The sequence below is a fragment of the Gigantopelta aegis genome, chromosome 14, assembly GCF_016097555.1.
Source record: "Gigantopelta aegis isolate Gae_Host chromosome 14, Gae_host_genome, whole genome shotgun sequence".
Lineage (NCBI taxonomy): Eukaryota > Metazoa > Mollusca > Gastropoda > Neomphalida > Peltospiridae > Gigantopelta > Gigantopelta aegis.
This window is the reverse complement of record NC_054712.1, coordinates 24,165,876-24,268,379: the sequence shown is the minus strand read 5'-3', so window position 1 is coordinate 24,268,379 and position 102,504 is coordinate 24,165,876. Positions and strand designations below refer to the sequence as shown.

General features: G+C 35.5%; 4 protein-coding genes across 7 annotated transcripts; 2 read left to right on the top strand and 2 right to left on the bottom strand.

Annotated features, from left to right (window-relative positions):
• The first annotated feature begins 5,086 nt into the window (after nt 1–5,086).
• Nucleotides 5,087–7,943, top strand: LOC121388239 (casein kinase I-like). Its single transcript, XM_041519508.1, has one exon. The coding sequence runs from the start codon at nt 5,182–5,184 to the stop codon at nt 6,166–6,168; it is 987 nt and encodes a 328-aa protein (XP_041375442.1). The 5' UTR covers nt 5,087–5,181; the 3' UTR covers nt 6,169–7,943.
• A 10,130-nt stretch (nt 7,944–18,073) lies between these two features.
• LOC121388238 (tRNA-dihydrouridine(20) synthase [NAD(P)+]-like) lies at nt 18,074–37,869 on the bottom strand. 2 transcript variants are annotated; one of them, XM_041519506.1, is made up of 15 exons: nt 37,808–37,869; nt 35,319–35,464; nt 34,908–34,953; nt 34,458–34,549; nt 33,671–33,714; nt 32,825–32,885; nt 32,405–32,452; nt 31,084–31,149; nt 30,159–30,316; nt 28,921–29,086; nt 25,432–25,553; nt 24,612–24,773; nt 23,606–23,690; nt 19,690–19,763; nt 18,074–18,511 (listed from the first exon to the last, which is right to left on the bottom strand). In XM_041519506.1, the coding sequence occupies exons 2-15, from the start codon at nt 35,439–35,441 to the stop codon at nt 18,112–18,114; spliced, it is 1,647 nt and encodes a 548-aa protein (XP_041375440.1). In that variant the 5' UTR covers nt 35,442–35,464; nt 37,808–37,869; the 3' UTR covers nt 18,074–18,111. The 2 variants fall into 2 exon arrangements, with proteins under 2 accessions (XP_041375440.1, XP_041375441.1); XM_041519507.1 differs by having other exon boundaries at nt 37,793–37,849.
• Nucleotides 37,870–37,892: 23 nt separating this feature from the next.
• Nucleotides 37,893–76,313, top strand: LOC121388181 (nuclear pore complex protein Nup93-like). Of its 2 annotated transcripts, none has more exons than XM_041519445.1 (24): nt 37,893–37,971; nt 42,051–42,312; nt 43,576–43,693; nt 44,036–44,098; nt 44,585–44,710; nt 44,932–45,006; nt 46,339–46,431; nt 46,969–47,114; nt 47,994–48,126; nt 49,263–49,360; nt 49,770–49,829; nt 54,301–54,378; nt 55,053–55,228; nt 56,342–56,533; nt 58,641–58,767; nt 59,289–59,361; nt 63,158–63,202; nt 63,613–63,729; nt 65,814–65,932; nt 69,472–69,589; nt 70,394–70,477; nt 71,437–71,507; nt 72,160–72,226; nt 75,637–76,313. In XM_041519445.1, the coding sequence occupies exons 2-24, from the start codon at nt 42,134–42,136 to the stop codon at nt 75,754–75,756; spliced, it is 2,478 nt and encodes an 825-aa protein (XP_041375379.1). In that variant the 5' UTR covers nt 37,893–37,971; nt 42,051–42,133; the 3' UTR covers nt 75,757–76,313. The 2 variants fall into 2 exon arrangements, with proteins under 2 accessions (XP_041375379.1, XP_041375378.1); XM_041519444.1 differs by having other exon boundaries at nt 49,257–49,360.
• Nucleotides 76,314–77,681: 1,368 nt separating this feature from the next.
• LOC121388183 (RNA pseudouridylate synthase domain-containing protein 2-like) lies at nt 77,682–95,167 on the bottom strand. Of its 2 annotated transcripts, none has more exons than XM_041519448.1 (12): nt 95,032–95,167; nt 91,600–91,809; nt 89,762–89,879; nt 88,037–88,158; nt 87,515–87,615; nt 86,788–86,954; nt 85,714–85,855; nt 84,768–84,904; nt 82,867–82,920; nt 82,232–82,323; nt 79,762–80,592; nt 77,682–77,821 (listed from the first exon to the last, which is right to left on the bottom strand). In XM_041519448.1, exons 2-12 carry the CDS (start codon nt 91,789–91,791, stop codon nt 77,756–77,758), a joined length of 2,022 nt encoding a protein of 673 aa, XP_041375382.1. In that variant the 5' UTR covers nt 91,792–91,809; nt 95,032–95,167; the 3' UTR covers nt 77,682–77,755. The 2 variants fall into 2 exon arrangements, with proteins under 2 accessions (XP_041375382.1, XP_041375381.1); XM_041519447.1 differs by having other exon boundaries at nt 94,977–95,124.
• Between the last annotated feature and the right edge of the window lie 7,337 nt (nt 95,168–102,504).

Sequence of the window (102,504 nt, the reverse complement as noted above, 5' to 3'; positions counted from 1 at the left end):
TGTAGCGAGAGTTTAACGCTAGAGGGCAGTCGAGCTAGGGTACCTATAGATGTGTGGTGGGTATTTTATTCTTTTAATATTACTGTTATATTCTTAAATAAATTGGCATTATACCGTTTTCCAACCACTTTTTTGCCAAATTCCTATTCGATTCTGTATTGTGCAGAGATACAGCCCTGAAAACGTGTTACGGTTCTGTCGTTCAAATTCGATAGTGGTCCGTAATATAACAAACATATCAAGCCCGAGCCCATGTTCCATGTGAGAGTCAAAGCGTTACATCTTCCTATTTTAACTCCGTCCTGTTTTCACGAGCCACCAAATAGAAATGTGTGTGTTGTGTGTTGTGTTGTGTGTGTGTGTGTGTGTGTGTGTGTGTGTGTGTGTGTATGCGCGCTCGTACGTATTTGTTGCTGGGGTGAAGATCTTATTTATCGTGTAACTAAAATTATGCGTCATCTAATTCTGGATCGAATATTACAGCAAAAATAATTAAATTTTTGATGTCATGTATGTAATGCACAACATTTGATAACAACTTTTTAAACATTGTGCATATTTATTTTTAAATGTAAGATTACTTTAAAAAGAGTAAAACAATACTAATAAATTTTACACTGAAAATAATATTTAACCACACTCGCAAATTCGTATAATCTATACACACACACACACACACACACACAGTACACACACACGTGCACGCACGCACGCACGCACACACACATACAATATAGTTTAGGAAGGATAAAAAACAATATAAGGCCTATGTAGATGTAAAAGTTGATAAAAAAAAATCTGATGGTGGTGGGATTCTCCTATAAATGCAAAAGTTTTTAATGCTTTTTTTTCACGATGTATATATTTTTTTCTTACATACCCGTTGGTGAGAACACCATGCGTTATTTATACGTGTATTAACAATTTCAAGACATACGACTGGCTGCTCCTAAGTGATAACCAAGGACCTAATTTACAAAGCTCTCTTACAATTGCGAGTGTGGTTAAATATTATTAATAAAAAATATTTAAATTTTTAAGAAAACAATATAAGCATCCTCTTTGCAAGTCTTTTATCATTTTACTGCGAGATCGCAAAGTTGCGAGACTTTAGTAGTGAATTAGTCCCCAGGTCACCAATTCCATAATTATATCCAATCAAAAACAACACAATTGTGGGAGCGTTTTTTTTTTGTTTTTTTTATTGCCAGCCCCTTGTTTACAATTAGAACAACACATGCCAAGGGTAAAACATGGGTTGTGTACATAAAAAAATAAGCCAACATAATATAATACTTTAGGGTACTGGCTTCCACCCCCCCCCCACCCCCTCTCCCCCCAGCCCCGCCCTCTCTCTCTCTCTCTCTCTCTCTCTCTCTCTCTCTCTCTCTCTCTCTCTCTCTCTCTCTCTCTCTCACTATATATCTAATCAATGTAGCTATCCATTTATCTCTCTCACGCAAAAAAAACAAAAAAAAAAACAACAACAAAACCCCCCCCCCAAAAAACCCACTTTCATCCTTTTCCATTCTATGAACGACGTACATAAATATTTAAAATACGCACATGATATATATATATATATATATATATATATATATATATATATATATATATATATATATATATATATATATATATATACACTGACCACTTGGTGAAGAATTTATTAAGATTGTTCTTACTATGATAAATATAACAACAACACAATGGAAATCGTCAATCTGATTAAAATTAGCTCTACTGGTCTACCACAGGTAATAGATATTAACTAGCTGAGCTAATTTTAATCATATTGGGAAATCGATTACCTTGTGACGCATAGTTAACAAAACAATCATGTGTCTGTGACGCATAGGTCAACTACAAGTGCAAAGAGTTGTAAATATTTTTCAGTCAAAAAGACTTAAAACCTGGTGTTTGAGGATATGTAAGAAATAGAATAATACATTCGTGTCCGTTAGATACCATTTATCTCACAATTCGTTGTTTAAAAACGTATCAAACTCGCTTTCGCTCGTTAGATACATTTTACAACAATTCGTTGTGAGATAAATGGTATCTAACGGCCACTCATGTATTATTCTTTATATATTCACTGAATATATATAAAAGAGGGATGTGGGTCCGGGGGGGGGGGGGGGGGGTGTCATTCTAGATGTCCTAAAATGCAATGTCCTGCAATCTACAGTTGCATTGTGTATACATGTATGTTCACTAAATATATAACTACAACAGTTATGTACCAATGAAATAAAAATGAGCAGCCGTATTATCCAGTAAAATAATATTCGTTGCATTTACAACCGCAGATATCCTGAATATTTATATATCATTTTACAATGTATTATTTTCAAGTTACTGTGTATAGGACTTTCAGTTTATATTTAAAATTTTAATTGAACGTGGTGGTATGTCATAACCCAATTACATTACTACAAGGTTACGCGCTATTTTCGGTTCATTTTACGGGTTGGGTCAAATAAACATTATTAACGCAACCCAAAAAGAGTTATTTGAAAAAACCTTCAAAAGCAGAAAAAAAACATGCCAGGATGGCGCTAATGATGCGTCAGTATTCCAAAATGTTCAAGTGGAGGACCCCCATAACCCCCATCACGGCGTCGCCCCTTTGGCACGCGCCTTATTGGGCAACGCCCTAAACACCAGTTCCGTTTGATTCAAAGTCGATCCACCCCACTTGGCACGTTGGTTACAGGCCAGACTATCCGGTTGGCCGAGTATTTTATTGTGTTTTGTTTTGTTTGTTTGTTGCTTTAAAAATATATTTATGCTTACAAAGCTGAACAACAAAGCAGTTATCAGTTATCCCATTCAGGATCATTTTTCTTTTTTCTCCCCCCCCCCCCCCCCCATTTTTATCTTCTTCTTTTTTTCTTTTTTTTCTTCTTTTTTTTTGGCACGGCACAGACCTGCGAACGACATCACTCGATATTCATAGGCCCTATAGGCCTATATATGAAAACGTTGCTAGTACGTGATATTTTTTTTAACGCTTCGACATTCTACGCCCTCGCCGCACCAAAAAAAACATGCACATGAAAATTCTCGAAATCATATCTCTGCACAAGGCAGCGTCAAAAGGATGTTTTGAGAAGGTCGTGACTTCTTCAATTAATCACTGTCGATCAGGATTGTAACTCCCCAGGACGATACATCCTTCCCTTTTTGTGAGAGGACTGCCATTATTACATATATGTTGACACTTGTAGGCCTAATGTTTAGATACAGGTTTAAAAGAATTAATCAACAATATAGTAAAGATGGGAATTTAGCCTACTTGTTTTGAGTTTCGTCTTGTGATCAAATTAATATATAGATTGTGTACGTGCATGGCAACGTTATATTGCAAACAGGATTGAAAGAACTATTGGTTTGACATTTCAGCACATTGGCTATTTGTATGATGTCTAACACACACACACACACACACACACACACACACACACACACACACACATGATAATTTCGACATTTGAGAAAGAGATAGGATCAGGTATATATGCAGGAGGAGGGTTTTAGGGCTCGAAACTCCTACCTGCTGAAACACATTTTCTTTTTTCTCAATATATTTTCCTGGGGTGCATGACTCTATCCCTTTATAAACTTCGATCGCGCACAGGGTCTGAGGATATTGTATGCCACGACCTTTAATGTATCAGATGTGGGGCACCCGTGGCATCACATCTGTGATCTAGCCCACATCTCAAAATGACCAAATAGCTGATGATTAATAAATCAACGCGCTTCAGTGGTGTCGTCTAGGGGGTGGGACGTAGCCCAGTGGTACAGCGCTCGCTCGATGCGCGGTCGGTGTGGGATCGATTCCCGTCGGTGGGCCCACTGGGCTATTTCTTGTTCCAGTCAGTGCACCACGACTATTATATAAAAGGTCGTGGTATGTACTACCTTGTCTGTGGGATGGTGCATATAAAAGATCCCTTGCTGCCCATGAAGTGGCTACAGCGGATTTCCTCTTTCTTTCTTGGTGTCGTCTAGTAGAGAGTATGTTCTGTTATTGAGTTACATCCCGTCCCGAACGTCGCAAACACGTACTGAGCTTGTAGAATCTGTTTAGAAACGACCTTGCCCGTACGTGTAATTGTATGTGTACCTATACGCGTGGCAATACCATATTACTGGATGATCTATCTTTATAATCATAGCCGTACGGGCTCCCATTTTTATAAGGGGGGGGGGGGGGCGGGCCGCAGGCTGGTTATTGCCCGAAATAAACGAAAATTCCCGAATCTGGATAATTACATTTTCTTCATATTAGCATTCTTTCTTTCTTTTACTTATTTTCCTGATTATATTCAATTACGGCTCAAGCACGCTGTCCTGGGCACATAGCTCAGCTATCTGGGCTGTCTGTCTAAGACAGTGGGTTATTTGTTTGTTGGTATATTAGCATTACTACCATATAGGGTTGCTAACGAATCACTACGCATTTTTACATGGAATACTACTAATTTAGAGGGTAGAATGATGGAAATACATGGTAAAAAGGTCTCAGGTTTTTCAATTTTGACCTAATATCTCCAATTTTTTTGCCCGGATTTGAGGTTTTGCTCCAGCACTAGGAGGGGCATTTGCCCCCCGCCCCCTCCCGCTGCCCCCTGTCTCGTACGCTTATGTTTATATTAATCAGTGATAGGCTACAGCAATGTTCAGCAATTTTATTTCCAGCTTTATATAGGCCTACATTTACATTGTGAAAGAAACAAGAGTTTTGTGCATTTCTCATATGTCTTGTACGAAAATTTATTGGCAGATTATATATTTGAACTTTTTTTTATACCTCCGATTGAATATTATAAAGATAAACTATAGTCTTTTGTTACACGTCACGTATATCTTTTGCAAACAGCTACTTTACAAATGCGTTACGTGTACGCTACATTGTGCAAACTAGGCCTACTTGTAAACCTCTCTAACCCAGTTTATCGGCGCATACACCGGTGTACACCGTTCGATCGCAATCTTTGTGTTTTGCGACTGCGCACTTGTTCGTTGTGATGGATTATGGTCAATGGAATTGTGGGTAAAATTTATTACTGTAACACCCAAGATGGCAACCGATTTTAGGAACTAAACATACCAAAAACTTTAACATAAATATCTTATTTTTCGACCAGGGAAATATCCATACCAATCAAAATGTCGAAGGGGGACAATTCTTCTTCGGACAGAAAGGGTAGTGAGTTTATTGTGGCTGAAAAATATCGGTTGGTGAGGAAAATTGGAAGTGGAAGTTTTGGCGACATTTATCTTGGGATCAATATTACAAGTGGTGAGGAGGTGGCTGTCAAGTTAGAATCGACGAAAGCTCGACACCCCCAACTTTTGTATGAAAGTAAATTGTACAAAATTCTTCATGGTGGCGTTGGTATACCTCATATTCGCTATTTTGGCACCGAGAAAGATTATACTGTCCTTGTAATGGATCTTCTGGGGCCCAGTCTGGAAGATCTGTTCAATTTTTGCTCCAGGCGATTTACAATGAAAACAGTATTGATGCTTGCTGACCAAATGATTGGACGTATTGAGTATGTTCACAACAAAAACTTTATTCACAGAGATATTAAGCCTGATAATTTCTTGATGGGCATTGGTCGACACTGCAATAAAGTCTTTGTAATCGATTTTGGTCTAGCCAAGAAATACAGGGATAGTCGTACCCGAACACATATACCATACAGAGAAGACAAAAATTTAACAGGCACTGCCCGTTACGCTAGCATCAATGCTCATCTTGGCATTGAACAAAGTCGCAGAGATGACATGGAGTCCTTGGGCTACGTACTGATGTACTTCAATCGTGGCAGTTTACCATGGCAGGGATTAAAGGCCAACACCAAAAAACAGAAATATGAGAAGATCAGTGAGAAGAAAATGTCTACACCAGTTGAAGTCCTATGTAAAGGTTTTCCAGCAGAGTTTGCCATGTACCTGAACTACTGCAGAGGTCTAAGATTCGAAGAAGCTCCAGATTACATGTACCTTCGCCAGCTGTTTCGAATTTTGTTCCGCACATTGAATTATCAGTATGACTACACATTTGACTGGACAATGCTGAAACAAAAGGCTACTGTGACATGTGCTAGCACCACTGCTGCTGCGACAAGTGGCTTGGCTCGTCCATAAACTGAGATACAAAGGCCAGTTTTGGGTGTCCTTAATTATTGGGGATATCCATTCTCCATTTAAATGACTAAAACAACAGCGAGACATCCAACATGTTCAAATGTATTGGATTGGACAATGGAAGAATTATCAGTGATTGTTGATGGTGTATGTTTGCCTGTGATCAAGTGCGCCTCTATGACAGTAAACACTGATAGTGTTGTTTCCTGAATAAAAGTAACTTGTGTATCGGTTCTCACGTGCCCATGTGACATGTAATTTGGAGACTGTATAGTGTCAAAACAGTTTTACTACTATCAATGCTGAATTAATGTTTGATTTATGACTGACTTTGCATATGATTAATCCTATCTTTTATGGTTAACATCTTAATATTTAGTGATACATGTATATTTATTTTATCTGGCATCGAAAGTACTAAAGTTCAGTGCCACATTGAACAATTGTAGATCTGTATAAATAGTAAATTTTGACGAAACGTTTGTTTATAAATAAAAATGTGTAACTTACATGGAAGTTACATACAGGTAGTCGTAGTTACCTGCTAAATTTGCCACCGGAAGTACTTGGTATAAGAACTTGATTATCTTTTTTTTTTGTGCACGCACACAAAAGCTATGATAAATTATAATGTTTTCCCTAGAAATTTGGCAAGGCATGGTAAACAAAACACTGGGGGCAATTTTGACCATTTTCAGGGCACTTTTTTGCATTAAAGACAAAAACAATAATTGAAATAAACAAATGTAATTAATGTTCTTGCTTTAATAAATGAATTTCAAAATATATAACAGATATTTTTATTAATTAATAATATTTTTTTTTAGTGTTTTATCAAGGCAATTTTAGAATTAATTATTGAAAAAGGCTTTTTTAATCTCGGTGCAGCATGGCACTGGTTGAGGCAAGATGGTGCTAGACTAGTGAGGCATGGTGCTGCGCCATTCTAAAACAAGCTAGGGAAAACACTAAATTATGCAGTAAAAAAAGAATTCCTTTTAAATGCAGACCTGTAGGAATAACAAAAATTCTTTATTTTTCTAAATACAGATGTATTAATACATGTGGGTCTGAAGACTTATTCTGACTGACTGGAAGATTCCTTCAGCAATAACTGATAATTGCAAATCGGTTATCCAAGCCATCAGAGAGAGTGCAATCGGACCAAATTGAAATTTTGCTATTACTGAGTGAATTATGAAGTTCATAAGTAAGATTGTTTAGCAAACGTGAAATATGGTTACATTAATTAATTGGTTAATATTAGCTATAATTCTGTAAAATTAATCATAAAATTGTTCTTTGTATGGTCAGTAAGCTGATTAGTCGCTACCCAATGTTTTATTTGAAGTAATTCAGATAAAGATATTTTGAAACAAATTAATTTTTGGTTTTGTTTTTAAAAAAATGGTTATTTAGTTAAAATATCCCATTGATAAACTGTAACAGGGATTTTGTTCTTTTGCAAAATTTTCCATTATCTTCTCTCTTTTTTTTTAATGGTTCATCATGTTCTAATTTTTACAAATATAAATGTGTACAATTAATGTATACAGATGTTTCACTCAAATAATTACGTAACGTATCATTTGCTCCGTTTTCATCTTCCATGACAAAGTATGTAGAATGATAAAAATCAATGCATGCTGACCGTATAGTAAAGTTTGTTTTTATTTAACGACGCCACTAGAGCACATTGATTTTTAATCTTATCATCGGCTATTGGACGTCAAACATATGGTCATTCTGACACTGTTTTTAGAGGAAACCCGCTGTCGCCACATAGGCTACTCTTCTTTACGACAGGCAGCAAGGGATCTTTTATTTGCGCTTCCCACAGGCAGGATAGCACAAACCATGGCCTTTGTTGAACCAGTTATGGATCACTGGTCGGTGCAAGTGGTTTACACCTACCCATTGAGCCTTGCGGAGCACTCACTCAGGGTTTGGAGTCGGTATCTGGATTAAAAATCCCATGCCTCGACTGGGATCCGAACCCAGTACCTACCAGCCTGTAGACCGATGGCCTGCCACGACGCCACCGAGGCCGGTACTGACCGTATAGTGTATGTCTAATAGTAAAATTATATTTATGTTGCAGAAGTTGTCTCTATTATTTATGTCATGCATACATGTTATGAGTTGTAGTTTGTATAATTCCACCGTTTTATAATTGTACACGAAGAGATGGCATTTGACACATGGAGAGACCACATTTGACAAATTTTCTAAACGGCCACTAGCCATATGTGTGATCTTCACAAACCCACTAAGCTTAACTACTGCCCTGTCTTAAATATATTTTATTTTATCTGAAATTAATATTTTAAAATAATAATAGTTTTTTTTTAACGCATATATATATGTTTATATATATATATTTAAAATAATGTACTTTGTAGGTTAAAGTAATTAAGCCAGAGTTGTGAAACTTTAAAAGTCTGGTCAGGCCTCTGAAAATTGGTTTAAATGTTTATGGGTTATACAATTACAAATTCAGGTAATCCATTTTGTTTTTGCAAACCCATCATGAACTTGTTTTAATGTGTGAACAAAACTATTGTTCTCATAATTTTCAGAGACCAGGTTTCGACAAATCCACTAGCCCTTTGTCCCGGCTAGTGAATTTTTGGTCTGGGCTAGTGGAAATTATCAACTGTAATACATCTAGAGCACTAGCCAAAGCCTCTTTGAGTGCTGGTGACTTTCTCAAACATTTGTCGAACACTGGAAACCTGCTGCTAACTGGTTGCAGTATGCTTGCATTTTATTACTTAGAACGAAGCCTTAGAACAATGAGTTACCAGTTAAGTGGATGTGCATGATTGTTTTGGATGAAAAGATGTTTTTTTACTGTGTGAATTAGCTTTCAGTAAAATTATGTTAGACGGTTCAAGAATATTTTGTGTTTCAGTCTTTTGATTACTAACATTTCTTAATTGATTGAAAATTGATAAGCAGCTACTATTTACCTTTAGGATTGTGTTACGATCGCTGAAAATTGCAACACGATACTAAACAAAACAGATTAATTTTAGAAATGGATCATGAATTACTGGTGGCTAAATATTCATTAGTAAAGCTCTAAAACCTTAGTTTTTGTTTTTATTAAGTAGTAGCCAGTTGGCTTAGGGTATTTGTCAAACGCTGCTAATGAATGATTTGGTCGTGGTACTTACAAGGAAATTAGAAGCCATACAATACATATACTAACTTGTTCTGTATTATATTTATGTTTATCTTCTGAATGTACCAATATTTTATTGGTTATTTTAACTAATGTTTACAAATATTTTGTTTAAATTATTAACATACTGCTCATTGCACTCTGGAAGACTAGAAGAGTGATGTAGATGTTTTTCAAATAATAATAAATATTACATACCCAGTACACAGTTGTGATACGGCATTCTGTCATTGTATGTAGACGTTCTGATCTTTAAAAGACAGTCCTCTAAAATATTGTCTGTTACTTTGAGTTGAAATACAGTTGCACCCAATAGCCAATGTATCTTTCATGCTGGGTGTCATTAAACATTCATTCAAATACAGTTGTAGGGCTCGAAATTAGAATTAAAATATAAAATTGGAGTCAAGTTTATATCAATACTTGTATTTATTTTCTAAGCAGTTGAGTATTGCTTCTTGGTTTATAGCAATTGCTTCCAGATTGAAACATGATACACACATATTGCTCCCCATGTCACAAAATGAATTTGGGACCATGTGTATACATAAGACAATTTGAAATGGGTCTCTTGTGCTGTTTACGTGTAAGTAACTGGGCTCCACCTTAGTGTTAGCCCAAGTTATTTTGACACCCAATTCCTTGCTTGGATTAACAGATTTTAAAAGTTATATTTCAAATAAGTTTTACAGTCAAAGCTACTGGTACTAGGATATGTACATTTGCATACCAGTCATGCAAAAATTAGATACTTATTGAATTTACTTTTTTGTTTTTGGTTCGACTTGATTTAATTAAAAAAATAAATATAAAAATTAAAAGGTGTACTGATAATGTGAAACTGAACTTAATTAAAAATAAACATGGTCTGTTTTACCATTAAATATATACATTTGTCTTAGAATCTTTTGTTCGGGATTGCTTTTGATTCACTATGCAATTTTTAGAGATCACTGCATTCTAAAAAAAAGAAGTAATTGCTAATATTTTCAAACGGATTAGCAACTGATGCTAAGGCCTTTAAAAACAAAGTGGTGTTTTTTTTTCTCAGTTTTTTCTGTTTTTAAACTACACCCTTCCTCATGAGTCCAGATACAGTGTTATACATATATGTCCCCTTTCACATGTACATATTATTAAAAAATTCGGTCAGCCTTTGTTTTTAGGTAGAGTCATGTGCCCGGGAATATCCAAAAACCTTTTTAAACCTATACAGTATTAAAAAAAATTCTATGTTTACTTAAATTCAGTTTTTCGGTGACATATTTTATCAGCCTTTAAATGATACAGCATTATAAGTGTTAGGAATATAGTGATAATGAGAATCTGCAAAATGACATGGTTTAAAATAGTAGTGTGGACTTAACAAACACTTTTCCTTTTATTGTGGACAAATATCTAGTGGTTCCCGTTTAATTTTTTTAGATAACAGATGTCTGAATGTAGTTAATGTGGAATTCTAGTGTTATTTTTGGTCATTGTATTGGAGTTTTCGCAAGATTGTTATTTTTTTGTTCAACATTTTGTTCTAGGCATAGAATTTGAAGATAGACGTGATTCGCATAAAGTTTGTTTGACCATATTTTCACTGCTTCCAATTCAGTTCTCTTTTTGAAGATTGGTTTATGACTGAAAAGAGGTTGACCGTGAAGGTAGTTTGCTTAACGCTATGATTGTAATCTTCATTAACCCACCTTTGAAATCCATTTAAAATCTAAACTATATATATTAGCATAGATGCATGTTTTGCAAATACTTCAAAAACCACAAGATATGGCCATGGTAAGTTGGTAACTTAGCATAGACACTTAGGTTCCTGTTAATTTGGTTTTGTTGCACATCTAAAAACTAATATTTGTTTTCATCTTGTGTTACTACAATATACTCGACATGTAATGCATCATAATGTCCAATTCACATTTACTTCATCATGTGAAATCAAACTTTCCCCATAATGGCATGTTGTAATGCCAGTGCCAATATCTCTTCCATCCTTAATGATTTATTTCTTTTGTTGATGATAATAAATATTAGAAGTTCAATAATTGAGCAAAAAAGCCATGCTTGGCTGAATTTATTTCAATAAAATAAGAGACGTTTTAAAAACTAATAACTCTAATACCTTCTCTGCCCACCATAATGTTTTGTAATTCAACCTTTGACCTCTCCAACATCCCTTTCCCACTAGAGAGTTACGTAATTGTTGAACATCCTTGAAGATCTGTTGCCCAAGGTATGCTGTAAATCAGCAGGGTTCCTTAATTTTGATTGTCACTAATAGGTCACTGGTGTTGTTGATACCAAACTTTATGGTTGGTCATGGTTTATGGTTGTACTGGATACAGAGCATTGTTTTCACCTCTCTTTTTTTTTTTTTAATGAGTAGTGAATGCATTTGGTCTTTGAAAGGCAAGTTGTATGTCTTGATCTGTAAATTAATAATGATAAAGACATTTGTGATGTAAATTTATTAGATTGCTGAATGGAGTACTTCCAAACCTATTCATGTTTGTACAAGAATTATACATACGATGTACAGATTCATAACATGTTAATTCAACAAGTGTTACAGTGAATAAGAAATCTGTATACAAAAATGTACAGTATGAAGAAGAAATTCTTTAAATGTCAATGCTTGAAATGCATGTGATGTGAATGTATTGTTTTTGTACTCTTTATCATGTGACATTAGCCATGTCGTTCTTTTTTCATGTCTCTTACAATCAACCATTGATTGAAAAATGATATGATGGTTGCATATAATATCATATTGTTGAATACAACCGGTATATCTAGTTGTTAAAGCAACATTGTCATTGTTGCATTTAATATACTGGTACTTTAAAAAATGACCTATTCATTTGTGTTAGAAGAGTGTCACTTCAGTTATGTGTTTGAACAGAAAATCATGACTTTCCTTATATAAATAACCAAAATTCAAACATGATTGAATGTTTTACTATGACTCCTGTGTCATCGACCAATAAGTACTGTGCTGTAGGTGTATAGCACTGTGACAGTCATCAAATAAATCCGACTCCAAACCAATTGTGCGTCTCCTTGTTTTAGTAGGGGACGTATGCTATTAAACCATATTAAATAATAAGTCTCGTATTTTTGGAGGAGTTTCCTATTGTTGTATTTTGAGCTGTGGATGTCTTCTTATTTTTTTTCTCTCTCTCTGTCTGCTCTACTGCAGGCTTTGTGATCACTTTAAATTTAATTGTCTTAACAAAATACTGTTCAGTGTCATTAATTTGTAAAATATAAATGTCTGATCTTTATCCTCCAAATTTACCCGAGTGTTTTCATGCTTCTACGTGTGGATACTGCAACATTCATGGTTAATTTAATGTTTGAACTATATATGTGTTGCTGTACTTTTTTGTGATACTTCCGTGTTGGTGTGGTTGTGGTAAATACTATATTTTAAACCCTGAAGTGATTGTATTTTGTAAATAAAAATATTTCAGGATATTTGTGTAAAAAGAAAATCTAAATCTAATTCTGTTTGCTAAGTACTGCTAGATAATGTCGATTAAACATGCTTTTGATATCTTTACAAAATGCAGCCCTTGATGAAAAGTATGAAATTGGTACCAAATAATAGAAGAATGCAGTTTTGGTGTTTTGGATATCAAATAAAATACAGTTATTTGATATGGTAAATTGACAACATCAACAGATTGATTCTCTTGGAATTTGTGTCTGGAGTATCAAGTACTCCCCCGTCTCTAAGATCCCATGTCATTAGTCTTTTCAGTAGTCTCTCAAAACCTCTTAATTAACATGCATTAATAATAGCCACCTATCTTACGTTTCCATGTTTCATGTTTAGGTAGATGTTAACACAAGTCTTGTTAATTTGTAGTTTTTGTTCAACAGAATTATCAGTTATTCATTAGATTTTCCCTCCTCTCCCACCTTTAACATCAGGTTGTGGTCACATTTCTGTCATCAATAATATCTGCAGTTGGGGAGAATATGTCTTACTGTTCCTACATCAAACTAAAGTTTAGATTCTTCAAGTTTATTGCCATATTTTATCGTATAAACTCATACACTGTTTTTAAGTTAAATGTTTCGCTGTTTATTGTTCCCACAACACATTAAATTGATATTTATGTATGTAAATGTTTTCCCCCGTTTAAGAGTTGGGTGTCATAGTCGTGCATGATCTTCAGAACACAGCTACTACATTGTATTATTTATCTTAAATGTTCTTCCCAGCATGGTATGTGTGAAAATATTTCCCACTGGAGGTGGTCACTGCATTGTTCACTAAATTACCTCCTTGCGGTTCATTTCATTCTATTGTTTTCATTTCAAGTGGGTATATGGTTTTGTACTTACTCCCGTAAATTTGACTTTTCTGTGTGTACCAGCATGCTGTATTGAACAAATGACAAGTTCTCTGAATGTATGTAGTCGGAATTTAATTTGTTGGTAACACAAATATCCAAATACTGCATGACAACATATCTTCAGCAAAAAGTCAAGAGCTTATGGCTTTGTGGACTTCAGAAAAAGAAGAATACATGCATACTGCTGGTGTTGAAGTAGTTCTTACTGTAACTTTACCAAATGCAAATAATGACAGAGTTGAACTTTTTCAGACTTCATAAAAGATTCCTAAATTTGACAATACATTTTAAAAACTATTACCAGTAATGGAAAATATTCATTAATAATATCAACAAATTGTTTGGTTCACAAAGTATCTTGTCCATGAAATATGTTTTCTCCTTTAAAATTTATGTATGTTTGGGGGGAAAAAAGTCTCTACAAAAACAAAAAAAAGGTTATGAAATATTGAAAAGGGATATTTGTTGTACAAGAAATTACTTTTTCTAGATGAAAATTAGAATTTTGGAATCTGCTAGTGAATAGAAAATTAATTTGCTACATTTTATCAGAATTACCAGAACTAAATGTTAAACTCAATGAAGTTTACACAGACGTCTTTGCACACAGCATTTCCTGGTTACATCAACTGTTCTGTCATTTCCAGGGTTGTGTCGTCTGCTACTTTTATTTTGTTACTGTATTGGCTGGCTTAGCCTGAAATTCATTTGTATAAATCTTTCTGCTTTCAAAGCCAGAGCTGTATATATTTGTATTTGTATAAAATTGTGTGGTTTTATGATAAAATAAAAGTGTAGATAATGGTATGTGGTTTTATTTGTTGAAATTTCATTGCTTAGCTAGAGGTGAATTTTTTTTAATGACTACCATGTATCTTAATTGATGAAGATTACTATTTACAACAGGGATAGCAACTAATGCTTGCCCCAGGCAAGTATAAATTTGTAAAATCAGTAAATTCTGAGCAAATGTTTCCCAAACATTTATGATGCTGGGGTGGGGGGTGGGAGGGTTTAGCTCAGTCGGATGAGTTTTTGCCAGAGGTGCTTGTGTTACAGGATTGAACCACCTCGATAGATCCATTCAACTGATAGGGCTTTTCTCATTCCAACCAGTGCACCACAACTGGCCAAAGGTTGTCTGTGGGAAAGTGCATATAAAAGATCCCTTGCTGATCTTAGTGTTAGAAATCCCAATAGCCAATAGCCGGCGATTAATTAATCAATGTGCTCTAGTGGTGCTATTAAAAAAAAAAGGACTGTTGGGCTATTTTGCCTCATACCATGATACACAACATGTTGATGTGTGTTCTTTAACAGTTTGCTAGAACTTTCATAGATTTCATCTTGTCAGGATGTCCCAATAGTAGGAGGACTAGTGATTTTTCTTAGGAATTAGTAACTTTTTTGGCTACTAGTCCCCACACCATTGGATACATTTCTTATTAATCTTTTGTAAAGCTTTCTTTGAGCAATATCCACCTGGTAGCTTCAGAATGTAACTTTAATTGATGTTTCTTTATGGCAGTGTGCTCAGCCGAGGAAATACAGGAAATGTTTTATTTAACATGCACTCAACACATTTTATTTACGGTTATATGGCGTTGGTGTGCTCAGCTGAGATGCAAATGGTTGAAAGATCTCTTGCCCTTGGTGGCCCTGTTGTTTTCCCTCATTAATATTCAGGGGTGGGAATTCTTCTCAGATCAACCGTTTTACTCTCATGGAACATTGCATTTCCTCGCATTTTAATCGTCCTTTCCTCCAAAATGTGTCAGATGGTACAGATTTTAACCTAGGATTTCAAGAATTTCCGGGACCCCTTTAGATTTCCTCTTTTTACAGTTCACCAATTCCCAACCCTGAATATTATTGTCCCATGACTGTTATGTGTTGTTCTATCTTGGAAAGTGCACAAAAGGATCCTTTATGCTGTTTGCTAAAAGTTGTCTCTTTACTAAACAGAATGTCACAAAAAGTTGTCATGTGGAGTAACCTTGGCCTTGGAAAATTAAATCAAGATTGTTGGTTATCAAATGGTGTCAGAAGTGGGGTGACTGCTCTATAGTCCGAAGGTTCAATAGTCCGGAGTTAGGTCTATAAACCTTTGGACTACTGAACCTAGGGTTACAGCTGAACCTTTGGACCATTAAACCTTCAGACTAGAACTGTAACCAGGAGTGGTATATAAAATGTTCAGAGGTGTCGTTAAAGGGGAAGACAAATCAAATATGAACCTTATGTATTGGAAAGATGCATACCTGAACCATCAATACCTACTGACACATTAAGAAATGAAAAACTCGTAATTTTAGAATTAATAAGAAACTAATTATTCCTGCTAACTGGGGGTAGCCATTTTGTTTCTATCTTGGGACAAGGCGCATCGCTTTGATCAACCTGATCAAAACAACATAAATGACTTGATAAGATAATAAACTATTAACCTAAATATATATCAATTTGCATTTACAGAACGAAATGGGGTCATAGTATTTTTCTCTAAAAAAATCCAAAGAAAAAATGCATACTATTAGGCCTATTGATACGTTGGAGCAAAAATGACCACCCACCATAACACACTGATTATTGTCTTTTTTTGGTAGTAGGCTACGTTGGAGCAAAAACAACCACTCACGATACCCAAGTGATAGTTTTATTTTATTTGGGACTACATACATGGTCGGTGATTTTAGATTGTAACGTCTACTTAATCGAGTTTTACATAATTATTTACAGTAATAAAGCAGGATGGCTGATAATGTCCTTTCAATTTTTGTGGTGGCAGGTTATTTCACAATACCCTGTGATAATAATACCAGTATGTCTGTGTCTAGACGGCAGTAATTAATTGCCTTGTCTGGTTACCTACCAAATAGACACCTGCCAATCAGGAATTACTGGTGGAGGCAATTAAAAAGAATAGACAAATTAACTAAGAAAACACTCCGTTTATCATTTCAGTACATAGGTTAATGCATGGACAAAACTCGATACAGTTATTTCGTCTTTGACAAACGTGGATTATTTTGTATTGAAAAATAATATATACTTATTGCTTGCTTACTGGGATGGATATTACAGAACTTTGCGATGCATGCCTGTTTCATCATCCTGCAAAAATCAGGTAGGTTTGTTTCTTCAGTTTGACTAATACCACCGGCTTGCCAGAGGGCATATTCACTGGGATCGAACAAAATGGCTGCACCTGTTATATATAATAGCCATCACATTTAACTGTTTTATTAATTAAATATACCAATATACTAGTTGATATTAAGCAATAATGTTCATTATATATCGTTCAATATGCCAAGCATTCCTTTAAACATTTGTTTATTGATGGATTTATTTTTCCAATTTCTTGAGATACATTTTCATCGATATGTTTCTCAGTCTTGTGTTTTATTCCAATTCAAAATTACAATAACAATGAAATCAATCATGACCTTTTCTCTTCCTTTTTTTTATAGTTTTAAGAAATGACAATATACTTTGTGCCATGTAGAGTTTGACCAATGTTTAGAATTGTGTGCAACAATATAAGAACGTCTCTGTGACATTTGGTCAGGACTGCTATTTCACTGGTTTAAATAATACGGTTTTGATCACAGATAATAGTTTTGTCGTTCAAATTTGGATAATAAATTTTAGATACTTTATCTACACCCTGTTTAAAAGTAGTTCCATATTAATCTGTTGGCACTTTTTAAAACACTACGTCCCCCAAAATGATCAAGTCGGGAACAAGTTCGACAAGATAAACTGTTGTTTTTCAAACATTTCGAAGTCTGTCTTCATTTAAGAACTGGCATTTATGCTCCTAATAAAAGTAATCATGAGGAAAGGAAAAGGCATGTGTTTAACAAAACCTCCACCTTTTTCTGTCTGGAAGCCTTTTCTACACTTTGGTCAACAATATGAAAGAAAGAACCTGTTGCTGCTGCTACATAGGCCACTTTACTAAAACTGCTTCTACTTAATAGCAGCAATTGTTCTTTTATATGCACATTTCCACAAACAGGACCTGTGGTATACCACTTATAAGGCAGTGGTTGGACAGGGAAACGCCCTATAGGTCCACCAAGGATAAAATAGCACCAATCAAACTTCAGATAAGTGCAGGGATTGACAACTCATCTAGCCCTTAGTGCTGGATAGTGAATTTATGGTCTGGGCTAGTGGAAATTATCAAATGTATTACAATAATATATAGGTCATTAGCCAAAGATTCTGCGAGGGCTTGTGACTTTCTCAAACATTTGTTGAGCACTGAAGTGCTCTACCTTTCAGATATATCCCTTCACTAACTGAAAGAGAGATGCATTACAATACAGACAATGGAAAGTGAAAATTAAAAAACACACCATCTGTTTTTATTTGTAATAAATATCACTGTGTGGTTTCGGGTTGCTCCGAGTCGCCTTCAACAGACACACATTTCTGTACCGTGTGGTCAGTGATGACGTCAAAAGTCTCGATTGTCTTATCACAACTTTCAATGATTCTGTCACCGTTAATCAGATTTCCTGTGCTAAGATCTGGTGTGGTTTTCACCGGTGATTCTTCACCTTGACCTCTGTGGTGAACACTATCAACAGGTGGGTTTGATAAAACAGGTGAATAATTTTTATCACAGCATGGTTCAGTATTTGTATGATAAAAGGCCCGCCATTTTCTAGGAAGATCTTCTTTTGCATCTTCTGAGTTTTTTATTCTCCCATCGGGAATATCATTCAGGACTAAGAAGGCAATAGCTGCTCCCTGTTCAGCATGTCTTTTTGTTTTTTCCCTATAATAAATAAATAATCAAAATTAATCTTTGAACTAATGGGGATAATGACTGTGGACAAAATATCTACAAGGAATTGCTGAGTTTTGAAATCTAGGACAAGGAGATATTGCGAGGTTTCATGAAAAGACATGGAAACCGTTTTTGGGTAGAATAAAAATATTAAACTTAAGAAAAATTCAGAGGTTTTTTAATAAAAAATATAACTAATCTGCTACTGAAACAGAATCTTCTTTATATATTAAAAACAAATGTTCAGTTGAACTATTAATTTTGGGAATTGTGGCACAGAAGAAACTAACATTGGTGATCGCCGACATTCAACCAATCAAAACGGGTATTTTAGACCATGGTAATTTTGTAATGTCTATCAATAGTATATAGAATATCTCTGCACAGGCTAATAGTACCAAATGTATATTTTCACGGCTGCAATTCTCATTAATTTGAACACATTTATACATTTGTTTGTTACTTTGCAATCTAAAGCCCTGCTTTTATTGTGCATTTTCCTACAAACAGGACAGCACATTCCATGCAGCCTATGATATACTAGTCACTGAAGGATAAAATTCACCAATTTAAATGATTAAAACAAATTCCTATTCATAAAAGAGATTACTGCATGATTATGGCTTCTACACAAATTGTATAAAACAAGCTGCAAACTGTTAATAATTTTGATAAATTTTACACAGCATACAGTGTGTTACAAGGGCACAACAGTAATTCAAAGTACACAAACACGCAATATATATAATATGGGCAATCTTCATCTAGAAAAATCCAGCTGACCAACATATTGCATCTTCCACAGTATGTTAAACACTGGATTTTTTTATGGCACTATAAAAAAATATATAATACTACCAAACCCCCCCCCCCCCCCAACAACAAAAGCCTTAAAACAACAACAAAAAACACAACGGATGTGCACCTGCAGCACCACCCACTTTGATATGCACCTGTTATTAATTTAGTTTTCAGTCTAAGAAAATATTTTGAAAGAACTAAAATCGTTTTCCAATTACAGTAAGAAATATTTTCCCATTACTTTAAGAAATATTGTTATTGTTCTGTTCAATAACTAAAAGAAAAACCTATATATATTTTCAACATCTTTCTCAGACAATGAATACATAAATGCTATCGAGTGCTACATCAGCCAGACTACTTACCAATACGGCGTGGTGTATTTGATATCACCCAGGGTGATCACACTGTTGAAACATCGGTCCTCTGGTCTCTCAACCTGTTAATAAATAGCCAGCAGTCAATTAATTTTCTACACACATCCATATCTCAACACAATGATATTTGCCATCAAGGTGTCTCACCATCGCACAGTATCCATGAAAGAGAGAGAAAGAAAGAAAGAAAGAGAAATGTTTTATTTAACGACGCACTCAACACATTTTATTTACGGTTATATGGCGTCAGACATATGGTTAAGGACCACACAGATTTTGAGAGGAAACCCGCTGTCGCACTACATGGGCTACTCTTCCGATTAGCAGCAAGGGATCTTTTATTTGCACTTCCCACAGGCAGGATAGCACAAACCATGGCCTTTGTTGAACCAGTTATGGATCACTGGTCGGTGCAAGTGGTTTACACCTACCCATTGAGCCTTGCGGAGCACTCACTCAGGGTTTGGAGTCGGTATCTGGATTAAAAATCCCATGCCTCGACTGGGATCCGAACCCAGTACCTACCAGCCTGAAGACCGATGGCCTGCCACTACGCCACCGAGGCCGGTCTGAAAGAGAGAGAGAGGCAGACAGACACACACAGAAAGAGAGAGATAAAAGAAATGTTTTATTTAACGATGCCATCAACCTCAGTGGCGTTGTGGTCAAACCACTGGACATGAAGCTAGTAGGTATTGAGTTCGCAGCCTGGTACAGGCTCCCACCACTAAGGAGTTTTAAAGACTCATTAGGTAGGTATAAGACCACTACACTGATTTCTCTCACTAACCACTAACCCACTGTGAGACTGAATCATTTTGGTGTGTACACTCCCTAAATGATGTTGGAAACAGAAAACTTCTTGATCAAATTAGTTGTCATAAACTGACACTGGCATATTAAAGCACAAATCTCATCTCCCCAAAATTTAACATCTTTTATCATCCCTCTTATCACAAGTACTGCTTTAAAGAAACCTGTTTTCATTATCAATGGACATCATCAACAACCTTGTACAATAACATACAAATGACGTCACCATTTTTTAAAATGAAAAACAAATCTCATCGGCTATTACTTCTTCTGCATTCAAGTTATAGTTCAGCACACTTTAAAATTTGATTCATGTTGTGATGGTAAATACTGCTGTCAGGATCAAGACTTTAAAAATCAATTTCTCTTTTCATCAGTACTTAACCTGACCTCAAACTGATGGTATTTTCACCTGGAATAATGGACTGGTTCGAACCAAACAGCCAATGGGATGGCTTAAAATGGTCCAGTGAGTCCTCTGCTTTCTGTTCCGGTAATGTGACTGAAGCTTTCTTCTTCCACCTGAGGTCAGTTTATATTAAAAAGAAATTTGTCTTCTTTGGTGACTAATAACTTGTCAGCTAGTGTTACTCTGCTTGACCAGTACTTTTACCAGGTCTTGTACAGATAACCACACAGCAGGATTTGTCCTAGAGACTGTCATCCTGCTTGGCATTGACAGCGATCAGTGTCTACCAGTTTCAAGTCTTATACATAGATGATCAGAGATGACTGTTTATTTTTTTAAATATTAAGAAAAAAATGCAGATTATAACATTGTGAGAAGTGTGACCATTCAGAACTGATCACAAACACAAGCAAATAGTTTTAAAATTTCAGGTTGTCAAAGTTAAAGTTTGTTTTGTTTATCGATACCACTAGAGCACATTGATTTGTTAATCATCAGCTGTTGTATGTCAAACATTTGGTAATATTTAGTCTAAGAGAGGAAACCTGCTACATTTTCCCATCTTTTATATGCACCATTCTACACAGGATAGCACAGCACATACCACAACCTTTAATATACCAGTCGTGCACTGGCTGCAATGAGAAGTAGCCCAATGCACCCACTAACGGGGATTGATCCAAGACCCACTGCACATCAAGCATATATTTTACCACTGGGCTACATCCACTTAGTTTAATTCCCATGATTACTTATTATCAAGCACTGATTGCCTGGATTTGAGCAATTTGATGATGGATGATCAAATCCACGATAGTGTGTCATGGAAAAAACCTACAATTACTGTTGAAGTCTAGATGCAGACCCTAATCTTGCTAGCGAAATGAATGTTTTCTTCACCAAAAGTTGGCTCAAGTTGCAGAGTTATTAGCAGTAGTAAGAAGTCGAAATCGCTGTATTATTTTGAACCTAATATGATTTCAAAAACGAAATCACACAAGAGACGTAAAGACACCAACTTGTTTAGTGTCACAGCTCACTTGGCACCTTGTTGGTCCGTGTTTTGACTTTGGCACCAGACTTTGGCAACGCAAGTCGCTCAGCTTGCTATGACCAGTCAAGCATTATTAATCCTTGGCCACATTAATTTCAGTAATGTCAGAAAATACTAATTATTACTTTCATTTTAACAATACGACACATAATCAACTACTTATTAATACAGTGAAACCTCTCAAAACCAGGCCCTCTATAAACCAGAATTATCTCAAAACCAGACATTTTTCACAGTCCCTTTCTAAATATTGGTATGGAGGAGAGTGTCTCTAAACCGGATACCTCTTAAAACTGGACTTTTTGCTTGGTCCAGAGGAGTTTCATCGAATTACGTTTTAATGAAACATACAATTGTACTGTTTAAATTTTATTACTGGAAGTGGTATTTATATTGAAATATTACAATTATAACAGTGTATAAATCTTAATTTTCCCGAATGAACGCGGAAATGGCAAAACATTCCTTTTGCCTATTTTAATATTAAAACTACTCCCCTTTTTTCTGGGAAGGGAGAAGTCACTTCTCCTACTTTTTCAATTCTAGGGCCTGTAGATGATAAAAGTACATGTGAAACCTGTTAAGATTTGATTTGTTTTCATGCATATGAAAATGGAAAAAGGTATTGGATAAGTATTAAAAGGTAAAACTGGCAAAATTGTTTTGGTCGTTCTCGGTGCAGTCATAATAATTGAAATCATTCTTACTTTCTTATAATTCTGGGAGGGACGCAGCTCAGTGGGAAAGCACTCGCTTGATGAACAATCAGTCCAGGATACATCCTTACTGGTTGAATGATTTATTAATGGGCTCTACTGGTGTCCCACACAGGAAAGCACATACCACAGCCTTTTACCAATTGTGATGCACTGGTTGGAACGGGAAAAACCCCCAATCAGTTGAATGGATCCACCAAGGTGGTTCGATCCTGCGATGCAGGCACCACAGGTGAGTGCTCAACCGACTAAGCTAAATCCCACCACTAAAGCTGCATAATAATTAATGTCACTAAATTCAATAATATTTTCTTATTTATTTCTAAATGTATGGTTGCATGGTAGATGATCTACTAAATTACCCAACAAAATACTGTCTGAATACATAGACATAATTTACTTTATTCCACTTTTTTTTTTTTTTTTACAATGTGCCACATAGTCTTCGTAACAAATTTGTTATAATTTTTCGAGTACACAGCTGTTTATGTTAGCAAAATGGTCTATGTTGTGAGGGGGTGGAACATAGTCCAGTGGTATAGTGTTCTTCTAATTTTGATCATCTTCAGTGTGCACATTGGGCTATTTGTCGTTCCAGCCAGTGCACCATGACTGATATATCTTAGGTTGTCGTGGGATGGTGCATATAAAAGATCCCTTGTTACGAATGAAAAAATGCAGTGAGTTTCTTTTCTAAGACTAAATGTCAAAATTATCAAATGTTTGACATCCAATAGTCAATTAATAGTGATTAATAACTCAATATGCTCTAGTGGTGTCATTAAACAAAAACAAACTTTAACTTTATGCTGTGAGGGTTAACAAAAGAGATATTGTATTTCAAATCACATATTTCACACAGTTGCCACGAGACTAGTTTTAATTTGGTAGAAAAATCCAGCACCACTTTACCGTATCATAATGCGCTTTACAGTGGTTCTTCAAACACCAGTTATGAAGCAACTGTTTGGGGCTGACTGCATCTGGGTAGTTCATTCTAAATAAAAAAAATAGGCATATTTTGTTTTTAAAATACATTTATTACCCCAGCAGGCACTTATAACAGGGAAAATAAAAATCATAATTTCTCACTGAGAAATTATCATGCATTAGTTTAATGTACACTACTATTGGACGATTTGACACCAACAAACTAATCATCTTGTCAGTACTAAATATGATGTCATCACGATTTGGCAAAGCACACACAATGACGTCACGTTGTTTAAAGAATTTGCGTCTTTCTGGTTTCAGTGTTAAACTTGTAAATAAAATGGTGGTTTAATACAATTCATTATAGATTTTTTTTTTTACAGAATATATAGAACTTTGGGTTTTGAAAATTATCTGTGAACTGTGAATAAAATACAAAGTTAAAGCAATACCCAGAACAAAAAGTAGTTTATGTCGTTTCTATATACATGAATGTGTAGCCGATGTAGGCTATATCAAAAATACCGGTAAAGACTTTAAAAACCCACCAAATAGCTGGGGTAATAAACAGAATCACAAACTTGGTACCAGTTATTATCAAATTTATGTCCCTCGTGAAATAATGTTCACTTGTCTATTGCTAAAGCTTGTGACAAGTGGAAATTATTTCACTCAGGACATAAATTTGATAATAACTGGTAACTCGTTTATTATCCTCTATGTATCCATCAAGTCAACATTAAAAATATCTGCAGCAACACCTTTTAAAAAAAACATCAAACAATAAAAGCAATAAAGTATATTACAACTAACCTACTGGTAAAATGGTATGAAAGTGTTTGTGCTTTAAATGGTTGGAATTTAGAACTCATGTGGACACACCATAATTTTGCATGTCACCTCATAATGTTTACGAATGACAAATAATTTCTTGAATCTTTTTCCATTAGTTTATGTAAACAGTAATTAAAAAAATCATGTTTACCTAATAAATCTAACAGGCAACTCAAAAAGTGTTTTTCCATCTTCCAGTTTTCTTCTCTTTATCCCAGCATCATCTGCACCATTTTGTTTGACTAGTTTGGCCTTTTTCTTCTTTCTCTCTTCAAGTACTTTATTATACTGGTCAGACATGTTCCAGATTTTACTACAAAGGTCAAAATATCTAATAATAGTCATAATTCAGACTTGATTAGTCTATGAAATATTGCATTAATTAACTACAGTGAAACCTCTCAAAACCGGACACTCTGTGAACCTGAATTCCCTCAAAACTGGACATTTTATATAGTCCTTTTTTAAAATCATTGAAGAACTTAACTTCCCTAAACAGGATACCTCTTTAAACTGGACATTTTACTTGGTCTTGAGGGTGTCCAGTTTAGAGGGGTTTCACTGTACTTTTAACCAAATCAGGACATAAGCTGAGTTCCCGCCACATTATTCCCAGCCTCGGTGACAAAGGTCATTACAGTCACTACTGAACACTCCCCGAAGTGGTCAGACTAGGCCCACAGCTAAAAGCTGATGGGGAATGGCAGGTGTGTGGCACAGATAGCCACAAGAGACAAGCACATGTCGCAGTTGGAGAGACAAGGACTGGGATGTGGAGGTGGACAGCGAAAGAAGTTGAAAGATAGGAGTTGCCAGATCGGGAAGAAATGAGATGGAATTGAAAAGGAGAGAAAGCAAAGGGGGCAGTGGGATAAAGAAAAAAGAAAAACAAATTACAGTCATCAGCTTTAAGACTGGCAGGCAAATCCTGCACCTACTAGTCTTAGAGCCGTCTGCTTAACTTAACGTACCATATCTCACTCATCTCGGTAACGCCCAGCATTGGCTCTCCCTCAGAATCCTTCATGTTATCATGCATCATGTTAAGAATACAATACTTCGTGTTGATGACATTGTTGTCATAGTCAATAGCCTGCAATCAAACAAATTACAAATGGCTGAAGCTCTGTACCAGCCTCGATGGCGCAGTGGTTAAGCCATCGGACTACAGGCTGTAAGGTACAGTGTTCGCAGCCCGGTACCGGCTCCCACCCAGAGCGAGTTTTAATGACTCAGTGGGTAGGTGTAAGGCCACTACACCCTCTTCTCTCTCACTAACCACTAACCAACTAACAACTCCTGTCCTGTGTCCTGGACAGACAGCCCAGATAGCTGAGGTGTGTGCCCAGGACAGCATGCTTGAACCTCAATTGGATATAAGGACGAAAATAAGTTGAAATGAAATAAAGCTCTGCTCACATCCAGTGAAAGCATATCTGCTTATTGCATTATGACACTTGCAGCTATATAAACTATACAAAGTTTATTTCATCACAAATTAAACCTTTTGCAATACATTCAAGTGACATTATTTCACGAAACTTTCATGGCCCTTAACACAGGAAAACTTATTTTGGTCTACACTTTTATCACTCTGACAAGAAAAACTGAAACTACACTTGGTGTTTGTTAAAGGAGACCGGACACTAAAAGACATGTAGTGTGTAATGGATTAAGTTAGCGTCAAAGACCACGTTACTCTAACGCCCGGCTCGCTGCGAGGCACCGGTCAGCTGTGCGTCTTAGGTTTGGGGTAAAAACAGAAGTGGGCGGGATTATGTATAGATCTGAACGAAAGCGAGGCAATACGTCATCGGTGAGAGTTACCAAGCAATACCGGTACATGTGTTGATTCTTTGGTTGTGCCTTTTAGTCGTTTTTTTTTTTTTGTCTCCAGGTTTATCGGAAATTTAATTTACAAGATAATTAGTGTTATTATATACTGTCGACATAATTATATGATGGTTAACTGTGCAGTGTTTAACTGCAACAGTAACAGCAATGCATCCCAAGAAACGGCCAACATCATGGTTTCGATTTCCAAAAAAATAAAAGTTGTTTTAAAACATGGACGCATTATTGTCGTCAAACGGGTTTTACACCAACTAAATACAGCAGGTTATGGTACATTTACAATGTGAAAATTAAAACAAGTATGTACTTAAGATATACATTAAATAAAGTTATTGCAATTTGTTCACATATGAATATTTAAACTTCACATTTATTTACCTATAATTACCAAATTAATTTTCACCGACAGCCCATAACGATTCCATACTAACGTCTCTTGATCTAGTTGGTTTCTTAACCTTATAACAAAACACCTTCAAAACGTGAATTATTACGTTAGTTAACAATGTTTATAGTCAGTTCAGTATATCGTCATTAAAATTAAAATGCTAACACTTTGGCAGGAACAACATATGTACTGTGGCCAGAAGGAATGATGGTTAATTAGTTTTAAAGCTAATGTCGATTATTAAAGCATAATAAAATTTACTTTTCAATGCTTTCTGTATGTCATATTAAAAATACTCTACATCAAATAATTATTTTAATACCTACCCTGGGTTTCTGCCAGAGGGTGCGGAGGGTAAACTTACATGTATGTACTAACAAATCTCAGAAATTAATGTATACCGGGGTATATATATAATGTTTTATTTTTTCGATAGATTATAGTAACATAATTGCTGTTTAAAATTTATATTTAGTATATATTTAGTTTTTATAGGCCCGTAGGAACGACTTGGAGGGGGTGGCGGGGGGGGGGGGGGGGGGGGCACACTGATGGACCGGGTATAAATTCTAAATCAGATTTTGGTTACAATGGCAAAAATTAATGTGATAAAGAAAAGCTCACAAGTGGGGGGCACCCCTCCCCCCCCCCCTTATCGCTATCGTTATTTATGCAAAGTAGTGAAAATTTAAAACATACATTTTCATCCTAGAGTGTGTAATGGAGAACAAGCCCCTAGGCCTGCCCCTCCCCAGTTCCTACGGGCCTGTTGTATTTTATATTAATAAATGCAAAGACTACATAATAATATTGTCGATAAGACATATTAGTTGTAAAGTGATTGTCAGTATGTGGCAACAGTATAATATTTTCCAACATTTCTGTGTTTCTGTACCCGGCTCTGAACAGTTTCGGCAGACTGGTAACACATTTTCTTAATCATTAAAAATACACGGTTTAACCAAACACATTAAAACTTGGAGGGTAACTAGTTATGAGAACAAAGTTTTTTGTTTAATTATTATATCTTGTTGAGGAGGGGACGCTTTTTGCAAATTTGCGAAATCGGCCTATGGAATATCCACTGACGTGTCATATTTACATCTATGCTGAACAAGATTTATGATGAAATATTATAAAATTTTGTGTGCTTTTCTTCTAATTAAGTATTTGCTTCAGTTTACATTAAAAATGTCATAATTTTTTTTTTTAAATGCTTGTATGCTAGTCTATGACCATGTGGCTTGCTCGTCTTCGTCGGCAGTTGATTCATCAGAATTTTCGTCTAAGACAACATTTCCAGGATTAGGGACAAAGTCTCTGATAAGTGGTTCAAACTGATACGGTTTGATGCCATTAGCACAAGCTGTACACAATTCTTCATCACTCGAATCGCTAAGTTCATCCATGCTGCTTGGTAGTTTCTTCAGTTTTCCTCTCATCGATGACGTCACGGGTCTAGCTCATCAACTGTCGACAGTTTCCAGCAAACATTGGAGATCGGCGAAAAAAAAAACCCAACCAAGACTGGCATGCTTATCTTAGTCAATAAGGGGAGCGTGGTAGTTGCGTGTTGTGGTTTATGATGGCAAACAATTCATTACGCTGTATATATGGTTTGGTGTCCGGTCTCCTTTAAAATACAAATCTCACCATCTATTAAATGTAATGTTGGGCTAGTAAATAACTACTATTATCATGCCAGATGACTAGTGAAATTTTTGGGTAAATATGAATATCCTGACCCCCACCCCCAATGTTAGTGTTGTTAAGCTATATCCAATCTTTATTTATTTAGTAAAATTGTATTAACTTAAAGTAAAGTAGGGCTAGTGAATTTTTAATTGTGGCAAGTAATTGTTTTTAATCACTGATACCATGGCTAGTGGATTTTAGTAACACAAATTAAAATATTGATATAAAATAAAGCAAATTAAATAGTGAATCGTGCTCTACTTAGCAAAATCAATATTCTCCATAAATTATTAAACCAGATTGTCTTCATACTTCAGACAGACTGTCAAAATGGGCCTAAAAGGTTTCCAAGACATTGATCATTTTAACACATATAAAACTAATGGGATTCAAACAATAATTTTTTTTGTTTTGGGGTGGGGGGGGGGGGGGGGGTTATATTGTTCAGTATATATGAGTAAAGATTACAAACTGAAGAACAGACCAAAGTTTGAGTTTGATCATTCCTGTTACATTTACTTACATATCTGAGATACTGTTTAATAACATCATGCAAAAGTAATCTTCCCTGGCTACGAAATACAGAAGTATTCCATTCGGCCGATCTTGCCAGCATGACTGACGACGCTCCAGTATCTAGCCGAAACTTTTCAATGTCTTCAAATGTCGTGATCTCCTTTGAAGCACCACTGAAATGAAACAAATAATAGTTCATGTAGAAGGAACCATTTAAAAACATAGATGAGATGAATGACTTTGGACAAACAAGTTTGAAATGTTTGCTGTGTCTTGTAAGCAGACGGTTATTGTCACATTTTCATCAAAAAACAAGAATAAGAACAGTTTTTGGACTGTATTAAAATCCAGAATTCTAAAAACATCCAGAGTTGTTTCATCTCATTACAAAACCAATAAACTACAGAAAATCTGATGGAATGTCTTCTTTAACAACGCACTCAACACATTTTATTTATGGTTATATGGTGTCGGACATATGGTTAAGGACCACACAAATATTGAGGGAGGAAACCCACTGTCACCACTTCATGGGCTACTCTTTTCGATTAGCAGCAAGGGATCTTTTATATGCACCATCCCATAGACAGGATAGCACGTAACATGGCCTTTGATGTACCAGTCGTAGTGCACTGGCTGAAGCAAGAAATAGCTCAATGGGCCCATTGACGGGGATTGATAACAAACCAACTGCGTATCAAGCAAAAGCTTTACCACTGGGCTACGTCTCACGCCAGAAAATCTGAATGGCGATAATGGAATACTGTTGTTAATGATATGACTTTAGGAATATTAGCATATTACCCAGAAAATGTGGAACCAATAAATACCAGCATAAAATTATTAATGTCACGACCCAGTTCAAATCCATAATTATTCTACATTCCATTTATGTTGTTGTTGATATCAGAATTGCAGCTCAATTAAAATGAGGTACAGCATTAGAGATATGTCCACAACTAAATGAGCAGAGGGTGATTGTGTTACAGCCAAAACGAAAACAACAAAAAATGCCATTTTTAAGTGCCTTTTTTGTCTAGCTAGAAAATAAAACATTCTTTTATTGCCCTCTAATTATTCTTTTTACCACACCTCATCCCCCAAGAAAATCCCACATGTCAGTTATTTTAGGCTAAGTGTGGCCCTGTTGCTGCTTTATACTGAAGAACAGATACCTTAGCACATCATCTAATGGACTTTAAACAAATCAATTTCTTAACAGTAACTACCAGTTGTTTTACGTACTTGGCAATAACTGGAATGGTCAGTGTCTGTGCAACTGCCTTGATGACATCATTGTGGTTTCTGTGTTGTGGACGTTCAGCTTTTGTTCGTCCATGAATAGCAAGGGCAGCAACTCCTGTACTTTCAATAATCTTAGCCAGGGATATGGTATCTTCCAACTGTTATATAAATATGATATGGTTTTAAAATATGTTATACACAGTCACCGATGGTTAAATTGGGTCCTGAAGCTAGGAGACTACTTTAATTGATAATCTTTTAGAATAATCATAAAACAAGATGCCTAACATATAATATATTAAGAGACTCTTTTATTTATTTTATTCTATAGATGCATGATGAGTACAAAACAAATAATAGCATCTTCCCACTGCCATGTAATCTAAGCTTACATTATTAATTAATATGTTTAAGTTTGATACAGATGGTAAACAGCAAACATAACATTATATTTCTCTTAATTTATATCTGGGGCACGATCAAGTTCAGTTGGCAGACTGCTTGCCGAAAATGCTTTGAGTGTGGACCCATTCTTTGTGTTTTCCCCCATCCCAACCAGTGCCCCAAAACAGGTATATCAAGTACTGTGACATGTGCTGTCCTGTCTGTAGTCGAGTGCATATAAAAGATCCCTCACTGCTAATGGAAAACAAAATGTTGCAGGTTACCTCTAAGACTATGTCAGTTATCAAATGTTTGACATCCAGTAGCTGATGATTAATAAATCAATGTGCTCCAGTGGTGTCGTTAAACAAAATAACTTTAAATTTTAATTTATATCTAGTTGCTTACAACTACAAAAATAAAACATCTTGTCTTCAGTATATACCTTTGTCTTTGTATGGATCAGACAGTGGTTTCTGAGAATGAATTTAATTCTATAGTTCATACAGAAGCTATGAAAGTTGTTGACAGAGTAACAAACCTGAGGCAGAATTCTAATTTTGCATGTTACTGGTATAGTCAAACCATTGACTAGTGTTGTTAATATCTGAAAAAAAAATGAGAAAAAAGTTACATATGAAAATATACGTAAGAAAATATTTCATAATTATTGTACATAAAAATAACTGACGTAAAATTAGATATACAAAATTTATAAATTTTCATATATGCTGTATATACAACAAATAGTTTAATATGCAATAACCATGCATTAGAAAGTATTTCATATACAGTGGACTCTGTCAAAACCAGATGCAATGTGAGATTGGTGAAAAGTGCCAGCATAAACAGTGTTGGATTAGACCAATTTAATGTAAGGTATTGAATGAGATTCTGTGATCATGCAGATTTACACAGAAATCCAGATTACATACATGCTGGTTTGGTCTGAAAATACCACAAATAACTGATGTAGAACTAAATATTAAATATTTTATATATACTGTAAACCAAGCAAATAATTTAATACAAACTATGCACTAGAAAATATTTCACAGGTCAGTAAATTGTAAATAAAACAAGTGTGATTTAAAAAGTACATTAAAGATATATTTCATATAAATTTTGTAAATACAACTTTCTTTTTTATCACTTTTCCACTCTCCTAAACCTTTTTAGATGAATGTGGATGGGAGTGGGAGTGATCACTTGCATTGTAATCGTAATCGTAAACTCTATTAAGGTGCCTCTATCCAATTAAGGTTCAGGCACGTCTCTGGCATGGCCAGTGGTCGAGTGTGGACAGAAAAATTACTTATTAGTGGGACAATTTTGAATTATTTATAAAAGACATAGGGGGAAATTTTTATGCGTCATTGAAATAACCTATGGTATTTAAATAAAAATTAATTTTAAGTACTTTAGTGAGATGCTTGTTTTTGACTGGGCATTTCCAAACAGGTAAATAAAACAACGAAAATTACACAATTTATATGCCCTTAAAAAGATTAAATTTAAAAAAGATTAAAGAGGGTTACTTGCATTTGCGAGCGAAGACTAAAAACACATGCTGAACAAACACTTTTTATTTTATTTTATTTTTAAAAAACAAATTATTGGCCCAGACAAGTCGATGATGTCAGGGATGGGGCCCTGAATCATTATCTTACAAATAATGTTTAACATAAATAATATTAAATACATTTAATACATAAAGAGTATTAAAAGTAAATATGTTAAGACTGATTGTATATTTTTTGCATAGAAAGAGGGAGGGAGGGATGGAGGGAGAGAGGGAGGGCGAGAGAGAGAAAGGGACAGAGAGACAGAGACAAATATATTGTTTTTATTTATTAAATTACCTGTTTGACTTTTTCAGGCTGAGTTAGAAGTGCAGCTCCCATTCCACCCTGAAAAGAAAATGGGCTGATTTAGTTAAGTAGCCAGGATGTACTGAGTTGTTTCCCCTGTCTTTATGGAAAGGAAAGTTTGATTAATAATACCTCAACACTACATTTTCAGTGAGAAACTCTAAGGTGTCAGCATAAAAAAAAAGGTGATTTTAACATTTAAACTTAATTAAAAAGAAACTTACCATTGTAGATGCAAATATTTAGGCTGACTATTTGGTGATCAAACTCTTTTAAGTTTCACAAACTGATTTTTTAAAAGCCATTTACTTGTACCGTAATCCAAAACCCAGAGACAGAGAGAGAGAGCAGAATTACTGGATAAAACAAACATATAATATAACAATTATTAATAAAGAATATGATAATGACCTTGATAGAAAATTCTTTTGGACATCCCATATTAACATCGATTCCAGAAATATCTTTTTCACTGTAAAATAAAATAAAACATTTTAACTGTACAAGTAAAACAAATAGTTTAAAGGTCGATGTAATTTTTTTTAAATGTTTTGTAATTTAGGTGTACATTATTGGTATAGGTGCAGATGTGTTGAACAGTGAAAAAAAAGAAAGAAAGAATATTTATTACATAATTACAAATGATAATCAAGAAAAATGGCTTTTGTAATATTAATTTTTAAGAAATCTGATGTAATATTTATTGAGTAAGGATGATGATGATGATGATGATGATGGAGCAATATATTTAATATTTAAAAAGAAATATAATTTATTAAACTCATAAGTAAGAGAAGAGTTTGTTTTGTTTAACGACACCACTAGAGCACATTGATTTATCAATCATCGGCTATTGGATTTTAAACACATGGTAATTTTGATGTATAGTCTTAGACAGGAAAACCACTACATTGTCCATTAGTAGCAAGGGATTATTTATATGCACCATCGCAGACAGGATATACCACAGCCTTTGATATACCAGTCGTTATGCACTGGCTGGAAAAGAAATAGCCCAATGGGCCCACCAACAGGGATCGATCCCAAACCGATCGTGTATCGAGCAAATGCTTTATCACTGGGCTACATCTCGTCCCACATAAGCAAGAAATATGCTTTTTACTAATATTTAAGAAATTTAATTTGAGTCAAGTTGTCTATAATGAATTTTAAGGAGAAGAGAAAATATTATGGAAAGCCGCAATAGACAAAATGTTTTCCCTAATAACATAAAAAAAAAAAGGAAAAAAACTTTACACTTTTTTAGCTGCTCTTAGTGCTCTCTGGGCATCACAGGTACCCTGAAATAAAATTAACAAATAACACAATTACAAACATCACGTAAAAAAGCACAACCTGTCTCCCATTTCTCAATATTATAGTTAAACTTATAGTCCGTCCCATCCTCCTACGAAAATGTTTTTTTTTTGGTAAATAATTTAAGTTTTGTGTCCAATGTAGAAAGAAAACAATTGGCTCAGAAATAAAAATAACTTGTAATAAATTACATAGCATGAAAAAAGGCATTCCCTGTGGGAAGGACAATAGCATTGATTTATACAAGTGTTTGGTATTTAAAGTAATAACTAAAAGAGTGAAAATAATCACAGTGATGTGCAGTAATAATTTAAAAATAATAAAATCATGATTTTCTAATTGGCTTGTAAAGCATAATATGGAAGAAAAGAAATGTTTTATTTAACAACGCACTCAACACATTTTATTTACGGTTATATGGCGTCGGACATATGATTAAGGACCACACAGATATTGAGAGAGGAAACCTGCTGCCGCCACATATTGGGCTATTCTTTCCAATTAGCAACAAGGGATCTTTTATATGCACCATCCCATAGACAGGATAGCACATACCACGGCCTTTGATGTACCAGTCGTGGTGCACCGTCTGAAGCGAAAAATAGCCCAATGGGCCCACTGACGGGGATCGATCCCAAACTGACCGTGCATTAAGCGAGCACTTTACCACTGAACTACATCTCTCCCTAAAAAGCATAATAATTTACACTAAGTTGTCTACACTTACTAATTGGAAAATAAGTTTCTCCTTTTCTTGAGGACAAGTCCTGAAGACAACTGTTTCATCTGATAAAACATAATCAACTGTTCCCAGTAATTCTGAAATATTCGAAGAACATTTATTTAAACCCAGGATGTTTTTGTAAAATTTTAGTTCTGTGTAAGAACAGTGATCTAAGTAAGAGTTGGCAAGAAAACAAACCCCTACCATTAACAAAACTGCAAAGATGAAAAATAATTTATTAATAAATCTGATATTCCATTATTACCATGAAATGAAAATATGATTTATATATAGCTGTGTAAAAGAACACATTTTCAAAGCATTGTTAGTAATTAATGCATAATATATACTAGAATAACAGAAACATTTTTACATTCCACATGTTACAACAAAGTAAAGTTTCGTAAGTTGCAAAGCAAATAAATAACATAAAAGTTATTAAAACTCCCATACCATTTTCAATTCTTTTTGCACTTAGTATTTTGTGGTCGATTATTTCCTGAAATAAAAATAATAAAAGCTTCATATAATTCATGAATAAAAAAAACATTTTAAAATAGAACTAAAGAAATTTATTTGGCTAATGTTCTCTTAACAGTAAAATAAAAACAAAACTAACTAACATTTCTGTACTTCAAAGTATTTAAATGTTCCTCTTGTTCACTAATTACATACATATGAGTAACGTTCAGTGTTTACAAAAATTATTTTAATGCTATCATCAGAGGATAATCTGAAATTTGATTTTTTTTCCAAAGGTGAGTGCAGAAACACCACAGTGCATTACGGGATTAATTATCGTCTAGTTTTCTGTCATCTTTCTACCAGTAGACTGAAGTAGAATTATTTATACATGCTCCATACCTCACAGTACACCAAGTCAGCTCCATATTCCAGTGACAACAACCTCATGGGAAGAGAGCTAATTCTAACCATGGGAGCAAGAATCTTCTTATTTGTATAGTCTACCATTGTTGCAGTGGACATTTCTACAAGAACAATCCTTAATTCTGAAAAAAAAAAGAAGAAAAAAAAAGTTTAAGACAAGTTTAATCTAGACTGCATGCATTTCATACAGAGCTTCATAGACAAATCAGGTTTATTAGAAGACCCATTATACTAGCTCTGTGATTTATGTACCGTAAACCTTTTAAAAGACATGTCTTCCTCAACATCTTCAGTTACAAATCTGAATGTTAAATGTATCGATACAGTGCATATATATATATACACAATACCTTTTCCATATATGTGATTCCGTTGACAAGTTGACTTGTGAGCAATTTTTCAGTGCCCAATGTGTTTTAGTGTGGTGACATCACAATATGAAGAAATACAGTTCAACAAAGTAACATTTTTAAGAGGACCTGTAATCCTCTTGTAAACAAGCAGATAAAAAAAGCTAAGGGATGTTTTGACTATTAACAGAAAACTTTTTTTTTTTACATTCTACATGCTAAAACAAAGCAAAGTTAAAACCCATGAATCACTGAAATGGGTAAATCAAATGAGAAAGAAAAGTGTCTGGTTTTAACTTTACTTTGTTATAAAGTTAACCTTCATGTCTGTTATTTTCACCTATGCTGAAGAACACACATGGTCTAGTATTATGACTGTCATTGTCAAAATCTGTGTGGTCCTTACCATATGTCTGACACCATATAACCATAAATAAAATGTGTTGAGTGCGTTGTTAAATAAAACATTTCTTTCTTTCTTTTTTTGATTGCCAATTTCCAACTGATTAGTCAATACCGGTAGGTGTGTGCTGGGAAAATATGCGACATCAGAGTTTATTCTTCATTTGTGTGCCAATATTGTCTGTCACATCTTGCAAAATCTGTATACCAATGAAATATATTATGCAATTCACTTTATAATGCTTTATATCACATGTTGTATTTCTAAGGGCCACAAAAAACCCAACCCCACAATAAAGATCCGCATTTCATGGGGAAATGCAGAGCAGACCAAACAATTCATATTAGCAGCTAAAACTAGATTTTGCCTTCAATAATTTTGTACATGTAAAAAAAAAAATCCTGTTTAAGATACTATTTAAAAATTAGGAATAAACCAGAAACGTGGTGTACAAACATTAATATTCTAAACAAGAAAATGTAATTAATATCCTATTTTATTCATTAAAAACCTTGTTAACTGGGGACATGTTTAAATGTCTGTAAAGTATAACGTGGTCATAAAAATTATACATATGAAATGTATAAAATGCTATTTCCATCCGACACCGAAACTAAAGTGTCTATATATATAAAAGACAAAGGGTTAATCAGAAAAGTTAGTTAATTTAGATTTCAAGTTTTACATGTTTCTAGGTTATGAAAAAAACATTGGTTAATCAAAGTTTACTTCAGATAGAATGTTGTATTGATTCAGTTAAGTTGGCATCTATGATTTCTACCAATGTCCGACACCAAAACTATTTAAACTTTGCACAGTGAAAATGGGTTAATTAATGAATTTGTTATAATGCATCCTGCATCCTACAAAACTGTATTACCCGGTACTTTAGTTCCTAACGTGAATGACTTAAATGGAATACAAGGGCAAAATTTAAAATTCCATCTGACACCAAAACAAGTATTTTGATATATGCCCATTTTAACTCTAGAGACATCAACTATTGAACCCAATCCAGTTCAGGTGCATGTTTATTTTAACTGAACTAGTGCATGTGCAGACATTTTAGTGGGGGAAGTCTAGACAGTTTATAGAGGGGTTTAGTCATGCTCCTCCGGAAAATATCTTATAATTTTTTAAAATTTGAGCGGCAAGGGGTGGAGGTTGACCCCTAACATCCCCCTGTGCACACAAGCTTGCAGTTACAGAGCTAACTCTGGCACTCGCCAAATTCGCCAATTAAAAATTTCAAAAACAATTGGCAAACTTTATTTTAATTTTGCGAAATAATTTCATGAAATAAATTATATATTATTTATATATTGTTTGAAAATAACTGGGTCTCTGGCATTTTTGAAGTTTTACTTTTAGTCAGATAATTTGGCAAAATTTTCTGATAGCCCTGAGTTAAGAACTAAACAGTTCCAATTTATTAAAATAAACATCGAGCATAACGCATTATATCCACGGTTTATTTTAATGAACTAAACAATTTTATACATAGTAACCTGTCTTTATCCAAACTTATAAAATTACTAAATCATTATATAACTAACTATGGGTTGAGACCCTTTTAGTTTTAGAAAATAGGTTGGACGACAAAATTCTAGAGCGCCAACTTTCAAACGGAAATTGGTGTTATATATGTGATAAAAATATAATACGGATTAAGCCTAAACTAAAATGAAATCTGGTACCTAAAGTTAACTCACTCAAACACGGTTAAACTTTAAGAATCTCAAAATAAACATATGTTGACTATCGCGTATCAGACAACCAGTCTATTTAATATTTCCGGTTCCGGTTAAAATAAGAATGTTTTGGCGGCGTGCGAATTATTAAAGAATACATTTTATAATGACATTTATAATTTAATGTGAGTAATGTAGGTTGATCGACTTGTTCGTGCTCTGTACATTTCGTCCACCACGTTTACGTACGCAGGACTCTATGTTTCACGGAAACAGTATTTCTGATCGTGTGTCGATTGCACATTTAACACGGTCTATTTACCATCGACGTCCCAAACTGCGTTCACCTAACGACAAAAACACGAACACGATATTTATGGAAATACTATTCTACATTTTTCAGCTACAATACGTGAAACAAAATAAATTGCAATCAAGTAAAGTAAAAAATCAACAATGTGGACGTAAAACAAATCCATTCTAATAAATAAAAGTGAAACACCCTCCACTGGCACTGCTCCAGTAAACACTTAAAACGGGAAAGGGTGCGATGTTTCTAACTGTGTTCAGGCGCATGCGTTTGCAAAAAGTATCGTACTGCGCATGTGCGGTTCGTCATTTTCCATTTTTAAGGCAACTACATGAAAAAATATATCATTATTATTATATGTTTCTTAATTATGCACAGTAACAGTAGAAGAACACTGTCAATACTGATAGGCATTACGTTCATACCTGCAAATAGTTTGTAAAATATAATTTTTTTAATGAATTGATTCTAAATTAACACAATTTATATACTCAAAATTATTTACAACTGTTATGAATGGATTATGAATACTATTCACTACAATAGAGGCACAAAAATGTAGCATACCTTTTGCAGATCGAATATAATAATTGAAAACAAATTCTAACAACAGGGGTCTTAAAAATCGTAAAAATTAAATTCTTTGGCCTTGTTGATCTGGCACATGTGAGGTCATGTGACGCGCACCGAATATTAATTCATCTTTCTCCATTTTAAGTCAATTTCTACAAGTCATGTGGACCCGATATCGGTAATTTTAAGGAATAAACAAAAATGACTTCGTAAAATTAATGGTTTTAGGGGTTTGTAAAGGTTTGGATTTAGATACTTACTTTTCTCAACTTTATTGTTTATAAAAATGTACCTGAACTGTGAAGAAAAACCTCATAAATGAACGACATGCCGATAACAACAAATCGGATTTTGATTGCGTGAACCGTGCACAAGAAAACAAAGTGAACGGAATTTGAAGCATAACGCAGTTAGGGACGTTGACGATACCTCAAGAAACCCCATAACACACCAAGATACCCCAAAACACACCAAGATACCCCAAGACTCCATAAATATTTTTTAAAATGAATTAAAATATACTATTTTATAAAATATTTAGTGGAAAATGAAGTAAAAGAATTAATTTTAAGCCTTAAATTAATGACAGCCGATTGCTAAGGGAGATAATCGACTATTTACATGATACCCCCCAAAAACATACACGATACCCCATATACCCTCAAGGCTTTAAAATGTATATGTATATCATAAAAATGTATATAATTTTTTTTTTAAAAAGAGGTACACGTTTTCTTGCCGTTGTTGGGTTTTTTTCTTTCTTTCTTTCTTTCTTTCTCATTATTATTATAAAATTTTTAAAAATTATTATTATTATTTTAAATATATATAAATGATCGATCTTTGTCGTGTTCTGCTGCCTGCCGCGGTGCGGGGTAGGGGGGCTGCTTGGGGATATGGATAGGGGACTGGAGACGGGGTTAAATGGGCATAAGCTTAGGATGTCTATTATCTCCCTTAGGCTTAAAATTAATTCTTTTACGTCATTTTCCACCAATTTTTTTTATAAAATGGTACATTTTAATTCATTTAAAAAAAATATTTATGGAGACTTGGGGTATCTTGGTGGTGTCTTGGGGTAAATAGTCGGATCCCATTTAATATCAAGGTCCCAAACTGCATTCACCTAACGACAAAAGCACGAATACGACTTTTATGGAAATACTATTGTACATTTTTCAGCTATGATACATGAAACAAAATAGATTGCAATCAGTTAACATAAAAAATCAACAATGTCAATGAGGACGTAAAACACATTCAATCTAGTAAAACAAATTGAAGCACCCTCCAGTAAACAGGAAAGAGTGCACCATTTTTAATTGCGTTTAGGCACATGCATTCGCAAAACGTATTGTACAGCGCATGTGCGGTTCATCATTTTCCATTTTTAAGGCCACTACTTGAAAAACTATATATTTCTTAACTATGAATAATGAACAATTGACACACATTTTGTTTAATTTTTTTGTGAGGAAAAATTCAATTCGTTGAGCGTTCTGGTCCGGTCCGCATTTTACCAACGCCCATCTGTAACACCTAATGTCAATACTGACAGGGTTTCTGCTAGAGGGTAAAATGGGTATGGCGCCATACCCAAATTTTTATTTTTTTAAGTTAACATTTTGATAAAATTAATGACTCTTATTATTACTGTATGATTTTCTTAACCCTAGCCCTAAACTTAACCCATTTTCTTTCTGGGGGAGGCCCCCCCCCCCCCATACCCCGTTTGACTGGTTGCATTCATTTCCATAGTGCCATACCCAAAAATTTCTTTCTGGCAGAAATGATAGGCATTATGTTCATACCAGTGAATAATTTGTAAAATATAATTTTTTTAATGAATTGATTCTTAATTAACACAATTTATACATTCAAAATTATTTACAATTGAATGAATTATGAATACTATTCTTTACAGTAGAGGCACAAAAATGTAGCATACCTTTTGCAGTTCGAATATAATAATTGAAAACATTCTAAAAGGGTAAGTATATAAAAAAAAAAAAAAATTCAATTTGATATTTATTTTTTTGCTAAAACTAAACCTTTAATTATTGTTAGATTTCCTCCACAGGTTTTGCAGGCACAAATTAAAAAAACAACAACATTACAATGATATAATTATATATACATGTAATCTAACAATGTCATGACATGTGCTTAACCGAGTTCTCTGCCATTTGAGACTGATATTTGGATGGTTTTGGTCACACAGAGATAACTGTATTGTGAAAATACAGAATGGCTGCCTACCACCGGGTATTTAACTGAAATATTATTGAAAGCCGTTTAAGGGGGTACTGTCTGGTTTCTTCCTGTAGTATATGTATAATTGGTTAATATGTGAAATATCTGTTATCGGTAAACTCGAAAATTATCAATGTACCCGGTAACATTTGGTATTTAATGTCAAATATAGGGTTATTGTTGCGGGATTCTTTTCCTACCTAGTGGTAAGCAGCCATTCTGTGTTTTTGCTCTACAGTTATCTTTGATGGTAGATAATGATCATAATCGTCCAGCTGTCCGTCTAGTTCTCGAACGGCAGAATACTTGGTCTAGACATGGCCTAAAATATGATTATTATGAAGCAATCATCATGACGTCAGATTAATTACATCACATGTTTCGAAGGCTTCCACATCTCTTGAAGAGTTTTCCATCAAGCAAAATGAAAGGGCTCAAACTTACCAATGGCAATTGTCGTAATTGCAGTATGAATTGACGTTGGTCGGGTGCTAGATCGATGGCAGTTTTTTGCTAATGTATAAAAATTATTGCCGTCGGTTGAAGGGATTAATTTTGGTTTTTAAATTTGTTGTAAAAGTTAAAAATTGCTGTAGGCAGGCTCAAAACTGCCATCAATGAGCATTTTGTCAACAGTACTCATAATACTGTTTTGATGCAAGACATAGTATACAGGCCTTTTAGAACTTTAAAAAAATTCACTAGCCATGGGATCGATGATTTAAAAAATCTACTAGCCACGATTAAAAATTCACTAGCCCTACTTTACTTTAAGTTAATACAGTTTTACTAAATAATAGTAATAATCAGATATGTCATCTAAAAAGGGAAATAGAGCTTAAAAACACTAACATTGGAGTTTGGGTTAGGGTCAGGATATTCATATAAATTTACAAAATAGACTTAAATGCAACATTTGACTAAAAATATTTCACTAGCCATTGGGCATGGCACTCGTAGTTATTTACTAGCCCAACATTGAATATCACTAGCCATGTGAGTGGATCTACGATAATCTAGAAGCCCTGGTATGTTTACAGTATGCCACTACTTGATCTTAAATTTATTGTCAAATGAAGTGTTTCTTAAGGTGGTATCAATAGTGTCACTATTTTATTTTGTTTTCAGCGGTGAAGACTCTTTACTGGATTAGACAAGATAAGTGCAATCATTTACATCCTCAGCGATACTAATCTAATACCAGTCTAATCATGGATCACGACGGGGGATTCAGTGACCTCCTCCAGCAGGCTGAACAGCTGACAGCTGACATGGACAGTGGGACGAATCTGCCACACGTCGAGCGCAATTTGCATCAGATACTGGAAGCTGGACAGCGTCTGCTGACCAAGACCGCACCTGTCAGTCAGGAAACTTCTGACATTAAAGCGTAAGATTGCCATACACCTATTAACGTAATACAATTAATTAATTTTTAGAATTTAACTTAGCGTCTCATAATAGTCATATTTAGAGGCATTGATTTTCCATTCCGATTTTTCCCTTTCCGAATTTTACAAATTCTGTTTTTTCTGTTTCAGCATTATACAGATTACATTTTTTTTCCATTCATGCACGCACGCACACACACACGCATACTGCAATTGATTGCTGGTATAAAATAAATAAATATGCAATGAGACCAAACATGTCAGTAAAAACAGAAATTTAACTTGTGAATATTCAAACTTTGGACATTGTCGGTTTTCTTTACAAAACTATCTGGAAAATAATTACGATCAATCACACGTCAAATCACTTCACTTGTATCATTTATTTTTAACAAAGCCTGGCATACAGTATACAAATACTGCATTCCTTTATGAGATCGGAAATATGGCAAATATTATACATTAATAGGCAAACATTATATAATAAATCTTTCAATTGAGTAAATGTCGAACAATTTGAGATCACAATGTTCGGTTTCCCCTGTTAAATCGACGGAAAGAAGCAAGGAAAACATGACTGGTAAAACTAGATGCGCTACATTAACATTTTGTGTAACATACAATGGTACTAGTGTCATAGTGTAGCACAGGCTGATGTTGGTTTGATAATAAAATGCACTACTTAAAGGTAAATAATGTTTTGAAAAAAATCGGGAATTCCGTTTTAGATGGGTATTTCTGTGATTGCGAAAAATCAGTGCCTCTACATATTTTGTCATACTTTGAGTGCTGTTGGCCTTTTTAACATGTCCAAGACTGGGACTGTGAGAAAATAGATGTAAAAAATATCATGCGTGCAATGGGTAGGACCAGGCTGAGACGTAGCTCACATTGTAGAGTGTTTGCTCATTGTAGAGTGTAAGATCGATCGCCTTCAGTGGAAATAATTTTTGTTTCCATCCCATGTAGTGCTCAAGGATATATCAACGGCTAAAAAGTGAAAAAAGAACATTGACAACCACATATATGTTTAGTTTTTGTTGCTTTATTTATCATATTTAGTTGGCTGTGGGAAGCTAATTTTTTCTAACTACTGAAAAACTAAATTTATCAAAATATTAAAGAGTATTTTTCAAGCAGCTTAAACTAGTAGTATACAGGTAAAAGATGTAACTTAACTTTAAAAATAGACTTTATTTCTTGGTCACAAATCAAGCTACCTTTTGCCATAGATTATCATTATCATAGTTTTTTCCATTCAGTTCCATATTGCTGGGTACCAAAGGTTACATTGTTCCTAAAATAGCTGATCGACTTGAAGGTCTCAAAGCGACAACAACATTTGAACCACTAGAACCAGTTCGCGACACAGACATTGAGGTAATACTGGAAATATTAAAATTAATGTTGTACTTGGAAGATATTTTTCAGAAGTGTATTTTTCAGTACTATTTTCTTTCACTAACATATTTTTTTCTAAATTAAGTATATGAGTTGAATATAATGCTCTAAATATCCACTCTCTCCCCCCCCCCCCCCCCCCCCCCCCCCCCCCCCCCCAGTTTGCAGTATGCTTGAGTACTATAATGAAATGGTCCCTAAATAATTAATATCTCTTATGCTATTTCATTTTTGGTTAATTAAATAAAATTATTAAATTGTAATATTTGTGCTTTTCAGATATTGAATTTTAACTTTTTTTTTATTAATATATCTTTTTAGGGATTTCTTCGGAATGAAAGAGAAAATGCATTTCTGGCTGTTATTGAACAAACAAGAAAACATGTATGTATTACTATAATAATTCATGATAAACATAGCCATAGCCATATTAAGTGATAATTTTTTTATCCCATTGAAGTATAAATCTGGAATTTGCAAATGTCGTTTTCCAGGTCGGGAATCTCAGTGAATTTTGAGTTGGGTCATTGAAAGTCGTAAGATATGATTTTTTTTTTTTTTTTTTTAAATCCCTTTTAAAATAACACAAGTGGAGTTGCAATTTGCATCAAACACTTGTAATATGCTGATTAATAAAAAGTGTAACGATCATAATGATCGTATAAAAAGACTTAAAAAGTATCTTTTTTTAGTCATGGAATTCATTTAAGAACAAAGTGTATGAACTATGTAAATAGAGCATGCTATCAGTGTACCAAAGTACCAATGAATGAGGATATGACTGGGTTTCATTTATTAATATAATGTAGGGTTAATTTTACTAAGAGTTATGGCCAATTAATTCTAAGATTACATTGAATCTGTTTTCAGACATTTGATGAAGTAGAGCGTCGTCAGTGGGAATGTTTGGAAAATGAGTGGGAAAGAGAGAAACAGAAAATTCTCAACACTCTTGGTTCAGGGTTAGAAGGCATTGAGTTCCAGCAAGAGACAGATGTAAGTTGGTTTTACTGTTAAATGCTCCCATTTTAGTTTACTTGATTAACAAACCCTTTCTATGCTTTTCTATTTTAAAATCCTGATCATGAGATTTAGTTTTTAATTCATGTGATCTGTTCCTTTAGAGCTGTAAAGGAAGTATTAATATGTTGGACAATGTTTGGATTTTTCATTTATGTTGGAGAATTATTCTCTAAAGATTTTGCTTTTGATTTCAGACATTTTTGAGTGACACAACCCTTAACCAGGGCCGGAGTAGCTTGGATCATATAGAGATGGCTTATGCCAGACAGGTTGGTTATTGTTTGTCATTACCTAGACGACAGTCACCACCTTTAATGTAATAGTTAAAGTTTGTTTGTTTAACGACACCATTAGAGATCATTGATTTATTAATCATCGGCTATTGGATGTCAAACATTTGGTAATTATGGCACATGGTCATCAGAGAAGACCCGCTACATTTTTCCTAATGCAGAAAGGGACCTTTTATATGCACTTTCCCACAGACAGGAAAGCACATACCACAGCCTTTGACCAGTTGTGGTGCACTGGGTGGATCGAGAAAAAACCCAGTCAGTTGAATGGATCCACCAAGGTGGTTCGATCCTGAGACGCAAGCACCTCAAGCGAGCACTCAAATGACTGAGCTAAATCTGCCCCTCCCCCCCGATGTAATAGTGTTTTGTCTTCAGTTTGTCATTATGCCATATGTGATATTCATCTTGAACACTAATAAATTTAGGGATTTATGATTCCTAACACCCATGACAAGTGGAAGTTTCATGTCGGACAAGTAACTTGCTTCTGGATATCAGCATGTTAAATAAATGTAGGTATTTAAGCTTACTTGCAAATAAATCCATATGTCGTAATATTTATCCAGGGCAATATGAAACTGCTATTTTTAATCAAGTACAATTTGTTTGTAACTGAAATGAAAAAAATTAATACACTGTATTACAGATTGACAACTTAGAGAATAACTAACGAGCTACGAGGAATTACGAATTATCTGTCCCGAGTGAATGAATGTTGTAAACCGAGCCTTTGACGAGGTTTTTACAACATTCATTCACAAGGGACAGATAATTTGTAACTCTTCATAGCGAGTTGGTTGTTCTTTTTATTACCCATTGTCAATTTTAACTGATTTTTAATGTAAAAATTACTCTGCAGTCTACAACAAAGCCATCAGCCATTACGTCATATAATCTTATGCGCAATACATCACGTAATGTAAATGACGTAATGTAAATGACGTCATAGCATAACAGGTTTTTTTTTTACAGCCGAAACAAATGAGTCCATTTGTTTTTGTAAATCTTTGTAGATCATATAACTTATTTGTAATCTGACTCATGAATGGAAACATTATATCAATGAAAGTGAAGTTCGGCCATGGCAAGCAAGCAACCAAATGTCGTGATTTTTAAGCCAGCCAATCAGTGGCTGTAGAAGCAATCTGCACACTGTGCAGAGATCGAAAAAATATTACCACGTATATTTGAGCCCATATGGGTAATAAAAAAAAATACTCACCTTTAAGTCTCTTTAATCAAATGTTCAGATGTCTTGTATTATCTTCAAGGTTTGATAAGTTTATTTGACTGTTGTGTGTTTAGGTTTATGTCTACAACGAGCAGATACTTGAAGGAAACATCAGACCAAATCTTGTGGACATGTTCCTCGAAGTGGCTAAGAAACTGGATGACAAGGTTTGTAAACAGTTTGTTTGAATATTAATACATGGGCTAAAAGTCGAATTTAAAAATCACAGTGGCCAGCAGAGCCAGTTAAAAAAAGCTTTTCGTGGCATTTGTTAAATTTTAACTGACCTCATGCTTTCAGTGTCCAGTACATGTATCTATACTGTACATCTGTCATTTCTCAAAACTATTACATTTGTTGGATATAACTTGTGTTAGTGCACTTTTTTTATATTTTTTAAATCACATTAATTTGTGTTGGAAAGGTACAAATTTTTCTTTTTTTAAAAAGAAATTGGCAATCAAAAAGCTGAAGTCAGATAAATTTTTTATAAAAATCATTTTCCTAGAGGAGGAATGACTCCATGACCCACCCACCCCATATAAGTCATCTACCACTAACCTGTATCCTGTTTCAGGGTTTAGACTTAGACCAAAAGTATTGTTTGCAATTCAACAGATTTTATCTCAATTTGTAGCCAAATAAAATGTAAAAACATTGAAGCTTATTAAATGAAACACTATGTGATATTTGTATTGTTTTAGAATGTGCTGGGTTTATGGGAGATGATACAGTGCATGGTAGAAGTTCCTCTCAGTCTCCCGCATGGAACAAGTGTCACGGAAATCAGACAGGACAAGAACACACAGATAGCCTTTGTGAGGAAGGCAAAGCAGCACCTTGAAAAGATGTAAGTATTTACAACACAAAATCTACAGAGATAAAAAAAAATCCTGGGACCTGATTCACTAACCTCGCTTAAGCAGTATCACATCGTCTTTGCAAATCTTTTTACATTGCAAATAATCTACATTTGTACATAGCAAATACTTATGCTGTATTTAAGTGTGCTTGTAATACCATTTCAATAACTTCTGACTTGAAAATATCATCCGAAATGCTCCGGAGATTTCTGACTTGTAAACTTGGGGAAAAAAGCTAACCTTTTATATTTAAAAGAAAAATGGCAATAAAATGTTTCTCTTGTTTTAATAATAAAAATAAAGCATATGCCTTAAATGTTCCATCAAAGAATATTGATTAGTGCAAAAATGGTGAGAGACTATTTAATAATTTTCCACGTCATTAATAATTTAGAAAAAGTTGAAAAATAACAAAATATTATACAATTTAATTGGAGGCATATCAAAAATATTATTATTATTATTTTATTTTTTTTAAAGATACTTTGTTTTATTATTAGTGAAAATAGCTTACTTTATCAATGAAATGCATTGTTGTTGACTTTTTTGAGGGAACAGGAGCTTACTTTCTTACAAACTTGTGCACCTGAATGCAAACAAGTTATAATTACAAGTTTCTGAGCACACCCGAATGCATCCATTAATATACTTCACAATAAAAATCTGTGTTTATACTTTCCAGATATGTAAGATACACCACAATCAGAATCTGTGTTTGTATTTTTAAGATATGTAAGGTACATCACAATGGCAATCTATGTTTGTATATTTCAGATACGTAAGATACATCACAATGACAATCTATGTTTGTATATTTCAGATACGTAAGATACATCACAATGACAATCTATGTTTGTATATTTCAGATACATAAGATACATCACAATGACAATCTATGGGAATCTGCAACAAGCTCAGCTCGGTGGTATTCCCGGAACATACAGTCTGGTGAAAAGTTATCTCAACGTTCGGCCACCCATCTCAGTGAGAGACATGGAGGTTTGTTAGTCATCACTTCTGACAGGGATATTCTCTATGATGATCCATTATTTTACAATAAGACATGTAAAATATTTGTTTTAAATATTTTTTAAAAAGTCTTATGTTGTTGACAAAGGTTTTGTTGTTTTTATTGCTACGTGGCAATAATTACTTTAGTTGGTCAGTTTGGAAATAATCTAAATTATAGAAACCGTTACTGTAAGCACAGATTCAGAGACGGAAATAGATCCACATTTGAATCTTTTTATATTATAGCAATTAAATTTTAATAGTATGTCATTGCCTCATTGTATCTGGACCTGATTTATTAACCTTTCTTTTTTTAAAGTCCAGACAGTGGTAACGTCACAACTGCTGCATGCAGTATGTATTAAACTTCTTACTATTGAATTAATATTTGACAAAAACCATGTTGTGGGGGTACAAATTTATAACTTTTTCCCACATATTTGCACTTAACTTTTTTTTGTAAATACATAAAATAATGTTCACATATGAATTGTTAAATATAATTTTAAAAAAATTCTCATTTTATGATATTTTAGATCAGTTTATGTTGATTAAAATTAGGCAAAAAATCTAGTTACGTTTACTTAGGTGCATTTGTGGTCAGACGTTCAGTATTTATGTTAATAATAACTGTTTTTCTGATAAGAATGTGGGGTTTTTTAAACGAAGTACGATTCATATCCCAATATTTTGTGATATTCATTGTTGATAAAACTGTCAAATTTATAATAAAACTAGCTGTCACAATCAGCTATCAATTCCTAAAAATTTACTATTTTTGTCAGTGCCATGTGCAAAATGGCGGGAAACATGAATGAGTGCATGTACTGTATGCGGTATACAATGTCGGCTTGCGTGACGTCAGGCGAGATATCTCGCCTGCAGTAGTCAGAACGTTAATGTATTGTGGAGGTTTAAGTTCAGACTTTAAAAGTTTTATTAATACAGGACCAGGTTTTAGTAAAGTGCCACTCATACAGATGAAGTGTAGTTAGTACAAGACTTAGTTTAAACATTTATAAGTGTGAACCCAGGTTTTAATAAATCTGTCAGCTAAACACGACAGGCCACAAAGACGAATGATTGGCGTACTATATATTTAAGTAAATTTCCTCCAGTTACAGGAAGGTTTGATTGAAGGTCAGCCAGTGTGGGCCATGATATACTACTGTCTACGGTGTGGTGACATGGACGCTGCACAGCATGTGGTTAACAGAGCCAGGTGAGTGATGGTTTTGTTTTTTAAATCTATACATGGGACACAGCCATATCTAAAAGCTGGAGTGAACCTTAATAAATCTTAGCAGGATTCATTATGATTTTGTAATCAACAATTTTTTCATAAGAGTAGATTCTGATTGAGTTTACAAGTAAGTCTTAAGATATAGGCATAAAATTAGATAAAAATCATTATATTTTCTCAAGAGATCAATTTTAATTAAAAAAAAGTAAACTCTTCTGCAGTAGTTTTGGGAATGACACCATTCTAAATATGTTATTTTCTGAAAGGAACCCTTTTTACTTCTTAAAATGCCTGTAATAGTTATATTGATTATTGCTGTAAAATTATTTATTTAATAGTTTTGTTGGTTTACTTGTAATTATTAATGCCTTTTTTTTCTTTCTTTCAGCCATGTTCTTGGTGATTTTCCAGCATTCTTCAAGGAATATGTGTCCAGTACAGATCATAGGTATGTATCAAGAAAGTTCTTGTGAAATAAAAAAAACTGGAGAAAACTTGAGTGTTTTCTCTTTTATAGATACATTACCTGTCCTCAAACAAGTGCACCTCCCCCCCCACGCAAGTGGTCTGGTCCGAACATCCCAACAGCCAATGGGATGGCCTAAATTCTTCTACTGTATACTGCTCTCTAGTTCCGGTCACATGACTGTAACTTCCTTCTTTTTCCATGAGCGCATCGCACGGAGAACAGGAAGCGGGGAGGCCCGGGCGGGATGAATCTTGAGGACAGGTAATGTATCTATAAAAGAGAAAACACTCAAGTTTTCTCCATTTCTATAGACATTACCTGTCCTCAAACAAGTGCAGCATTCAACAGATGGTGTGGGTGCCGAGATCCGTAGATGCTTGTGATAACTCCCCAACCGGAAGAGGCTGACTAGTGGAAGAATAAGGCCAACCTTGGTAAACCCTCCTCCTAGGGATGCCCGTCACAGACCAATGCAGGTGATGTTAGTAACAACAACCAGAATGGTGGCATCCCGTCAGCAGTGGCAGGTACGGCTCCTAGAACACATGAACCAGGAGGCGGAAGCCACATCTCATGCTGGTTCTGACAGGGTGGGAAGACGTAGCCACCAGGGATGCAGGTGTTAGGTAACCCTCACGTATTTGAAGTGTTATAGTTTTTTCAATAACAAGCGACAACCTAATGAGGTGCATCCGTCAGAACCATTGAACAAAACAAAGACCCCCGAATGTTTTCTGTCTAGTACACCAAAGATCTGTTAGTTCAATAACGACAACCAATAACCACATGCAGTGAAGAGTTAAGGTTATCGAGACAAAAAGTTCCGGCACCAGTGCGTGAACTGTGCAAAGAACAAAAGTCTAAGCAATCCTCACCTGTCGATTCGGTGGACATCTCGTTATGCAGCCCAGAATCAGACAGACATCAACGGCGACAAGGATAGCTTGTATTCAACAGAGTCCAGCAAAAATGTGCAGCAACAAACCGGACCCAGATGATGGAACCCCTCAACGTCTTCTGTGGAGACATCCCTCAGATAATAGTTGGCGAAGATGATGTCCGTCGCCCAGAAACAGCCAGTGATGATGTGCTGAATGGATGTGTTGCAATGCAGGGACATCGTGGCAGCCAAGGCACGGAGTTCATGCGGATTGGAAGCAGACGGAGCAGGTAAACCCTCCTTCTGATAAGCGGTCAGGATAGAAGACCGGATCCAGGTGGCCACCGTGTTCTTGGTAATATCCCTCAACCGACTCTGGTTACAGGAAAGGAAAAGTCTTTTACGATGTTGTCGAAAAGATCTGGTCCTCTCGATGTACTGGTGCAGGGCTCTAACAGGGCACAACGCCAAGTCCTCAACGTCCGCCGGACCAACGATAGAGGAGAGGGCCTGCACAATATACGAGCGAGGCGCTTGGTCTGGTAACTGATTCTTTGCAATAAAGTTCATGAGTAACCCCAAGTTGACTGCACGCCGATCTCGGTGAAAACGTACCAAATCGACATCAAGAGCATGAAGTTCTGAGACACGAGCAGCCGTGGCGAAACCGAGTAAAAACAACCGTCTTCCGTGTCAATCTTGCAGGGAAGAGGACTCGATCGGCTCATAAGGTGCGGTCGATAACGCTCGTAACACCAAATTCAGGTCCCATCTTGGTGGCCGAAACCGGTGTACTTGATCTTCAAGGCGAAAACCTTTGATCATTTTATGGATCTCAGGAATACCCGATAACTTCGTTCCAGTAGTTACATCACGAACAGTAGCGATGACCGAAACGTACCCAGCGATGGTAGACCCCTTCAATCGTAAAGTGGTCCGCAGATACAGCAAAAAATCAGCAAGACGAGGTATCTGTATCGTCTGAGGTTTGAGTTTTTTTTCTAACACACCATCGGTGAAAGCAAAGCCATCTGACGTTGTAAGCCGCAGTAGTAGATGATCTGTGCGCTTTCAAAATGGCCGCCGTAGACTGTGAAGAAAAACCTTTCTTCCTCAAACTCTTGGAGATAAAGTCCACGCGTGCAGTTGGAACAACTGCGGACGTGGATGGTACAGTCTTGACGTGGGATGCAGCAACAGATGATCCCAGTCTGGCAGCGGTAAAGGATGTGGATCGGCCAGACGTATTAGATCTGGATACCACATCCTGGATGGCCACATCGGAGCAATGAGCAACAGGCGACAATGGTACAGCTGAAACCTCTGAAGCACCCCTTGGAAGGAGGATTGGTGGAGGAAAAGCGTACGCGTCCATCTGTTCCCAGCTGATGGCCAATGCGTCGAGATCCAGAGCTTCGGGATCCGGCACCGGAGACACGTAAACCCTCAGCTGATGGTTGAATCGTGTGGCGAAAAGATCGATGTTTGGTGTCCAAAGTCTGTCGCACACCCATCGAAACGCTTCCGGATGGAGCATCCACTCCGTCGGCTGTGGAGACGACGGCCGGGACAATGTGTCGGCTAGTACATTGCAAACCCCTGGAATATGACGAGCCCGAAGTTGCAATGGAATTTCGTCGACCAGCTTGTAGAGACGATAAGTCAACTGCAGCAGACTGCTGGAGTGAGTTCCGCCCTGACGATTGATGTAAGCCGCCGCGGTCGTACTGTCTTCTTTCAGCATAGTAGGTAGCATCGAACGTAATACATCTGCTATGGAGTCCGCAATTGACGGCGAAGATTCCACTTTCTTGGCTCTCGCCGACAGCACCTTCAAGTAGGCCGCGAACTCGACAGTAGACAGGCCCGAACACAGGTCGCATCTCGAAGAGAGGCTACAAGGAACACGGCAACCCGGACATAATTCATGAGGGTCGCCGCCTGCAGTGAACTTCTTACAGCGTAGGCACGCTCGTACCTGTCGCTGAACATTAACATCTGACATGATAATAAGTTTTCAATCTGTGAAAGAGAAAGAAAAGAAATCATGACACAAACACAAAGCCGGTCAACAAAGACGCCATTTTGCAAATGGCGTCCGACACAACAACCGGCAATATAATAACATTTCATGTAATTAACACTTGGCAAGTCAAGCGAAATACGCGAAACATACGAAAGCTAACGAAAGCTAACGAATAAGGTGAAAAAAAAAAAAAAAAACATTCCACCCAACACAAAGCCAGTCAATACAGACGCCATTTTGCAAATGGCGTCCGACACGACAACCGGCAATATAACAACATTTCATGTAATAAACGCTTGAAAGTCAAGCGAATACGCGAAAAGAAACATACGAAAGCTAACGAAGCTAACGAAATTTAAGGTGAAAAACATTTCACCCAAACACAAATACAAAACCAAAGGTCTTATAAAAAAAGTTGACTCCAAACAGAGCCAAACAAAAGACGTCCAGACCCTTTCGCGAAGAGAAAAAGAAGGAAGTTACAGTCATGTGACCGGAACTAGAGAGCAGTATACAGTAGAAGAATTTAGGCCATCCCATTGGCTGTTGGGATGTTCGGACCAGACCACTTGCGTGGGGGGGAGGTGCACTTGTTTGAGGACAGGTAATGTCTATAGAAAATGTCATTGTTAGAAAATAATATGTTGAAGCTATATGTAGCTCCAGATATTTATCAAACTGAAATCTCAAGTAATCTGACGGCGGGATTTAGCTTAGTCGGTTGAGCCCTCACCTGAGGTATTTGTGTCGCAGGATTGAACCACCTTGGTGGATCCATTCAACTGATTGGGTTTTTTCTTGTTTCAACCAGTGCACCACAAGTGGTCAAAGGCTGTGGTATGTGCTATCCTGTCTGTGGGAAAGTGCATATAAAAGATCCTTTGCTGCTAATGGAAAAATGTAGCGGTTTTCCTCTGATGACTACCAGTCAGAATTACCAAATGGTTGACATCCAATAGCCAAGGACTGGATGTAGCCCAGTGGTAAAGTGTTTGCTTGATGGGCAGTCGGTCTGGGATCGATCCCTGTCAGTGGGCCCATTGGGCTATTTCTCGCTCTAGCCAGTGCACTACGACTGGTACATCAAAGGCTGTGGTATGGTTATCCTGTCTGTGGGCTGCTGCTAATCGAAAAGAGTAGCCCATGAAATGTCGACAGCGGGTTTCCTCTCTCAATATCTATGTGGTCCTTAACCATATGTCCGACGCCATATAACCGTAAATAAAATGCGTTGAGTGCATTGTTGAATAAAACATTTCCTTCCTTCTTCCTTCCAATAGCCGATGATTACTTAATCAGTGTGCTCTAGTGGTGTCGTAAAACAAAACAAACTTTAACTCAAGAAATGCACAACAGTAGGTGTTAACTTTTAACTATGATATTTTAATGTTCTTTCAAATGTCTTAATCAGATAATAGTTACTTACTGAAAGCACTACAGAACAGTGACATAACCAATATAAATTGCTTAATACATTATAAAACACCAGTTACTAAATATTTTGAGAACACTGAAAACACCATGTTTGTAAAAAATATTTTCAGACTTAGTCCAGGAAATGATGCAAAAATAAAACTGCAGTATAGAAGAACAGTGAAAAATAGTTTAGATCCATACAAGAGGTGAGTGACAGTTAATAATATACAGTGTTATGTATACTGTTCAAAATAATGGCCGCATTGTGTTTTAGCATATCTTAGCGGGTATTTGAAACTCTGGTTTGGTGCAGAGAAGGTGTTCCTAAATTTTTTCCAAAGAGCCAAGTATGTGTTAATGAACGTGTTCCACCTCACATAGTAGTGTGATGAGAATACATTCTCAGCTGTTTGTGAACGTAGTTTTGAATACATGGTTAGTACTAATGTTCTGTTGATTGATTATAGTAAAAAAAAAAAAAAAAAGTGATAATCAATTGTCTTAGAAATAGTTAACTTGAATTATTCTTAAAGTTTATATGGGATAAAATATTTGAGATATCGACTAGGATTTGGGTTTGTTTTCATGTGTATGTACAAAATTCATTGTTTGATACAATCACAGCAGCACAAATTAGATGTAGGCAAAAGATGTACTGGTCACCAATGCAATAATAATAACAATGGTGCATTTTATTTAAAGGAAATGCTGAAAATATCAACTAACAAAAAGAATCTCTTCTGTGAGACTGACAACACAGTAAAGAATAAATTAATGTTTTTTAATATTCTGTAGCAGTTATTACGAAAACAGTTATTTTTCCATGCTGGGTGTCTTTAAGCATTTATTCATTAATTCTGTAAGTGTTACAACTTTTCAGGTCTGTCTACTGCATTGTTGGGCAGTGTGACTACAACGAAGATCAGAGTGAGATTTCTGATAAGATCGACGACTACCTGTGGTTCAAGCTGTGTCAGATCCAGTTTGAACGAGATCAAGCCGGAGAGGAGCAGTTCACCTTGCAGAAGTTACAGACGTTACTCTATAAAGACTATGGTAAATGTTCTACTCTAAAAGACTTAGATTGCCTGTGTATCCTTGAAAGGAAAAATGAAGAATTAGAAGATCTGAATTGAATGTTATACTGGATTTGTTGGCTTTGATACTGTTTTTTATCCAACCTTCATTTGTAAAACAAACCCCATCTTCCTACAAGTACATTAAAAAATGTAAAGATGAAAAACAAAAGTGAATTTATCATAGTAACAAATGAACAACAGTCAAGCTAAAATAGACGGAGACATATCTAATTAAAACATGTTATACTTATTTTGTTAGTTTTGCTATTGGTTGCTATTGGTAAATGTTCTACTCTAAAAGACTTAGATTGCCTGTGTATCCTTGAAAGGAAAAATGAAGAATTAGAAGATCTGAATTGAATGTTATACTGGATTTGTTGGCTTTAATACTGCTTTTTATCCAACCTTCATTTGTAAAAGAAACCCCATCTTCCTACAAGTACATGAAAAAATGTAAAGATGAAAAACAAAAGTGAATTTATCATAGTAACAAATGAACAACAGTCAAGCTAAAATAGACGGAGACATATCTAATTAAAACATGTTATACTTATTTTGTTAGTTTTGCTATTGGTTGTCTACCAGTCCAACCACAGCCAAGGAGACTGTAAATTTTGTCTCCGTCTGTCTATCCATCCATCCATCTGTCTATCTGCCACAGATATAGTTTTCCAGATTCAAACTATTGAACTGAAATTTTGTTTTTATCTTTATCATGTTTGACTTCATGGAGATTTACTCATTTGTGACAGAGTTACGGTCCGTGACTTAGGAGATATGAAAATTTGTTGGACCCAGTAGAGGACATATATTGCTGCAGAATGTTTGTAGAATGTTACAATGTTGTTCTTTCCAACGAGTTCATTAACTGCGGCTTCAGCATGTTACAAGCTCACAGTAATATTAAATTATGATGAATCTAATCCTGTAGTGAGTGTACCAGTATTCTGTACAAATACTTTGATTGAATAGACATGAAAACTGTTTACTGAATATTCACAATTGAATGTTGTTCACATCAGCATGTTACAATAGTTCAGAGATAGCCTGTAACATATGTTCATTGATTTAATTTTTGTTTCACTTCCAGGAGAAAGCCACTTCAGCGGATACAGTCAACCCTTCCTGTACTTCCAAGTCCTGGTGCTGACAGCCCAGTTTGAGGCCGCCATTGAGTTCCTGTCCCGTATTGAGCGATTGCGATGTCATGCCGTCCACGTGGCCCTGGTTCTGTTTGAACACAAGCTTCTGTTACTGCCACCCAACTGTAAAGCACCACTTTGTAAGTAGAACGATGAAAGAGAATAATCAAGGCACAGATATCAAGATAAAACTGTTTACCGAATATCCACACATCAAAATGTTACAATAGCCTGTAACGTGTTCTTGATTATCACTAGAAAAGGGGTGTGATGTTTTAGATTTGTATCTTATTTCAGCTCATTTTTTGTGTGTGTAAAATGATTTGCACAAAGTAGACTGGGTTTGATTTGAAATGTTGAAAAATAACCTTTAGGTGTTGTATGGAGATTTCATCTTTTTAAAAGATCGTTTCAGCGTTTATTTTATATGGGTATCATCACCTTGCTTATAGTACCAGGGCTTCTAGATAATGGTAGCCCCACTCCTATGGCTAGTGATATCTAATGTTGGGCTAGTAAATAACTACCATTGTCATGCCTGATGGTTAGTGATTTATTTATTTTTGTCAAATGTTGCAGTTAAGTCTATTTTGTAAATATGAATATCCTGCCCCCCCCCCCCACCCCCCACCCCCACAATGTTAGTGTTTCTAAGCTCTATATCCCTCTTTAGGTGACATATCTGATTATTACTATTATTTAGTAAAATTGTATTACTGTAAATCAGAAAATGTTGGCGAGCATAAAATATTTGCAAATTTAGCGAAGCCATACAAAACGCTAACAATTCATAACACTAAATATAAACTAAAGTCAGATTAAAACAAAAATCAAACAAGTCTTAAAATGTATACATATTTAATAACGATTTAAATTAATCAACTGAACAATTCAATTAAATTTCAGAACCAAGGCAAATAAAAAGTCATCACATATCCTATGTACACTACCATTCGTGGCACAATAATTAAAACTATTGTCACATACGGTGCAGTGTTGCAGCAAAGCAAAACAAAATGTCAGTTTTATGAATACAGTCTTATAGTTTCAATGTTTGTGACTTTTAGCAATAAAGACACATAATTGTGGTTAAAAATAAATTAGTTCTGTCATAGAAAACACATCCATGAAAAGAATTTGTTACGGGCTTGGTAACTACTGATCACCGGTAAGCTCAACTAAGCATTGATTACTAGTACGTCTCAGTGGAAAAACAGCTTACGACCCCTGTACGCACAATAGACTACTCCAAAAACACGTTTTCATTGGACTGATTATTTGTGGTTGTTTTGTCGACGATTAACTGGACAAACAGTAGGCTATAGATTAAGCAATAAATACAGCAAATAATACTAATTAGTTTAGATGTATAACTGTAATGTTTTTATTAAAATCTAGTTGGAGAAAAGCAGCGTCACTTGGATGTTTGAGGCTATATTTCAAACCACAAATAGTGCGCATTGCATAACATCAAAAAGTATCGAGAGTTCTTGTGACCAGTCAGTCGTAAAAACAAAGCTTACAGTTTTTTTAATGTTCGATATGTTGACCTCGCTAAAGTTTTATGTCACTGATATGGATTTCGCTAAATTTTAAGGTCGGTAATATTTTCTGATTTACAGTAACTTAAAGTAAAGTAGGGCTAGTGAAACTTAATCGTGGCTAGTAATTTTTTTAAATCACTGATCCCATGGCTAGTGGATATATACAAATTCTAGAAGCCCTAGGTACTAAAATAAATAACTTTCGGCTGGGTCAAAGTTTGAAGTGCACCCAACTTTTGATAGAGCAGTTAATACCAGAAGTCCTGTGATTGGTTATAAATGTCAGTGTGTTGGTTGTAAAAAAAAATAGTTTCATCTGGGCATAAAATGTACCGGTATGCAATTTTATTTCATCTACTACTACTGTGTCAAGTAGCCTTGTGCTTGAAACATGTATGGGGTACATGTAAAAAAAAAAAAAAAGTACTTGAATTTTGATGCTACCTATTATCTCTGAAATGAGCAGCTTGACACCCAACACTGTTTATTTATTTATTTTTTATTTTTGTAAAAATGGTAAATTTTGTATCCAATAGTTATTTTCTTGACAATTGAATACACTGGCTTAAAAACTGTCTTGAGCAAAACTTTTTAGTTTACAAAGTAGCCAGCAATAAAAATTGAAACACAAGGAGAAAAAACGTTAAAAGATTTCTTTAAATTGTTGCTCTTTTAAGTTATTTATTTAAATTTCTACATCCAGTGTCAAGTCATGCCGATGACCCAACGCCAATGATGCGACTCAACTTGGCTCGCCTGGTTACATTGTACACACACAAGTTTGAAGATACAGATCCCAGAGAAGCACTTCAGTATTTCTATTTCCTCAGGTAATAAAAATAATAACAATCTTTGATCAACCTGTACAAAAAAATGTATAACTCAAAGGCAGGAGATTATTTAGTTGTTACATGTCTTTGTGTTGGGGTGGTTTTTTAACCAAATGTTTATATATATATTTTTTTACATTATTATAAATATTCTATCAAAATCTACTGTTACAATTTTGAGTATGGAAGTAACTTTCTAAATATTAGGGTTTTTTTATTTGTGTTTATTCCCTTTGATACTTTGTGTATTTGCTTTACATAGACCATGCAAATAACTTTCTAGAATATTAGTAACATTTTGTCTCGCCTTTATGCAGTAAAAAGACGATATATAGGTATTACTCATCCGACAGCGTCAACGTTTGCAAACAATAAGTCCTACATCAGTGAAACTTGGTTTATAGTTGTACCTGTTATGCACCAAAAAAGCTTATGGTAGGCGAGTCATGTTATTCTGCTAATTTTGTTAATTTTTATACTTTCTCTATTTCCACACTTAATTTCTATTTTCCAATCATCAGAGATCTGAAGGATGCTCATGGAGAAAATTTGTTCATGTCGTGTGTCAGTCAGCTGGTGTTGGACACAAAGGAGGTAAACTTAGTTTAATTTAATCACAGATTTAGTGGGCCTTATATTTCTAAATATGGATTATAAATGACAATTTACATTAATTTTGAATACCAAACCTCGCTATTGTATCACCCAAAACATTTTAATTGAACCACGATTGATGGAATCCCATGACAACCTGTGAGCAGCTTCATTTTTAAAAATTGGAAATCTTTTATGAGGAGTCTATAACGTACGACAAAACCGAGTTTTGATAAGGCTATATTGTCATGGCTGTCCCAACAATTTTCGTAACTGCTGTGACGTGGACCTTTCTCAAGTAATTTTAATATTGAACAAAACACAATATTTATTTTTACATTTAGTAGTAATTATTTGCATATTTGCTTGTATTCTGTAATGTCTGGAACTATGCCATTTATTATAGTTATTGTTTAATGGAATTCTTAGTAGTGCCGTTTGTCGTGTCGCGCACTATAGGCAAAAACGAAATTGCGTAACTATTGTTATTAGTGATCGTTTGGATGCACAACACGAGCTACATTTAGTTGTATTTCATAATAATTTGTTTATAGTGTAAGGAATTATGTTTGTAAATAGTTGCCGTAATTTATTTATGGGATATTAGTATATTACGATCGCTAAATGTGTTAATTTAATCATTAATGTTCGACTTTATTTAATTCCCAAATTCCTGTGCATATAAAAACTATGACACAACGTTGACATTAATATTATTGATGTAAATATTTCCATAACTGCAAAGTGTGTGTACTTACACACTGAAAACATTCCATGGGCTCATAAATAAGCCTGAGATAAATTTCCGTTTGATCGACTATTTTGACATGGCTGCCGGGATTGACCTTGCCCTTCAGTAAAGTTTATTTTCCTCCAAAACTTGTACGATCGATTAGCTATTTTCTTAGTTAAACGTATCCTAATATTGTTTGTACATTATGGCAAATCATTTTATTAATTAAGTGAGGTAATAACTGTAAAACTGATTACTGTAATATTAGTGCTTTTAGGAACTATATCCTTGTACGCTGAGAACCTGTTTACACATACTGGTTGCTAAGGTCTTAAAAAAGCAATTAAGAAATGTTAGTTTTATCTTTATGCACTTTAGAAATTCGCAGAATTAATTATTTCAAGTTGGTAATGCTTTTGCTATGGACTAAACTGACGTATTCACAAACGTTGAAGTTTCTTAGGATTTAGAGTGTGCATTTACAAACTGTAAACTGCAAACGGAAGCTGGACCAAAAAGCAATTACTTTATTTATTGAGCAATTGTGTGCATAACGTAATTATTAAATGAAATGATATTTATTTTGTAAAGGTAGATCTCTTCCCAGCGTGACGTAATTTCTGATTGGCTGTTATGACGTCACGTGGTACTTAAGAAAAAGTATAAAAGTTGGTACTTAAGAAAAAGTATAAAAGTCAATGGACGTCAACGGTTGTTTCTCACTTGTTCGCGGTCTGACAAACAAACATTAAAGACATGTCCCCTTGTCCAACTTTCCAACTTTATTACATTGCATACATTTAAATTGACACTGGAATAACTTTTACTTATATTTTTAAAGTCAAATTTTATTAACTTTACCATCTTTATTTAATTAACTTGTTTTATGGAAGCAATATTTATAAGCAACTGCAAGCTGTTTACATTTATTGGAGATGCAGTCCTCACTGGTTTAATATAACTATATCTGAAAGGAAGAGATCTATCTATCTATATGTTGGAAACTTACCTGTGAACATTAACTTTATTTTCATTTACTCATCACCTTTAAATAAATTTATAATTCTGAAAATTGGAACACTTCGTCTTTGTCATCTGTGGATGTTATTTGTATTCTCTGGACTTTGTTGATATCCTTGGGACGCGGCCACAACAATATATACGACAGCTGTGTAAAGTGCCTTTAAATTTTATATACTGTGCATGACCACCATGTATAGAGACTTTAAAATATATTATTTCTTGACCAAAAAACCCAAAACAAAAACAAAATCGGTGAAATACGCTTAAATAAAATAATAAATAGTTGGAACATAAACTCACGATTTTTATTTATTATTATTATTTGTTTTATTTTGGTTTTTTTGGTTTATTTTTATTATTATTTTTTTATTATTATTATTGTTGGGTTTTTTGTTTTGTTTTTACCGAGCTATCGTACACAGGACCACTGCTGGCGCGTGTGCAGGAATGTTAGCGGGGGGGGGGGTGTAGACTGAGATGAGCAACGTTTACAGTGGGTGACACACTCCCCCGGACAATTATCGGGGGTGGGGGGACAGAAAGCAAAATTTACTTAAGCAGATCTATTTTTATTTTATTTATTTTGGAGGGAGGACGGGGAGCGAGGGTTATTTTATTGTTTAATTTGTTGGTTTTTTTGTTTGTTTGGGGTTTTTTGGGGGGTTTACGGAGCTCCGTACACAGTACCACTGCAGACGCATGTGCAGGGATTTTACCATGGGGAGGGGGGTCTACACGGAGGCGAGCAAAGTTTATGGTGAGGGTCGAGACATATTCCCTGAAAAAATTTATCACATGGGTATGTGCCTTCACCGACAAAAAACATTGTGGCACAATCATTTTTGCTTAATACACAACATAATGTCCTGCGTTACTAGAAAATGAAGCCTTGTCTAGTTGTTTACTAGTACGTTGATTACAATGTCGCGGAATTATTCTGGACAGAGGAATAGACCCATTCACAGTCTGTAGCATCACCTGCATAAATATTAAAACGAGGCTGGGCGCTGTAAACAAACGATTTTTGCCATTGATAACATGGGATGTGAGAATTTTTTCTCTTCTAAAATGAAGAACACAATTCAGAATGGTTCGCAACATTTGTTCTGTCTTTAATTGTTGTCACCAGAGAAGTCGTAGAGTTTACTGTACTGCTTTTTATACATTTTCTAAAGATATAACATTTTAGGCATATTGATGCTGGTATTTACACTGTGTCTATCAGTATTATTAAAACATTATTTTAAGCGTCCATGGAAACCATAAAGGAATTCTGATAAATATATAGTTCATGTTGTCATTTTCGAAACCATCAGATTTGAAAAGAAGATGTTATGGGTGCAGAATGCGGGAGGGGGCAGGACCCATGCCCTCTCGCCCGCATTTCCCCTGTTATTGTTCTTTAATTCTATCATACATTTTCAAGTTTCTTTTTATAATTTACTGGAGACCAGATATTTGAGACAGTGAAACAAGCACCAGAGATGAAAGTGTTCTGGATTTTTCTGAAATTCCAAATATTTAATTTTGTGTAGTCGTTCCAGATTTTCTGCTGTTTGTAAAACAAAAATTCCATATTCTTTATCCAAAAGTTATAATATGGTTTTGATTGATATTTAGCATGCATTCTGAGTGGGAGCCGCCATTTTAAACCATTGTCCAATCTCAGAACCCGCCCACCAGTATTAAAATGTCTGGATTTTTTTTCATAATTCACTTTCATCGCTGCAGTATTAATGTTCTCAGATGATCAAATACAACATAATCATCTCCATATTAATTCAATAAATGCCTTTTTAAAATTTTGTTCACATAAATAACAAAACAACATTTATGAAATAATTATAGTGCATGTAAAATAACAAATGACTGATCCAGGCCATGCTTTATATAATCATAACGAGATGTTCAAATATTATGTATTGGGTAATTTATTACATATTTAGATTTCAGGATAGTTTTATTTTCATGATAAGAAATTTAATTGTATAAGATTTCCTACAACTTTAAAGAATATATTTATTTTTTATATATTTTTAGTTTGACATGTTGCTGGGAAGAATGGAGCGGGATGGTTCAAGAAAAGTAAGATATTTATTAAGTTGTTTTAGCACCACAAATATATATGTAATAAAAGCTGATTTTGTTGTTTGGTATAACCTATAACAAAAATTATGGAAGGTGAGATGTGGTTTTTACTCTCTTTTTTTTTCTTTTCTTTTTTTATCTTACGTCCATAAAATCAGGAAGCAAGATATTGGGGTTCCTTTTCCATCATCAGTGGCACTGTCAAGTTTTATGTTTAACTTTACAATAAGTATTTGTACATAGCTTTGCTTGCCAGGAACTGTAAGTCCAAGATGAATTAATATTTGTTCATAGTTACATCTGCATATGTTTGTCTCAAGGCATGTTAAAAATTTATCTTTTATTTATATTGGTTTTTGTAATCAAAGTAGAACTATTATTTAAAAAAGATTAATTTTATTTTGTAGCCTGGTGCCATTGATAAATTCAATCCTGACACACAGAAAATTATAGAGTTTGTTGCCAAGGATACAGACTCAAAGGGAATGTTTGAAGAAGCTGTGCGACTGTATGACTTGGCCGGGGTAAATTGACTTAATAGTGTTAAATATTAGTGGATACGTTTATTGTTATTAGTACTACAAGTACTAATACCGTTAATCTCGAACACTACTGTAAATTGACTTAATAGTGTTAAATATTAGTGGATAAGTTTATTGTTATTAGTACTACAAGTACTACTGTAAATGGTAAATTATTAGTGATCTTAAAATTTAGCGAAATCCTAATAAGTGAAATATTAGTGACATAAAACTTTAGCCAGGTTGGCAGTGCCAGTATATCTTTTAATTATATTTTGATTTGAATAAAAGTCTACTTCTTATTAAAACTATTACTTGTTATGTAAAAGTAAATTGGCTACTATGTCCTTTACACTGACATAAAGTTGGCTAATATATACTCTGTGAAAAAAAGAAACGCACAGGCAAAATATTCATGGAATTATCTCTTTAATACAAAGTGGCATAATTTTTTTATTTATGATCGTATCAGTAAAATTTGACATGAGTATGTGATAATCTTCTTGCTATGGACTGACAGCAGTGGAGGCATTTTTCGTCACCAAACAGCTTCGCACGAGGGCGCTGAAATCAGTACCTTGTGTGGCCACCAGCAGCAGCAATCACTGCGCGACATCTCTTTGGCATAGACTGAATGAGTCTCTGAATCCGGGCACGTGGAATCCTAGCCCATTCTTCCTGCAGTGCATGTGACAGTTGTGGAAGCGTCTGAGGCTCCGGGTCACGCTGGCGTACACGTCTGTCCAGTTCATCCCATAGATCTTGATGGCCATGGCAGCACATTAATGTTCTCATTCTGTAGGAAATCCATTGTTACACGTGCCGTATGTGGCCTGGCATTGTCCTGCTGAAAGAGTTCTCTCTGTCGATCCAAAATGGGAACATGTGACGGCGAAGAATTTCATCCCGGTAGCGTACAGCTGTCAGGTTGCCTTGTATGAACACAAGTTCACTTCTGCCAGTGTATGAGATGGCTCCCCTCATCATAACACTCCCTCCACCAAATCTGTCAACTTGGGCAACGCAGTTGTTGACAAACCGTTCATTGCAGCATCTGTAAACGTGACTCATCGCTGAACCATACTCGCCGCCAGTTTCCCAAGTTCCACTCCTGTACATTCGTGCACCAGCGAACACATAAATTTCGATGTTGACGTCGCAGGATGGGGCCAACATATGGTCTCCTAGCCCATAAACTTCTCGAAGTCCATTCCCAATGGTTTGTGCAGACACCCTTCTCAAACCAGGTATGTGTCCAGCAGTGTTTGTTTCTGTGGCAGTTCTGTGTCGCAAGTGCAGAACCCAGATGTAGCGATCTTGTCTTCCACTTCTGGGCCGGTCTTCAGCTGTTCCAGAGACGTGAAATGGTGCTCTGATGGACGTTCATGTGGCGTGTGACTGCTGACTGCGATTCACCTGACTTTTCCCAGAGTTTCATGTGCATTCGCCAAAATCTTACAATTTCACGCCGATTTCATGCAATTGTCGCACAACGTGCGTTAAATTTGTTTGAGGGTGCATGTGGGCATGATGTCCCATTTCAGGAACATTAACAAACATTGTCATTCAGCAACATTGTACCAAAAAAACTATATTTTGTAAAATCAAATACTTTTCTTCTTTCCCTATCACCTATGCGTTTCTTTTTTGACAGAGTATAGTATTTCTGATATTTAAATAAAACTGTCATCTTTAGTCTGATAAAATAAATTTTAAAATTTCATCCTTGCCTGAGGATAAAGACATGCTGCCATATTGTTTTTATTGGCCAAAGGAAACTATTTTTGTCCTTTAATTAAAAGTTAATTAAAACAATTTAATTTATAAAGAGTTATAGCCTTGTTACTTTAATAACTTGATTCAATAGAAAAATTAATCTTATTATGTTGTTTGATGTGCTGTATTTCCAATATCATTAAAAATTCACCCACTTATTGAAAAAATATTCGGATGTAAATTTCTCATTTATTTTATTATTTCCTTATGACTCTTCTAGACTCTAGGGGTGGAGGCATTATTTGGCCCTCAGCCGAGGTTCTGATTATAATACAAGTAAATCTGTGTCAGTAGTGTTGTGTGTATTTCAGAATTACGACAAGGCTCTAGCTCTGATGAACAAACTGTTGAGTCAGGTCATTGCTCAGCCTGGAACACCTCAATCCAGTAGAACACGACTCAAGAATCTGGCCATAAACCTTGCAGAGAGGTAGGTGGTCACCATCTTGGAAAATAAGTCCAGTTTGAGCTGAAATAGACCGAGCTGGAATGTAGTTCGCAGGTTTAGGCTGTGTCGTTATTTTGTTAGCAGCTTAATATAGTCCGATTTAGGAAATAAGTTGTCATTGAAAAATTAACATAAAATTTAAAAAATGCCTTTTCAAATCTTACTTTGATACTTACAAGTAGGCTGACCCCTGTAGCCTGGTTGGAAGTTTTGCTGTGTATGCGGTATGCTGTCACTTGTATAACCCATTGGTTGGAAGTTCTGCTGTGTATGCGGTATGCTGTCACTTATATAACCCATTGGTTGGAAGTTCTGCTGTGTATGCGGTATGCTGTCACTTGTGTATGCGGTATACTGTCACCCATTGGTTGGAAGTTCTGCTGTGTATGCGGTATGCTGTCACTTGTATAACCCATTGGTTGGAAGTTCTGCTGTGTATGCGGTATGCTGTCACTTGTATAACCCATTGGTTGGAAGTTCTGCTGTGTATGCGGTATGCTGTCACTTGTATAACCCATTGGTTGGAAGTTCTGCTGTGTATGCGGTATCCTGTCACTTGTATAACCCATTGGTTGGAAGTTCTGCTGTGTATGCGGTATCCTGTCACTTATATAACCCATTGGTTGGAAGTTCTGCTGTGTATGCGGTATGCTGTCACTTGTATAACCCATTGGTTGGAAGTTCTGCTGTGTATGCGGTATACTGTCACTTGTATAACCCATTGGTTGGAAGTTCTGCTGTGTATGCGGTCACTTGTATAACCCATTGGTTGGAAGTTCATGCGGTATGCTATATAACCCATTGGTTGGAAGTTCTGTGTATGCGGTATGCTGCTGGTATGCGGTATACTGTCACTTGTATAACCCATTGGTTGGAAGTTCTGCTGTGTATGCGGTATGCTGTCACTTGTATGGTTGGAAGTTCTGTGTATGCGGTATACGGTGTCACTGTATAACCCATTGGTTGGAAGTTCTGCTGTGTATGCGGTCACTTGTATAACCCATTGGTTGGAAGTTCTGCTGTGTATGCGGTATGCCGTCACTTGTATAACCCATTGGTTGGAAGTTCTGCTGTGTATGCGGTATCCTGTCACTTGTATAACCCATTGGTTGGAAGTTCTGCTGTGTATGCGGTATACTGTCACTTGTATAACCCATTGGTTGGAAGTTCTGCTGTGTATGTGGTATGCTGTCACTTGTATAACCCATTGGTTGGAAGTTCTGCTGTGTATGTGGTATGCTGTCACTTGTATAACAGCAAAATGAGGTGGTACTCTGGTTTAAATTCAGTTCAGTTCAAATTATTTCTGTGCTTATAGCCAATTAAGGTTCAAGCACGCTGTCCTGGGCACACACCTCAGTTATCTAGGCTGTATGTCTAGGAAAGGGGGTTAATGGTTAGTGGTTTGTGAGAGAGAAGAGGGTGTAGTGGTCTTACACGTACCCACTGAGTCATTAAAACTCACTCTGGGTGGGCGAACCCAGTATCTACCAGCCTTATGTCTGATGGCTTAACCACGACACCACCGAGACCGATTCTGGTTTAAAGGGGCATAACTTAAATGTTTGTGTTCAACCTGTATTGCTTCTTTTTTATTTTTATTTTTTTTCATTATGGGTACCAAGCAAATGTACTTCTTGTGAATCTTTCAATCGTGTAGTATTTTTTTACAGAATTTATTCTGATATAGAAATTGTATTAAAATGCATGCAAAAGTGTATGGTGGTGTGCAATATATATATATGTCCTCAATACTGAATAGTCAGGGTTTCCTTTGATATTAGGCTAGTCCTTCCTTCTGGTACTTGAAGATTATCGGCCTATCACATAGATACCTTTATTTATTTTTTTAAACCCAAACTGCAAATTTTGACGATCCTGATCACTATAATCATCAAAATAATTTGAAAAGCAAAGTACTGTATAATACTTTATTTTCGCGTGGAATTTATTTTCGCGTTTTTCACGTGTGAATGAAATTCGTAAATTCGTAAAAATATATTCCACGCGAAAATAAACTTTTTATAAAGGCCGACAAAAAAAAAAAAAAAAGTATTCTCGTTCAACTATACCACATTAGTCTCCGATGTATGAGGCTAGTAGTAACAAAGCGGTGCTCCCTCCTGTCACGGAAGAAACCACAAAACACAAAAGCTGTTTAAAACTTTAAATCAAGAGCACGATTGTAAGTACATAGGTCTACATGATAATAAAACAATACTAACACTAAAAAGCTTTATGCTGTTTTCCTTCGCATGTGCTAGCGATCAGTTCATCGGACAGAGTCTACACGTGTTCAACGACGGAAGTAAACATGCATTATCACAGTATATTAAAAATGTGGAAGTGAAAACATCCGGACTGGGCTATGTTCAGATGTTTCACAATTTTATTTTTATTTTTGGCCTGTTAGCCAATCACAAACTGTTTGAACTAGTATTTTGACGGCAATAAATATTGTTTCAATCAAACTTAAGTTACTGAGTACTAGTAGCTTGTGCCTTCAAATTTTGTTTCGTTTGTTTTCAGTTTTTGTTTTTATAACAATTATAAGGATTAAGGTCTCACTACACAGATGTCATTTGCCATTGAAACCCATGTTAAATTGCCCAACTTCAAACAAAGCTTGCCAATAGAATGGGTTCTCGTTGGCACTAACAACATACACCATTGCGAACATACATTATATAAGCATTTATTTTCACTCCAAAATTGAGAACATTTCCGTCTCAGTTTTTTGCTCTATGACCACATCTGGCTGTAGTAGCGGTCCGAACAGGTGGTTCATTAACCGATTCACTCCGGCTGTCACTTGCGCTATATACCCATGTCCCAAAAGGTCGATGCACAATATTACAAAATAACATGGGCAAAATACAGCCAGAAGGCTTACCATTAAACATAGATATTGCTTTAATTCTTCACCATTTCCTAGAAGTGAATATGTGAACCATAACTTGTGTCACAGTTAGGAATTATAGTGGACCGTGATGAATGAACTCTCACCCGGAAGTGATCTGTGTAGTGAGACCCATGAAAAACTGCACGCGGTAAGCACCTTCTGTAAGCTTATTAACTTGTAAACAATAAAGTATTGATTGGATAAAGCAGGAAAACTATTGATTTATGTGTATAGCACTTGTGTGTACATGTAGGATTAGTTCTACAGATTAGCGTAACAACCGGTAAAACTAAGTTCCGTTTTTAAATTTTTTTTATTGACATCTGTACTTCGTTTTTTTATTGATGGGGGTTGGGAGATTCGCGAAAATAAATGTTCGCGAATTGACCATTTTCATTAAATCGTGAAAATTTGAACCCGCGAAAATAAAGTATTCTACAGTATTTGATGTGAAAGATGTGAGTCAAGCTAAAAATACAGACTCAGCATTAACTAAAATTGTGGGTAACAGTTTGTTTGGAAGATCCTTGTCAATATTTTTTACTACTGTTATGTGACCTGTATGCAGTTACATATGACCGACTGCCATTGGAGTTTTATATATTTTATTATATTTCAGATATCGTTCAATGGGCAATCAGGGTACTCAGTCCAATACAGATACATTTTACCTGCTACTGGATCTGATTACATTCTTTGATTTGTACCACACAGAAAACATGGACCATGCATTTGAGGTAAATGTTTTTTTGTATATATAACCTGATGAACAAATTAATCCTTTTTCCCCCATTTTACCCATGGACTGGACCAAACATCCCAATAGCCAATGAAATGGCAAGAATTGTGCATTGTGTCAGGGTACCAGGTGAACATTAATGTTTATTTGCCCCTACCCATGGACTGGTCCAGTCGCAACATCCCAGTCAATGAAACGGCAAACAATCTTTCATTGTATCAAGAGTACCAGCATCTGATTATGTGAATACCTCTTCCATCTTCGTGTTTAAAATTTGCTGAGGTGTTAAACAAATATTCTTTTCCTTTGAACCCTTGTCCGAATATTAGTTAGATTAAGATATGCCAAAAAAGGTAAATTTTGATTAAGTACTTGATGTTAAAAAAGAACCTTTGTTTAAACTAAAAATTAATATGCTTTTTTTTTGGATATCAACCAGAAATATGAATGTTTATTATCCACATAGTTCAAGATATTCAGGGAAATATAACCAGTAAGATCCACGTGCTTCATAATGATTTGATGCGCACAGTGAATGACATAATTTTGTGAAGCGACGTCATAACTTAATGCAGCTTCCCCAATGTAAACACTTATCAAAATGACATCATTTCGAGAAAAGACGTCGTTTCATTGTCTCTTTCTAGTTGTGTTAGAAACATTTTGACATGATCCTAGCTTGTTATTCATGAAAATAATATTTTGGATAATATGGATAATAAAGAAATTATTACACTTTCGTAAAATCAGTACGACACACAAGCTCATATAATAATCTCTATTTACCTATTGATGTTTGAAGGTTTTAAAACAGTTGAAGTTGCTGCCTACAAAGCCAGAAGAAGTGGAACACAAAGTGAACACGTTCAGAAATTACACAGATGAGGTGAGTTTGGTTGTGTAGCAAGAATGGCACAAAGGAAAGAAAGAAGAGTTCCACTGGGCTAGAAAAATCTGAAAGATCCCTTGCTGTTATTTAGAAATAAGTCTTTTGTGGTAACAGAGGGTTTCTCCTTACTTTAATAGACCAAGTTTTTAAATAACCATGTTACATACCAAATAGCCATAACAGAATTTAAAATCAGGACTCACCCTGGCCATTGCCGATTTAGCCAATTGCTCATTTTTATATACAAAGTGGCTCCAACATATAGCATGTGGCTTATAAAATGTGTTTAAATTGGACCCTTTTGAATAATTTTCAAGAAAAAATATGTCTGACAATTGGCTAAAACATTTATTTCATTTCATTTATATCCAATTAAGGTTCAAGCATGCTGTCCTGGGCACACCTCAGCTATCTGGGCTGTCCAGGACAGTGGGTTAGTTGTTAGTGGTTAGTGAGAAAGAAGAGGGCGTACTGATTTTACACTTACCCATTGAATCTTTAAACTCACTCTGATGGAAGCTGGTACCGAGCTGCGAACTCGGTACCTACCAGCCTTAACCACGACACCACCGAGGTCGGTTGGCTTAAAAAAAAAAAAAAAATCTATCATGAGCCCCAAATGTAAAATGTACTGAGGTGTTATTAATATTACCGTCACAGGTCCATATGAAAGACAAATCTACCATAAAATAGTAGACAAACATGGTTGAGTTCTCAAAAAACCCTAACAATCTGCATTAGTTTAGGAAGGTTGTCGGCCAATCTCCACTGTTAAAAAGGGTGATATCCTAGTGAATTAAGAGATTTGCCTAAACCATACTGATTTGTTTAATCCACATAAAAAGTGTTAAACTCCAGACTAACTTTAAGAAACACTCACAGTTGGCAAATATTGTAAATAATTTGCTACATGTACAAAATACAGTAACTAATTTCTTATGTTTGTAATATTTCAGGTACGGCGCTGTCTTCCCGACATTCTTCTGGCCGCCATGAACATCCTTCACAGCAAATACAAGGAGAGCAGGTAAGCACTGTGCTGTCATTTCCATCATTTTATATTATTTTTTAAAGTGACACACCCTAAATTTTAAACACTACAACATATTTTTCACTATTAAAGCCGTTTTTGATAATTTAAATTAGGATATAATTCATTAAAGTTGCAGTCCCTAGTATCAACCTATAAAAAGAGACAATAAGTTTAGTCCATCATAAAACGTGTAACACATTTGGATAAGGATATAATAGAAGCTAAAACCTGTGATATTTAAACAGAAAAATACCGTCTATAAATAACTAGAGCTCGTCTCGATAATTTTAGAATTATGAAAAATGCATTTTGGGGTATTGTAAAAACTTGGATGACCAAAACCACTTCAGGTGTACAAAAATGAATATTTTAAATAATAAAATGTAAATACTTGTAAACTGGACAATATTTAGCCAATACAACATAGCAAATGGCGGTGTAATGCCTTAACTAATAAACTACTGACCCGGTTAGTCTGCTGTTTGCTTACGATTGCTCTTTTAATTGTAAATGATGTGCTTTTGTAATTTAAACGATTTGTGAATGCAAAGGTTTCACAACCATACTGTTTTGTATTCAGACTAGTAACAGTAGACCTACAAGTTCCATATTTTAATGATGTATGAGTCATTTTCTCGTGTTACAGGACTTCTAGTATACAAAGTCCTGTGCCTGGAGGCCGTGGAAAGGTAGATGATGGAGGCAAGGAAACGGTGAGTTCCCAGATTTAAAATTTGTTTTTAAAAATCTGACTTTAATTTTTAAAGAAAAAAGGAATGTTTTACCACTATCAGCCCTTTAATGGCTATTAACGCTTATGTAGTGTGATGGTGTGCAGTGCGACGTTATTTTAATTACATCACTAAAAGATACATAACATCATTTCAGTAAAGATTGTCTCCAATATTTTGAATTCAGCACTTAAAGGAAACATGTCACGTAAACCATATTTGGCACCAACCATGTACAATTAATTATAAATTGAATCACCTAAAAAAAAAAATTATAAAAAATTAATTACTTAAAATATCTCCATAAAAGAACCCCAGATACGAGCTCTTAGCGGAAATTGCCGATCTTTAATGAGCAGGGCAATCACGAGGTCCGTGACGTCAGAGACGCGTCGCTTGATCTGATGCCTTACACTTAAAAGCATTAGTCCGTACCACGCATAAAGAATCTAAGACTTGCACAGCTTACCAAAACAATGAGTGTTCGTTCGCAAAACGTTTTGCCGTATCAATATGAGCTGTTAGTAAATGAAGAAAGACACACATTTACTTACAACAGTGATACTGAAGAAAAAACGGATAGCGAGTCGGAGGGTGGAGAAACTGATGGTGCCAGACCAGACGGGTCGACCAATTTACAGCCCGGAGCCCGAAAGTAACCCGGAGACAAAACCAAAACTCGGATGCTAATGCCGAGGTGTATACTGTTCATATTTAGCATAAAGATACACCTCGATATGATGTATTTAAATATGTAAAAAATATAAATGTAGGACAAACATTTTTGGGTGGGTTTTTTTATAGAAAATATCGCATTTTTTATGTTCGGGCTGTACATAATGAAATCTGTATGCACAGTGTAAACAAACGCTCTAATTTACGACAAGGCGCTTCACTTTAATTAACCTGGCTTGTAAAACAACATAAATGACTTGAGAGTATAATCAACTTTTAAACTAAATATATTTCTATTTGCATCAATAGAACAAAATGGGGTTATAGTATTTTTCTCTCATAAAAAAAAGTAGCATATTATTAGGCCTATTGGTTGGGTGCGTTAGAGTAAAAACGACCACTCACGATACCCAAGTGATAATTTTCTTTTCTTTGGTACTACGTAATTGGTCAGTTTTGTAATTTTAGATGGGAAAGTCTACTTAATCAAGGGTTTTACAGCATTATTTACAGTAATGAAGCAGGGCGGCTGATAATGTCCATTAACATTGTACTATAGTCGCGACAGGTTACGCCACAATACCCTGTGATCTTAAAAAAACTGGCACGTATTTTGTACGTATGTCTAGACCGTGGTAATCACTTACCTGGTCGATACCCTGCAATATACACCTGCCAATCAGGAATCACATGTGCAGGCCACGGAAAGAAAGGACCAATTAACTAAAACAACACTCCGATTCTCAAGTCAGCCCGTGGATGAAACACAATAGTTATTTCGACACCGACAGTAGTGGTTTATTTTGTATTGAACTTCGTGTTGCTTTGGGGCTTCGGGCGATGAGGAACGTTTTTGTGACGAAGATTAAAAACATTATTTAAAATTATTATTGTTTTCTACACGTTTTTTAAAAACATATTTAAATACATCGTACTGAGATGTATCCTCATGCCAAATCCCATGTTTGTATATGCCATATTTAATTACTTATTGACGTTTCCTTCTTCGGACGGTGAATACAGATTTTGTTATGTAGGCCTACAGCCCTAACATGAAAAATCTTTTTTTTTCCAAAAAAATAAATAAATAAAAAATTCTACATTTTTGTTTTAACATATATAAATACATCATGCTGAGGTGTATCTTTGTGCCAAATATGTACAATGTACACCTCGGCATTCGCAACCGAGTACTGTATTTGTCTCCGGGTAACGTTCGGGCTCCGGGCTGTAAATAGGCTGACACCAAAGTACTATGCGGTGTTGGTGTCCAATCTTTTCTTTTGCGATAAAATACACGCGTCTTTCTTCGGATACAATCCTTTGGAAAACCATAAAAAGACAATCCCGATCGTTTAAAGTGTTTATTTTTACACCCAAAGGCCGCGCAGTACGGCACTGTTGGACTGAAAAGATCGTAAGCCCCTTACTCCATATATAAACAGTTAACAACAATGGAAGAGTACAGCGGCTCTGACGTCACTTCCCTTTTTTTCCGAACGCTCACGAAGAAATATGCATAAATCGTACTTTGATACTGATTAGCGTAATTTCTTCATTTTAAGTTAACTACACGTATTTTATTGTTATAAAGTTATTTGTATATTATTTTTATATCATTTTTCTTTTAAAATGAGCTATAATATGGTCTCGTGTCATGTTTCCTTTAATCTAATGTGTGGTAGAAGAAACCCACCATGTTCTGACTGGCAACAGTGATATACCAGTTGTGGATTATTCGCTGGAAGAGGAAATGGGTCCATCGAGAAAGAAATGTTTTATTTAACGACGCACTCAAACATTTTATTTATGGTTATATGGCGTCGGACATATGGTTAAGGACCACACAGATATTGAGAGAGGACACCTGCTGTCACCACTTCATGGGCTACTCTTTTTCGATTAGCAGCAAGAGATCTTTTATATGCACCATCCCACAGACAGGATGGTCCCATCAAGAAGATTGATAATGTGACCAGGGTTCTGTCTAGCAATCTACAAGTGTTGAAAATAGCAGGTGTCAAAGTTTGAAATTCATAACTTTATTATGCGGACATGCGTAGTTGATAGTATGATTGGCAAAAACAATACTGGGTGCAAAAGTAAAGTGCCAGTTGGTCCCCGACTAGGGCTCGTCATTATGGGGCAGAACCCTGTGCAACACTTCATACAAATGCTATAAACGTCCTTTTAAACACTAGATGACTGTTTGTTTAATAACAGACAAGCACTGTTCTTTAATGTTATACATTTTTGTAATGTCCTTTTAAACACTAGTTTGTTTAATAACAGACGAGAACTGTCCTTTGATGTTATAAATTGTTGGAATATATTCTAAATACATTTTCCCTATCTTTATCATATATGAAAACAAATGAAGTAGGATATTATTAGACAAGCAAAAATACAGTGATCGGAATGGAAATATAAATATAAAATTGTTTTAAAATACAGTTTTGTATTAAGTTAACAAACTTGATGGACATGCAGTTAATAAAATAATGTGTGAATACCCACTATTTCCGCTTACATTACTTTACAAAATTTACTCCAGGTTTTCTTTCTCTCGATCAACATGTCGAAAATAACCTATGTTAGACAAAATACAGGTTTAAATGGTGCTGAGGTGTCATTAAACAAATATTTTTTTCTTTCCTTTACAGAATATCCTTAGCTCTGTTTTACATATTAAAAAGGTTGGGTTTTTTATCTTGCAGTATCTGAACTACTTGAGAAGTCACGCTCGGGTGCTTATTACGTTTGCTGGGATGTTGCCGTACCGACTGCCAGGAGACACGAACTCGAGACTTGTACAGGTGGAAGTACTCATGAACTGAATGGCTGTTTGCAGAACTCCTGTAATTAATATTCACTTATCAGCTGGTCAGAAACTGGGCTACTTGTAACCCACCGACCAATATGATTTCCTCTGGCCAAAGACTTAACTGCCTGTTGGAAAAATTACGACTCGGTATCGATAAGTTCTGCAAGGAATGAATGATATGCAGACGAGAGTAGAATGACCAATCTGTTGTAAGAATTACTGGGTGGAGAAAGTGCACATTTGAAAAAAAGTCTTATAACTGTGAGCTATGTCATCAAATATGATGTTGCAACAAATCAAATCAAATCAGTTTTGCCATGGTTCTAGTACGTTTATCATGGTCATGGCTTTTGAACAGTTCCAGAGCATCATCCAGGACACAGCTGCACCATCTATTGTTGCTTCCATGTTTTATGATGTCTTAGTTGTATTGCAAAAATCACTGTTAATTTTCAGAGACCATCAACTACAGTAATATTAAACATTGTAATGAAGATTGTGAAGTGTGGATGACTTGATGAAGAGTGTATGAGAAACTGTGGTTGCAGAAAAATAAAATTATTTTCATAATGTTATTGTTTTGTCAGTACATGTATACTATAATATTCTGTTGTGAATTCATCATCACACATGTGCCAAGGTTCATGAAGAAAGGTGACTTTCCAAATGAAATCTTGACAATTAAAGGAAAAAACAAACAAAAAAGTTTGTTTTGTTTAATGACACACATTGATTTATTAATCATCATATGGTCATTTTGACACAATCATAGAGAGGAAACCTGCTACATTTTTCCATTGGTAGCAAGGGATCTTTTATATGCACCATCCCTCAGACAGGATAGCATATACCACGGCCTTTGATATACCAGTCGTGGTGCACTGGCTGGAACGAGAAATAGCCCAATGGGTCCACCGACAGGGATCAATCCTAGACCGACCGCGCATCAGACGTGCACTTTACCACTGGGCTACGTCCTGCTCGGAAAAACAAAGACCTGGAGTTGCTAATATAGTTGAAATAGTTGAATGAAGGAATGTTTAATGAGCGTGGTCAGGATCGATCCCCGTCGGTGGACCAGTTGGGTTATTTCACGTTCCAGTCATGGCACCATGACTTGGTATATTAAAGGCTGTGTATGTGCTATTCTGTCTGAGATGGTGCATATAAAAATCCCTTGCTACTATTGGAAAAATGTAGCGGGTTTCCTCTCTAAGACTAAAAATTACCAAATGTTTGACATCTAATAGCCAATGATTAATAAATCAATGTGCTCTAGTGGTGTCATTAAACAAAACAAACTTTAATGTTTAATGACATCGCAGCATGAAAAAAAACAACTGCTATTGGTGTTGAACAAAGGTAAGATGCCCATTAGCTGAAGTTTTGTTCATTTTCAGGTTTTAAACATTCATTCAACTATGAACAGCTCCTCTTTGGGAGCCCAAATAATATTATCTTCGTTTAGAGCTATAACATATGAGCCACTTAATATTTGTATTCCACATTAAAATCTTGCTTGTGGTTCACTTACGATAATTTGCCAACATGCATTATTATTTTTGGGGCACCATATTTTTTGGCAAATTTCAAACCCTGCTCCATAGATTTGCAAGTTTTACAAATTCAGCAAAATTATTACCATAAGTGAAATGCATCATTTTTTAGTTGGCTGTCGTACATCAACAAATCTCACATTATTACCTCCTATTTTTGGTTACCAGAAAATGGGAGATTAAAAACTTTAGAATTTTATCAGAATTCATAATTTTACTGCTACTGTTTTTGTTCTTTGATGAGACATAGTAAACCTCTACTATTCAATGCTGTGGCAATTTTCGAAAGAGCATCTCATGAAGATGTTCACATCACTAATACCGTGATGGGTTTTTTTTGTAAATAAAGCTGTTAATGATTAAGAACAAAATTCAAACAGTATAGAATATATATATTTTTATTGAAAACCGTAACTGTTGGGTATTCTGGTAATGGCCACTTGATAAAATAATCAATTATGCTTCCTTCCAGTCATCTTTTGCCCATTCAGGTAAATCTGTAGTATATTCCCAGTTTGGACCCTGAAATTAAAATGTATTTTTTAAAATTAGTATTCACATTGTTAATTAGTCGTCAGTATGGGTTGGGTAGACCGTTCTAAACAAGAAAAGATTGTGTTTTGTTTAACGACACCACTAGAGCACTGATTAGTTAATCATCGGCTACTGGATGTCAAACATTTGGTAATTTTGACTCTTAATCATCAGAGGAAACCACCTACATTTGTTTCTAATGCAGCAATGGATCTTTTATATGCACTATCCCACAGACAGGATAGCACATACCAAGGCCTTTGATTTTCCAGTCGTGCACTGGCTGGAATGAGAAATAGCCTAATGGGCCCACCGACAGGGTCGATCCCAAACCAATGACACATCAAGCGAGTGCTTTACCACTGGGCGAAACAAGTCATGGGAATTAAATGTCTTGCCTATCATAAATTTGTATGGTATTAAAACAAAATAACATGGACACTATATATATATATATATAAAAAAACAGAAGCTAAATACAAAAACCAGCCTCATACCTGATACATAGATTTGGCCTTTCAGCAGTGTCCATGCATAATAATTAATATAAATAACTACTTAAAACTTCAATATTACTCCAACCACCATCATTTGACATCTTTGACTAATAGTTAAAAGTATGTTTTGTTAAATATGTATTACTAATGACACCACACAAGCACATTGATCAATTCATCACTGGCTACTGGATATCAAACATTTGGTTGTTCTGGCACAGTCTTCAGACGAGAAAAACTACTACATTAACAGCAAAGGATTTTTAAATGGACTTTTCCACAGACAGGTCAGTACATACTATGGACTTCGATATATTAGTTGTGGGACACTGACGGGGATAGAAATTACACAATTAAACAAGCTGAATGCATCTTGTCCTTCGGGGGGGCTCAGTGGTAGAGCATTTGCCTGATGTGCAATGGGTTGCAGGATCGAATGCCTTCTATGGACCAAGAGGTTTTCACGTACCAACCAGTGCTCCACCTGGTACTGGCCTTAATATGAATTGTCCTGTCTATAGGGAAGTACATATAAACAGAGAATAACTAGTTGATGACGTCGGATATCTGCTTTATTCTTCTTGTTTTTCTTTTCTTTTCTTTTCAAATTAATTATCCCCAGAAAATAGGTCATGTCAGGGTTGGGGAGCCCTGAATCATCACCTTACAATATTCTTCCTTTATAAGACACACCAACGCTGGGAATAGAACATTTAGCAATTGAATTAATTAATATCTGCTTTATTCTGTGAAGGTAAGAATGGGCCTGAACAGGATACAGCAAATATCCGACGTCATTAACTATTTATTATCTTTATCCTGCAGACCATAAAAATTAAGGGGAAAAGCTATTATTTCTGTTATTTCAGCCACATTGTACGATGACCTAAAGGTGAAATGAGCGATTTTGTAATGTAGGCTATGCATGTGACGTCACAAGTCGTATCCTGCTACTATACGGATATGACTTTGCTTTATCCATCATCTTATTCTGTCGATAGAAACAGTGGTTGCAGAATAAAAGATACCTTGCTGCTTTCAGAAGGAAGAACCTCTGTGGGGTAGCAGGTTTCCTTTCTCGACCAAGTGTTGAAACAATCATGTTGGAACACCAAAAGAGTCCTTGCTGCCTTTAGTAGCAGCCTATGCAGAGCAACTGGTTTCCTTTGTCTTGACCAAGTGTTTCAAAATGTGCTGGGGTGTCATTAAACATTTATTTCCTACCTTTTGAGTGTCAATATGGCAAACACTGCATTTGTATTTGGTCACAGTGGATATTGCAAAAATTGAAGAATGGTATTTAACAGAAGAAACAAAACCGAATGATCTACTCTACATACCTAAATATTAAAAATACAGTTAGATATTTGAGTTTTAATGTTGTGTTATAAAACTCAATATTTCAGCCTTACTGCAGTTTTAAAAGCCCACCTTGTACTTGAGAGCATGAAGATAGAGCATCATCTCTTCAGGAGATGGGTTGGTGTATTTCTTTTTGCATCTGTCACAGTTCACATCAGGTATCCACTTCCATCTGTCGAAGCCAGGTCGATCATTAGAACAACGTTTGCTGGGATTTGTAATGGACAACTTGTCACTGGTACTGGACTCCACAACAGCATCACTTCCAACTGAAAGATCACTCTTGGTACTGGACTTCATTTGCATGTCACTTGCTTCTGAAAGGTCTCTCTTGGTATCTGACTCGCCAGTGATGTTATTGGAGTCTGAAATGTCTTCCTGGGTGCCAGAGTCAACATGGACATCAATTCCAAGAGAACTATCAACTTTGCTACTGGATTCCTCATGGACATGGGTTCTGATATAAGATTCACCTTTAGCATTTGACTGGACACTGACTTCCGAGTGATCTGAAAAATCACCTTTAGAATTTGACTGGACACTGATTTTGTTGAGGTCTGAAGAGTTATGCTTTGTATATGATTCAACATTTGCATCACTGCTCTCTGTAGTGTTAAAATTGTTGCCTGAATGGACAGGAACATCTGACAAACAGTTTGAATCAAGCTCATTAGAAACAGAGTCGTCAATGCACAACTTCTTACAACATGGTTCATTGTCATCAGATTTCAATTTGTCTGCTTCCATCTTCTGATGACCTTGCAAGTCCTCCACTGGTGTCTGTGCATCTTCAGTGTTTTGGGCTGTATCTTTGATTTCCTGCAGTCGTTCGTGGAAGAAAGGATTTTCTCCATCTTCCCATAATCCCAGGTAATGCTTCTCCATGATCTTTTTGGCAATCTGTCAAAAACAATATATAATATCCAAGTACTGAACTTAATTACTGAGAATGACTAGCATTACTTTGAACTGCTGAAACTATGAACATTTTAATTTTTAAAAATATAAACTAACCTTTTATTTAAAAAATATATCCCTAAAACAACTACACAGTCAAGCTGACTTTTTTTAAACTAAATATATAAGTAGTTGTATGATTAAAACTATATATGTAATATCTGTATGATTAAAACTATATATGTAATATCTGTATGATTAAAACTATATATGTTATATCTGTATGATTAAAACTATATATGTTATATCTGTATGATTAAAACTATATATGTAATATCTGTATGATTAAAACTATATGTGTTATATCTGTATGATTAAAACTATATGTGTTATATCTGTATGATTAAAACTATATATGTAATATCTGTATGATTAAAACTATATATGTTATATCTGTATGATTAAAACTATATATGTTATATCTGTATGATTAAAACTATATATGTAATATCTGTATGATTAAAACTATATATGTAATATCTGTATGATTAAAACTATATATGTTATATCTGTATGATTAAAACTATATATGTTATATCTGTATGATTAAAACTATATATGTTATATCTGTATGATTAAAACTATATGTTATATCTGTATGATTAAAACTATATATGTAATATCTGTATGATTAAAACTATATATGTAATATCTGTATGATTAAAACTATATGTTATATCTGTATGATTAAAACTATATATGTTATATCTGTATGATTAAAACTATATATGTAATATCTGTATGATTAAAACTATATATGTTATATCTGTATGATTAAAACTATATATGTTATATCTGTATGATTAAAACTATATATGTAATATCTGTATGATTAAAACTATATATGTTATATCTGTATGATTAAAACTATATATGTTATATCTGTATGATTAAAACTATATATGTTATATCTGTATGATTAAAACTATATATGTTATATCTGTATGATTAAAACTATATATGTAATATCTGTATGATTAAAACTATATATGTTATATCTGTATGATTAAAACTATATATGTTATATCTGTATGATTAAAACTATATATGTAATATCTGTATGATTAAAACTAAATATATAAGTAGTTGTATGATTAAAACTATATATGTTATATCTGTATGATTAAAGCTATATATGTTATATCTGTATGATTAAAACTATATATGTTATATCTGTATGATTAAAACTATATATGTTATATCTGTATGATTAAAACTATATATGTTATATCTGTATGATTAAAACTATATATGTAATATCTGTATGATTAAAACTAAATATATAAGTAGTTGTATGATTAAAACTATATATGTTATATCTGTATGATTAAAACTATATATGTTATATCTGTATGATTAAAACTATATATGTTATATCTGTATGATTAAAACTATATATGTTATATCTGTTTATATCAATTTTTAAAATATATTAAGTTTTATACACACATCCACATTCTAATAATAAAACTGCCTGTGACATGGAGAAAACTACATAAAATTTGTACAATCCATGTTATACACAGTTATAAGCATAAAAACATCAATTTCCTATTTCTGTAACTGACAACATACAACGTACCTCTTCCTCTGAATGGTCATAAACACCCCCCTTGCCTCTCTCTTTCCCCCATGCTTCACTGTTGTAAAATGGATCATTCACTATAGGGTGACCTATAAAAAATATATATCATCATAAAATAAAACTGAAATCGTTTAAAAACACAAACCAATTAAACAATTTTGAATAGTATTGAAATTTAATAGAAATGTTTTGGATTTTATTTTAAATAACATTTTATTTTGTGTGGTATACAAAACAATCTGCTTTCTGCAACACTTCACCCAATGTGATTAATTCTACAAAAGCTCTAAAATTAAACAATGAATAAACGAATGTTTGACAACACCCCAGCACAAAAATACACATCAGTATTGGGTGTCAAACAAATGTACGGTAAGTATACAAAGATGATTATTTACATTAAAAATATAAATTACATAAGTATGTAAAACCAGTGTAAAAGGCTGTGGGTAAAAACCAACACAATAAATAAGTCTTTCTAACTATTTGTCTAAAACTTTGAGATGAAAGATTTACAAATTTTGACTGAACAATCAATTTATACGTGTCAACAATTCATAATTAAAATATATTGTCATACTGAGTAAATGGTCAAGTAGAAATACTGTTGCTGTACAAAAAATAAAACATACCCAAAAATTGTAGATGTATTCGAATCTGATGTGTTCGTCCAGTGTATGGTATACCTTTAAAAAAGTAAGTACATTAAGATATTTATTTTCTGCAACTGCAAAAAAATTATGATACAGGATTTTTCAAAAAGAGGAAGGTCAATATTTTTCAATACTCACAACATAAACCCAGGGTTCTCCCAGTTCCATCCACACAACCTACCGGTAATTTGATTTGCCACTATCATCACAGTGTCCATTATAAACTTAAAATTGAAAACCATGGATAAAACATTTGTAAAACTTTATTAAATTTTGAAAAAAGAATATGGCTTTAACAATACCTTGCACATTTCAAACTATGACTTTTTGGTGTCGTACATACAGTTCATCGACACATAGTCTAGATAATGGGATAAGAAGTCTGGCTACCAAACAGAAGAACCTTTATATGAACCTTCCCAGACAAGACAGCACATACCTCAGACTTTGATATACCAGTTGTGGGGCACAGCAATCAATTGTATCGCCCATCACACCTCAGGCGAGTGCTTTACCACCAATCTACATCACACAGGACAGCACATACCTCAGACTTTGATATAACAGTTGTGTGGCACAGGCTGGGGAAAAGCAATCAATTGTATCGCCCACAACACCTAAGGCGAGTGCTCTATCACCAATCTACATCAGACAGGACAGCACATACCTCAGACTTTGATATAACAGTTGTGTGGCACAGGCTGGGGAAAAGCAATCAATTGTATCGCCCACAACACCTCAGGCGAGTGCTCTATCACCAATCTACATCAGACAGGACAGCACATACCTCAGACTTAGATATACCAGTTGTGTGGCACAGGCTGGGGCAGAGCAATCAATCGTATCGCCCACAACACCTCAGGCGAGTGCTCTACCATCAATCTACATCAGACAGGACAGCACATACCTCAGACTGATATACCAGTTGTGTTGCACAGGCTGGGGCAGAGCAATCAATTGTATCGCCCACAACACCTCAGGCAAGTGCTCTACCACCAATCTACATCAGACAGGACAGCACATACCCCAGACTGATATACCAGTTGTGTGGCACAGGCTGGGGCAGAGCAATCAATTGTATCGCCCACAACACCTCAGGCAAGTGCTCTACCACCAATCTACATCAGACAGGACAGCACATACCTCAGGCTGATATACCAGTTGTGTGGCACAGGCTGGGGCAAAGCAATCAATTGTATCGCCCACAACACCTCAGGCAAGTGCTCTACCACCAATCTACATCAGACAGGACAGCACATACCTCAGACTGATATACCAGTTGTGTGGCACAGGCTGGGCCAAAGCAATCAATTGTATCGCCCACAACACCTCAGGCGAGTGCTCTACCACCAATCTACATCACACAGGACAGCACATACCTCAGACTTTGATATAACAGTTGTGTGGCACAGGCCGGGGCAAAGCAATCAATTGTATCACCCACAACACATCAGGCAAGTGCTCTACCACCATTCTACATCCCTCCGCTTACAAAAGACCGAGTATTTTACTTTTGAGATCTATTAAAACACGGGGAAGGACGTAGCCCACTGGTAAAGCGCTCACTCGATGAGTGGTCGGTCTGGGATCCATAACTGTCAGTGGGCCCACTGGGCTATTTCTCATTCCACGACTGGCATATCAAAGGCCATGGTATGTACTACCCTGTCTATGGGATTTTGCATATAAAAAAATCCCTTGCTGCTAATCGAAAAAGAGCAGCCCATGAAGTGGCGACAACAGGTTTCCTCTCTCAATATCTGTGTGGTACTTAACCATATGACGCCATATAACCGTAAATAAAATGTATAGAGTGCATCGTTAAATAAAACATGGCCTTCCTTCTATTAAAACATACGCAGTGTGATCTAGACACCTACATTTGACGACACTGGATTGTCCATTAAAACTGAGCTTCTCGAATGAGGTGTGACTTTCCTTGCCACCTGCTTTAGTTCTAAACAATCCAACTTTCTCTGACAGACATCCAAGTGGCTCCTTCACCTCAACAATTCCACTGCAAGAACAAATATTTAATACATGACTAGGAGACTATATATTAGACAAAGCTTTATATATATTGTACTGCTAAAGCTATACATGTCCCCTATTGGGTCCAACAAAGATTGAGGGCAGTAACTCTGAGAAAATTGGTAAATTGCCAAGAAAGTCAAACTTGATCTGTCACAGAATGCGATAAAGCTATATACACAATTTCAGGTCAGTATCTCAAGACATTGTAAAAAACTAAAAAAATCCAGAAAACTATATAGGGGATGGCCAGCCGGCTGGAGTTGAAACCTTGAGTTCCCTCAGGTTGGACCGACAGGGGACTAATAAGCACTCATAAGTACTGGCATTATACATTAAAACAAAACTTATTTCTGAATACAAGAGGAACATTGCTTGCCTACAAGACTGATATAAGTACTGAGAGGTGTCATAAATTATTATTATAATTATTATTAGGGAAGTGACAAAAACAGCATGCACTGCATTTTAGCGCTATAAAATGTGCTTTGTTGTATTGCCTTTTGATATTTTATGTTTTTTAATTTTAAGCTATCAATTTAGCTGGGTAGACAAGAAAAATAATAAATCACTCGTTTCTGTTTGGAAGAGGGAAAACCCAAAACCTCAACAAACACTTGTTTTGTCTGAAACACTTCAACCTTATTTCAGACAAACAATTTTTATCTGCTGACAAGTTTACCTCAGGCAATTGATCCTCTGACACATCACACCTCAGGCAAGTGCTCTACCACTGAGCTATGTCCTGCCCCCCCCCCAGTGTATTACGAGGTCACAGTCAGATCAAGAACTTACTCGGGAAAGTTGCCCACTACACGACTGACATATTGTTTTTGAACCTTCCTCTGAACAATCTGATCCTCCAACTCTCGCGTCTTCTTACGAGATTTTCCCATGATGAGCACACCTGACGTCAGACGGTCCAAACGGTAGATGTCTGAAATATTCATGTTAACATAGAGGAAAAACCTTCAAAGATGCATACCGTATGAAAAACTGGTCCAATCAAACAAAGATGGCAGATGGTTGGAAAGAACATGTTTTTATCATTAAAATGACAATAAAACAAGCACATTTAAAAAAAAACTATTTATCAAAGTTATAATGCATTCAAGAACAAAAAAACTACATAATATGGCATGATGGGGTGTTTTATTTATACTATGCACAAATTATTGTTACATAAGCTGTGAAAGGCTTTAAGAGTCTGATCAAAATTTATAAGTCGTGGTCGGGAGTGTTTTCGATCGGGATTTTATTAAGGTAACTAATTTGATGCCTCCGTGTATAAGCCGACTCTCTTCTTTTGGAAAGTATTTCTAGATTTCAAAAGTCGGCTAATACACAGCAATATACAATATATATTGTATTGTACACTAAAAGTACAATGTATATAAGTGCAAGACAAACCTGCTATGCCAATGTACAAAATATCTTTTTATAAAATAGAACTGGAATGACCATAGAATTATGGTATATTATAACACAACCCACTCTATTGGCTGTGGATGATTGATAGGCATGTAATGTTATTAATATTATATTACAAAATGTTCTAAAGGCTTTTTTTCAAAATTTTAAAAGATATATGTAAAATATTTTTTTATTACCAAACAGTTTTAATTCTATCATTTATCGTAAGCGAGTCAAGACACTCAATACAGTTTAATTATGGTTATATGGCATCAGACGTATGGTTATGGACCACACAAATCATGAGAGAGGAAACCTCCTGCCACTACACCATGGGCTATTCTTTTTTATACCACCCATCAAGCAAGAGTTTTACCACCTGGCTATGTCCCACCCACCAAGGCAATAAATATTAATTTTCACATATTCTAGCTTGTAAATTTGTTTTCTTCTTACTTGTCAAGTTGGCACAGCCAAGTTCTTTCCCCAGTATGAAGACTATCGAGTTGTGACGGTACTGACCACACGGGTGACACGGAATTGACGATGGCTTGTTAATTACGAGGATGTCATCGTCATGTGCTATCACTTCAATGGGTGTAGCCAGTACAGGGTTCTCGTGTCTACAGAGAATAAACATAAACATCTCAAGAAATACAAGGTTGAACAGAAATCCAAGTTAAAGCTGTAATCTTGCATCAACATATTGTAATATCAGTTATTAATTCAAAATACAAATACATCTATAATTTGAATAAACTTGTATGTTATCGCTACTAACAGTTATTATTAAATACCTTCATATAATGTACATACTGCTGTCATGATTTTAATACACTACAACAGGCAAAAAAAACCTAGTAAACATATTTCAGTCCATTTTTTAAAAAATGTATCCTATATGTTTTCTTTATCTTTTTTAAAAACACCAACAACTTCAATGCTACATTACCCCAGCCCCCAATTTCAATTTGAGGTTCAGTGAAGAGGGAACAAAATGTTTTAGTTTAGTAAATATTTGAAAATTAATTTCATTGATACTTACAACAAAAATAAACCCTCATACATAAAAATACCTAGCATGGAATTTACAGACCACTTCCAACGTAGATTTGAGCTTTACTTTTAAAAAATTTAAGTTGTTTTTCTTCTTTTTATGATTTTAAAAATTACTTGCACATACCTGTGTACTTTATTAGCAATTAAGTCATTGTTTTTGAGTTTGTAGTCAGGTGCTACAGTCTGACCATTCACCGTCACTGTACCGTTCTCAATAGCCTTTTTCTGAAATGTTAACAAAATAATATATATTTAGTTTTAGTTCCACTGACGAACAAGCATTATGAGAGTGTTGCTAAAGCAATACATGTCCCCTACCGATCCCAACGATTTTAGCGCAATATCTCAAGACCATCTGGTAGAAAAAGTCTGGAAAACAAATTTTCACATCTCCTAAGTTCATGGGCCATAACTCCGTCAAAAATGGGTAAATCGCCATGAAAGTCACAACTGATCTGCAACAGTACATTATAAAGCAATAAACAAAATTTGAGCTCAATATCTTGAGGCCTTCTAAAAAACCATCTGGAAAACTATATGTGGGACAGACGGACAGACAGAAGGAAAAAAATAATTTATGAAAAAAAATTAAAGTGAGTGGGTGCAATATAAACAGTGCCAGTTTTAATACCACCAACACACTTACGTAATCTTGCTCTGAGTTTGCCCTGAACTCCGTCGCCAATACATCAAGGATAGTTCTATTTTGCCATCGAAATTTAGCATACGTTGTAAATGTGTAATAGTATGGATACACCTTCCTCAATCCTGTAATGAATAAATTCATTTTTATAAATTCAAGTATATAAAATATTTTTTTTGCAGTGTTTAATAGCAGATTAAACACTGCAAAAAAAATATCCATGTACAATACTGATTAAATTTTTGGAAAAAGGTAGAACAACCCGGGACTCCAGGGACCTAATTCACAAAGATCTCTTAGGCTCTGTTAGACACCAAAGCATCCTCTTTGCAAGTCTTTTAGCATTGCATGGCGAGATCGCAAAGTTGAGAGAGTTTAGTAAATTAGACCCCTGAGCTATCTCCACATACACAAAATTCTTAAATCTACAGTCTCATCTTCCAGTATTATAACAATATTACTCAGTGTAAAATAAAAACACATCAACAGTTTGATGTCATTTTGTAAAATACAGAGTTACAACAAATATCAGAAAAAGCAGTGTACAATTTTTAAGCGTACTCCCAAAAAATACAATGGACACTTTAATTTTATAGCATTGGTGTTTGACAGTCTCCTATATGTCTGATATTAAGTAATTTCCTTTGAACCCCAGTGTGCATGTACATTCACTTGAAATGTGATAACATATTGCAGGTTCATCTTCAGAACATTTGCTAGTGGTTTGTTTTCTTTAATTTAATATTATTTCTTTATTATTTTTGGCTCTCTGGTTAGGCCTAGTCATCTGTTGATGACTGTAAGCACACCTAATCCCATACAGCTTTTGATAAGAGCCCATAATTTTGGAGCCCATCACTTTCCAGCAGATAAAATTATTGAAACTTACTGGTAATCAGTTATAACAACTAATTACTGTCCCATTTATCTCATTTGATATAACGTGTATTTTTATGTCAAACTCTGAGATATATCGCCAATTATCGAAAACCGTATTATTTTACTTCCTGGTATTTTGTAATGTCTGTGCATGTTTGATCGTTGACACGGCAACAACTTTTTGTGAAGGAAGTACACTTAAACCAAATTTCCTTAAAAATGCGAAAAAAAAGGTAACAATAAGATTTATGCACAATGAAAATTATTATTACAGTTAATTTGTGCCCTGGAATCTTACTGAATGCAATGCAAATGCATGCCTAAACAGCAATGGAATCCACACAACCAAACACGTCTGCTAGCACTGCCGATTGAGTAATGACTGGTCACTTCCGAATAGCTGCTTTCAGGTCACGTGATAGTTTTCACAGGGAAAAGCCAATTTTGTTTTGTTGCCATTACGTTGTAAACGTCATAGTACAGTTTTCGATAATGCTTTTAAAATGACGTTTTCTTACCACCTGGTGCAACTCTTGATGGAACAGAGATAACATGAGACTATGCACTTACCTTTTTATACATTTTATTTCTAAATTGAACAAGGTAAACATTAATGTCGTTAAATTGATAGCCTGACATGACTGAGCATGTGCACCAGCCATTTCCTCTTAGTCGTACGGTTTTCGATTAAACGAGGATACATATTAACTTACACGTTTACATGGAGAAATGTTTGTGACTAACTTGTTCATTTGAGATAGCGTGACTATTGAGAAAACAGAGTTTAACATGGAGAGAGTTTACTGTACATGTATGTGTATGCGCATGAGACACAGTGTCGTTCCATACCATTTTCAAAATAATACTCCGTTTCTTTGTAAAAATCCGCACTGAAGCCAGGACTTGTATTCTTTGTTGATGATTTCTTAGTTTTTTTCATTTCTTTGTATTTGCGAAGTTTCTCCAACTAAAACAAAAGAATAAAAATAGTTATATTACAGCCAGCTAACTCTTAATGTTTTATTGTTGTTGATTTTTTTTTCTGGCTGTGTGTGTGACTAATCCCAAGTTAACATTATATAAATATACATTACACACATTATACCATAATTTCTATAAATCTTGATATACAATATGAATCTGTCTGCAGGGCTTCTAGAATTTTTATAAAATCCATTAGCCACAGGATAAGTGACTTAAAAAAATTTACTAGCCACAAATAAAAATTCACTAGCCCTACTTTAAGTAAATAAAATTTTACTAACAGGAATAATTGGATATATATGTCACCTAACGATGGAGATAGAGCTTAAAAACCCTTTGATATGGGAGGAGGCAGGATATTTAAAGTTACAAAATAGACAACGCATTTGACAACTTGTTTTTTTTTCACTAGCCATCGGGTATGGAGATAGTAGTTATTTACTAGCCCAACATTGAATATCACTAGCCATGGGAGTCAGTGGGGCTACCATAATCTAGAAGCCATGCTATCTGATACTAGTACTATAGAATATTTTTTATATTTTTATGTAAATTTAATTTTAAGGTGGTTTCGGTGGAAACAATTTTAAAACAGCCAGACCGAGCAGAAAAATGTTTGCTATACTGGTTTATATTCTTCGTGTTAAATCGAATTACCACACTGGGAACCAGTCAAATAGTGAATGTTAATGCTTGCCATCTCTGAATGTGAGCTGGTATGGTACATCCGAACACAATCAAAATGGTTTTGAATTGAATTAATAGACTGCGGTTTGAGTAATAAATCACCTATTAAAAATGACACATATTATAAAGGATGTACATTCAATACTTCTATTCCAATCAAGTTATTAATTTTGTGGAGACTGAATGTGCAAGTACATGTATATTATTTTATTATTTAACCATTTTGAAGAGATAATGACATTCTTTGATATTCTTTAGATGTAGTCAAAAAGCTAGATACTATAAAATGTATTTAAAATTAAATAAGTAGAAACTTTCCACTTTACTCTATTCTAATTGGATGTCAATAAAAAAAATGAATGTTATCATCCAATAAACCTCAGAAAATTATGTCAACAGGTCATGCAAAGAACGTTAAAAACTGATTTATGTAATAAATTGTATTGTTTGTAATTATAAAAATTGTTTGTCACAAATTTGCTAAAAAACTTCCGACTGTTACACATCGCTGAATTAATAAAAAAATGATAAACAATCCTTATTTAATTTGCTAAATTCAAAGCTGAAAACTTAGGATGCCTTATCCACCATGTTGTGTAACAAACAATAATGTATGAAAAAAGGTGACAACCAGCTGGCCATCTTGAAGCAAAAATATTCAAGTTTATTAGAACTGAAGTAATGATGTGTTTGTATTTTGCATTAAGATGTGAATGAGAGATTTTGGTTTTAAGATGCATGGCACAGGTTTAAAAACAAAAAGGTAATGACTATTCTTTTTAAGTTGAAACTAAGCCTCTAAAAATTGCAATAACAAACGTTTCATTCAGTTATTGCTTTCACAAATCTAATTTTGCATAACCTATTTTTTTCTCATGCAAAATTCAGGCTACCATTTACATGGACATTTCTGCTTATTAAAAAAGAAAACAGGTTATCAGAATTAATTTTTAATTTTCAATTCTCTGTGGCCTGAAAAATCTTTCTGTATCAGTTATATTTCTAAAATACTTTACCCGTTTTCGAGCTCTTTTCGACAAATAGTCCTTGTTCTGGCTTTCAACGCTTGTTTGATGACACGTGTCTTCTAATTCCACACCTGGGTCACTAATATATGCACTTGCCATCTTTCTAGCTGGTCTTGTGAAAAATCTGCCCACTTTAAGCAGCCTTTCACTGATAAATATCAGGCACCGTTGATAAAGCATCCACGTTCAGATAAATAACTATAAAAATAATTAGTGTGTGTTACTATTTTTACTATTAAATTGCATACCAATTCAATTTCAGTGATATATTTGCCTCTTTTTTTTTTCATCCAATTATCAGATAATAAACATGGCTTTCTTATTTTATTGTTTGGTGCTAATAAACAACAACTCTAATATGTGAAGTTTCTATCAAAGTTGTTCCAATTATTGTTCTACATGTATAATAAACATGACTTTGTTACTCTGTTTTAAGCTATATAAAGTACATTAATTTGGGGAATTTGCAATTGATTTTCCCCCCATTATTGTAAAAAATAAACATTACTTTGTTATTTTGATGTTTGTTTTAAAATGTGTACCAATGTTGTTTCTATTATAATTAAATAAATATTTGTGCCCTTTCTCCTATAATAGGATTAATAAATGAAGCCTATTATCTGGTATTCTTTCTTGTGAAAGACAGAGTCAACTCAAAGAGGAGCCTTATGTGTTGGAAAGATGCATACCCGGACCACCAACACATACTGACACTTTAACAAATGAAAAACGCGTAATTTTAGAGTTAATAAAAAAAACCATGATTATTCCTGCTAACTGGGGGCAGCCATTTTCTTTTGTTTTCGAGGTGTCCAGTACTCTAGCTTGGGGCAAAGTTAGCTCAGCTCCTACCAACTCCTGTATGCACAGTGTAAACAAAAGCAGTAATTTACGACAAGGCGCCTCTCTTTGATCAAGCTGACTTGTCAAACATAAACGACGTAATAATATAATAAACTATTTAACTAAATATATTTCAAGTTGCATTAAAGCATTTTTTTTCTGTTAAATAATCCAAAGGAAAAATTTAGACTATTAAGCCTATTGGCATGCTACGTTGGAGCAAAAACGACAACTTATGATACCCAAGTGATAATTTTTGTTTTCTTTGGGACTATATAATTAGTCAGTTCTGTGGTTTTAGATGGGAAAGTTTACTTAATCAATAGTTTTACAAAACTATTTACAGTAATAAACCATGTCCATTGTGTAATAACCTGTCTCCCCATAAATGGTAATTACACAATACCGGTATGTATGTTTGTGTTTAGACAGCGGTAATTAATTGGCTCGTCTGGTTACCTATCCAATATACAACTGCCAATTAGGAATCACAGGTAGAGACAACTAACAGAATAGACCAATTAACTCACAAAACACTCTGTGTATCATTTCAATACGTAGGTTAATGCAGGGACAAAACATGGTACAATTTTTTTTTGACTTGTTGTGTAGCCACTTTGACAATGGTGATTTATTTTGTATTGAAAAATAATATATACTTATTGGTGGCTTACTGGGATGAATATTATTACAGGACATTACAATGCATGGCTATTTTATTGTCCTGCAAAAACCAAGTACATTTGTTTCTCTAGTTTTAAGACTCATTCCTGATGTTACACGTTAAGTATTACATAACTACTGGCTCGCCAGAGGGTGTATTCTCTGGGATGGTACAAAATGGCTGCACCCATTATATATAACAGCCATCACATTTAACCATTTTATTAATTAAATATAAGATAATACTTGTTGATATTAAGCAATAATGTCCATTATATATCGTTGGATATGCATACCAGTCCAATGCATAAGCATTCCTTTAAGATATCCCCAAAATTTACTTTTTTCTTTGAAACTGACTTTGAATTGGGAGCAAACTGACATTTTGTTTGAAAGCAAAATTCATGTTTCATAATCCAATATCACAACACAAATTCAATATTCAATAGTCCTGCACATAAGGATAATCAGCGAAATAAACATGTGTAACAAAAAATCAATAAAATAAACATTATGTATATATTATATCACACTATTTGTTATTATTATATATTGCCAAATTCACTTGCCAAAACATGTTTTAAAATAGAACCCACTTTTGATGTAATACGTAAAATGTAACGAAGAGTCGCGCACTCCATTCTTGTTACATGTTCTCTGGACCCTTGTATTTGGCATTATAAAAATAGATTTTTTACCGATAAAACAAAAAATTATGTAAATCACTAATAATTTTTATTTTTTTATTTTAGACATTCTATTAATGGTAACCGGTCAAAACCCCCTCCAGTCACAACCCCCTCAGTCAAAACACCTGTCAAAACCCCCTCCAGTCTAAACCCCCTATTTAGAAAATAAACCAGAGTTTCTTATAACTGTTATGTTATAAGAAATAACACAAAATTATGCAAATAATTGATACCAAAAATATAAAGTATTGGAGTTTATTCACGCTTGCATATGATATAATTTAATTGCATAGAATTTCATATAAATGCATAGGTCACAGTTCATTAGATCACATTTAGATCTACTTCCATCTGATGCAGTGTCCGATGCCTTTCAGTAGCTAAGATCAAACAATTTATAAATACTGCTAATTACTATCAAGTTCTTTCACTATATTATTTTATTATTTAAGGATTTTTCCAAGGCTTCCCAATTACGTTAATCTCTAAGATCAAACATGGCTCTAAGATCAAACATTTTACAAAAATTATAATTCCAAGTCTATGAGTAGCTTCATTTAAAGCCTTGAAGTCTATGTCGTGTAACATACACTAAATAACAACATAACTAAATATATTTCAGAAAATTATTTATAAAAAATTAAAACAATTATCCATCTATATCAAAATTATACTAATTTTACCATCATAAATACAACAAAAAAATAAGAGGGGGTTTTGACCATTTGACTATTTATTGTAGGGGGTTTTAACTGAGGGGGTTTTGACCTAGATTCTGTATTAATCATTTAATTTTTTGATAAACGTGAAGTCAATGGTTATTGCTTGCTTGCAAGCTTTAGAAAAAATATGACGTGCACGACTCCATGATACCCCAAGGCCAAGTGGTAAGGGATTGGCACGATCTTTCCCAAAATGGTGTGTGGGGGGTGGGGGCAGAGATCGGCTTGGCATTCTTGGTTAGTGTTTAACTACTTTATTAAACCGCGTGCATAACAACTGTTAGTCCAGAGGGACGTAGAATGTGTGGTTAAGAAAAGTATTGACTTAATGTGCCCCGTGAACTAAACGACTGTGTAACAGGAGGAAATTAGGCTGCTAAAAAATTTACTTTTTTTTTTAAGGTTTATTAAATAATATTAAAAAATCGAATGGAAAATAAAATGATACCATGCCAATAAAGTTAATAACTGTACATTCTTCAACAAGCCAAACTACTTCTTACTGAAACAAATAAGAATGTTTTAATGCATGTCTGCGTTCGAGGAGATTCGTGTGGCCATGGGCGCAGACATCTTTGTAAGGGAAAGCAGTCGTACTTAACTCATAAGCAAATGGTTGCACACCATGAAAACGATGATAATAACTATACTCTTCAAAAGAAGAAACGCAAAACCACATTGTCGTAACATTTGGAGAATTGATTTAATTATTGAATGGTGAGTCCGATAATTACCAAATGTTGCAGGATTGTTCACAGTTCACTCTAGTCCATTGTGAGTAAGTGATAGGACACACCACCAAGGTCAAGGTCATCTGGAGTCAATACCGGGTGTGGCCTCCGCGTGTGTTGACAACTGCCTGGCACCGCCTGCCCATTGAAGCAACCAGAGTACGGATGACGTCCCGGGGGATGGTGGCCCACTCGGCCTGCAAGGCTGCTGCCAGCTCGGGCAGGGTCTGGGGCTGTGGTTGTCGCTGTCGGAGGCGTCGGTCCAACTCGTCCCATAGATGCTCAATTGGGTTCAAAATTTTGATATCGATGGCCAAGGAAGGACATTAATGTTGTTGTTCTGTAGGAAAGCCGTTGTGAGACGTGCTGTGTGAGGCCTGGCGTTGTCATGTTGGAACACTGCGTTGGCGTTGGCCATAACTGGAACGATGTGTGGCCGGAGGATCTGGTCAATGTAGCCCTGTGCATTCAGGTTTCCCTGCACGTGGACCAGGTCAGTTCTGCCAGTGTGTGAGATGGCTGCCCACACCATGACACTACCCCCGCCGAATCTGTCCACTTCCTGCACGCAGTTTGCCGCATAACGTTCACCACGACGCCTATACACGCGACATCTTCCATCATGACGTCGGAGCAGAAATCGGGACTCGTCACTGAACCACACCTGTCTCCATCGCAGTTGAGGCCATTGTCGATGAATCTGGCACCACTGCAGTCGGAGTCGACGGTGTTGTGGTGTTAAGATGACACCTCGAACTGGACGCCTGGCACGAATTCCTACCTCACGTAGGCGGTTCCGTACGGTCTGGTCGGATATCCTGCGCAAACCTGGTATTGCTGCGGCTGTGGAGGTGGCAGTAGTCAATCGTTCCCGAAGGTGGCGTACCCGGATGTAGCGGTCCTGCCCGGGGGTAGTGACCCGTGGTCGACCGGATCTAGGGAGGTCACGTGTTGATCCATGTTGCTGGTAACGGTCCCACAGACTGGAGATGGTGCTTGGGGACACATGGAATGCCCTGGCAACGGCCGTTCTGGATTCGCCTGCGTCTAGTCGGCCGATGGCATTGTTTCTCTGCGGTTCACTGAGACGTGGCATGTCCTGGATTGTCAATTGTCGGCCAGATACAGAGGCCAGGCAAGCGAACACCCTGCACTTTTATACTGTCGGTGTTCATGTTGCACGTGCAGACAACGCACGTGCAGTGGTGACATGGTTTGCACGTGGCTGCGTTTTTGCGAATATTCAGATTTTGGAACTTTATTGTACAGTAGCTGCGTTTTATCGAATGTAACCGTGGGAATGTGTTTGGGACATGCAATGACCTTATATTCACAAAGCATGAACCGGTAGGAAACATAAAATCGGAGTTATAATCCATTTGTACCCTTTTGCGTTTCTTTTTTTGAAGAGTATAGTTTAACGTGCCCATATACCACTAGGGTTTCCAAAAACGCCCATCCCGAGTCCGACCTCCGATAAAATCGGTGGCCTGACTCGGGATAGGTGGGGGGGGGGGGGGGGGGGGGTGTGAAAATGGGCAGAATTTTGAAAATAGCAATACAAAAATAAAAAGGTTACAAGGTGAGAAACCGGATCCGTCTGAACGAGAGAGAGTATCAGACTAGGGTATAGTCCAGTCGTCATGGGTTGGTATAGTGGTGCGGACGGGCCCAACTCCGGAGGATACGAGATGGTATCACTATAAGGCAAGGTAAAGTCTAGAAAAAGAGTAATACGGGCCGACCCCGCTTCTATTTCTTCTTAGAGTGGGGCGGTCAATATTCCAGTGCTGCTAGAACAGGCTCGGACATGTAGAGACTAAACGCGAACAACCGTGGCGTTCTGCAGAATGGCTGTCATACGAGTCACGAAAAAAACAAGTCGACAGTCAGACGGAGAAATGACGTGGAGGCAACGAATCTCGCTAAAAAAAGAATCCAACCTGGTGGTGCAGCCTGTCGAAACGAGAAGCGTTCCAGCGTTCAATCAGCTCCAATGGTCGCATACATCCCAGTAGAAAAGTTCATTTCGCTGACAAAAACAACGAAATGAAGGACCCCCAAGTTGAGCACACGAAAGCACGTGCAGTGTGCACAAGCGAAACAAACATGTCTTACCGCGTGGAGCTCCAGACTGGGAATGAAAACGAGCCCTGATTTTCCACACACACATACTACCCGAAAAAATGTCCCATATTTGTTAAACTATCTATTAGCAATTTTAGCAAAATAAAATGTCATAAGTTCTTAATGGAAACCATAACGTTCATGACGTTTTCGAATCTGTCACTAGCATATTCAATATCGTATTTTTACACAAGACAATGGCCAAAAGAAGTCAGTTACTTGGGCCTACTTACTTATAAATAATTGACGTGTCTATATTCAAATGAGGTTTAAGCACGCAATCCTGGGAGGAAAGTCCAACAAAGAAGTCCAGGAGAAGGACATTTAATATTACATCGAATGTAATGAATACTGGCTTGGGTCCGAATACTGGCGCAGCGTGGGCGGGGCCATCGGGGCGATTACCCTGGGCGCAAAATTCTGGACTGGTGGAAGGGACTCGGGGAGTGCTAACGGTCCACTGGTTAGGGGGCGCAATACTTGCCTTGCCCCGGGTGCTGGCAACCCATGCTACACACAAAAATAATCGTAAATCAAAATAATAAAACGGTATAGGGCCTAATAATAATAATAATAATAATAATAATAATAATATATATATATATATATATATATATATATATATATATATATATATATCTGTTTTAATCTTGTAATCGGTGACTGACATAGCAAAAAAGAAAGAAGAATATACTATAAATATATTAGAGGGCATAAGCGTACGAGGCAACTGTCCTCCCTCTCTCCCCCCCCCCCCCCCCCAGTGCTGGTGTAAAACCTTAAATTCGGGCCAAAATGTAACATATTCGGGCAAAATGTGCTAATACAAGATCTTTTTATCATGTATTTCCATCATTCAACCCTCAAAATTAGTTGTGATCCATGTAAAAATGCGTAGTGATTCGTTTGCAACCATATATAGCTGTTTGGTAGTAATGCTAATATGATTAAATTATTTTTTCCCAAAATCGGGCATTTTCGTTTAATTCGTGCAAAAGCCAGGCCCCCCCCCCCCCCCCCCCCCACACACACACTACAAAAATGGGAGCCCGTACGCCTATGTTGGAGGGAAACAAGTAGTAATTGTTTCATCCATTTCATGTTATGTAAGCGTCTTCAAAGTATAGATAATAAACAAACTAATTAATATCTACTAAATCATGTAGATCGTTGAAAATTATATTGTCTTGCGAATTTTACTGAAAGGTTGAAGAACAAATCATATTATTACCTGTATTTCGTACCGCGATGGTGAATTATTGGATAAATAGCGAAATGCTATGTTTTAATAATATCTCTCTCTCTCTCTCTCTCTCTCTCTCTCTCTCTCTCTCTCTCTCTCTCTCTCTCTCTCTCTCTCCAGTTTTCTAACTGAAACATGCCAAAACTTATCGACATCAGTATGTTTATGTGTGTGCGCGTGTGTGGTGTGATATGGTGGTGGTGATGGTGGTGATGGTGGTGTGTATGTGTGTGTGTGTGTGTGTTGTGTGTGTGTGTGTGTGTGTGTGTGTGTGTGTGTGTGTGTGTGTGTGTGTGTTTGTTAAACTCGTTCTAGGTGGGAGGCGGTACCGTGATGCGAACCCAATCGTAATCCGATGGTAAAACCACTACATCACTGATACCGGTTATTATTGATTAGTGAGTTGTAAATATGTATACGTGGTATTTATACACACACACGCGCATGAGTCATTTATTATTCCATGACTAATTATACTTCTTTCTTCTTTTTTTTTCGTTCTTTCATTCAATTCAAGTAAAATTATAATACAAGTCGCATTTTATTATGGACCTTCAACAGTAATTGAACGCACTCCAAACAATATGTACACATGTATATATATTTGTTTTATGTCTATATGAAACTAAATACACTTTAATTAAAGTGATTTTAACCAAAATATTTTAATGACATGTTTTGGAGATGTGGATGGTATATTTTCAAAGATATCCACGAAACACGCCACAGTAATTTAGTAAGCTTTAATACCTGCTACAAAGAATCCATGCATTGTATACTTCTAAATTAATAAAACGGTTAGGGTTTGACTGTAGGTGTGGTTGCTAAGATAATCGAAATGGCAATCATAAAATCTGTTTGCTAGTTTGTACTTCGTTAGTTTTATAATTGTTGTTTTTGCTGTTGTTATAAAAAAAAATTAAAAATATTATTGTTATTAATTGCCCCCCCCCCCCCCCCCCCCCCCCCCCTTTTATTTGATATCTTCAAGACTAATAATGTTCTTCTTGACCCAAACAAAAGATATTCACGGAAAACGAACCAAATAAAATCAAACAGGGAACAACTTTTATTGTTGATCGAACAGGCCTAGAGCGGATGTTTTTCATCTAGAGGAGCCCGCCTGTGTTGTTTTCAACTGGAAAGTCAGTGACCGCATTTCCTGTAAATATGAATTGTTATACTTGTAACAGACGGTCAAAATTATTGTGACTCACTTCATACATTTGACACATATATATGTTTATGCATAGAATCAATATAATAGTCCTGTGTTCCGACTAAATATTGTCCTAGACTTGCTCAGTACAAAGAGTTTGATGTACACATGTACTAAGTATTAATAATGTCTTTAAGAAATATAAAATCTACTTCGGCTACTACTGTTGCTACTACTACTGTAGCAGTGGTGGTGGCAGTACTACTACTACTACTACTACTACTACTACTAATAGTAGTAGTAGTAGTAATAGAAGCAGCATCTGCAGCAACAGCTACATCATCAACAGCAGGAGCAGTAGCCGTAGCAGCAGCAATAGCCGTAGCCGTAGCAGCAGTAACAACATCAAAATCATCAACAATAGCGGAAGCCGTAGCAGCAGCAGCAGCAGCAGTAGCTGTAGTATCAGCAGTAGAAATTGTAGTAAACATTTCGGATTTAACTTTGTGGGTTATTATTTATTTATTTCTGTGGAGGTGGGTGGCCCACCACGGGGGTGCTATGCTCTTGTTTGGTGTAACATATATTATTTCATTAATCTTTTTTTCTGTTATATATAATGTTTTTGTAATAACGAGACTGTAGATTATAGACTGGTATTTTACTTTGGGAGTTAGGAACATTTCATTTCAACTAATTTTCGTGCAAGATCTGTATTAATCTCGCGGTGATAGCTTTCTGACCTTTAACAACCTTATCTTCCTGGAACACGGTCATACTATATGTGTATTAAGTTTAGAAATAAGATACACACTGCTTGTTTACTACGAATATTCTCTATAGCCATCTGGAAATCGATACATGATAAGTTTATAGGTGTGTGTATAGCAGGTGTTAAAATACCCATAGAAATTGTACAATATTTAATTCGTTCAAAATACGCCAGGGATTATAAATAATATTTAAAAAACCCAATCATATTCTTGTTTGCTAATAAAAAGTAATAAATTAAACAACAACAACAAAACAAAACAAAAATCCCAACCACCTTGACCTGTAACAACTGTCCACTCCTGTTTGTAGAATAACAACCTGAGCCGGAACTATAGATATAATATATTTGGCAATGACATACATGTATTTTGGTACATGTGCCCTGTGAGGTCATTATATTAAATATCTTTTTGTGTGTGTGTGTGTGTGTGTGTGTGTGTGTGTGTGCGAGAGAGAGACACACACACACAGAGAGACAGAGAGAGACAGACACACACACACACACACATAGACAGAAACAGACGGAGAGACGGAGATAGAGAGAGAGAGACAGAGCTAGAGAAAGATAGTCAGCAGAGGGAGAGAGGTGGAGGGAGAAAGAGGGGGATCAGAGAGAGATAGGGGGCAGAGAGAGAGGGAGGGAGAAACAGAGAGAAAGACAAACAGAGGGAGCGGGGATGGAGAGAGAGAGAGAGAGAGAGAGAGAGAGAGAGAGAGAGAGAGAGAGAGAGAGAGAGAGAGAGAGAGAGAGAGAGAGAGAGATTTTGTTGTAACACATGTCCTAAGTATTAATTTAATTACTTTAAGAAATATGTAATCTACCACTGCTACTGCTGGTGATGGTGGTGGTTGAAGTACTAATAATAGCAGCTGCAGTTGCAACAGCAACAATAACAACAATCTGATAACCAGCAACATCACCACCACCATCACCATCAGTACTAGCAGCAGTAGCATCACCAACAGCAACATCGCAAAAAAGCAGAGTCAAAAGGAGCCAGCAATGAGACGCGAACCTAACATAGTAGCCGTAAACACAGTTTGTTTTATTGCACGACTCCACTAGAGCACATTGATTAAGTAATCATCGGCTATTGGATGTCAAACATTTGGTAATTCTGACACGTAGTCGTCAGAGGAAACGTGTTACATTTTTCCTAATACAGCAAAAGATCTTTTATATGCATCTCCCAACAGACGTGAAGCACATACCACGGCATTTGGCCAGTTGTGCTCAAGAGCACTCAAACGACTAGGGACGGGGTTTAGATCAGTCAGTTGAGTGTTCGTCTGGGGTGCTTGCGTCGCAGGATAGAACCACTTCGGTGGATCCATTCAACTGATTGGGTTTTTTTTCGTTCCAACCAGTACACCACAACTGGTCAAAGGCCGTTGTGTGTGCTTTGCTGTCTGTGGGAAAGTGCATATAACAGATCCCTTGCTACTAATGGAAGAGGGTTTCCTCTGATGACTACATGTCACAACTACCAAATGTTTGACATCCCTTAGCCGATGATTAATTAATCAATGTGCTATAGTGGCGTCATTAAACAAACTTTCAGCCGACTGAACTAAATCCAGCCCGAGTCCCCCCCCCCCCCCCCCCCCCCCCCACTGGATACTTAACCACTATGACAGGACGGATTCGGCAGCATGCTTATAGCGTATTTTGGTGCATGTGTCCTAACAGATCTATATTGTCAGTGCCAAGACACATATCAAATCTATTATTTGATAGTAACAACAAACAAAATCAGAAACATAAATAGAACTGTAGAATGTATACCGGATGCAAATGGGTCAATAACTAAACGAGTCAATGATGTGTATTGGCCAAATGCCAAATCTTTTATGTACAATTTTAAAGAACGCATTTATTTTGCTCAAATTACATATGGTCCGTTTAATCGGTCAGCCAATACTGAACAATACATATATCTTG

Excerpts from the sequence above, each read along its gene's own strand:
- LOC121388238 (XM_041519506.1), bottom strand. The coding sequence starts at position 35,441 with ATGTCCACTGCAACAATGGTAGACTATACAAATAAGAAGATTCTTGCT. Across the intron at positions 32,453-32,824 it reads CAAAAGAATTTTCTATCAAG|GGTGGAATGGGAGCTGCACT; the intron begins GTCATTATCATA and ends TTTTCTTTTCAG. Across the intron at positions 25,554-28,920 it reads TTAAACAGTATCTCAGATAT|GCTATTGACTATGACAACAA; the intron begins GTAAGTAAATGT and ends GTTTGATTGCAG.
- LOC121388239 (XM_041519508.1), top strand. The coding sequence starts at position 5,182 with ATGTCGAAGGGGGACAATTCTTCTTCGGACAGAAAGGGTAGTGAGTTT.
- LOC121388183 (XM_041519448.1), bottom strand. The coding sequence starts at position 91,791 with ATGCTTTATCAACGGTGCCTGATATTTATCAGTGAAAGGCTGCTTAAA. Across the intron at positions 85,856-86,787 it reads TGGCTGTGCCAACTTGACAA|ACATCTACCGTTTGGACCGT; the intron begins GTAAGAAGAAAA and ends TGAATATTTCAG. Across the intron at positions 80,593-82,231 it reads ATGACCATTCAGAGGAAGAG|ATTGCCAAAAAGATCATGGA; the intron begins GTACGTTGTATG and ends TGTTTTTGACAG.
- LOC121388181 (XM_041519444.1), top strand. The coding sequence starts at position 42,134 with ATGGATCACGACGGGGGATTCAGTGACCTCCTCCAGCAGGCTGAACAG. Across the intron at positions 43,694-44,035 it reads TTCGCGACACAGACATTGAG|GGATTTCTTCGGAATGAAAG; the intron begins GTAATACTGGAA and ends ATATCTTTTTAG. Across the intron at positions 72,227-75,636 it reads ATGATGGAGGCAAGGAAACG|TATCTGAACTACTTGAGAAG; the intron begins GTGAGTTCCCAG and ends TTTATCTTGCAG.